General features: G+C 38.6%; 1 protein-coding gene across 1 annotated transcript; it reads left to right on the top strand.

Annotated features, from left to right (window-relative positions):
• Window positions 1–18208: 18208 nt before the first annotated feature.
• On the top strand, window positions 18209–88219 carry KCNK10 (potassium two pore domain channel subfamily K member 10). Its single transcript, XM_062577176.1, has 7 exons — window positions 18209–18260; window positions 44455–44783; window positions 57450–57567; window positions 60194–60354; window positions 81770–81956; window positions 85060–85202; window positions 87596–88219. The coding sequence occupies exons 1-7, from the start codon at window positions 18209–18211 to the stop codon at window positions 88217–88219; spliced, it is 1614 nt and encodes a 537-aa protein (XP_062433160.1).
• Window positions 88220–103361: the final 15142 nt, after the last annotated feature.

Here is a 103361-nt window from a genome sequence, read left to right as displayed (position 1 = left end):
GTGTAATATTTAAGCTTTTTCCTTGTAATGTGACTTGCAAGCCGAAGAGTAGAGGAGTGATTTAAGTCAAATTACTCTTTATTCAGGAAAGTGAATGGCAAATAGGCTCTCCCACAGAGTGAGCCAAGACCAGTATGTTACACAGAAGAAATTTATTCCCCGTGAAAAGTAACTTCTAGGGAGTCATCATTCAGTAATTAATCCAAAGAGAATGGTGGAGTTACTCTAATAAAAATCCCATACGCTGTATTTGATAAGAGGTTTTTCTGCATGCCAGTAGGAAGTTGCTTCATTTAAATGTTCTCACTTCATCATAAATTATTGAAGAGGTGTGGAAAAGGATTTTAATTGCAAAATGGATGTTTTACAGGTTGATAATTCCTCTTTACCATCTAGAAATGATTTTGACTATATTCATGTCCATGTTGAATGAAGCCTGGGGTCCATCTGGCCCAGTACTTTGTGTGTAACAGTACCATACCAGATATTTCAGAGAACTTGAATATTATGTCCACAACTGAAGTTTCTTCCTATCTCCAACTCTTAGTGGTCAACCTATGACTTGTTTTCAGAGTTTTTTCGTTCCTTTTATAATTTTTGATGCTCCTATTAGTTATATAAATGTCTAGTACTCTTTGGAAATGACCTCCATTCTTGGCCTCCATGTTATATCCATCATTTCAACAGTCTAATACTGCTTCCTATAATACCAAATTTAAATGTAGGTGTTTTTAATTTACCTGAGAGACAAGAAGAGGAAATGCATACTCTGGAATCTTGTAGGTCCTTAGTCTGTCTGTCTTGCTAGTTTTTATAAAGTGCCTATTACCATGGTGTTTCAACTCCTGTGAACCACAGTGTCATAAATACCTTATCTTTTTGCCAAAGCCAAATCTTTTGATAGCATTTTATCTTTTTCTCTTATGTTTCTTTTGGATATGAGGTCAATGATATCAGAGAGAGTGTCTGTTTTATTGACTCCTCTATGTGGAACCTGTAAACCCAGAAAGCCCCCAAACCAACAGTTCACGTTTTCATTTCTGTAAAGCAGATTCTTGACTGCCTGTGAATTTGGAAATTTGGGGAAAAGGTCTTAGGAAATTAATTACCTTAGTTCTTGTATTTAAATCCCCATTTTAGACTTTTTTGAAATAATCCAATTTGTTAAACCATTAGATTGTGGAGCTAGAAATTGTCTTAATATAGTTTCCATTTCAGATACCTGAAGATACTACAGAGAATGTAAGTGCATCAGATTCTCTCCTTTTTATGGTATCCTAGGAAATAGTTACAGCATTCTGTATTGGCTACGTCAAGATCATGCTACAGAAGATACTTTTCTGTTTATGAGCTGTTCATAAACATAATTTTATACTTTTTAAATACTTTTTTTGTCTTATTGTCCCAATTCTGAATTTCAGATTCCTGAATTCTCAGTATACTGTACCTAACATGTAATAAGTGGGCTGTTTTATCTGACTCAAATGATCTTTTTCTTCATAGTCTCCTTCCTATTGTTCCTATACCTTTTTTCACAATTCGCATTATTAGAACACTCCAATCTAAGAAACATGGCAACTATTCTTCTGGTTACTAGGCAACACTGAAAGAATGTAGCTATTTCTACTAGTTTCTTCACAATCAGCAGTCACAGTATCCTAGAAATGTCCTAGTCTGAAATTTCTGACCTACAGTGACAACACCACATATCAAACCTTAATGTGTTTCTGAATGGTCTGATACACATTCCTTAGCCTTTGGCTCCCCTTAACTTCTAAGAGTGTGTATGTGTATATATGTGTGTATGTGTGTATGTGTATATGTTTGTATATATGTATGTTTTAGGTGTAATTAAATGTAACATAGATATATAGCAACGCACAAACACGTCAAGTCATATTACAGGTACTAAATAAAAATAAGGTTTAACAGAAATTGAATCAGTCCTAGTCTTTGATCCATCCACATAAGTAAATAAATAAATCACTACAGGGAGTCTACCATTGTCAAGGAAGCAATAATATGCCAAAACCTGTAAAATTTGTTCTTTCCCAATCTGAAAAAAAGAAACACAACCATGAATGCTTTTGGCTGTTTTCTTCAGCAGGATATTTTCCCCTTTTTTCAGGAGGCATTACAATGGAAGATGACTTTGAAATGCATCAGCACTGGGTGGGAACGAAACCAGCAGGAATATATTTTGAGAGTCTTATTTGCGAGTGTAGATGAACATCTGTCTTCTTCCTGCTGCTCCTCAGTCCACTCTTAGGTGTCAGGCCCTCTCCCTACCTGACATCAAGTTAGACAGTTATTGATCACTTGAATACTCCTTCTACCCTGTATCATCCAAGTTAGACACCTACTCCTATGGAAAGCTGTAATTACTAGTATTCAGCACTAAAACATCATTCTTGAGACCAAGGTCCTCATTTATTTCTGTGGCAGAAACAAGGTTATTAGAGAAAAAGATTTAAAAAGTGAATCCATTTGATGCCTACCTTCTCAAATTGTTTTACAATACATGTTAGACAGAAACTCGAGCAGTTACATTTCCACTTGAGTTAGAGACATATTAAAAATGTCAAAACTCTATGTTTCTGGGGGTTGGCTTTCTTGGAAAAAAATGGTTTGTATGTATGCTGCAGAAGTAAAATCTGCAATTTCTGGAGAGTCTTGGCTTATGTCAAGCAAGTCACTTTCTTTTCCCCACACCTTTCAATCAAATTAAGCCTACGTATACAGGCAGAAAACATTTCAATGACCAGATCTGCACATCATATTCATGTAGTATTAAAGAATAGTCCTAAATTCACCACGTTGTGTGCTTTATGATGGAAATGAATCTCCTGGGTTTATTTGAGTTTTTATTCGGATAACTGATCTCTTGAGTTTGGCATCAGTGCCCTTTCTCAGTGCGGGTCTGTCACCCCTTTGTGTGTGACAGAGCCTACCAAAACTCTCACTGCTGCTACTCAGCAGGCTGCTGCTAACTTGCAGCAGTCCCCAACTGGCACATTCAGACCATTAAGCTCACAATCTATTTTGCTCTGAATATTGAGAAAGAAAAAATGTTTCCCTGCAACACTGGAGAGCTATATTTTCTAAATGTATTTAAACAAGCTGCCTGAGCAGTTTTTTTCGCTACCTACTTATGAAATTCCTGTGTCAGGCAGTTGGAGTAGCTTTCACACCATTGGTGTGAGGAATAAAAGACAAAACTGAAGTAACTATTGAAATAGGAGGGTTTTTAAAGCATACTTTTGCAGAAGGAGTGGTAGGTTCTTTTCTGCCTCATGCTTGGCATGGTGCTGAGTGTTCTTTGGGTCACTTGGTCCTTAGAGTTACCTAACATCATGTGCGGTCTTGAAATAGAATTGTAATTTTCAAAATGCTATGAAAATTGCATATTCTGATGGGCCTGAAGACTCTTTCCTTTTCTACATGGTAGCACATCCAGTTATTTTGTTATTGTTTGTGTGGCTGCTGTGATCAGAGATTTTTATAAAGCCTAGGGCTCCACTGGAAAAAATGAGGCAGAAACAATTAAGAGGAGATGGTCAATGCCTTAAAAACTGTGTGGTCTAACTTAATACTCTGTAATTCAGAGTGCAGTAAGGGAGCTAACTTCAAGGAGGGAATGTGATAAAGAAGATTAGGATAATTATGGTAATATATAAGGACATAAGGTTTCCATGAACACAATATTAAACTGCCATACTATTTTTTAACTTAGAAGAATATGTCTCCCCTGCAGTATGAATGAATACTAACAAAACCCTTTCAGGAAGCCGTTGTGCAGACATACTCTCTCTATATATTCTTTTTCTTCAGTTCTATAGGGATTCTTACAATGCATCTATCCTTGGGGCATAAGAATGCCTGTTTTTGAATGTGGCAAAGGAAAAAAACAACTATAAATTGTACAAGATATTCTCTGCTGTAATGTAAAATCTAATAGCCAAGGCGACTCAAGATCTGCTTATACTTATTCTTACACACTGTCATTTTCTGTTTATCTGCTGTTCCCATGAAAGTTTACAGATAGGAGGCTTGTACATGAAAAACTGTCCTTTATTAGTGCTAACTGCTGAGAGCTGTTCTGTTCTTATTAGTTTACTTGAACTATTATGTATTAAAAGAGTGCAGACTGCAATTATTAATAGAATAATTGGGATTTTAAAGGGAAAAGCTATGTAAAGGGCAGATCTCAGTTGCCTAGACCATAAGGAATGTTTTATTCTCTAAGAGATGCACTTATTGTGTCACTTGGAAATGCTTACTCATAATAATTACTTAGTAAAGGGAAGAACACCTATTTTTAATATTTCACTCAATAACAGAGAGTTAGGACTCAAATTAGACCCATATAAATGACACAACTTCACTAAACTCAGTGAACATATCTTGCTTAGGTCAAAATGGGTTGTCTGTGTCTCTCCAGCCTGTGGTAGGCAAACAGAAGAATGTCTATGTGGCATTTCCTGCGGCCCATCTACCTTCTTTACATGGGCTCTCTGTGAACAGCCAGCTCATGTTTGCCTAGCAGTGTATTAATCCATGCACATGCTTGAACAAATGGGATCCTCTGTGCTCAGGAGAATCTCCTTTAGCTTCACCAAGGTCAAGAGGAGGAATTCTCAAAGGCACCTTTAGAATTGCCTACAAAAGACAGCAAAAATATACTCTGATTTGCCACAGTACTTTGATACATTTTCAGTGTCTGCATGGCTTTGTGCATGAGTGTGAAATGCAATTTCAATAGAAATAGCCTGAAATTCCCAAGTGGAATATGTGAAATATATATACATATATATATATATATATATATATATATCATATATATAAACACATATATATACACACACACATATATATATAGTGTGTGTGCATATATATATATATACACACACTTTTTTCATGTATTTTATGCATATATATATATAAAAGGTTTAAAAAGGTGCTGTATTGCATGTGTGTTTTCCATACAGGAAGATAAAGAACACAGACAGAAAATCTCTTGCAGGCCTTGCTTCATAAAGAATTTCTGTCACTTTAACCACTTGTAAAAATGTGTGAAAGAAAGTAATGGGCAAGAAAATGGCAGGAAGCAAAATGGAGAGTATGAAGTTTAACTCTTGCAGTGAATTTCTTTGAGAGTAATATGTTCTTCAGAATCGTTTCATTAATAGTAAAAAAAAAAAAAAAGTCATAGGAAGAACTACATTAAGCACTTCTGTTACACAGTCTAGGATTTTCCTTCATCTAAAAGTTGTATTCCAAGGAAAACACCTGCTTCTTACTAAATTTATATGTTGATACTGACTTCATAAGACTTAAGGAATATTTAAGTTCAGTGGATTTAGACAGAACCTGAGTTTTACTGTTTTTAATTGGATATGCAGACACTTTCTTCATATACATTTTTTTTTTGCCGTAAAAAGTTGTGTGCATCACAAAAGAAAGAGAGTTCAGCTTGATGAATTGTTCACAGACCCAAGAGTCAAGATGCCCTGGGACTGTTTATTGCTTCGTCAGTGACTTGTGTGATCTTGTGCATGCTGATTTGAGGGGCTTAGTATGTTGCAGTCTAAATCACCTTAATGTGATTAATGGTTAGTAGTAAAAATGGAGACACTTAGTTAGTGCACTTGTCTGCATATTTGAGAAGGGTCTTTTTGTACTGTGTTCCTTATCAATAAAAATGGAAAAGGCATCTGTCCTTTGAATAAATGCTCAAACTACAGGTTGCATGATATGAATAAGTGCTAAGGACAGAATACTTGTCATTAATGTAATATCACTGAAACCAGTAGGAAAAGGCTGTTTCTTAATATTGAACATCAGTATCTGTGGCTGTTTAAGGATACTGAGGTATAGCAATTCCACACAAGACTAGAAGGGGTTAAATTTACTCTCAGTAAGTGAATTGATTGTGGAATGTAGAAATAAGAAAAATAGAACTAGCATAGAAAGAAGTCTTTGTCCCATCAAGTTTCTTTAATGACAGGCAATGACATCACATGAATCCCTTCCATAAATTGCTCAAGCTCTGTCTTAAAAGTAGCATGTTTTTATTCTTGCAGCCCTATTTAAATGTTTGGTCAGGAATCCTCAAATGGCTAGAAACCTTTAAATTCATGATCAGTATGTACTCAGTTGATGTTGTGCCAGTATAAGACCCTATTCTGAATAAATCTTCATACTCTTCTATTTAATTCTTATAGGCTTCCCAAAAAACTACCCAAGTAGTTTTTCTCTTCATCTATTCTAGTAAGATCTCTCCTAGAAATCTTTATCTGATTGATAAACACTTCCTTTTCCAAAACTTTCACATTGATGGCTCATAGCCATCCTACCTTCAAATGATATTCTTATATGTCTCACTATTTTTTCAAAATTTACAGTGAAAGTATCAAAACTTTTCCAAGACTGGTCTTTTAGGGGCAAAATCCAGTAATCTCTCTTCAATCCTTGTAATTTACCTATCAAGAAAACCTGTTGTGTTTCTCTTTTAGTTAGATGTGTCTCCCCCCACAGTTCTTGTATTCATTTTCATCTTCTGCACCTTAAATAATGACTTCTTGTAAGACATTATGTCAAACACTTTGCTGAAACATAGGTAGATTAGACCCTCTGTATTAAATGTGTTTAAGAAATTAGTTATAAGAAAAAGGTATTGAGGTAGTGTGATACAACCTATTGTTGATTAAAAAAAACTAAAGTATTTTATTTCACTTTCTGTTTACTTCCATGCTTTTGATTTGGTTTCCTTTAAAGTGTATTTTAGCTCCTTGAAAAGTATTGAGGTCAAACTAGTGGGCCTTTCACTGCCTGGATTATTTTCTCCTCCTTTTTAGGATACAAATACCATGTTCACAATTTTCTGGTCATTTGGTACAACCTTGGGCTTGGCTTGATATCTTACTTATGGCTAGCCATGTTGTTCCTGTCCCCCATACTATTCTTTTTCCCTTCTTTCAGCTTTCTCAGACTCTAGAATGATTCTTGGAGAAGCTTCATATTGCCTAAGGTCTTTCTGTCTGAGCCATGACAACTGATGTCCTTATCTTCTATCTATAAAAAGCTGAAACACTTAGTAACTATAAAGCAACATGCTCCTCAGTAAGTACCCAGAAAACTCTATATTTATACCATGAGTTATGGGGAGAGAATTGTTATGCACTTTGCTGAAGTTGAAGCTGTAGCAATTTGATTCTCAGTGATGTTTGATAGTCATGTCTCGTAAGTCTAAGGATTGAGGAGATAGCAATTTTAGGCATGTAAGTTACTTAATAAATTAAAGCTTAATGCAAGCTCAAAATGACTTCAGTTGGTTTGGATTTCACAATGTTAACAGTTTTTAGAGGTAAAAAATATCTGTGGAAAGAAGTGACATATAAAACAAACGACATATTCAAAACAGAGTGGAAGTGAGGACAAGACTCCCTTTTAGACCTTTGTCTTCAGATCTGCAGATGTGGAGATATATTTTCTTTGTTACTGTAGAACTAGCTGAAGAAAAACTGGTTATTTTAGTATAGTTCAGACAATAGCACAAATCTTTCATTTACGAAACAGAAAAGGGGGTGGGAGTAGCTGAGCCATGTTAAGCCTGCTGTTTTATCTTTGCAAGAAAAATGATTGCAATTTCATTTGCTGAAAATAGAGCTAGACTGCATTCATTTTTTTGGTCCCTGGTAATCTTCTTTTCATTTGATGATTTCAGTGAGCTCTTTTAGATCTTTGTGGATTCTGAGTATTATATTATTTGTAGGGAGCTCATGCTATTGTGTTGTGGCTGCTGCAGTGTCACTGATCTGAAAATTTCTTTCTCCAAAGTAATGAAACATATAGCTGCATAGGTTTACATTCAGCTGGAAAACAGAGTCAGTTCCCATGACAGCCTCTTCAGCTCTAAAGATGCTATAGTCTGTCAGATCGTTGTGTATCCAATGTTTGCAACAGCTGGATTTCCTCCTCCTACTATATGTGAATCAGAAAAGAATGCTAACAAAAGGAAGTTGAGTGCCTTGTATTACTAACCCCTAATTAATGAATAATGAATGTGATGGCTGCGGATAAAATAGGCCAAAAATAGATCCTTAGTTTAGTGACATGATTTGTAAAGCCAAAGTTAAATATTATCTGTTCTGGAAAGTTTCATGACAAACAGCCGTAATCCTAGAGAATTATCATGCACAAAGCACCTATTCACTCTATCTCAAAATTTGTTATTTTGTAAACACATATTTGTAAAATCGAAAGAAAAAAATCTTATTTAAATATACATCCAAAATCTGAGCGAAATAGAACAAAACCATGTCCTAGCTGCCATGAAGTTATCATGCCTCTGAAGCAGGCAAAACATGCTCAAGAGTCAAACACCAAATGTCACCTCATTTGTTTTAGTGTGCTACAGCTTAAGTACTGATACCGGTTCTTCAGTGAGAGTGTCCTATGAAAACTGAGGAAATAATAGGATTCCAGCTTTTCCATAGTTTGCCTTGAATATATGTCTTTATGAAGTTATGAGAGAAACAAAATGCTTTACTATGTGATAAAGCATAGAAAATAATGCAAAAAAGTTTTCTTTGTAATTAAATAAAGTTACAGTTGATCCTTAATGAACATGTCTGTGTTTCATCCAGGTTTGACCGCTACTCTTCAAGAAAGATGGAATAAAGATTGAAAAGACAAAAAGAATTATGGGAATGAGAAAAACGAAGTTGACATATAGGGATAAATTGGCAGGTATAGATTTCTGTGATTAGACAAAATGAAAAACTAAAGAGTTTTATGATTTATTCGTTTTGGACTGTCACAATATCAAGAATGAGATATCAGATGTAATTAAAGGATGATGTTATATTGCCAGAAAGTAATAGGAAATACTGCTTTATAATCCAAATAGCCAGCTTATATAATTTATTGATCTTTGTGGTAACTGAGAGGAAGAGTGGTTTTATGCACAGAAAATTTTGTATGGAATGAACTTCTAAATAAGAGATGTATATTTACAAAGTAAAATGGTAGTAACAGATATATACATCTTGATTCTTAGGTTATTTTTTTAACAAAAATATTGTTCAGTATAACAGACTGGGATCTTACATCATAAAAGTATCCTCTTTTTGTGACTAAATGGTTGGGTTTTGGAAAATCTCATTTTTATGTTTCACTCTGATCAAAATTCTCATGAAATTAGATGAGATGCTAGATCACAAATTACCTCATCTGTAAATGGACATAATAATATTTATTCTAAAAGGTTTCCATGATTCACTTTTCCTAGTGGAGTGTTTTCAGATATTCAGCTGGAAGATGCTGAAGAAAATATAATTAGCCTTATATTGTTAGGATTGTATTTCTCCTTGAAATATCAAGTACAGGCATTGGCAAAGGCAATTTATTGATCTATCTAGCACAGACCTATAATGGCAAACTTCCACTCCTGTTTGTATATTTAGAGGCATCTAATGTTAGTAGAGTCAAATTTCTGTCAACATTTTTATAATGATAGCTGGTTGGAGTTCTAACTTGGCATTCAGAAACTTGCACTGTAAATACCTTTGGGAACTTAAGCTATAGTCTTTTATAACTATGGATCAGGACTAATTGTTGGTCAGTTGGAGATGATTTAAAGGAGCATCTTTTGCTTAGAATGAATATACAGCACTGTCTGAAAACTGTTTTTCTCAAGGTATCTTCAGCTGGATGTGGAAAATAACTTGTCACTTGAAAGTTTTGGTTCACAGTTGCTATAAAAAAAGAGTCACCGCTCCCTAATACTCCTTAGTGCTTCGAAGAAGTGTTCTAAATGAAGAGGAGGTGCTTCCCTTAATGGACAGCCTTGTGAAACTACTTCTTTGTAACAAAAAAAAAAAAAAAAAAAAAAAAAAGTAGAGTGTTTATGAGCTGTACATGCATTTTGTAGTACTAGTAATTTTGATCTGACCATTTAACAAATGTGTTACGTCTCTGTGAACTAGAGATTAGCTGCGTCCCATTATTTTGTGTAGTTAAGAAGCAGTCTAAAACTACTAAGCAGGATCTTTATAGACAAGTATAATGTGAAAATGTAAACAATAATAGCAGTTTATATTGTGCCTTTCAAAGAAAAGAGTCCAAGACTTCTATATATTATGTATAGAAATAACTGCACCCATTTTAGAGAAGTAAGGATACATTCCTGAATTACTTAATAAAAGGCTCAAAGAATGTGTGCATTCAAAATGTAAATGTGTAAAGGAAGCTGCTTGTGGAGAACTTGCTACCATTAGCGTAGAAAGTTTATGCAGATTACATTTCTCCATTCTTCAGCATAAAGGTATGATATGTCAGTACAATATCCTTACACAGTCCTCAGTACAGTGTCCAAAAACTCACATAACCTGTTCATTGCCTTTATATTCCCAGACTACAAATAGTCCAGAAGCTTGCTGTAATGATATACTGTGGCACATTTCTTATCATAGGTAGCAGAATGAAATGCATGTCGTCTGTTGGCTTGTAAGCTGTAGCTGATCAGTTAACTTAGAAGCCACAGCCTATCAACCAACAGTGAGTGTCTCACTTTACTGAGAGTATGGCATGTATGAATAACATGGCAGTCTCTTTTCATGTTATATCTAAATTGTGTTAATTCCACTATTATCTTTTCCCACCAAATGCTCTGAAACAGTTAATGAAATGAAGAACGTGGTCACCAACGTACTTGTAAATGGTGACATTATATACTAGAATGAATCTAGTCTACTCAGTGCTTTTTCTACCAAGTCTGTTAGACTCCACTCATGAGTTTGTATTTATATTTTTATTCATGACTATATATATATGAATGTGTATGATTTGTGCAAAAACTCAGATGGAGATGTACCTACTGTTGGGCTATGCATCTTCAGAAATGCAAGAATGTATTTTCTTCCTTGCTAATATATTTTGTCATGAGCTAAATTTTCTGGCTTATTGTTATAGTGTCTGGCACATTGGTCCTCTAATTAATATTAATAATTTCTAATTTACACTCGGAACATTGCCCCCACAGTTTCCTACATCAAAATAATAATTTATTGATTTGATTTTGCTTGAAACATTATCCTATTTCAAAGTCATTTTCCCCTGAGAGATCCAGCACTGAAGGTGCCAGTGGCATGCAAGTATAGAGACCTAGGCAATTCAAAGTGTTAGCCTTTCAAACAATGGCTAAGCTACTGAGTGTGAAAGTTTGGCTTCTGACTGACTGGAAAAATGCATATCCTGGGCCACAAAGGTGAGGGAAGGTGGGGGAAAGCACTTGGAGTGAAACTGAGTAGGAAGCCTCATTTCATTCCTTACACCACAGCTCCATACCAAATACCATTGCTTTCATATTTTGGAAAGTGCTACTTACTATGCATGGGACATGTGGAAAATTTGTTCCCTAATTTAGAAAGTAGTAAAGCTCTTCTTCTGAGTACTAGAAAAGTGATGATGATTAATGCAAGAGTTGTAGTCAGCCCTTTAAATGCTCAGTATAGCTTCTTTCTTCCCCTGCTATTCAGAGTAGAAAAGAAATAAGCATGACTGAAAGCTACAGGAGGACTGGTCAAAGTGAATAGTGTCTGCACAGACTGTTTCTCATACTTTAACTCTTCTATAGTTGCATTAATCCTCAGATTTAATAGGCTGCTTAGGCTATATACTGTGTGGAAAAGCACTGAAAAGAACAGCTGCAGTTAGTGGCATGCTTGATTCTAAGAAATGATGGCAGTTTTCAGTAAAATGGGTGGTGAGACAGTACTCTGAGACCAGCATTATCCACTTTGCTGTGTATGCCCCCTGTCCCACAGGCTGATAAAATTGCTGTCGTGTCTGCTGGAAGCAAGATCAGGGAGAATATAGGATATGCATTTTCACATGTAGCTTGATTAGTCCTACTGGTCCTGTGGATTAGCAATAAGGAAAATAATCTGAAGTCTTGCCCAGGATCCCTGCATAGTTCTAAGTACAAAGTTTAGTAAATGTATTCCTTATATCTGAAGGCATTGAAACCACAAGCATTCATGTCAAGGCCATCTATGCTCCAATCCCTCATTCATATAATAGGCGTTTGATTTCTCCCATTCCCTTTTTACCTCAGTCAGTACCTCGGTTGCCCGTAATTCTGTCAGTATGTTCCTCATATCTACTGTCTCTCATTTTCCCTGTCCAGATATTTTGTGTGCTACTCTTCCCCCGTGCCTGCTGCTTTATTATTTTACAAAGTCTGGATATCATATACAGCATTGCCTTGACAGACCAAACTCATAAGAGACAGGGCCTGAGCACATGAGACCAGGAAGCTCATGGCCCAAGAAGGCTCAAACCCCCATAGTTTCTTGCATCACATATTTCTCTCATACAATCAACCTCTCAAAAGCTCCCATTGTATCTGCTTAGACCCTTTGGTTTCAGTTAGGTTTGTAAACATATTTATATACATAAATGAATATAGTTTGTATATTTGTAATGTCTCTGCAGCTAAATCTTTTAGGATAACAGTATTTCAAACCCACTGAGGATGACAGGCAAACCTAGTGTGATGTTACATTTGAACAGAGAGCTGTGAGGAGAGAAAACTCACCAGGCCTCCCTACTCCGCCTTGGACTCTAGCTGGAGGCTCTCGGGGAGCTTTCGACTGTCCAGGGTCCTGAAAGCCTCCAACTGCCTGGTCTGCCTTCTGCGTGTGCCCCTCCTTGACTCTCAGAGTAGTGTGAATGTCAAAGAAACAGGTATCTCTGAAAGCCAACCCCAAATTTCCTGTTTAATAAAGAGGACAGTTATCAGTCTGCTCAGGTAGAGCATCATATATCTATCTCCTAAGAAATCTCAAGAAAATGACACGAGAGAAGAGAACAGCACTGCTATAAAATGAATTTGGTGGCTTGTTTTTATTAAATAGGCTTGCTATTTTCGTCAGATATCAGCCTTTGATCTTATGAGGATTCTTCAGAGACAACATGGAAACACTAAGGGCCAGACCATAATTCTCCTGTGACTATGATTCAGGAGTAATTGTACTGAAGTCAAATTAAACTGATGTGAAACAGATGTAAGTGGGTTCAGGCAGAGACTCAATACTGTGCAGCTTGAGTTACTATACCCTTTGACAGGACAGATCTTTTACTGAAAAAATACTATTACTAATATATTTATACTAATAATATGCATATACATTATGTTTTCAGACAGATTTTAAAATGTGAGGTATCTACTCCACTGGAGTCCCTACTGGCCATACAAAGGGAGTGGATTAATATGACAATTGTCTAAAAGCTTGAGTCTGTCTAAGGAAGAATGGTTACCAGGAAAGAACTGAGAATGAAGAAGGTGATTACAGGCTATGAACCAGGTATCCATTCTCCAATACTGGCATTTAGGGAAGGGTCAGTTATAGTGGGGCTGGGAATATGAATAATATGTTAGGATATGAAAGGCAGGATCTACCATGTATTCTGTGTAGTGTTGCTGGGCAAAGATCCTGAAGACAGGCTGCTGTAACTCAAACAGATCAGATCTGAAAAGATACTACCTTGGAAATGGCTATTACTGAGGTGTATTCTCACTGATTTCATTGAAACTGTTTCTGGCAATAAGAACTATTTACTGTTCTCTAGATTCATCCCTGAACGAGTGAGGACCCAGCTTTGCATATTAAGACTTAGCAACTGCTAAGGAACTTCATACTGTAGAATAATTAATAAAAATAGTATGTTGTTTTTTCTTACATAGTAGTCCTGATTCACAGTTGACATCTTGATTCCTAGTTATAGTATGGTTTCTGAAAACCATGCTGGCAAAGTTAAAAGTTTTTCAGGTTAGCCTAGACAGAAAGCTTCCTAGAGAATAAAGAATCATAAAAGGATTCTGCACTGGATCCTTTCCAAATTCATTGTACTGAAGGATGGGTCAATAAAGTATAAAAACAGAATGCAGTTCCTCTGGCTGTCCTGGTCTGAGTGTAAATAAGAACAGTCCTGTGGCAATAAGCTGAATAAAGAATAATCTTCAAATCAGAACTATTAGTTTTCAGAGAACCCTATATTCAACTATATACTGAATGGTTATATTCATGAATATTGCAAAATGATGACACAGAGATTGTCACAGGTGTCTGTCTAACCAAGTCTCATCTCTTTGGTGCACCCAAGAAATGGAACATGCAAATTTCAGGTGATTTCTGTGTACTGTTAATACATTTTTCCATTCCTGCTCACTGGATTTGAGTAGGTGTAAGCTCTGTTTATTCACTTGCTTGGTTGTGGTTTTCTGTGAGTTACATCAAAACAGCTTCTAAATCACTCGTGCCATGTTACTAATGAACAGTAGAAGGGCACTTACCAAATTTATTCTTCTGTCGATGAAACTGCTTGTAAATAAAGAACCTCTTGTCTACTGTGTTGTGATGGTCACAGGCCCAATTCTGTAAGGCACTGATTCTCAACTAACACCAACAATAAGGACACTCAATTTGATCAATAAGCCATAAATGAAAAAAAATTTAGGTAAATCAGTTCGATAAATTACCAATATGAAGTCGAATTCTAAAAATTCTCATGCAAATAGTAAAGTAGATTGATCCTGCTATATTTATGTCTGTTCTTGGTGGTCTCTCATTTAAATATTAAACAATACTGAATCCACTTAGCTTATAAAAGTTGACAGAATAACAGCTTGAAACACTATAGCTTAAAGGCACCTCCGTATCTCCCTATCTCCCTATCATGAGAATTCCACATCACTGAGGGGTGAAAGGCCTTTTATTTGCATAAGATAATAGTTACGTTTCTATGCAACAGCTGTGCTGTCTGTGAAAGATGCACTCATTGTGCCAAATTCATCTCTGGAGTAGCCCCATTGATTTTAAATGAGTTACTTTGGGAATAAATTGGCCCATTGGATAACTGGATAACAGGGAAACAGCAAGTCCAAGGCATTGAAATAATTAAGCAAGATTTCTGTGATCATAACATGCTAAAAAACTGCAAAACAATTATATGATATTATAAGTTTCTGTACCTTCTTAAAAGAGCATGAAAGAGCATACCATTCTCATTTGCCACAAGATTTTAAAACCATACAACTGGAGCCAGGGTAAATGTTTGTTTGGAGCTTACAGGTACTTTTGGGGAATGTGGGAACATTTAATAAGATGCAAGAGACAGGACTATGATACTGTGTCATTGAACAATTAACTTGTGTTTTTGTGATACTGCAAGTCAAACAAATACAAGATATCTCTCTGTGGTCAGTTTAATAATAAAAGATTCATATGACCACATGAAAATTCTTCTTCTTTAAACAATAATGATCAGGATCTGTTTTTTACAAAGGCTTGGTAATGAACTACCTGAAGAGTTCACCTCTAGGGTATATATTTATTTGCTGCTTATGTTAGCAGGAATTAATTGCTGTTGGCCTGTTTGAGTTTGGTGATCTCAGGTGAGTTCCTGGTGGACAGATGTCTGCAGCACGAAACTCACCTCATCAGTTGCTGGTTGTCACCATGATTGATTGATATATAACTATATGTTGTTTTTTTCTCAGTAAAGTTCAAGGAGGAAATGGAAACTGTTTTGAATGCTGAGAAAAAGTTATATACGTACATACACACACACACACACACACACACACATATATATATATATATATAATGTAGGTAGTGCTTTATTAATGTATATTTGACAAATGACCTTTTCCAGATTGAGAAGTCTTTTTTTAAAAGTCTTTGGTTACTAGAATAATGAAAAGATCATGATTCAAGCAATCATATAGCACAATTAGCAGTATTTACTCTTAATTTTGTTTCCATTCAGTTTGCAGAAGTAACGTCAGCAGGAATCCCAACGCCTCTTCAGAATGCATCATAGTTTGCTTGCAAAGGAAATACCGTGTGCTCCTGGTGTCATCACTGCAATCATCTCAAATTCAAGTATGACTGAGCAGGCTCATTATCATTCTCTCCATGTCTTTCCTTACAGCAGCCTCTCCCGCCTCCTTCTGTACAGCACAAAACAAGAGCCACAGGGGTGCTTGGATTAAAGAGAGACACCCGGCACCTCCCCCCAAGAAAACTTGCTGCACTACTTCCTACTAGTTACTTCCAACTATATTATTGCACACCATCAACATATCAAAGTGGAGCCACTAATATTGATTTGCCCGTCCTGCTTAGGGTGAACAAAGCCTGGGGACAAGCATTTATTTAGTTCCTGAAATGTGGATATTAAAACAGTGTGCTAACCTCTGCAGTAAGAGTTTTCTGAGGAGAGCCACAACACTTTAGACTACTTTTCTTTTTCTTTTTTTTTCTTTTTTTTTTTCTTTTTTTTTTTTTTTTCACCAGGGCAGATTTCACCCTTTCTTATGGTTAACTAACATCCAAGCAACAGATGGGAAAGGAAGACAGACAGAGAGAGAAACTGGGCAAAAATAGATATGGGCAAAAGAAGGGGAAAATTTGGCGTAGGGATTAAGTTTAGATTACAACCATGTTTCCTAAAAAATCAGAAGGTCCTGGACTCAGAGCTGATTCTGATATGGGTCACTGACACATGACCCATGTGGATTTTGGGGTCTCTCCCTGAAACTATACCCTGTAAATTTTCCCCTTCACGCAGTGAGTTCATCTCCATTGTGAAAGAGAGGAGGCAGGACAGGGTTAACCTCACACACACTTCCTTTCGGTCCCCTGAGGGGCTGGGGTTTTGTTTCAGACATAGACTGGTAGCAGCCAGTTTTGGACTCGAGGGAGGAAAGCACAATCACCTGGAGCAGGAGGGAGAGGAGGAAGAATGCAGACTGGGCAAACAGCAAGTGTCTGATAATGGCCAAAGGTAGAAGCCAAGTGTCCTCCATTTCTCCCCCCCACCTGAGAGCTTAGGAAGGCACGGAGACTCCTTGAGCCTCCCTCCTAGCCCTCCTGCCCCTTCCCCCCAGGTGGACCACATCTCTCAGCTATGGCAGGGTTTGCCTTGACGCCAGGAGGCTATCCTTAAACCGGTGCGGAGAGGAGCACGGAGAGAAAAGGGACAGGAATCTTGCTTGCAGGGTGCCCGATCTCAGGACCACCGGCTGGGCTGCTACCCCACACCGTGCCTGGGCTTTGAGGATCCATCTGCCCTTCCTTCCCCTCCCCCTGTGCTGCAGAGACTCTGGATGCTGCTGTGCTCCTGCCATGTGCTGCTGCTGCTGCTAGTAGCTAGTCGAGCGTGTCTCCGGCTGCAAACTCCGCCAAACAAGCCTGCATCCTCCTCCAGGGAAGGATACCCAGCAAGTACCAGTGGGAGTCTCCCCACCCCTCCCTTCCCCTCCTCTTCTCTCCCTAGAGCACCCTGCGAGCTCCTCTTACAAAGGGACTCGCAGCCTCTTCCCCTACCTTCCTCTCCCCACCCCCTTTTTAAGCCAGTGCAGAGAGGGGTTCAGTGAATTCCCTCCAAAGCTATAGGGTGGCTCCCTCCTCCTCCTCCTCCTCCTTCTCCGGCTCTCCTTGCTAGCCTGGCTGCTGCTGCATTCAGCCAGGGTGCTCGCCCAGCCTCTCCCCAGCCATGCCGCTGCGGCTCACCCCGGATGGCTGACTTTGTTACCCCTGTAGTGCCCGGGGCTGAGCTGAGGTGGGCTCATTTTTGGGGTGGATGAGGCTGGAGAGTGCGTGTGTTTGTGGGAGGTGTCTGTTGGTCGGGGGCGGCGGGGCTGGCTGGCTCCCTCGACCCTTTGCAAGCCTGCAGGCTCACCAGTCTGGGTGCCCCCTCAGGTGGACACAGCCAGAGGTACTGGGCTGCAGTGGGGACCCCCCCACCTGACATCTGCAGGTGGACTGGGGGAGCCAGCTGCTGGGAACCTTCCCGAGAGCCAGCGGTGTCGTGGACCTGCTGCCCATCTCCAGCTGCCCTGTCCCTGTTTCCCCCGACCCTCTTTGGTACTCACTTCATCTCTTCACCTCTCTCTGCTGGGGTGCCCGCACCCCTCCTCACCTCACCAGTACAAAACCCTCCCCTCCCCTCCCCTTTTCTCCCCTCCCCACCTTCCTTGATTTATTTGTGTATTTCTTTCCTTGGCAACCACCAGTTCCCCTCAGTCAAACAGCGCAGGCTCCCTATAATTTGAAATTAATTTGTTTGACTGCAGCATTGAGACAGGAAGGTTGGGAATTTATTTATTTTTTTTCCCTCCCTATGCAAAAAGGAAGCGATGAAATTTCCAATCGAGACTCCAAGAAAACAGGTGAACTGGGATCCTCAAGGTTGGTGATTCTCTATTACTATTATTACTATAATAATAACAATATTATTATTCCTTTTGCCTAGTGACTCGTAGGAGACTATTTGACTCCAGCTGGGAGGAGACGTTGGATGCTCGTCTGCTTCCCGTGTGCACTGCCCAGTCTTTCTTGCTCAGTCCTAGCAGTGCATTAGAAAATGCTCCTCAGATGTGGGGTTGGGTGGGTGCCTAGGTAAAACCTGTTTTAGATGCAAGTTTTATAGTTCTATATTTGATGTTTCTCTTCCTCCCCTCCCCCTTTTTTTTAATATTTCCATGTCAAACTTGCCTGGGATGGCTGTGATCTCTGGCTCAGAGCATTGTTTGTTTTGTTTTATCTGTGGCGCCTTTGTTGTTTCTAGTGATCATTGTCTCTGCTAAATGGGTGGTATAGGAGTGGACACAGATGTGACTGCTTGCTCAGGGCTTCTTGATGGCAAATGTCTTTTGGCAAGCAACTGGAGCAAAATACTGCTGCAATAATACCTGTAGTGTGGGCAATACAAAAGATACGTTAAATAATGGAGCCCAAAGGGACCTTTAGACTTTTTACTCCGTCCTGTTAACAATTGATCAGCCCAAGTGGGTAGTTTGATTAACTCCATAGTTAGATTTGGAGTCTGTCCTGGGGAGTGTGTTTGTGTGATGGTGGAAGGAGATTTACGCCAGTGCAGTGGTTTTCAGTAAAACGATCCAAGTTGTGTTTTAAAATAAATCATAATAAAATACTCTCCTTTTCTGGCAATGGGAGGAGGTTCATATGCAACCTACAGAAATGACTTAGTCCTCCCCTCCTCCCCATGGCAATTTTTATACTAGTGTGTCATATTTCTGTGCATCAGTACAAGAGCAGAACAAGTTGAAGCCATATGCTCAGGTTTGCAGCAGAAGTGCTGGCAGCCAGTTGCTGTTCAGCAGTGATTGTAGGAAGTATGAAGTGATAGCATGGGTTTTGATTATTCATTTTTGTTCCGCAGGTTTGGTTATAGTGGTCAGTTTGTCATCCACCCTGCCCTGATACGTACAAAATGAGATATTGCAAACAGTTTCTTCTGGTGTAGAAGGGATACAGCAGGATAGACATTGTTCTGCTGAACGGATCTGATGTGGTATTTGAAGAGTATACACAATTAAGCTTTAGTTTAAGCCTTACTACATTTTTAATTAGGTGGAGGTTGAAATCCACAATGTAAGCATCCTCCACCCTCTGCTTCACAATGAACACATGGGCAGTGGCGCTATTAGAGATTTGATGATTTTAGTAACTCTATTCTATTCTTTTGGTCAAAATTCTGCATGGTGAAAATTTGCTCTTCCCAGGTGCTTTTGTGAATTTGTGTTTGCTGTTGCTTCATTCTACTTCATTTTATATATTGCAAAATGCCTTTTACTGCAGAAAAGCCATTTTCTCTTTCCTTTCTGCTGCCTATACTGATAGCATTCTGTATATAGCTCCTATGCTTGGCAATCAGCTTTAAAGTATATGGATCAAACAGGTGGTTAGTCACAATCTACTAATGTGTCCAAAACTCCAGTGTACTGAAACAGGTAAAACACCTCAAACCCAGCAGGTTTCCTCTCTGCTGAGATAAATCCTTGCTAAGAACTGCAGAATCCTACCTGTTATTTCCCCTCAGTGTATTGACTTCATCAGCTGGACAACAAAGGTGCTAATGTATAGCCAGGAAGGAAGCAAAAAATGCCGACTTCTAATTCTCTGAGGGACTCAGGAAATAGACAAAAATCAGTGGCATGGACAAGGCAAATTGGTAAGGAAAAGTTGTCTAGGGTCTAGTCCTTTAATCCATATATGAGTCCTACGACATTATACACACATAGTTCCACTGAAGAATTAGTGGTGTGTGTAGAAGACATAGTAGATCAGAGTTCCTTTTCTTTTTTCTTTTTCTTTCCTTTTTTTTTTTTTTTAATAAGACTGTATTTACATGGATAAAAATGTTAGCAAAGATCTACACAACAGCAGTAGATTTTTGAAAATGAATGAATGAGTGAATACAGTCATGTATATAGTTTATTCTACATGTACAAGTGAAGAATGATGTTTCCTATAGTTTATGATATCTTTGGAGTTAAAGACTGAAGTTCAATATAGAGATCCACATGTAGAAATCTGGTAGTACAAGGATAAAAACAGTCCTAATTCTTAAAGGCAGAACTCATGTCCAGTTAATGTTCACCCTCAGATACCAGCATCATCCCAGTGTGTATTGCATGATTGTATGATAGTAGCCTATTCTGCTTGTCAGACAGAGTACTGTGGTTTCCACAATTTTGTCTAGTATGAATTATGCTAACTTGTACTAGCAGCAGTTGAAGTATATCAACTGATATTTCTGGTAAGGAAAACAGCAATCTTAAAATGTGAAATAGAGCTATGCTAATCTCAAAGGTTGTTTTAGATTAGATTATTCCAGGCAATATTTTCTAGAAACAGTACACATTTTCTCTGTGTACTGGGGGTTTCCCCAGTACCTGTGTACCAGGGTTTTCACTGTGGAGATGTGGCTGGCTTGGGGCTGATGATGTCGCTCGTTTGAACTCAGGTCAGAATGATAGTCATTGAAATGAATTAATGCTCAAACTCCATAATGCTGACAGTACTGTAAATATTTAGATAGATAAATAGATTAGATCCTGATGGTTTCTTGCATAAAACTGGTATTCTCAGTTCACATCAGCAAAGATCAATATACCATAGAAAGGCTTTGTGGAGAGAACAGGTTTAAAGGAGGAGAATTGGCATGAGGGATTGTGCCTGACAGACAGCAAATTGGAGGTTGATTTCTCAGCCATTAGACTGAAATGATTAGGGCATGGAAACTGAACTGTGCTTTTATCCTGTTGTGTCATACCCACTTATCTTGAGTACGGAGAATATTTATGCTGTCCCTGTATGTGTTAAGTGTGTTTTTTAGATAAAGCAAATATTTCATAAACGTGAAAGTACACTTAAGTCCCCTACAATCCCATGCAATCAAACTATATAATCCCATTCATAAACTGATCAAACTCCATCCCAAAAGTCATTTGGATTTCTCTTTAGTATTCTAATGTGAAAACTGTCCTAGAACCTCTTTTATATTGATTAAAATCAGTATAACAATTTACGTAGTAATCATGTACAGTGCTTCATTGAATCAGGTAACAAGTGAGTAAAAAAGCCAAAAAGGCACCTCAAGAATCTATTCACTTTAGGGAGAGGGGGTACACTGAGTAAGGTACAGCATCTCACACTGTCTGGCCTCATGTATTTTTTAAAAAAGGCTGCTATTTGTATTATTGATGAAATCAATCTGGATTTATGCAGTCATAAAACATTCAATCTACTGATCACTGATTTTTGCTTCTTTCATTTGGGGCAATTCAGACAGTCCAGTACTTACTAAAATTAGAGCAAGACCAGATTTTTATTTTCATATATCACACAAATTCCCATCTAATTGTCTCTGAATATAAGGCTGAATTTATAGAAGCCCATGAAGACACTAACTCTTGTAATTATTTTTCTCATCCTTCCCCTTGCCCACACTCCTCCTGCTATTTGTTAAACCAAGCTGTTGTCCTTGTTTAAATTAGCTTTTAAAATCTTTGCACATGTATTTTTATACAGAACCTAAAACATATTGGGTCCCTCAACCTGACTGAGACATCTGGATATAACAGCAATATCAAATTATTGCTATTTTTTATCTTATTATTTGCTTAAATTTTCTGGATTTTTTTGGAGAAAAATTACTCTAGAATAACACACACATTGGAGCTAAGCTCCAGCTTATGCATTGTTAAAAGATAACTTTAAGAATATTTCAAGATGCTGTGAAAATAGCCTTGAAAGCAATCCTTTAAAGAGCTGATTTTCTGAAGTGAATATGTTAATTTGTCTTGTTTGTCCAAGAGGAATTTTCTTGACTTGAAGAAGGATAGATAGGGCTTTCCAATATGCCCAGAAATTATCCCCAAGTAGCAATGCCTTGCAGGGTGATGGCAAAATGTCCTTCCCAAGGAAAATATGTTTATCTTGATGATGCTGTTAGTAGGCAGATGATGGAGTTCAATTATACACTTTGCTCTGATAATAAGTTCAGCAGGTGTTAGTCCATCCTTTGTGCCCATCCATCCATTGTGTCTGCAGTTTGATGCTGCCACTTCAGTGATATGAATTGTCAAAACCTTTTGAATTTTAAGCTATATGTTTATGTGTACACTGACCTTTTGAAACTCTGAAGTTTTGATAAAACTGTGGCCTTTCACAAAGACCTCTTTTATGTAGAGCTATTTTCTGTAGTTTAGGACCCTAAAATCACACATTTATTATCATTCTGATATTTAGTGTGAGACTTAGTGGTCTGTGGGGAATTCAAGCTGTGGTCGAGAATCAGAAGTTCTTCCTCAGATTCTGCCAGTGACTTACTGTTTAACCTTCAGTGAGTCACTTAACCTGTTTGTTCCTCTCTTTTTCTATGCCTGCAAAGTGGGAATATTAATACTTCCCTAATGCACAAGAGTGTTGTGAAATACAATTAACTTGTTAAGAGCCATCTAAGATCTGCTATTGAAAGAAGAACATATGTATTGCAATCAAATGCTAAAACAATTTGGAGGGAGCAAAATTGCCTCTGTCTTCATATACAGATCACATCATTTAAGAAATAGGGATATCTCAGCACTTTACAACAAGGGCAAACTGGTATTACTTACACATCTTTACAGATACTGAAGACTTAACTGAATTTTCCATTAGAGGTATCTAAAGCCATTTGATATTCCCCAGCTGCCACTGCAGAGGGGCACGGCTCTTGCATAGGTCCTGTGTCACCTACCATGGATGTCCAATGGCGACACCTAACATGTGGAGCAACTGAGCTGTTCTAGCGTGCCTTCATGCAGATATCAGAACTGGGTGATCTCTCGATGGCTGTTTGTTCAAATAAATCTTCAGTATTGACCACTCGGTTTAAGTTCAACTGGTGCTTGCTATATAATGTGACAAACTGCTCCAGTTGCTGTGTTTCTCAACCTTAAAGGAGCCAAAGTAGAAGACAAACTTTATAATAAAAGCATAGGTGAATAGAATGAGGGTGTTCATTTCTGTCTTCTGTTTTCAAGAAAATATATTAAAAGAGAAGGTATATTTTATAAGATGGAGTGCAACTATTATTCATTTTAGGTCCCCAAAAGCGTGTGTTTAGTCATGCAGCCTTCCTCTTTTTATTCAGCATGATGTGTAAGCTATGCCAACAAATGCTTTTGAGGGGTTCTATGATGCTCATAAACTTCCCCTATAAATTCTAACCTGTTTGTCTTTACTGATTATAAACACAGTGTCCACTTGCCTTAATCATGTGAGCAGGATCATTGCACTTAATAGCCCTATTCACAACAGGAAGGCAAATAGTTTGATTTGAGACACATTCTAATTTAAGCAGCTTTTTTACAGATCATGATGCATGTAGTTTGCTGTGTGTTTTGCATTTGTGTTCCCTGATAGACATAGTCAAAGTTTGGTTTACAGCAATGACCCCTTTAGATTTGTCTGCCCTTTTTTGTCCTCCTCTAGTCTCTTTTTGGCCCTCTGGTACTGGACAAGAGATTTTTAGAATTTCGATAACTTATATCCTTCTGCACTAAAACGTCAGTTCTTAGTAACTCAGTGTAAGAAGACTTTGCTGTGGAAAGCTATGATGTGTAAAGCAGGAACTCTGATCCCAACAAATAAGGCAGGATCACAAAATCATGCTTGCCACTGCACCATCTGACAGGTCAGGACTGTTCTATGCCTAATCAGAATGGGTTGTAGAACACCTGTAAGAGGTTGATTTTGAAGAGACATTGATGGAGAATGGAGATTCCATGAACAGGAGGGCACTTTTGCAAGTATAAATGGCAGTGTGTAGTGCGAATACTGAAAAATACACAAAAGTGCGAAAACTGGAAGAATTTGGAGAGCAAATAAAACAGATTGAAGAAATCAAAGCTTTCCTAAAGGCTATGAGGAACGTGCCTGTGAGGCAGATGAAGACTGTGGACCATAATGTGGTAAGAGATGGGAAGATATATCTAGATTAGCAGGAGACAAAGAAAGCAGAGAATTATTAGCTTCATCATCGTCATCTTTAGGATGACCTGGAAACGGAAAAATTAAGGAATCAGAAAAGTAAAAATAATAATAAAACAGAGGCAGAGTAGAAAATTTACGGAGGCTTTCTTTATAGTAATATTGAGGAAAGACTGAACTCTAGTCAACATGAGAAAGATGAAGAGTAGGATATCATTAAGATATCATCCAAACTGTGAGAAAAAAAGGGATTAAAGGATCAAAGGCAGTATGAAGCTGTAAGTCTAAGACAGACAGAGCAGTAGATTTATCAGTAGTTGGAGAGGTTAAGACAAAATAATCATTTCAGTGAAGAATATTGAATGCTATTTTTGCCACATATGTACAAGAGTAACCCATTAATAAGTTTTTGGACTGAAAAATGCTTTAGACATCTCTTGAAAAACATATGATGCTATCCTGAAGGGATAGAGGTTGCCTTTGGATCTATGTTGTAGATGAAAGATATATGATATCACTTGTAATTGGATAGCTTTTGGTTCAGCTTTTGAAATTGGTGTGGGTTTATCTGGCTAGTATATAGAGTATATCAGCTCCAGACAAAAGAGTGCATATATATAGTGATACAATTTAAATCTTATTCTAATTTAATCTGGAATTACGAATTTTACCACTCACTTCAGTGAGAGCAGCATGGGATTCTTAATTTTAAAAGTATCATGTGTACTGTGTTGTCCCCATAAGCTTTACTGAGTTAAAAGCAAAGGAACGTGTGGAATCCCTGGGAGAACAGAGATACTCGACATTATATTGCAGATAGGGCAAGTATGTGGAGTGAGAAGGGAAGGTAACAAGGAGGAAACCAAGGTAAGAAAGGGTAACAGACACATTGGGATTCCACAGGTACAGTAGTACGGAATTCAGTGCAAGGAGAATGTTTAACCTTCTCTTTGTAATTGTTTCAGTGTATAGGAAAAACCAAAGCAGAAAATACAAATGATGAGCAGTTATCTGTTTTCTTCATAGCATTTTTATAGAAAAGAAGTGACATTCAGAGAAGGACTAAATGTTACCTTTTCTCACATCTTTTTGTAGGAATGCTTCATTTTTTCCATTTATTTTTTATAAGAAATTGAAAACATCCTGGGATCTAGCCTTTGTCACACAGAGGCTGCTCATATTCTAGTCCCTGAGACATTGTTTATACTTGTAATGCCTTGTATTGTTTCTCTATAGAACATACATATAAAAATATTTTACCTATAATGGAAGCTATGCTCTAAGATGAACCTGCTGACTTTTGTAAACTGCAATGCAGTTCTCATCAGTGATACCAACAAGATAAAAACAAGTGAGAACAGCACATATCACATAACATTGTAATTCAGGGTGGTAGTGCCAATCCATTTTGGTCCATCCACTGTTATTCCCCCAATATGTTTTGTGGAGTGCTTTTCACAGTTACAATCAAACTCTAATTCAGTACATTTAAACAAAATAATATTTCAAAAGTGAACTATGAATCTCTTAGCATGTTTATGAACCACAGAATTTAGTGGATATTTCCTTGGTCTGGGAATACTGAGACCAAGAATTCAGATTTCATCTTTTCCTTTAACTGCTAATAAAATTCTCTTGCTATTACAAATGTTATTATTGACAAAAATCATAAGCAGTAATTTCAGATGCATTAAGTCTCAAATCCATGTATTATGCGTCATCCAGATGTCCCCATATATTAAGCATAGGAGATCATTGATATGATTTTGAGGTTAGGGTGCAAATTTCAGTTTAGACATATTTTATTATTGGAGGTGGATATGAAAGCTAGTAGGATGATGGAATCAGCTGCAAGCTGGAATCTTAAGCGGGAGAGTGACATATAAAATACATGAAGGGAGTTGAAATTTGTTGTTCTTTGGATCTGGAGTCCAGCTGCAAAGTCTGGATTTGAATTCTGATGTTCTTGAAAGTGCCCAGTATAGTTAGATTTGAGCTTTTCATTTCAGTTTACCCTTTGAAATTTAAGAGGACATTTAAAGAGAAATAGTGACCAGCACAGAGAGAAAGGAAAGCTGCTTCAAGTAATAGAGATGACAAAAGAACAGGGGCCCAAAATGAGAAATAGTCAGATCTGCTGCCAGAGGTGCAGAACATATAGAATGAAGAGAATGTCCCTGTGGCCAGGCTGTAAATGCTCTGGAGGGAAAAAAAAAAAAAAAAAAAGTAGATATGAAGACTGTTTTGGTCAAAATTCACTTTTTTCAAGCACATGATGTTCCATCACCTAGAATTATGCACCTTACCTAAGACATATTTAAAAAAAAAAAGAAAATAAATCTGGATGCTCCTCTCTGAGCAAAACTACAACACATTTTAAAAATGATTGTAAGTAATCTTCTGGACATATTCCAAAATATCTTCATAGAGGATGATCTATTTACATGGCTAACCTTTTATAGGAGAATTATGCTCATATTCCTTCAGTTTGTTCCTCATTCTCCCCTCAAAGAGATGCATTGAATAGATATTTAATTTGCTTCAGAGCTTTGTCTTTCTAGATGACGCTTGACTGGTTGTGACCATTATTTGATGAAGGCAATAAACAGTTTAACTACTAGGGGATAACATCCTAAAAAAATCCCTTTTTCTTTTAAAGCAATAAAATATTTTGGAATCACTATCCTATAGGATCATCTCAGTGTTTTAAACATCATGCTTTGTATACCTGGATTGTTAGAACAATATGTTCATATTTCAGCAGGGCTGACTCATCCTTTCTTCCCTAGGAAGAAGAAACAGCATGTTACTGACTTTGCTGGATAGGGATTTTAGAAGACCTTAAACTTGTGCTACTGAGATTCTTAAGATTCGATGATGTGTGGTAAAAGGGTGCTTAGATTATTTCTCTCCTACTCAATACTGCAATATCATAGTACTGACATGGTTTTAAAATAGCAAATGCATACTGACAGCTTGTCCAGGAGATTTGCCCTCCCAAATTTCAACTTTTCATTTTAACGAAAAATAAGAGGAAGTCATTAGCTACCAGCTACTAAGGGTGAAAAACCTCAATGATGAAATAATTGTAAGAAATGGTACTGCAGAATCTCCCAGCTGAAATGGAAGAAGTAGTTCACACATCTCAAAGACATTGTCCTAGGTTGACTCAGATCCCTCACTGATTATTTAAATATCAAGACTGCTAAGTTTGGATTTCACAAGAAAGGATGATGCAGAGAGTGCTTGGGTAGCAGCAATCATGACAGCTACAAAATCAAAACCAGAACTACCTCTTTATGATGCTATTGCCACCATAGTAATTTGCCTTCATGAGAAGCAGAGTTCATTACTTGGTTACAATGATGCACGGATGTGCAATGTGGGACCTGAATTGCTCATTGCTACCAGACTCTATTTGTTGATTCGATTTTCTAGAAGCAGGTATCTGCTGCCATTTAAGAGACTGTAAGGCAGCCGAGACATCTGCATAGGGCTTGTGTGGTAAAGGACATAAGGGAGACCTCTGCACTTCTGAAGTGTAACAGCTGAAGGCCAAGAAGAATATCGTAAGGCCTGTCATGTGGCACTAGGCAGTACGTGTGGGCAACTGAATTAAGCCATTTGACTGGGACTCATTTTGAGAACAAAATACAGGTAGGTATCTGAATAAAAAGCAGAGGTGTTCTAACTTTCTAAAGACCTAGTATGGTTGGTGAATATCTAATCAAACACAAATGCAATTGGTGGAGCCTGGAGAACTATTTCAGTGCATGACTGTTTTAGGATGAGCTGAATCACTCTTCACTCTTTGGGTAGGTTCTCAGTAGGAGGATTTAGGTTAGGCCTACCAGACTTGCCTGGTGGATTCATTCTCAATCTGTTCATACTCTGAGATTAAAAGAAGTTATGCAGTCATGTTTAGTGCATCTCTGTTGAAAGTTAAAAAATATTGCTTTGAGTTTGGCATTGTTAGCCGTGATTTCATGGTTTTTTACCAGCTCTGAGTGCTGGTGAATGAATTCACAAGCACCTGCACCCACTGTGCTGGCATGCCTTGCTTAGGTGAAGCTTAATTGTGAGTAAAGTTGACTAGAAGGTCACAACCGTCTCTTTCTTAAGTCTGATTTGTAGCTCCATATCCGTAACGCAGTATAGCAACACTGTGAGGTGCTGTGAGATGTTAGAAGCTATGTGATACCAGCAGATGCCATCCTTATGTGGCTATAAAGTTTGGCCATAATTCAAATTGCAATTGCATTTCTACACTATTACCTGAAAAAGCAGAGCATGAGACAAGAAAAGTCTTGAATAATTTATTTGGTTTTTACCAGTCTCCTTAACATCAAAGATATCCTAAATTATATAACAGCCTCTAAGCCAGCTTAACTGTGCAGCCAGAATCAGCTTGGTGTTGACTTGAAGCTCTATGTGCCCAGCCAGCTTCTCAGTGACATTGTTTCATCTTTTCTGTATATGTGCTTTACTGCCATGTGCAACATAATGAGTCTGGAGTCTCTTTTTAACCTACTCCCATTTATTTACCTGAGCTTTCTTTGACTCACAGTCACTTTCTGATAATTATCTTAAAAGAAAACTAGAAAGGTAAATCATTCTGACTGTGGCATCTCCCGTAATGGAACTTACACACCAAAAGTGTAAAAAAAAAAATGTCTGTATTATGAAGTATCAAGAATACGAGAAAATAAGAATGAAAAAGTACATTTCAAACAGCAGCTTCCTCATGCAAGTTTCTCTTGCACAAAGTCTTTTTTTAATAGCTAGCTTGTATTACATGTTTTCTCTGTCCTATTCCAGAATAAATTTTAAAAGTATAGAAAAGGCTTCATTCACTATAACTGAGGTTCACTTACTATATACAGGAACTTAAGACTGTTTCAATAGTCTAGATCCCCAGTAAATGTACAATTAGTGTACTCCACTGAACTAAAAAATCTCTCAATGCTTCTTACAAGACTGCTGACCATTACCACACGGTGGAAGAACCTTTCCTATTGCTGTTGCTCAGAAAATTTGAAAAATCATGACTTTTCTGAAGTAGTAGATCAATACTGGAATTTCCTTGAATTCAAGGTATTTTTTCTGTAAATTAAGTTATTAGAGACTAGATTGGAGACTGATGCTAGTGTAAAAATTCTTACTTCCCCTTTATACAAAATAATATCAGTGTGAACTCTTTAGATATGGTTAGTAACGTGCATAAACATCCTTAAGGATGCTCCAAGAAATCTTGGAAGTGAATCAGTTAGTACTGATGCTCTATTCTTATTCTGGGTTTGGAGGTTATTGTAATTTTTCATATTTTTTTCTGGCCTTACCGTATTTAAAAGGTCTATTCCTTGGCTATCAACCTAAGGGAGTTCTGCAAGAAATACTGTGCCACCCTAGCTGAGTGATGCATTCACCTCTTGCAGTTCCTGTCCATAATATACTCAGTGGTGCTACTGTAGTCCCCCTTCGCATGACTGTGAGACTATCAAGAGATTCCTGCCCTGCCCTGTTAAGCTGTACCCCTGGCAGACAGCCACTATAAATCACATTTCATATGGCAATCAGATAGCTTCCTGCTATGAAGGCCAGCACAAATCTTTGCTTTATTGTTTGTCTCCTGTTTGCTCATCTTAGCACTAGGTCTCTTCAATAAGAATGTTATTCCTTTTGCACCTTGGCTGCCTTTCGTTAAATTGTTGCAAGACTTGGGTTTCCTTCACTGACTGGCCTGGCCCTGAGACCACCTGAGACCAGAATTTCTTCTGAGATGGAATACCTAGAAGATCTCAGTCCAAGTGCTCTAGCAGCAGGATACCTAGCTAAAACTCTGACCCTACATCAATCTGTGAGCACTCTTGAAGTCTTCTAGTGGGAGATTCAGCCTCTTATTAAACATTACTGGAATCCTGGGGCACTTGTTAGAGAGGAAAATGTAATGGATGCATTTCACCCAACAGCATGCCATGGTGCCATGGAGATTTTTTTTAGAAATCTCTAGAAAGAAGGCTACGGATAAGCAGCACTTATCCTGCCACTTATCACTGCCTCAACCTGTCTGCTGTATGTCTAAGGGTGAAATCTGCAGAGAACTAGAGAGCAGCTATTTCTTCCTTGGTGCTTCTACTTCAGGCTTGTAACATACTGACAAGAAAGCAGGCTTCTAAACATTACCTAATAAGGAAAAACAATGGTGTGCTCATCTCTTCTGACAGGAACTCTGACATGAAGTCATCTCTATACCCAAAGGTCTTGAGCCAAGAGTGTTTCTTTCCAATTTGACTCTTGACAGAGCAGAGATCCAGGTGAACTAGAACTCCCAATTTTACCAGGAGCAAGAAATACAGATCAACTGCTATGAAAACAGATTTTTAGCTGTGATCTATTAGTTTTAGTCTTATTTCGGAAAGGGAAAGGTGAGAATTTTTCTTGGGTTTCTCTGTATTCAGTTTCTCTATAAATAGATTTATAAACCTAATGATAGAGCTGCTGCCAGTGAGAGCATGTTGGAACAAACACAGTCACCACTCTTGAAGCAGGAGGGCTCCTTATTAGGGACTCGCCACTGCCAATCACTTCTAAGCTTCCCTCAACTCTTTCTACTCCTCACTGTAATGCTCTTCTACTCTATTTCCTGTTCTCCAATACCCTTGCCAGGGAGGGGAGTTCATTGATAAATCTCATCACATATGAACACGTGCTTGGCTCCTTGCTGTGGGCTCAAGTGTCAGAGGCAATGGGAAGGGTAGATGAGTGCAGAGTGCCAGAAGAGGAACTGACCACCAAGTTGCAGGTATGCTGCCTCCTGTGCTGCCAGCAGCATTGGAGGGAAGTGAGGGACAAGAACAGATGGATGGATTTGGAGGAGGGCAAGGTGGAAGAGAGGTCGGGGAGAGAGAAAGCAAAACAAAGGAAACAAAATCTGAACTGCCCTCCAGCAGTGTTCAAGCTTACTCCAGCACAAGACAAATCTCCCTCAAGTATTCGTCTGGACTTGGCCGTTCTGTAAGTAGTGCTACAAATGATGTCAGTAGCAGTGCGTCTTCATGTTAATGCCAGTAAGCTTTAGTTAGGAACCCCCAAGATTGCTGTCCTGAAGCCAAACCAGAAAGAAAAAGATGAAGATGCTTTGAGCTGTTCCTGGATTTCATGCCCTGCCTAGTACAAACATTCTTTCAACCAGTGAACTGTCGTATCTGCCTTAAAAACTACAGTGGTTGAGAGAAGGGGAGGGAGGGGAAAGTATCCCAGCATCCTGTGACCATGACTTTTACTGAGATTTTTTTAATGTCAGTGCATAAGTTCTTGTTGATACCTGTACAAGCTAGCCTTGGCATTCCTGTATTTTTCCCTGCAAATTGCATAGCCTCATTACAGAGAAGCTCTAAGGCTGTGTTTACAATATCCTAACTCTTGAGAAGTCCATTTTAGGTTTGTAGGCAGGTTTTGACATCAGTTCCAGACAGCATTGAGGCTGGGTCAGAATCTGTCAGGAAATTCTTGTAAATAATCAGCAAGAGCAGCTTACACATGGGTATCATATTTTTCCTTTATGACCAACACAACAAAGGAATAAGATTTATGATCAACTATTAATCTTGTAACAGATAGACCAGCATTTTGTTCATGTGTAGTGGAAAAGAACATGACCCTTTAAACAAACTGAAGATTTGCTAGCACATTGATGACAATAATTGTCGCCACTTCTTGCACATGTGAGAAAGACCTTGTTTTAATGAACTTTCAAAATCACTTTTTAATTCAATCCACTTGCTAACATATGTGGCAATGCTTACATGAGACAAACTGTGAATACACACGGTATCATTTTTTCTTAAGGTGAGAGGGGTGTTCTATTATTTATACAGTACTTTGAGATATTTGGATAACCATGACAGATTATTACAGAATTCTGGCACGACTAATGCAAAGGATAATGATGAGATATATTTTGACTGTCTTACATAGAAGTGGAAGGCTGGAAAGAATTTCAACATCATTTTCCTGCTTTGAGTCAGGACTAGAAAATCTGGATGTATGACTTGGAATTCTTTTTTTATTTCATACCCCTAACATTTTCCAGTTTGTTTACAGACCCTGCAAGATGAATACAAGTCTACAACATTAAGCTATTTTCTTAGTTACCTTTCACTGATAGTTTAGAATTTGCTTGTGGGTCCTTGAGGTATGTAGGGCACATATTTAAAACACTGACCTAAATGGTTTCTGGCAGATGATTGTATGTCCTATTCTTAAAAACCTCCAGTGAAAAAGATTTCAATATCTCCATAGATGTTCACATCCTTAACTATCCTTTTAGCTAAACTGATACATAATCCTTCCTTGGTTCAGATTAATCAGTTACTTGCCTTATTATTAAGGAATCTAAGGAACAATTCATCACTGTCTTTGGTTAGCCAGTGCATGTTTTTGTTTGTGAGATTATAGTTCACCTTTGTACACTTAGCCTAAACAACACTTTTCATTTATATTAAGACAACTATTTAGAAAGTTGTAGTGAAAGTCTAAGTGGCATATTGAAAATATAGCTGCATTGATACTCAAACATTTTGTGTCATGGGCAAATAACATTTGAATGTGTGTTGGAGTTTGATTAACTGCAGTATGAGCCAAGATAAGAGATTAGTTAAAATTGGTTTAAGGAAAACACTGAAACTTCCCCTATTCTTTAGACACAGATCCTATGTTTGCCTCTGGAAGTTTGCAAACTCATTCTTTCCTTCTATTTTCCTATACTCTTAACACTCAAATAATCCCAGAATCACAGAATGGCTGATGCTGGAAGGGACGTCTGGAGATCATCTAGTCCAGCCTCCCCACTCAGCAGGGTCACCTAGAGCACGTTGTACAGAATCATATCCAGGTAGGTTTTGAAGATCTCCAGAGAAGGAGATTCCACAGCCTCTCTGGGCAACCTGTTCCAGTGCTCTGTCACTCTCACAGTAAAAAATTCCTCCTCATGTTCAGGCAGAACTTCCTGTATTTCCGTTTGTGCCCGTTGCCTCTTGTCCTGTCACATGGCACTACTGAAAAGAGTTTGGCCTCATCCCCTTGACACCCGCCTTTCAGGTACTTATATACATTGATAAGATCCCCCTCAGTCTTCTCTTCCCCAGGCTAAACAGGCCCAGCTCTCACAGCCATTCTTCATAGGGCAGATGCTCCAACCCTCTGATCATCTTTGTAGCCCTATGCTGGACTCTCTCCAGTAGCTCCATATCTCTCTTATACTGGGGAGCCCAGAACTGGACACAGAACTCGAGATGAGGCCTCAGCAGGGCTGAGTAGAGGGGCAGGATCCCTTGGCCTGCTGGCAACACTCTTCCTAATACACCCCAGGAGACCATTGGCCTTCCTGGTCACAAGGGCCCATTGCTGGCTCATGGTCAACTTGTCATCCACCAGCATTCCCAGGTCCTTCTCTGCAGAGCTGCTCTCCAGGAGGTCAGCCCCCAGCCTGTACTGGTGCCTAGGGTTATTTTTCCCTAGGTGCAGAACCCTGTACTTGCCCTTATTGAACTTCATGACATTCCTCTCCACCCAACTCTCCAGCCTGTCCAGGTCCCTCTGAATGGCAGCACAGCCCTCAGATATTTCAGCCACTCCTCCCAGCTTGGTATCATCAGCAACTTGCTGAGGAGGCACTCTGTCCCCTCATCCAGGTCACTGATGAAGAAGTTGAAAAGGACTGGCCCCAGTACTGATCCCTGGGGGACTCCACTAGCCACAGGCCTCAAACTAGACTCTGCACCACTGCCTATTAATTAGCATAGCACAACGCTAACAAAACTACTTGCCTTTCCTTGGCTTGAAGTTAGTTTTCTTATTGCTATTTGTAATAGATTCAGAACAGGGACCTTCCTGCTCTAAACACTACTGTTGTGTAAAATTAGGGCCACTGTTTTAAGAGTTTACTCTGTATGAAATGAACACTTAAGGTAGTGTAATTATTAATCAGGACATATAAAAACTGATTTAGGACGGGATTTGTTGGCTTAGTGAGATTTTCTGCTTTCTGTATGACTAAATCCAAAGAGATTTTAGTCCTGAAGACATTTCTTTTTCTAAGCAGCCATTGTGAGGTTTTCCCTTCCGTGCTTAGAAAGATTCTTCCCATTTGCTTGAGCTGCTGTTCTTGTGTTCTTGAAAGAATTTAAAAATGGTAGCACCCTTCAGAAGTACAATGAGTATAAGACCCTCCTCTCTCTCATTATACTTCTTTGACTAAAATTAAATTAGATTGTTCATACTTCTTTTTTTTTATCTTTTTAGGGAGACTAGGTTTAGAATTCGTAGAGTGCAATGATAGAATCCCAGAGAAAAGTCTTTCAATAACCTTGCAAGAATCTTCTGAAAATAAAGAAAAGGGAAATGGCATAGCTGAGTGGAATGGTAATTGGATAGTCTTTAATCTTTTATACCCTTTTCAACTAATCACAAACAGATTAATAAGTAACACAACTAGGTAAGGTTACCCAACACGCAATTTCTAGCTATTTAATATCTGCAAGTAGATTGTGATTTCCTTAAATTTTTAAAAATTTTAATGAATAACTGGTCAGAGAAATCACACTATATGGCTCTATTTTCCTTGATTGGTTAAGTGTGTCTGCACTTGCTCCCAGCGTGAAATATTAAAAGACTTTGACATTTGGCTTTGTGTGAAAATATGTGTTGCTAACATCCAAATTCTTAAATATGTATAGAAAATGAATAAAATAAAATGCTTCTGTGTGGGAAGGAAAAAAATGAGGAGGTGATAAGGAGTGAAAAACTCGAATCCACTTAACAAGGCAAATGAATTGTTTTTGTTCCATATTGACCCAACTCCAGTAGTGAATGACTAAAAGGCTTTACTGCTTAAAGGCTGTTTGCTGTCTTTAGCTATCCCATGTTCATCATTATAGTTTAAGTCCTGACCTGTACACTGATACTCTCAGGGCATGATGTAATGGACAATGACTCTTTCACCCAAAATCCGTAGGTACATTGTGGTTGGAAGACTCAGAGGAAAAAATGGTCCTGAACAATATACACTGCATTGTGCTCTCTCCCATATTATCCCTTGTGCAAACTGTCACGGAAGTCAAACAGAGCGGTATCTGGTTTTAGTCAGGCAGCTTGCTGCACACTTGAATGAAAGTAGTGATAATGTAGTAGTAGGAAAAAAATATATATGCAGAATTAGGTACTGGAGAAGATTCCCATGAGACTTGTTCCTTGGAGAAGGCTACTATCAAATAGGTGTGACAGTGTCTTTCAGTAGAAGGCAAAAGTTATTCTTGTGGAAAGTAATGACTTACTGCATAGCTAAAGCTTCTTGTTGCCAGTAAAGAAGCTGTCCATAAGCAGTTAGGAGTCTTAAATTCCCCTTAGTTCTTCTGATTTCCAGTGCACAATCGCCACCAGTATGTAAAACTCTCTTTTGATAACTGGGAAGCCACTCCTACAGAAAGAGAGACCTTAACTCAGACCACACCGATTGTTAGTTTCTATCACATTCCCATTTTAGCTGTTTAGGGTTTTTTATTTTTGTCTAAACTCCATTTTTCTAATGAGGAGAATAAAAAGACGTATTATAAAATAGCGATGTTTTTTGTTTTCTCATAACAACTGCATTCCAAATCAATTAAGCAATTGGGTTATTCCAAGAGCTATTAATTAGTATGTTTCAATTATAACTAATGAAACAGAATTATGTAGATTTGTTTGAAATTTACTGAGAATCTTAATTTCAAGCACTGTCTGGGACTGTATGACATATGCTACAAAAATTGCAGAAGCCTTTTTATATGACATTTTCCCCAAAGCTGCTGCCACGGATGGCAAATCAGTAGTTAGACATAATTCCCTCTGGTACGTGTTACTGACTTTTCTCTGCTCACCAACAGAGAGAACTCAATATATGAAGTCTTACTCCACTGCCATCCCTATCATACTATAATAGGAAGTAAACACTGACTTTATTTCTTACACAGTTTTATAGCCTTCCACATGCCTACTCCCTTTGCCTTGCCCCACTCTGGGACAGGAACAGCTGAGAGCAATCCGTGCTACTTTCGTTGTTATAGCACACTCAGTCTTTTTGGTTTAGTGTAAGTTGTCCGTTCTGGCTTTACCTGTCTCTCTTTCCATACTTATTTGATGCCTTGCCACTGACAACTGCATTTGCAGCACACTGTTGAGATGTAGCTGAAGTCAGCAGTGCTAGTACTGCATTAGAGAATCACTTCAGGGAAAACATTGGTAGATTTAACCGGTGGGGTGCTGTTGCAGTGCACAGCTATACGCTCTGAGGCACTCTGTATGTTTTCCAAGCAAACAATGTGTCAAGATTTGCTTTCATGAACAGTAAATGTAACAGTAATGCTTCTCACTTCAGTGGCAGCTTCCAGCATTGCTGTGTACAAACAGTACGGTGAAATACCTCTTGGGCAGAAGGCTAGCGATGACTCTTTTGCTGTTTAAATCTTGCAGCTGAACATCTTGGGAAGAGACAGAGGGAGCGGGGCCAGCAGTGGTGGTTATTATGCCTCAGTCCAGAAAAACAGCCACAGGGTAGTGTTCTGCCCCACATGTAATTGTAGCCTGCAGGCAGGATGTTGTCTCTCATTTCTTGATCACAGCTGGAATGTCACCTGTTAATTAGCCCACATCATGCAAAGATGCTGCACAAATACAAAGGCAGACGCAATCACTATCTACTGAGATTTTTGCTCTAAGAGCCATATTTTCTATACTAATTTAAGATTTTCAAGAGCCCAGTATGTAAAGAACTGAACATTTATTTTACTCGTTAAATGGATGATCCCTGCTTTACAAAACCTGTTAAAAAACAAAACAGACGGAGATGAAAAAAAGGCGAGGCTGGAACAGAAAGCAAAGCAGGTAGCCTGGCAATATTAGACATGTCCTCATAATGCAAAGTTTTAAAGGCTTAATTTCTTTTTTGTTATACATGGACAGAAACTCCTATATTTCATTATTTCCCTCACCCACTTCCTGTCTGAAATACAAATTACCTTCAACCACAAAACCCTAATGTACTTTATATTTGTGACATATTCATGAGAAGTGCATATAGCTGACAGCTTAATAGACTGATTGCCTCAGCTCTTTCTCTAACATACTCCCTACCCTCCAGGGACAGCCCTGCTATCTTAACCCAAGCAGCTGGTAGCTGAAATCACTTTGGGATAGTCTGTAGGGAGCTTGTGAGATTGGAAGCAAATGCTAGATACCCATTTCCCCCAGGAACTTCTGTTTGGAGATGAGCCAGAGCTTCAGAGTGCTAGATCTTATGCTATCCACTGGTGGGCTGCTTGCGTTCCTGCTTTTCCACACTCTGAAATCAGAAAGCCTTCTAATATTAACCTCAGTGTTTTGCCATTTCAGAAGAGAGATGGATGGAACCCAAACAATGCTGTGACTAGTGAAAATGAAATAAGAGTCTCCTGCTAATACACTACAATAAATAGTGCCAGTGGAGCCCTTTATCCCCTAGTCCTTCATGATCCATTTTAGAAGAAATAGGTCCTTCTACTTTTAGCAGCCGGTTCAGGGAAGCTGTACTGGTCACGGCTGGCATCTCACTGGCATTTCCAAGTTGTGGTACTCCAGGTGTCTTTTCTGCAGCTTCATACACTTGGCAAAATATCCTGTTTCTAAGTTACTTCAGGAGGGAATGCTGACACATCAAGTAGTGCTAGAGGAAAAATGTACAAGTGCTGATAACCCAATGTAAGATCTTGCAAAATTTGTAGGGAGGATGATTCGCTCATAAATTTTCTCAGTGAACCTGGACTGCATGATAAGATTGCATTATAACTGAAACTACAGTTTTAGTTTTAAGACAAAGATAAAAAAGTCTCCCTGAGAAATTTTGACTGCTTGACTATGTAAACACTGTTTAAAGAAAGCATAATTTCCTTTCTAAAAAAAACTCCCATCATATTCCATTATGGGGAAACATACTGATGCTTACCTTCAGATGCAGGTCAGAGCCTCACTGCTTGAGTTGAAAGTATCCTCTGTCTTCTTTGTATGGCCCTGCTGCTATGGGAGGTGAATATCCAGGAATGCATCTGAGAGGTGTTAGCTGGCTGCAGAGAAATACTGCAAGCTATGGATCTTTTTCTAATTCACTGGGTAAACCCCCTGATCTTCTGGAAACATGATGATTTTCTATTACATTTCATTTTGGATCAACTTGTGTATGAAACTCAGTGTTTCTGAATTTCAGAGAAACTGCTGGGTTTATGAATGCGTAAATATAAATCCCCTCAGACCAATACTGTGCTGAATCCTGTAACAGCAACTAATAACTCTATTATACTATTGCAAAAAAAGTGCATGCAATCCTGCATGCTCAAGTAAATAAGGAATATGGAAGAAAATTAAAGTACTAAGTAAGACATGCCATTAAATGTGAGTTACATTTTTTTTTGTAGAAGAGAATAGTGACAGCAACATTGCAGAAGAGGGCTTGTACATTTAAAAAATTCATGCTTGGTTTAAAGCAATTGAACAACTCTTCTCTAAAACCAGGTTTCTTTGATATCTTCTATATTCTTGGCCTATTGGTTTGGGCAGTTGCCAGTGTATGGGTCAGTGTGACAGATGCACACTTACATTTTTGGAGTTAAAAGCCAGTTGAATGTCCTTTCAGCATTTTGGCTGTTATTTCAAGCTGTGCTTATGAGGTTGCTGTAGTTTGAACCCCTTTGTCTGGAGATCTTTCCTTTGACTTGGTTTCTCAGGCTTGTTACAGGTTATCTAGTTCACCATAATGCTATAAAGCAGGGTCAACTATATCAACTATTTCTGATAGAAGTTTGTCCAACCTGTTCTTAGAAACATCAGTCTCCTTATGCAATGTATACTAGACCTCTAAAACCTCGTTGGCAGAGAGCTTTTTCTCAATTTTTGACATCAACACCTCTTGCTGCGCTAAGATCAATGTTTGAAAGTTGATTTTATTAGAAATGAATTTAAATTGTGGATGTAGGATTGCCAAACACAGTCATTCAGAAATCATGAGTAAAGTCCTTAAATTCCTGAAATGGCTGGCTCTCCTAAAAGGAGATCCCAACCCTAAGTTTTAAAGAAGTAAAAGTTGGATCCCCTTTTTTGCCATCTAGTTGCTGAATGTTGTTTATGAGCCTTTCCCCTCAGCTGTGCTATCCGGAAACAGTATCTAACTGAAAGTTGAAATTCTCATTCTTCCTAGTGTTCTAGTTTAAAGAAAACACCAAATCAGCACTGTTGCCAAAAAATTGTGAGAGTTGACAACTCAGGAAGTAGAAAAACCTTTCTTGATCAATAATTTCTTTTCTTAGGAGCCGGAGCAGGTTTTATACCTGAAGAATATATCTTAGGAAATTGTACTTCCCCCGCCCCCTTTTTTATGACTTGCTATCTTGACAATGCTACTGACTTCTGTAGAAGTGAGAATTCTAATAGTTGGGTCTTTGTAGGCATGATGGGTCATGGTGGTGTCATGTTTCTGTTTTTATGAAATGAGAACGAACTATTAATTCAAGCAATCATATTCATGAAAGTTTAATTCTCAGCCACAAACAAATGATTAAGGCAAAACATACATGTAGCAATGAAGGGCAATTTTCAACCTGAAGCAATGTCATATGGTGCATCTTTTCTATAGCGATAATGTTGCACTAGTGTTTTGCTTTGCTCCCATCTTATTGATGATCAGTGAGTGGGAGTGTTGGTTCCGTAATTCTCATCAATATTAGCAGAAATCTCAGGTATTTAAGCCTCTTCCATCTTAACAGGAAGCCTGACTTTACCATTCAGCACACGGATAAAGTGCAGATAGTGCAGTACTCTTAGAGGTGAACAGCTGTACAGATGCTAACATTTAATTTGATCTGTAATGTCAATATCTTCAGTTGTTTTATTTTGAGGCTCCCCTTTATTTCCCCACTGCTGTCCTCTCACTGGGTTAAGATCTGTGTCAAAACACAAGTGTGTTCCTTTGAGGATTCCTGTCTACTAATTCAGTGCTTGTATGTGAATGGAGATTCATCATTGCTTTTATTGCGGTAGATTAAGTCTCCTTCTGTGTGATCTAACAAACACACATGGAAAAGACTCTGTTCTGGGAAAAGCCTGTTCTGATAGCCGCTTGTTTTGAAACACATGGATTAATAAAATGGGAATTGTTTTGCATTTATTGTAGCTGTTTCCTGTGCTCCTATGGTCTAGGTTTGACCTGTAATCAAATCATAGTATTTCAGGGAAACTTGCAATGTGTGGGAAATGCGCTCCTTTATTCCTAAGTAACCACCAAATCTATTACAGATGATAGCTAGTAGAAGAGCTCTGTTAAGCTCCTCTGATCCTTTCATTATGATATTATATCTTCAGCAGTATGTGATTTTATGATTCTTAAGCTGTCAATCTGATTTTTTAAGTGCGGTATTCCTACTTTTGGGGATGCTTCAGCTAAAGTATTATGCCAGTTTTGAGGACAACAGTAGGAAAGAAAAGCATTGCTTGGCCCATGCTAAAACAAGTTGTTCTCTCGGGAATGGAACAAATAAAGCCCTATTTTCCTAGAGATATGCCTCCTCAGTCTTCTGAGTGTCTGTTACAGTGTTCTTAGTTCCACTGCAAGAACTTAAAGTCTCTAACATATCCAAGTAATCCAACATTATCCAAGTAATTTCTAAACTATTTACAGATCCAAGAATTTATGGAGTCTCCTATTTTCTTAAACTGGTTGTACTGCTCTCCACATTGTCAAATTGTCACTTTAATATATTGAATTTTAGTAAAATTTCTACTTGTAAAACTTTTGTAAGTTTCATAATTCATAATTCATCATTTTTAAGTTTCATAAGTTGATATCTAACTATATGTTATGTCCATATGTTTGTTTAAAGAATTTGATAGGACACTCATGAATTAGAAAAAAAGGCATGACTTTCCTTCTTTCTAGCTGGAAACTATGATTTAAAGGCAAATGGCCGCAGTTTTCTGAAAACACAGGTTAATGGAGGTAGAGTTGCAATTACGTATCAGAACTTCTGATTTCTTACTGTGTGCTCAAGCCACTTCACCTACTTTCTTGCCAGTAGAGAGTGGGACAGTTACTAGGCAGAATCTCTACACTGACTTTCCTATAAAATGTCAAACTGGTGTTTTAAATCCACCCAGCAACATCTCTAGGGTGTTGACTGCAATTCTCCTTTCTGTACCAGCTTTGTTAAGACCTTCTCCATCTGTCATTTGTCTGTTGCTCAACTAGCTGTTTAAAATCCTTCTATATGTTAATTTATATAACATAAAATACTTCAGGATCAATATTTCTATATACACTTAGAGCAGCTATAACTAGGCAGGAAATGAAACCCTGTGACACAAGTCTTCTTATGAAAAAAATTATCTTTTATTTTAAATATGAGGAAATGAAGCACAGTAATCATTGAGCTGTTCAGGTGGAACAGTATTTATAAGAACATTTCATGTTCCTTACCCTGAACTTCTCATCTTGTTCTTAAATCAGTACAACATATTTTCTATAATGGGAGAATCAGATAGGCCATGATTTTACTGCAGGACTGTTATTAACGCTTTACCAAAAACATGATTTGAATAAGAAACATTTATATCAACAGAGAAGAAAAGAGAACCCACAAAAGCAGTTTTAACCCTACTAACTCTTAAATTCTTGTTCTTATGAGAAAAGCCAAGTCATTTTGTGGGATATCAAAGTCAGGCATCTCTGTACATTGAAAGTTTCGCCCAACCTACACCAGACTATGCCAGTCACACTTAGTTTCTTAGCCGCTTTAAAAAGATCAAAAAAACCCTGTAGTGTGCTGTTTCCTCTATATAAATCCTGCATCCTTCCTACCAGATGAGACTTGAATCCCAAGACTATCTCACTTAGAAGTTTCAGGTGTGCAAAATCATTCATCAAATTTGCAGATTTTGCATTAATGAACAATATATGCAATAGTTTGGGCTTTAACTATTGTAAATTGATTGAATTCCATTGATGTCATAATAGCCATATTACACTGATTTTCATCAGCTAAGAAGTTAGGCAGCTGATCATGTGCTTTTGGGAGTACTCAAATTTATTTAATTCAGTAGGGACACATTGTGACTCACATTTAAAATATTTGCGTTTAGAGAGGTTTCCCGTTCTAACCTTCCCACAGAGCTTCTATTGTACATTTATTCTGCATTCTCTTCTGATACTGCCTGCTGAAGCTCACTGTATCAGTACAATAATCATTTCTTTTCAGGAGCTTTGGAGAATGGAATAATTAATCTCTTTTCTAAAAAAATAGAACTTCTTTTTAATACTATTACTCTTCTCCCCATTGCCATTGTAGGCTCATTGACTGTACAGAAAACATATATGGAGATAAAAGTATCTTTTTAAGTGTGATGTCACTCTATCCTGGCTGATGCATGTAGGGAACCAACAATCTCCTGGTGATGGTCAAACTGAGCAGCTGTGTTAAGTGTTTCAAAACTGCGATAAATTGAAATGGGATCAACTACTGGTGTTTTTCCATGGAAAATGTTTATTTTATTGGGGAGGGGTGTGTGTGGAGGCTGCGTAGAGAAATATTCTCTGATCATTTTGTTATTTGAAACCTCCGGTTCAAATATGGAAAGAGATATACTTTGTAAGTGTAAAGAAACTATCAGTTTCTGTAGTTTAATGCTTAGCAAGTTAGCTCTCTCAATGCAATGCTTAAGAGGCGTAGCATTTTTAAGAAAATGTGATTGTAGTAGACAGCTGAGTTTTTTAAATTATTCAGCATCATAAAATGGTTTCTTTTAGGAAAGAGTTATAGCCCACTACAAACTGAAGGTGTAATCACCTGTATGTTCAAATCATGTAGAATCAGTTTATGGGGCTGCTCTGCTCAGGTGTTATAAACCCTTTTGCTTTAGTTCCTGAGAAAAACAGAGAAGGTGCTTTGGGAATAATTTCAGAGAATGCAGCTAAAGTGACTGTATTTTAACTGTAACCTGATCTAAGTCTAAATGAAATAACTCCAGTCTGCTTTCAAATAAATTGTAGACCAGTGACAGCCACACCATGGTAGGATTACAGCAGAGATTTGGCTTAAAATAAATCGAGCTTCCCTAAAGACTGCATTTTCTACCATTATACAAGTGGATGCTGAGGAACCTGAGCTTACCCTGCCGTAGCTAACACTGGCAACAGAATGGGGATGTGTGATACTGAGACACCTGAATTAGCTGGAGGCAAGCCAGCTTTGACATGTATGCCTTGGTAGCTTGGCACAGCGCTCAAGCTGTGAGAGTCAGGGCTTATTAGCCCTGGTGTTGCACTGAGGTTTCATGGCTGTACAGTGTCTCAGAACCAAGCTGGTAGATCTACCTTGCACAACGAGGTGCAAGGTGCTATTTCTGTTCTTAAATTTAAAAGCGACTTGACTAAAGCAAAGCCCTATTCTTGGCATGCGGGTGACTTTCACCTGCAGATATCTAGTGCGTTTGGAATGAAGTTATGCTAAAATTTGTGAAGCTTCTGGACTTTAAGAAGATTTTCAGAAGTAAGTGATGTTTTTGTGAATATCTGTAGGTTATATGGGCCTGCTTACCTTGGCAAGCCAAAACCTGCATTTTTATGTGCAAAAAGCATTTTATGGGCCTGGTTGTGATCACTGATCATTAACAGTTTAATTTCCTAGTAGTATTACTGCTATTACTACTGTTTCAGGACATAAATCTCTGTCAAGATTCTCATCAAATGTCACCTTGTGTAATTTATGTTCTACCTGTACAAATCTTCATGTTCTTATTGGAGAAATTACTTTCCACATCTTTCTGAAATTTTTACTTATGTAATTAACCTGTCCAATTTTAGAGGTAATGGGTGAAATAACCCCTTGAAATAACTTATGTATAAATAGATAAAATACACTTTGAACATTCCAGATGAAATTCTATTCCATATTATTCAAGTGTCTTGAAAATGGTGTTTGGGCAAGTTGTATATGAAGATCGATCTCACACCGTACAGATTTTGAACATGAGCTTTTATTTTGTGTTTCAGTGGCTGTTCCCTCACCAGTGTCAGCTTGTGAACCTGAGCCCAAAACCAACGGGCATTATCCAGCTCCGCGACTCTCTATTTCCTCCCGAGCAACTGTCGTCGCCACCATGGAAGCCCCTTCTCAGGGCCTGCAGACAGTCATGAAATGGAAAACAGTGGTGGCCATTTTCGTTGTGGTTGTAGTTTACCTGGTGACTGGAGGACTTGTCTTCCGTGCCCTGGAACAGCCTTTCGAAAGCAGGCAGAAGAATACAATAGCATTAGAGAAGGCTGACTTTCTGCGGGAACACGTTTGTGTAACCCAGCTAGAACTGGAGACACTGATTCAGGTAGGCCGTGTGAAGAAGACAGTATTTCTTGGGAATTAGGACAAACAGCTTGGCAGTTCATTGATCAGCTGATTTGGTAGGGAGCTAATTTTTTCACAGGGTTGTGCACTAGACTGCCTAGTGCAGAGAAAGAAAAAACAATAATAGGCAATGCAAAGAAAAGGCTCTTTTTCAGTTGTTTTAGTGGGCTGGAAACACAAACTTCATTTCCAAAACATTCTAAATAGAGGTTAAATATCTTCAGTAGAATGATGAAAAACATATGCAAAGAAAATGAGAACCTAATATCTGGAATGGAATTTTGTGGCAGGTGACAGATTTGGAAAAGGCTTGCCTATCTCTGAGTTTTCCAAATGCTTCTAAGTCCAGTTTTAACTCCAGGATTAAACCCAGCAACCAGGTGAGCCAACAGAGAATAATAGATGGGAATTCTGAAATAGATATTTGGCCAAGAATTCTGAAATTATGAGCACACTAATATACAGGTTTATTATTGATAATTTTAGGTAAATGGATCATGCAGAAGGCATACATTTTGAAGCAGAAAATAAACTGCGTTTAAGAACTACAGACATATTAGTCTGGTCTACTGATTTGCAAAGTTTTAGAATAAATTTTGAAGGAAATAAAAATCAGATACATAGGGATAAGTGAGGAATGGAATAGCATGCAAGATAGAGATAGAGTTATCTTTCATTGATTAGATCTCTAGACAAGGAAAACATTATGCATCTCACTTACGAGAACTTCAGTAAGGTATCTTCTAGAATCCCATCCAGAAACCTATTAGCTAACCTCGAGAAAATGGAGATTAGATAAGAAATGTGAGATTCCTAAGTACATATTCCAACAGTGTCCAACACCAAAGTGGAAATTCAGCTTCTTATTTTAGATCTGAATAGGTATATGAGCCTTTCAGAAACACAATGTATTAAAGTTTTGGGTTATTTGTGTGTCTTGTCAGAGCTCCATTGTGGTTTTAGACTGTTTTAAGGATCACAGAGCTATCCCATGGAATGTTGTGTCCACTCACCCAACCATGTTATGTAACCCTTTTCCTGGTGGATCAGACTCCATTTTAAAAGATGTTATGAGTTTAGTCTTTCTGTTAGGAAGCTGTCCCAGTATTTCACTGATGTGACAGTAAAAACATACTCCTAGTTTTTAGCCTGAACTTACTCAGTTTCTGTGTAGCTGGTCTTGCATAGACAACCTTCTGTTGCTTAACTGCTTCTTCTCTCTTGCTGTGTAGACAGCAATCCTCTGCTGCCTACCCTAAGCAAAACAAATTCTTTCTGTTTCTTTGCAGACAGATGTTGGCTTACCCTGCTTGTGCTATATGTTCACTGAAGACAGGTCAGTTCTGATTTGGAAGCTGTGTGTCCTTGTTTGTGCAGCCTGGTACTTGAGCTAAGGGGACAAACCTGCTTCAGCAGGAAGCAGTTACCACGCTGATGTGACTATACAGCTTTTGGATCAGGACTGGCTTGGATCACAGTCATATCTTCAAAAGACAGGTGAACGTGGTTGGTTTTCAATGTAAATTCTTCTGGTCAGGAATGTTGGCTCAGATCCATTTCTCATGATAGTGTTGCAGAGATTAGAATTTCCCTCAACATCTTAGGTATGATGTATGCTGGCTGATTACAGATTTTTTTTTTTTAATATTAAAAGGAAGAAGTTTGTATTCCCCTGATGGCAATGTCAGTATTAAAAGATATGCAAAATACTTTCTTTTCTAGCAGAAAACAGAATACATAATAGACACAACAAGCAAAGCACCTCAGCAGGATAGTAAAGATTTCTCCACAGAGACTGCAGTACAAAGATTTCTTAATAGCCCATATTCTCTAGTCTAAGCTGTGTATCTGTTTTAATTCTTTATTGTGCACAATATCTTGTCCTTCTTTCACCTCAGAAGTGGTGATACAAAAATAATAAACAGGCATACTGTGTCATTAGAAGGCAGCTATTCTGAACAAATCTTATCATCTCTTGATACTTTAGTATGTCCTCAGGCATTACACTGGGTAACTGGAAATCATTTTGAAAAGGTGAATTAAATGGGCATAGCAACTTAGCATGTGAACGTCCTAAGGCCAAGTGATGTGGAATATTGAAATAGATTTGTCAATAAAGAATGATATCCTTTGTGTTATTTAGAATATCTGAGAGTGAACCTGGATCTAGAGACTGATACAGAAAACTGTGACCGTAACTGACTTGCACGTAAGAACAGTAAGCCATTGTTTGAAGATATTGTCTTGGGGTTTAACGTTATGCTTTCATGACTTCATGTTGGTGATCTCAAAAATGACAACTCTAGTTGGCACAATGGATTACTGCATTGCACCAACTGCTGCACCTGCCTTTACGACTGTAATTTCAAACTGATGTGGCAACCTCCATGGGTCCTGTTTGCTGTGCTGTGTGCATTCATCACATGGCTGCCCCTAAGGGAGATATTTATTATTAATATCAAATGACTACCTTAAAGCACATAGTTCATACTTTCCAGAATGGTTGTGATGACTCAGCACTGTGCTTTGCAGAATGCACAGAATGGAAAAAATACGAAAACTGGCTTGTACCCTTTATTGTTGGGGTGACTCTGGAAGAAGAATTTTTAAGGAGGAGAGGAAAGGAATCTCATATGGTTTGCAAGGTTAATGATGGCCTCTTTTCTTCCTTTTGCCTAAATTTCAATCTTTCAAAGGGTTCTGCTTTAGAAAACCTGTAAGATAGATGTATAGATGTGAAAAATTTGATGTGGATGAGACATGCTTTTCAAACTGATCTCCAATAACCCATTGAAAATATTTACACTGGTGGCACAGATGTGAATTGCCCTATTGATAGTACTGAGTCCAGACTGTGTATTTCATTCATAGACTTCAGAAACAATATAGTGATGAAAGTGTAAATCCAAGATGCAAAACCAAATTCAAGATATTTTAAGATTCTGTTTGTCTCTTGGACTTTAGTTTAGTTCTGTCTAATGCTAGCACAATGACAGATTTTTTTTTTCTTATCAATATCAAGTGTTTCACAATGCAGGCTACATTTTCCCAGGTTATCTGAAGTGGAAGTTCTTAACTGATCACTTTTTTAAAAATCTATTTCTACTTCTGAAGATGCAGAAACATCTTCGTGCAGTGAAACAAATTATTACTATTATGTGATCTACTACTTGGCATGATGGTGAATATCAGAAAAAGAAAATGACAAAATCAAATGCTTTGTCTTAGTACTTTTGAAGATGAATTTTCAGTGTTGGAGAGAAGCAAAATCTGGACTGTGCTAAAAGAGGATGAAACTTTGATTGCTTCAACTGAGTTTAGTGGCATGGTATCTATTTGGACAAATAACAGAGGGTAGCAAGACTCAAGTAACTGGACATATTGTTGAATAAAAATGGCATCGGTCATTTATATTAGCAAATATACTAATATAATATTACAAATCTTTTTTGTTTCCAAATGTTAGGGCATAAACTTATTAGTAGCTGAGCTAAACAAGAAGTCACCCTTCCTTTGTAATAAAGCACATTTAGACTGTATTATGAAAAGGATACGTCTTTTTTTGAAAGATCAGATGTTATCCATCATTAGGAGAGGCAGGCAGGAAGACCATCAATATCTTTTAGCAGAGTAATTCTTATAGACCTGATAAGAAAGTTCATATTCTATTTTCACTTAGCCTGTGTATTGTGTATGAGTAAAAAAAGCTGTTGTGATAAGCCCTAAATAACAACATAAGATAGAGTGGTTTACTACTGTAAGAAGTTACTTAGGTGATTGGTGGGCTGCTTTCTTCTCTCTTTTTCTTCAGGGTTTCATTTAGGAGTGTGAGTGATTATAGTCAGAAAATCTCACACCAGGGAACTGAATCATATTATCAATGGCCACTAATAGCTACTGCAATTGTAATGAGTTAGCCTCTAAGCTGAAAAGGAAGTGGAGTTGGAAATAAGCAAGTCAGATGCTACTGGCTAATTATGCAGTAAGAGTTCATACCTTGAATGGGCTGTTCTGAATACTTTTCCCCTGAAGATAAGCAAAATGAAACATCCTGTAAAGATATTTGAGTTTTTAGCTTCTTGATAAGTTCACTAGTATTATAAGCCAGCTTGTCTTTTCAAAGTGTTTCATTATAGAATGAAGAGAACTTGGATGGCTTTCATGTACTAGAAGAAAGCTCTAAATGGAGCAGAAAAAAGTCTTTTGAGTTAACTATGGGTTAGACTTGCCTGTTGCTGAAGGTAGGAAAAGACTATATGTGCTGTGAAGAAAAGCAATGGTAAATATCTGATTATTGAATCTTTTTCCTGTGCCTCTGATAGGTATTTTCTCTGTGTCGCAGCTTTCCTTCTGCTCTGATCTTTGTTTTAGCTTATCACCCTAAGGACTATATGAAAAAGAATTCAAATCTCTTGAGTCATGTCTAAGTTGGTGCAGACCTCCTAGTTTGTCACTTTAGCCCAGAGCTACTATGATCAGACTAAGCACAGTAGAACTCTGCTACTGTTCTGTAGCTACATTGCTTCCAGAAAATAGCTGAGATGTTTGCAAGAGGTTAAGCCTTCTGAACTTACACACCTCTGCTCCGTCCCTTGTTGAATGTTGTAGGTCTGCCTGAAGACTGGCCTGTGGCACTATTCTATAACAGTACATGGATGACATCTACTCACTTTATAAGTGTAGGCAGATGACAATCTGGCTGATTGTTACCTGAAGGCTCCTGTGGCACAGGCAAAAATATTTAAGGGATGAGCTCTCAAAGCTCTTTACCTCTGGTTATTCATGAACAAACTGTTGGTGATTTTGGTTCTTGGAAAACACTGTTGTGGAAGAGGGAATAAATGGGAGTTTATAATGAGAATCCTTTAATCACTGAATGAAGGGTAGTGGGAATAAGGGGAGAGGTGGGGCATACAGAGAAATTTATTAGGGAATTAGTCTTAAAAAGCTGCTTCCTAATGAGGAGTATCTTAATAATCATCATAGAGAAACATCAGAGCATGAAAGACAATTGTAATCCATCTGTGTGTTTGATAGGAATATGTTTGGAAAAGGATTATGCAAGGAGATAATCATTATTGGATTAGCATGATCTGTGGAGGGGAATTAATAGAACAAGAAAAAGGGATGACAAGGATTTTCTTTCTTGTTCTTACGAATTCCTGTGCTTGGATACAGAAGGGTAGATCCTTTGAGCAGCTCAATACCCAAGAAAAGCACTATACTTGTTCTTGGAAAACATTTGTTAAGTTCATGCTTGGGTGCTACTGGAGAAAAAAAAGAAACATGAATAAGCAAATCAGATAAAAGCATTTCTTCCCGAGGAAAGCGGAAACAGTCTGCTTGATTCCTGTATCCTCATCAGCTGCATTAGCTCCCAGCTATCTTGTTGCCTATGGGCAACATTTTTCTTGAGACAGATGTTTTAGTTAGTGATCAAGATACCTAATGTGCCAAGGGGGATCAGAAATTGATTATGAGGGTACAGTAAGGGCTGGCTGCTCCCTAAAGGACATGGAGCTGGTAGCTGAGGACCATACAATGACCGGTAGAGCAGGGGCCTTGCCAGCCAGAGCCTGTTCCTTCACCCCCACTAAGGGAGCAGGGCAGGATGGGGAGACAGCTAGGGCAACCCAGCATCCAGATCATCAGGCAAGTTTGTGGTCATGAGACAGGTCCAAGGTCCAGTCAGGAACACAAGTCAGCAAGAAAGGGTCAGGTCTAGTGGAGGTAACTGTGGTCAGACACAGTTCATGGTGTCCAGGCAGGGTCATGGTGATGGGGCTGGGCAGAGGTCGGGCGAGATGGTTGCCTGTGGGTCAAGGTTAGTGGGACCTGTGGCTGAGCAGGGACAGGGCCGCAGTGGGGCTGGAACCCAGCATTGCTGTGGCATTGTGGGTCAGACGCTGATGGCCCCAGGCTGGGCTGAAGTGGGGGTCTGAGGCTGGGCAGGGTAAGGAAGGCTGGGAGGTAGGCATGAACAGGGAAGGCTGTCCTTGCCCTTGGGACCTGGATGATAAGGATGCCCAGATAAGCTTATAAAGATGTTGATTGAAACTTTAACTGGTATTTGAAACAAACAAAAAAAAAATTTACTACAGACATGCTATTGCAATCAATGCAGTTATAGGTGGTCAAGATGCATGCAACACTATTTATTTATTAGTGGAAAGATGAGAATGAATTGAATTATCCAAACTACATTGCCCTCAGAGGATATAATCTTTATTTGAAAGCATAATCAAAACTGGAATTATTGCTACTACTGATGACCTGTAATGGAAAATCTCAACCTACTTCCTCTTAAACGTCCAGGAGGTTGCGTTCCACCCTGCATAGTGCTGCCCAGTATTTGTTACTTGCCTGCCTACATGCATCTTGTCTCCCCCTGCTGAAGGCACCATCACTGAAAAATCTCCTACTGCTTTGAAATGTTGCCATTTAGTTTCCAGGCAAGATGAGATGAGAATGTTACCTTGCAATATGTCTGAGTGTCCACTGCATACTCCAGAGATTCCTGAGTTAAGGCTTATCCATCTAGCTCTTGAATGCACAGCGATATAACTTTGTTGACAGAGCACATACCTCCACTACCTAGCCCTGGTTGTCAGAAAAATAATGATTTTGTCTTTGATCTTCACATCTGTCAATAGTTCCCCATGAGCTACCTGTGTTCTGCCACATTTTCTTAGATAGTTGTATTTGTGACAGATTATGTTGTTCAGGCCAATTGGACTATCATTTTGGGATTGTTTCCTCAAGAGACCAAATGCCAGAAAATCTCAAGAGAACACTGCCAGATGAATCTTACCCTTCTTTTAGACATCCTGCGAAGCTTTAAGTAGGCTGATCATTTTGCACTTTAGTTTTTTGGGGGGCGGGGGATGGAACTGGCAACATATATCAAGCCCCTGCTGAATTCTGATCCTGCCCTCCAGAATGTGTGCAATCATCTGCAGCTAGTGTGATCTACTTTTCCTTCAGGAGCCATTCAGTAAATTATTACTGAAGTAGCAGACCTAAAATGCAACTCTGCAAGCTCTCAGCTGATTTGTAGTATCAGTGCAACAGCAAACGTTCCTGTTTAGGAGGGTGTGAGGAACAGTGATGTCTGTAACTGAAAAAAATGTAATATTTTGTCATATAATACTCATAATATTCTCACATAATAAATGACATATAGTGTAATATATAATATACATATATTAATATAAATATACAATAAAAATGATAACACTCATATCCTATTCACAATATTTTCATATCACAGAATCACAGAATGGCTGAGGTTGGAAGGGACCTCTGGAGATCGTCTAGTCTAACTCGCATGCTCAAGCAGGGTCACCTAGAGCATGTTAGACAGGATTGTGTCCAGGAGGGTTCTGAATATCTCTGGAGAAGGAGACTCCACCACCTCTCTGGGCAACCTGTTCCACTGCTCTGTCACTCTCACAATAAAGAAGTTTTTGTTTATAATCAGGTGGAACTTCCTGTATTTTTAAGTAATATACTATACACTATATATTCAGTAATATAATATACTTTTCTAGGAAAAGAGAAAAAAAATGTCAGGAATGGTTAGACAGCATGGAATCCTGATAACTGTAAGTTTTCCCTTGTAGTAGTGTGTAAGGGAGCAGCGAGGGCTGCATGCTCTGCAAGAGAAAGTGAACTGGGAGCCAAGTGCGATAACAGGATAGACACCAGAGGTGACCAGACCAACAAGAAGCTGGGATGCAGAGCATCAAGTTCAGGTCAGGATCAGGGCCAAACACAGTGGCCAGGGTCAGACACAGTCCAGCAATCGTAGTGATGAAGCAGGCCTGAGGTCAGTGAAGAAGCTGACCTTGTACTCAACCAGCTAAACTCCTAGAAGAGGAATGTGCTCCAGGCCCTGACAGAGTGAAACCCCAGTATTTTTTATCAGGCATAAGGAAAATATTCTTCATGTAATCTGTAGACAAGAGATACTGATTCCATCTTCTGTTGTGAGGAGGAACTCTAACAGCTCATGGGGCAAATTAGTGCCCAAGGCAAACCTACCATACAGTTCTTCAGACTTTGAGTCCTATATTTTAAGAACTAGGCAGCCCAATGTGGTTCCGTGCCTCATATCTTTTAAATAGTGCTGCCTGTATATCTATTGTTGGAATTTAAAAGCCTTTTTCAGATTGACATGGAGTCTGGATTGTACTATCATTTGGAATACAGTACTCAGTCTTCCCAGTGTCACCACCTATGCTGGGCTTTTCTGGGGGAGCTGCCTTCACTCCCATGCAGATTCATCAGACCGAGTATTTTTGGTTACTGAAGGATGTAGTCTGCTGATGCTGGTGGGCCAAGAGTAAAATACATATCTATACAAGGACAGGGAATCAAACTAATATTTGTGATCAGAAATATATGTATTTTTTAAAAAATGAATTCTTGGATTTACTTTTGATAATTTTGTCATTTTCTCACTCCTATCTGCATACTGGCTTTAGAATACATACATTTCTTGAATGGGAAGAAAGAGAATTTCATCATTCTGAGATATTTCAAGTAACTGCTTGCTTTGAATTTTTCAAATAAAAATGTCTTAGATAGGGAAGATTTGCTGACAGAGCTGTTAGCACTCTGGAAATTGATTCTTTCCCTACTCCGAGATAACCTGAGAATGCACAACTTCAGATCATGCTGCAGAGCCTGCCTCAACTTTCACGGATGGGAAATTGTCTTAAAACCTCATGGTCTGCATGAACTGCAGAACTTTATTAGTGGCCTTTTTGTCTGCCTTCATCTATCAGGATATATTTGTGTAGGTTGGGATGCTGGGATGGTGATGGTAAGTTTGCTGTTCCTGTTCCTGCCCTCATCTAGTATACCTAGTATATCCATTGCTGTATACAAAATACTATCTATTCCAGAGAGCGTATTGGGATAGTTGGATATTTATAAATGAATGATATCATTCACACTTTAAAGAAAAATGTGCTTTTGCTGGATGTGGAGAGAACCTGAGGAGCTCAAAACTACCTGTAGCAATGGAGCTCCACTTCACCAGCTTTGTTTGGCTTCTGGAGGGGAGTTAGTGCTCGTCCCTTGCAAACTGGCTAACCTGTGTAAATTCAAATGTGACCGAAGTGTTGTAATTAGCCTGATGACATTTGCACACTCGAGGAAGGCAACCAGCATTCTTTGGCAGAAATAACATGCCAAGGTAGCTGACAGTGTGTCATGGCCTATTTAAACAGGCAACCTGTCTGTTACGCTAGTTTACACTCTTCTGAGTAAACAAACAAATGATCTCAGCTTTCACAGCATGAAAAGCCAGCAACTAGCTGTTGTACAGTACAGAAGCCCTTTCAAAGGATTTGGTCCTAAATACTTCCTTGTTCTTTATCCTCATTTCTTTGAAGCTTGGACAGGTGCTGGGGAACCCTGGCTCTCTGCCTCCATGAAATGGCTGTCCAGCCCGGAGTTTGCTCATGCTCTAATTCCAGAATCAGCTTAGCCTGGCATATAGCAACGCTACTATAAAAAGGGCTGTCCTGTAGGGATCTCCTTGGCTACACCTGGCTTCTGTGTTGCCTCTGCATCTCTTATTTTCCCACTCGTTCCCCTGTGCTGTCACTGGTGTTTGTGAGGCTGTGTCATGAATTTGGGAGCAGATTAGCTGAAATTAGCCCAATGGAAAAAAAAATATTTTTCAGCTGTCTTTTTCTGTCTTCTTGGTGCTTATTCATGTTGGATTAAGATGACTTTGAAACTGTGGCCTAGTCATATTAGCCCACTGCTGCACCTGAGCTTGTGTATGACCCCTTCTTGTCAGTCCTGTGATACTTAGAGACATTCTCCATTCCCTCGATCTAGTCCCACGTTCCAGCCTTAATCTCTGGCATTCCTTCTGCAAAATCTAGATTCGACTTACTTAGCAAAACTCGTTTCAAAACACTAATCTTTATTCCAAGATAATCAGGGTAAGGACATATATGGTTGGTTATATTTATTCTTGTTCCTGTATACATATAATTGTCCTTTTCCTTTACAAATGAATCCATATTTCTTTCTTTAGGCCTCCTAATATTATCATTCCATAAGAAGAACTGTTGAAGAAATATATATAATTTCTTGGAACTTTAGTGGGAGAGATCAATTTTCTTAAAGATCTGGGAATGAAGAGTTTCCGTTGTTTACAACTTGGGCAGTGTGTTCTACAGCAAAGAGTAGTTGTGGAGGAAAATACAAACATAATCATGAGAGAGAAATCATGGGGAAATTAGAATAAAGTATCAGAACAGAGAGACTGGAGTAGGATGATAATGAACACAGACGAATTTGTGGAAGTTACATAGTGGAGAAGAAGCAAAAGAAGTTAGTAGAGAAAAAACAGTGGAGTTTGATGAAGTAGCTTTGTTTCTGTATCAACTGGGGAACAACTGGGGATGTTACAGTAATCAGATTAAACACGGAAGAAGTAATGCTTCTGCGTTTTACTATGTGGCTAGAATAAAAGCTAAGTGTTAGAAATGTATTGGATAAACTTGCAAGATGTGGTTGCAAAAGGTGAGAGAGAACGAATGGGTGATGTTAAATATGACTCTTAGATTACATACGGACTGCCCAAGGGAATGGAGTAAGTTAGAAAAACTTTTGAGGAAGAGTTAATTTGATCTGAACTGAATAAATATGCATATATGTCTTAGGCACATGTAAGAAAGATATCAAAGAGATAAGCAAAAATATGAGGCTAGACTGAAGGAAACAGTCAGTTGTAGTGATGAAGACTTGTAAGGCTCCCAGGGGAAAAAAAGTGTCAGAGGAACATATGTGGTGGTGTAGTCATTTGGAGACATAGGCAAAAATAAATGAGAAAAAAAAGGCAAAGTGGAAAGTAAAGAAAAGGAAAAAATGATTAAATAAACCATCAGAGGAAAGAGGTGAATGAGAAGTGTATCATGAAAGCCAGGGATACAAGTGTTAAATTAATCTATGCGTATGAAAGTCAATGCTAAAAGCACAAGAGAATATGACATTATAGGGGAGATAGGAGAGAAATCTGGACAATTTGGACAGACCGGAAGCAGGGCAATAATTAGATGGAAAGATCAATCTTGGGTTGCACACAGAGAGTACAGAAAAAAAGTGGAATAAAAATCATGGAGTGAAAATTCACATATTATACAGTCAGAGGGAAAGAGAGAAGTATCTGAGACAATGACATAAAAAAGTCAAATGAGAAGTTGTTATGATAGGTGGGGTTTCTGTGTTGAACAAAGATAAAGAGAGGACGTAAGAGCAGCACTTTGTCTGTCTGGTTGGACCTGGCAGTAGGTTTACTAAAACTGCCAGGCTAGAGGCAATATTTAGGAGGAGGAACAAGTATCAGAATAGGATGGGCAAGAGGAAGATGAGGCATTTTGGCAGTAATGGGTTGACTTGGTAACATTAACATGAAGTGGGGAGGGAGCAAAACAGATGTCTGTAGATCTCAGAAACAAAAGGAGAAAGAGGTGAAGAGCTGGAAGTAGTAAAAGGTGGAAAGAGAGAAACTTGATTCATTTACTGTGAGTCTTTGGAAATGAGTCACAGTTGGGAACATTTGGGAAGGAGAGTTTTACTTTGTAAGACAGTTACTTTAGATACTGTTCTGGAGTGATAGATCTGAATTTCTCTATGACAGATAGCAAATTGCATGAAATCTGCAAACAAGTAGAGTATATGTGTTATAGGGTATCTCCAATGTGAACTTAGAGCAATTCAGCTGAATGTGGCAGGTGCTGATGAGAGATTTATATTCTGTGCTGTGGAGGCAGATGATTTTAGCTATACCATCCTTTGTAGAGTAAAAGTTGCAGTGAAAGCAAATATGTATGTCCTCATGATGCCTGTTTAGAAATTCCCAAGAATGCTTTCAGCTAACTGATAGGTCTGTCTGGTTTGACTCTGTGCTGTGTGAGACATAGGAGAGTAACCTGGAAGTAGTATAGCTTCCTCAGCTTCTGTTCTGGATTTAACTTGTTCGTGTACCAGCTGGGGGTCTTTGAACTGTGCTGTATTGGTAGATATGTGATCATGTACAGAATGGGAACTAGGAAGTCCTGGCTGATTACAAATTTGTCTCATGATGTTTCCATAGTTATCCTATTTGTTTGTTTCAAATGGGATATAAATGAATAAATAAATAAATACTACTTAGCACAAAATATAAATAACTTCATCAATTACTAATTGTTGGGAATTAAAATCATTGACTGACTAGCTTCAACTGACTTCATAACTATTACTTGTTTTTACCACCCAGTTTGGTGGTAAAATTGGGAAATTTTTCCCTTGGCAGTTATTGCCACAAGAACAATATTTATGGATTTCTTTTGTGCTGTCAGTCCTCTGCTTCCAAGGTATATGTATCTTTTCTCATTTGTCTACACTGTATCTTTATTATCTCAGTATCTTAATTATTTACATTAGTATCTATTTATTTCAGTCATATATTCAGATCTTATGTAGAGAGGATGCTACTGTACTTTGAGCAAGACCTAAAAAGTTTAAATCTAAGCTATTTCCAAGGTCCTTGGGGTTTCCCTTTGGAGTGAATCTATCTTCACTTGCATAGTATGTGGTAAGGTATGCATAAGGCTGATTTGTTACCTCTTTTTTGCAGCATGCTATTGATGCTGATAATGCTGGAGTCAGCCCCATAGGAAATTCCTCTAACAACAGCAGTCATTGGGACCTTGGAAGTGCCTTTTTCTTTGCTGGAACAGTCATCACAACAATAGGTATGTTTCTTTTTAAAAAACATAGTCATACTGAGAACTGGATTAGGAAATAAATTTCAATAAAGTACATCACAAAGAAATAAAGTAGCTGAACTGTGTTTCTGTTAATTCTCAAAAGGCATACCTGTGGTACGTATCAAGAGCAGTGAATCTCTGGGGAAATACCAGAAACTGTTTACATAGGGTAGAACAGCAATGCTGAGCTGCAAAATAAGTAGCACCTACAGCTTTATAACCTTGTTCTTGATGTTAATGTAGATGATCTTAATTTTCACTATAAAGGTCAAGAATCAGTGCCAGATGAAGGAACCTTATATAGTTATTAGGAATTATGGATTAATTTATGCAGAAGGGTAACATTTTTCTGAAGTACATCTGCTAATTTTGGCTTATGCTCTGAAGCTTGATATAATTCTTTCTTTTAATGCCTTACTCCTTGTAACTGGAAATATATTCACATAAGTATCATATCTTTTTAAAAATCCTTAGCTTTTGGTACTAATAATACCTTATTGGAAGAAGTTCCACAAATTGTGGGTTATGTAAGAAAAAGAACTTTCTTTGCCATTTCAGAATTTGTTTACACAAAATACTACCAGATTTCTCCTTAGCAGATGGAGGATATAATGGAATACCCCATTTACTTTTCCAAAACATTCATTTTTGTAATTTCATTATTCAGGCCTCTGTCATCTGTGTCTCCTATATAGTGTATCCAATCTACTTAGTCTCTCAGTCTTTGAATGTTGGCTTTAGGTGTGCAAAGGTTTTCATCCTGTTCTCTGTGAACCAGTTCTTTTGAAGATTGTTGAGGCAGCTGGGACTTCAGAAATCAGTCTGAAGGGAAAAGATGATAAACCAATAACACTGATGATAAGGTTAATCTGTTAATTACAATATAGTGCTTTGGTAATTTTAAACTCTATGTCAGTGCTATCTTGGTTACTGTTAAAGGGTCAACAGATATTTTTGGAAATCACAGACAAATTGTTGCTTTCTATTTGCATTGCCTTTGAATATTCTTCTGATTGTTAGCAGTGCTATTACATGAATTCTGTCTGGACATTTACGATTTTTTAATTATGTACAGAACATTTCTTCAGCAAAACAAATAAGGGATAAAGCGATTTTCAACATCATGACTGATGCATGCACTGGTGATTGTATAGATAAATAATTGGAAGGTACACAGACTTTCCTTAAAGTGTGAGAATCTGGACTGAATTCTGCAAATTCTTTTTGCAGTTATAGCAACAAAAATTTTCCAGTGCAGTTATATGAACTTGCCATGGTGATCAGCTCAGACACTGTAGGTGATGCCTTTAGCGCTGTCTTTTCTTTGGGCTCAGAGTGATGGTAGAAGTGTGTTGGTTTAGAGTGCACACTGCACACCTCTGTGTGTCTCTCTGCACACTAAGTTATGTTACCATGTGTTTTTAATGATAACATAAAACTGGGAAGTGGATAGAGAGAAAACATTTCTGAATTAAATGTCCAAGAAACAGGCTTTTAAATTACTTATTAAAATAAATGCCACTCGTTTACGTAGGCACATTCATCAGCATGTTAGAGTTTTAGGAATACCACAGAAGAAGTCCTCCAAACAAGATTCCTATTACCTTGCATGTTGCAAAGGGCCAGTTAACACAGTGCTTTCCATCTCCTCCCTAGTTTGCCCAGACACTTGCCTATTTGCACTTTAGCTATGAGACAGCTGTAGAAATCCAGAGTAAAGAGGATCCCAGCACTTTACAATAGTTCTCAAAGGATCTACTGACCTTAATAGACCTCAGAATCCAACTCTTTTCTGCCAATATCTGGTGTTCTCAATACCTTACATGGAGTTATGAGGCTGAGAATGAAAACCAAACATGCCAGATATGCATCTGGTCAAAAAGAGAGTTTTTAATTCATAATATGCAACCATATAATTATGTATGGATAAGAATCTGTGATCTGTTCAACAGACCTGGGCTACCCTAAGAGAAGATAAAAGGTAGGCATGTACTTGACTTTATTATAGCACCAAAAACGCTAGTTAATTGTAAATGGGCTAGGATTTCCAGAGGGAGGGCTTAAAAAATTATTTACTGAAATCTATTAAAAATCATGAAATATGAACGTTAGATTTTTTTTTTAACAGAAAAGGGGACTGAATAAATGTAGAAGCAGCCCTTGAGATATCATGTAGTGTGAGCGCAGTCTGGAAGCCACAGTTTACCTAGTCAGTGCAATAAGGAGCAGAGAAAATTATGAGCTAACCACTGAAAATGAGTCTTGTCAGGGGCATCACACTCCCATCAGGAAGCAACTGGCAGAGCAGCAACATGGAGGCACCAGGCCAGCACTGAGTGATTTTTGTGCCATGATAAGTCAAGCTAAATTAATTAGTCAAATAGTAACTTTAGCTAGCAAGATGATTCCATAGAAAACATGGGTAACTGAGGCTATAAATGAATAACTCTAAGCCACAGTGGGTAGCTTGTCTGAGAAATGACATCATGTGATGGAGAGTTTGTGAAGAGGAATTACATGTGAAACAAAGACATCACTATAGGATCAACTCATTAATTTTTCTAAAAAGGCTTTTATAAATTCTGAGACTGACAATTGTTTTTCTTCTCAGGATATGGGAACATCGCCCCAAGCACTGTTGGAGGCAAAGTTTTCTGCATCTTGTATGCCATCTTTGGGATCCCACTCTTTGGCTTCTTGCTGGCTGGCATTGGAGACCAACTTGGAACCATATTTGGGAAGGGTATTGCAAGAGTGGAGAAAGTTTTCAGAGTAAGCTTATGGGCAATTTTTCGCTTGCATTGTATAACTTATCTAGCTTTTAATTCTTTTGCTATTATTTGCAGTCTTTTTTAAATATTGGCAACATTCACATATCTGGTTTAGATGATGCTTAATCTCCTCCAGAACCCTCTGTGGTCAGTGCAGAGAAATAGGCTTCTCTAGATGGTGATGCAGGAGATAGAGGTTAGGGTCTGAATTTCTTCTTGAGGACCCGTCATTTTTTAATGACTGCAGGCTGTCTCTGCAAAATGAATCTCCTAAGTTACCTTACAAGGAGTAGATGTAAAACACCCTTCAAAACACTATAGGTTGCTTTTAAAACTTATTTCTCCTTACTAAAAGTAGAAAGAAGTAATACAACTTCTGGGGGAACAGAGAGGCAGTATAGGTCCCGACTGTATAAAAACAAAACCTAAAAGATTTTGAAAACAGAATTACTGGAGTGGATAAAAACGTGGGAAGAGAGATGGCTAGGTGATATGCTTTCACTGAGAGAGATCAGATGGGTTGGACTGGATCTGACTGGAATCTTCTTCAGGCATTTATCCCCCCCTGTGCACCACAGGTGCATCCTACACTAGATTCCAGGAGATGGATTTTCTGGAGTTGAGCAGCTCATATGTAATTTCCCGTAATGTAGTCAGTACCCTCCATTTCTGAGTTTATATCACCAGAAGCAATTTTTTTGCAAGCAGTGCCATGAAATTGGCAAACATTGTTTTGCTAATTTGCTGATGGTTCACTTCAGGGATTCTCTCTTTGAAGCAGAACTTCTAGAAGTGACCTGTGTGATGGTTCCCTTTGGAGAAGGCATAACTAGAGGTAAGTCTTTCCAAGGACAGAGTGGATGAGGAGCTGTCCAAGCTAATTAGTTTAATAGGCATCTATTGCTAAAATGTTCCCACAGATGAGAGCAAGTTACTTGTAACTGATTTTGAAAGGAAATAATTGAGCATTAGACTGGAGTATGAGTGATTTCTCTCTTGATTAATTTACTATGAAGTATGCCAGAGTAGCCATTAGGAATAACTCTCAGTATAAATGTAAAAAAAAAGAGGAGGGGGGAGCTAGTGATTTTCGGTGAGGTAGCATTTACATGCCAGAGCTTGGATCACTTGAATACAGAATATTTTTTGGAAACTGCACAATTCTGTGAAAATCAGGTAATGGAAAGGTGGCTAAAGTTGGGTCCGCAAAAATGGAGTGAGACAAGATGACAAATTTCTTTTTAAACTAGTTTCTTTTTAAACCTACTTCACCTCAAAGGAATCTGTAAATTTTCAAGTCTGATTCTGCACAATAAAACTACAGACTAATAATTATGACATGAATAAGATATGATAGAATATTAGATAGATATGATAGTAGATATGATATGAATTTGAGAGTAAAGACATTTTTGATTAATTCTCAACTTTACTACAGAATTTTCTGAATTTATCTATTGCTGAATCTATTTAAGATTCGCAGAGGAATGCTGTTAATACAGTGTCATACAGAATATAGCTGTTCGGCACATAGTAGAAGATCTGTTTTTTCTGGTATTCAGAAGTACTTTTTGCCTTTCTTGACTTAATGCACTTGCTTATTTTTTTATAACCATCCAGAATATTCCTTTTCCTCTCTGGTATTTTTTCAGCTGCTAAAGCAGTTAAGAGATCTGTGGTCCCTTTGATTAGTCCAGGCATATGTTTATTCATTCTAGTTCTGTAATGATTTTTGAGGGTTTTATACATCATTTCCTTCAAGTATTACTGATAATGAGGTTCAGCTATCTGAATTATTCTTGCTGTAATCTACAATTTATGTACATCTTGGTAACTAGTCTTAATATCAGTGGTTTCCGCATTATATGATTATTTATACAATGGTTGACATTATATTAACACAGTATAAATGTATGTTGTTAGCTAATATAGACTATAGTAATTGTAATTTTAATAATTATTTAAACTATTATTTTGTGTTTAAATTTTTAGATGCCATAAATATTTGTACCTAATCAGAAAATCCAAAAGCAGAGAAGCAGTTCTTGATTTAATTCTGAGCCCTCAACAAAATTTAGTTCAATGTATAACTCTTACTTCTTATTTTGTAATTGTCTCCATAATGTACTCAAATTTAACATCTTTGTAGGAGTAAAATAGAGGAATGGCATAAAAATTAGGAGAATAGAAAGCAACTAAAAAGAACAAATAAAGGCTAAACAGACATCAACAGGACTAAGAAAATGCCAGGTGATGTGCTTCATGAATTCGTCGGAATTATCCAAGGTGTCATGGAGTGTGAATCAATGACCTAGTGACAGAGTGTATTAAATTTCCAGAAAGCTTTTGACAAGTTTTCTCATCAAACACTATAAGGAAGTCAAGCTGTAATGAGATAAGAGAGAAGGTTTTATGTATCATTAAGTAGTTAAAGGGGAAGTGGAGATTAGGAATACACGGTAGAACTATCAGTGTGATTCCATCAGAGTCCTTGCTGGGATCTTACTGTTTTAGTAGAAATGGTCTATAATGATTCAGAAAGAGGATGAATATGTAGATGACAGAGTTTGCAAATTACATCTCTAGATATTTCAGGATAGCTAAAATAAAAGTGACTTGTAATGAACTGCAAAAGGTTGATAAGATGATAGATGAAATTCAGTGTTGGCAAGTACAAAGTAATTCATTTTTCTTATGTTGAGAAATATGGTTCTGATACACATACACAGGGATGGCCTCTAATTTTACTACATGGAAAGAGACCTGGGGTTACTATTGATGCGTCTCTGAAAACATCAGTACAAAGCTTAGCAGCAGTCAAAAAAAGGAAACAGAGTGTCTGTAAAGGGGTTGAGGACCAAAAGGAAAACACCATACTACCATTGCACAAATCCACAGTGCACTTGCACCATAAATATTACATACAGTTCTAATCATCCCATTTCAAAAATTCAAGCAACAGAAAATGTAAAACAGTGTTAGGATCTGCACATGCTGTCCTTGTAGCCAAATCTTTAAGACTACATTTACTCACTTTAAGACTACATTTGCCCACATTACCTGCCGTCTGTTGGTCCTCATCTAGGCTGTACTCTTGGGAAGGGAATAGGAGAAAAAAGGGAGAAACTTTGTGTATGTCCTAGACTTTATGTAATATAAAGTTTACATGTGCATATGGCTCAACACTCTACTTCTGTCTATCTTCAGTTACCTTTCTTTATACATTCATCCTTATAGCTGTTACATGGCTTGTGTCAGGGCTGGCAAAAGTTCCTCAGATCCTTACAAACTTATCTTCTGTACAGGTGGATGGGATCTGAAGACAACTTGATATTGCACTGAACTGAGGCAGTCTACAGGGGAAAGAGGAATGTGAGGTGATGCACTTCAGTGTGCTTCTGGGACCCAGGGTATCAAACAAGTGTAGGCATTGTCAAATATCGTCAGAGAAATGGAATAGCTTCCATACAGAGAGTGACTGAAGAAAATTGTATTCTTTAGCCTAGTGAAGAGTTTAATGGCATGAGGAGATCATAGAATCATAGAATCAGTAAGGTTGGAAGGGACCTCTGGAGATCATCTAGTCCAAACTCCCTGCTCAGCAGGGTCACCTAGAGCATGTTAGATAGGGTTGCATCCAGGTGGGCCTTGAATATCTCCAGATACTATAGAGTTCCATAAAATCATGAGTCCTATGGAGAAAGTGAACAGGAAATAATTATTCTCTGCTTCTTGTAACATTGAAATGAGGGTCCTGTCAGTGCAAACTTCACAGTAAATTTTTAAAAAGCCCAGAGGAAGTATGCCTCATGCGAATTAAACTTTGAAACTCGTTGCCATTTGTGGCAATCAGAAGCATACATAGATTAGAAAAGGAATTAGACAATTTTATGGTGATGAATCCATTGAGGGCTTCACTTCATGGAACAGTATAACCTAGACATAACCTCTGACAAAGGAAACCTTTCTGATTATGATTACTGAAATGTAGGAAGGAACGTCAAAGGAATAACCCTATTTTATTTACCCTCTTTTATGATCTTTTTCTAAACTGTTCCTGGCTACTTTTGAAGACAAACTATAGAGTTAGACAGAGTTTTGGTGTGATCTACCATTTTCTGTCTTCTGTTATATAGAATGGTCATTTTTGTGGTGAAGCATGACCAAACAGGAGAGCAGTACAGATGTCAGTGGTAATTTTGCAGTGATTAAAAGATGTGTCGGTCTGAGTGGAGTAATCTAAGCCTGCATTCCTTCTAGCATCCGTCTTCATTGAATGGAAACTGCACTGCAGAGCTCTGCTGTCATGTTTGTTCTCAACAATAAACAGCTTAGTTACACTTTTCTTTCTTTTTCTTTTTCTTTTTCTTTTTCTTTTTCTTTTTCTTTTTCTTTTTCTTTTTCTTTTTCTTTTTCTTTTTCTTTTTCTTTTTCTTTTTCTTTTTCTTTTTCTTTTTCTTTTTCTTTTTCTTTTCTCTCTCCCCCCCCCGAAAGAGAAACAAATGGCAGATATGGGTGTTTTTCATGTGCTAGACCTGTCCCACTTTATTCTTTCCATATAATCTATCTATGCTCTGTTGAAGAGCTTGGTATGCAAGGTTCATAGGTGCACTGTAACTTGAGGCCATCTCTTTTGAAGCAGAATTACATCATTTCAACTGGTTAGGATTTTTTTTAAGGCTAAGTGGCAAGCAGCATATGTACACTGGCAGCTGGGAAGAGAAAGGTTTCTACTTCAGCACAGAGGTCTTTTCATTCAACATTTCCTTAACAGGTCTCTTTCTCAGTGCAACAGTGTAACTGTGAGCAGCCTGCTCATGCTGCACAAGGGACAGCTTGCCCTTGGCATTGCCCAGTATAGCTGGAAAGATGAAAGGAGAATTTCTCCCAGATGAGCTGTGCGAGTGCACTTCTGCTGCCTCTGACCTGTGTGGAACCCCACCAAGCCTGTGTTAATTAGCAGCACAAATTAGAAACTATGAATGCTGCATTTAGCTATCACAGTGATTGGCCCCCACACTCTGTGAATTTTAAGAACAATCTGAACCTCTTAAAAGGGGAGAGAGATCTGATCTTATCAAATATGCACTACTCCCACAGTATTGACAGAATATTTCAGCAGAGGAATTGGACATCCACTATTGTATATCTTGGAAAAACAAACAAACAAACAAAAAACAATTTTGCCACTATTTCAATGTGTAAATACCCAGGAAAACAACCATATATTTGTCTCTGACTAGATGGGGCTGGATGTATTTCATTGCAAAATAGTGTTTTGTAAAAACAGATACTTTTCATGTACCTTGTTGTGAAACTTTTCGTATACCTTGTTGCTGGGAAGAGTGAACTGCCAAGAATATGAGGAGCTAATACTAACCATTTCGCAAACACCACATATTGGCTGCTCTACGGCATCTCTTTCTGGGGTAATTATGTTTTGTAAATAAACATCAACTAGGTCAGAGACATAAACAAAAGTGTCCCCAACCCAAACCCAATATACTCAGCTACTTCTTATTCTTATACATTTTGTCTTTAATGTTCTGAGGTAGAACCTGGCTACTAGTCTATTTTTACATGCGTACAAGCATGGTTCCACAGAAGGGCATATGTGCAGGGTCACCAGAGTCACTGTATATGCAGCAGTATCTGGATTCACTAATGAATCAATTCTGCCAGTCCATCTGAGCAAATGAGGTACAACCCCAAAATCTAATTAAAAAGTTGTTAATTTTTGTAATCATTTTGATCTGGCAAAGCTTTCTAGACACTTAAGAAATTAAATATGCATTTCAAGATGGCATAAAGTCGTAAAAGTAATACTGTTAATCTTGCATGTGAAGGATATTATGAATGGCCTGAGGTTGGTTCTATAATAAAAAACAGACCAAATTCCTTTCATTTGGCCTGTTCCATACACACAGAAGCTGCAAGCATGTGAAGACAGACATAAAAGTACTCCCTAGACAGAGTGCAGAGTTAAAGAATGCAGCAGCTGTCATTATCATGTGTTAAATGTAGGCTAATTTCAGATAGTCTTTACTCAAACCTTGTAATGATTATTTAAATTTTAAGTGAAAGAAGATTAGCTGACTGTAACCAGACAGCTCTTACCTCAGTCTTGCAGTTTAGTATGGATGCAGACATCCACTGTGAGCACATCATGCTCCGTGATGTTCTGGCTTCTAAGATTGAACCTCCACGAGTAGTTTCTGGTCTTGGTTACTCTGGCTTACAGCATGACACTGAGAACAGGTCTGTCTTCACAGCTGGTAGTACACAGATTGTAGTGCAGGGATATAAGCAAGCAACCAAAGATAGGGATGGTGGCAAAGCTTTACCACTGAAAGAAATAAACTATTTTGTGTATTTCTCAAATTCAAAACACACTTCCTTGAATGAGAGACTTATCAGAACAGATGCATCTGTTCTGATGTAAGTTCCCCCCCCCCCCCCCCAAAAAAAAAAAAAAAAAAAAAAAGTCCCAGGAGAAGTAGTTCTTAGCTGGAAGATGGGGGACGGGAATAAGAGAAGTTCCACTGAGCGAGAAGAAAGCTTGCTTTTAGCAGTTTCTAAAGCTCTACCTTTCCTCAACTTTGTTTGTCTTCTTGGATGCATCAGATCTATTCTAGCTGCTCTTTCTTTTAGAGGGTCACTTTTTTTCAGCAGAGATTTTTGGCTTCTCTGAACTCTTTTCTTACTGTACAAGTAAAATCATGAATCCTTTACAAATTACTTATGTGAAAATGAATCTTAAGCACCTCATGGAAAATGCACTTTGTACAGGAGAGTAACTATGCAGAAGAGGAATATTTAAAAGCACAGCCTTTTTTCTTTTGTCTCCCTTTTCACCTTCCATTTGCTCTACTATCTGTCCTCTTTCTTTTTTTTTTTTTCGCTTTTCTCTCTCTATCCCTGTGCTTTCCCTAGGCTCACATTAAACCTGTAGAGTTACACCTGAATAACAATTCATGGCTGGTGTGTGAGTTCTCAGCAAAGTTTGTTGTTGCAAAGAAGCTGTGAGAGGTTTCCTTTAAGTGCCATCTTTTACCTCTTTTTCACTGGGGTAATGCCATAGTCCAGAGACCCTGTTTGCTTCCTATCAGGCAGCAACCATCCCCTGTTTAATCTCTTGCAGCCCCATATCAGCATCTATTTCTTCTCATTTTTATCAGCTGTATCAAGCTTTCAGAAGAGAATGTTTTCAAATCCAGTGGTTTGAATCCAGATCATAGCTTAGGCAGTGAAGTCATTCTGGATTTGCACCACTTTCACTGAATTCAAAATTTGACAAGTAGTTCATAGATAAATGTATTACCTGCATGATATATTGGGAAGTATGACCCTATTTTTAGTTCTGAAGATTTGATGTTGGATTGTCTTCCCTCCAAATCTGTGCATAAACATTGAGATCTACATTTATGAGCAGATTAAACTAAATAGAAAACTGATGGAAAAGTTTCCTCTCCTGCTTCCTGATGCTTTGTCAAAATATACCAGAAATCAACAAGATCTCTTTCAAGTTTTATTGCATATTGTTACTAAACCAGCATCAGTCTGTTATTGAAACAGCTGCTTAAAACCCACTGAGGATATTAACCCCCTCTCTTTTTGTTGTTAGTGTAGTGTTATTCACTGTGTTTTTCTGTGAGAAAAAAGGCTACATCTTTTTTTTTTTTTTTTTTTTTTTTTTTTTCACCACTCAAGAAGTACCATAGGGGAATGGACCAGTGCAATGATCAACCTGCCATCTGCTGGCATCCTGTCTCTGGCAGTAGCTGTGAACACAACTGTCAGGATGGTTCATGAAATTCAATATACCAGTGCACATATATAATATTATTCCAAGACGATAAAAGGTTTGATACAAGATTTATGAGTTGAGGTTTCCATCTTCAGAGCTTAGTCTGACACCTGGGTCACTTCCACCAAAAGAAAATGTCTGAAAAAAAAAAGTCAGCTACCAGATAGGAATCCTCGGTTTTTGTAATTTAATAGTAATTGCTTATTGTTGCAGTAAAAACAATAGGTCTAATTACATACTATGATTCCACTTTAATACTCATAAAAGCCAACCAAGAACAAGGTCTCAGTGTACTAAGGCAGTAAAAACATTGATCTGTAGGCAGCATTTTTAATATAGCCCCTAAAGACTTGGAGTCTGAACTGACAGAACAATACATAAATTGACCATGACGCAGCAATGGGCCCTTGTGGCCAGGAAGGCCAATGGTATCCTGGGGTGCATTAGGAAGAGTGTTGCCAGCAGGTCAAGGGAGGTGATCCTGCCCCTCTACTCAGCCCTGCTGAGGCCTCATCTCGAGTCCTGTGTCCAGGTCTGGGCTCCCCACTACAACAGAGACATGGAGCTACCGGAGAGAGTCCAGCGTAGGGCTACAAAGATGATCAGAGGGTTGGAGCATCTGCCCTACAAGGAAAGGCTGCGAGAGCTGGGCATGTTCAGCCTGGGGAAGAGAAGACAGAGGGGGGATATTATCAATGTGTACAAGTACCTGAAGGGAGGGTGTCAAGGGGATGGGGACAAACTCTTTTCAGTTGTCCCGTGTGACAGGACAAGAGGCAATGGGCAGAAATCGAAGCACAGGAAGTTCTGCTTGAACGTGAGGGGGAATTTCTTCCCTGTGAGAGTGATGGAGCACTGGCACAGGTTGCCCAGAGAGGTTGTGGAGTCTCCCTCTCTGGAGATCTTCAAGGCCCGCCTGGATGCAACCCTGTCTAACATGCTGTAGGTGACCCTGCTTTGCGGGGAAGTTGGACTAGATGATCTCCAGAGGTCCCTTCCAACCTTACTGATTCTATGATTCTACACAGGCTGAGAAAATAATGTGATATTAGCAAATGGTAGGTTGGATGCATGCAATTTTTATGAAGAGGAAAGTTTTGGAAGGGATAAGTGAAATAGAAATTTAGAAAGAAGAGAGGCTGTGATGTGGGGAGAAGTGGTTAAGGTTTGTAGAAGTGAAGCTTAAATGAAGATTCAGCCAGAAGAATGGGGTAGAAGGAGCAAACAACTGCTTGGTACATGGTGGAGGAAATTTGCTGTCATCATTTCAGGTTGATTATTTGTTTTCTTTGGTTTCTCCTTCTGCTCCTCTTGCCCCTTGGAAGAGCTGGTAGTCTCTTCTGTGCAGCTTTTGCACTGGGATGTGTGGTGGGCAGACACTAGGTAGGAGACAACGTTTCCTCAGAGCAGATTGTTTCTTTGGCATACCTTTGGTCTTATGACCAAAAGGATAGTGGGAGTAAAATGAGGGCTGAGGCTACCTTGCCTTCTTCACCAGCAGTGGCTTCCATAATGTGGCAACTTCACTAGAAGATAGTATACAAATTGGGCAGAGTCTTGCTCTTTCAGATGTGTGCAGCTGAAAATATGCATGTGAATTTGGTCTTACACAGTGCACTGTGGTTGAAACTGGCCTTACAGCCATTCTCATCAGGCTTCACAGATGTAGGCACAAAGGTTCTGAAAGCTACAGCCACAAGCTGTGCACTCAGTCCAGCAGTGCAGAGCACGTGGTACAGTTGCATTTGAATTCCCTCTCATCGACAAGAGTGGTATTTTGTATGAACTTGGTAAATTAGCTGCACAAAATCTTTGCAGAAGAAAGGGATGATTTAAAACAAAACCTAGACCCAAATTTAAATTTTGAAAACAGTTCTCGCTAAGGTTATGGATATATGCATAGTTGAATACCAGAAGAGATCTGCAGACAAGGTGTTATCATTCATAATTCTCATAAAGAATACTTGCTTAATAACGGAGTCTGCAACACAAGAATAGTAAAATATCTAGATATTCTTATGGAGCTGGTCAGTGTTATGCTTTCATTTTCACTTCCTCTGGTCTAAATCTGAAGACATAAATTAGCTGCTGATAAAAGTGATATTAAGGAATGCAGGTATTGTAAGGATCTGGAACTTGTGGTAACTGCATAGGCTTTACATAAGGAGCACAGCAGAGCTAAGCAGCCTGGAAGAGCAATATGCAGCAGCTAGGCTGCTGAACATGGAAATATCAAAGTCAATAGACTTTTTACCTCTGTTTATTTCAGCACAGCTTCCTCATTGAACTTTATTTAGATCAAAAATAATCATCTTTAAAAACAGTCAGTGCTGGAATGTTACACTCTGAATCACTTGTCTGTAACAATTCAGGGTTGATGGGTTATCATCAAGAAAATGAGGCTTCAGTATAGTGACTTCTTCATTTTCAGCCTATAGAAATTTAAACAGGAGTAGACTACACCACACGAGAGTGTGGTGTACCTGTTTTGATGGATGCAGTTCTCACTTTCTCCTTAAAAGCAATTTCACTATGCAGAAAACAATAGAGCATGGCAAGGAAGCATATTTCTCTGATGTTGTCACTAGGACACTGTCCAGATTTTGATACTTCTCTGAAAAAAATATTGTCTGACAACTGCTTAATTTAAAATACGTAAGCATTCCTGAGAGCAGGGACTGAAATCCAAGACTTCATCACCAAGGTGAATGCCCCATTTTGGAAAATTGATTTTAGGTGTATTTTCAGCTAGTTTATCAGTAACTTAGTCACTGTGATGTCTTCAGATGTATTCTCTCTCTACTCCATCCTGCCTGGACTCCTTTAATATCCTTCTTAGCAAAGCTAGTTCTTCTAATTGTTTTTTTCGGTTGTAAAACAGTCCAGACCCAGGGACATCTGGATGCTTTAGTATGTCTAGCAGAAGTGTGTCTGTTGACTCTTTTACCGTGTTGAACTGAGAGGATTAAAGGCAAGAGTGTTAAATTTACAATGCCTGTCTCTGAAATACTTTCCTCCTTGAGATGCTGCAGGTCATATCTTTTATGTTTCCAACTGGTGCTTTAATTATGGTGATGGAAAGATAGCAAGAAGTTTTATTTTTGGTTTTGATTATTACCTGCTTTAGCAGTCCTTACGGTCTTGTGCCTAACACAAAGTATAAGTAAATGATAATCCCATGAGCTAACTAATCAACTAGTGATGCAGGCTGTGACTTCATTGCAGACAATGATTCTTCATCAACCAGAGTAAATTTTGTCTCTGGATTATATTTTAGATTCAGCCATTGGTTTGTGGTATGAGTCTGAATATGTCATTTTTCCTCTTTGATTGACCTTCCCCCTCTTTTATACTTGAGCTACAGGAAAGCACCTCTTCTGTAGCGTGCTGAGATAATATACTTGTATTTGTAAATTCATGACAAAATCTATGGATCCCAGACTTGGAGTATCAGCTTCTGGAATTTCATCTCCTCAAATTACTTATTTATTTCAATTAACAATGCTTACAAATAACCTGCTTCAATGAAAGTAACTTAAGTGCAGCAAACCCTTCACTGTTTCATGATCCACAGTTCTTACTTGTCAAGTATATTTACTTGGGCTAACATGGACTGGCTGTGGAGCACATCTTTATTTAATCCTGAAAGTCAACAACTGCTTGCAAATTGGCCTCTATTAAGTACAGGTGTTGAATTCTCTGAGAAACTTTTAAAACTTTTTGATTTTATCAGCAGTATCTGTTAGGCCTGTAGGGTTTGAGGCAACTTCAAAGAGAGTATCACGAAGGTCTTGAAATAAGTCTGCCTCTGAGGAGAGCCTCAGGAGGTGTTGGGAGAGCATTCCTGGGGTTGCTGGAAAGAGAAAGCAGCAATGCTAAGAAGGAAGAACATGTCAAGATCAGGAAGACAGAATCGTTGTTCCAATTTTGGAATCAAATCAGTCCTACTAGAGATGATAGTATAAACACAGAAGGAAAGACTATTCTAAAATAAAACTTTGTAAATAGCTTAAATCTAGAGGACATTGTTATCTGGGAATCTCAAGCCAGCTCATTTCACCAAAAACTGAAACCCAGCATGCGCTCAAGTTTATGTCCCAAACTGCCTGATACCTCTTAACACTTCTTTGTGTGAGTGTTAAGCACTGAGCAATACAGCTTAGAAATACAAAACATTCACTACAGGGCAGAAAGTACTGTTTGGCCTGCCTAGGTGAGGCATTTTAATATCCTTTAATTGTATTTTTTTTCTTCATAGGTTAATATGATTAGAGATACAAACCTTTAATAATTTTTCTCACTGGAGTCATACTTCTGTAAGTGAACTGCAGTGCTGTTAATATTTCATAGATCTTAAAACAGAATCTTCTACAAAAGTGAGACAGGAATCCATGATTAATACAAAGATTTTATTTATCAGGTACCTGTATGTATTGCAGTAAATTGTAGTAATTAATTTCTCATTTGGGAAGCAAACTACATTAAATTGTTTTCTGGTTGTGGATAGACTCCAGCAATTGTAGTATATGAACTCCTATTCCTCAAGATCCTCTGTTGTCTTTAGTATTTTTCTTGATCTCTTTTAGCTTTTTGTAGAGTGCAAAATTCTTTGTATCGAAGCCCATTGCTTGCCAGCTGTCATTCAATTTGAAACCAGACCTGTATTCAGAATGATCTCAGCATGAGCAGGAAGAAAGGAGATGCATTTCCGTACAGAACCTAATTCCCAAACTTTTTGTTAAGAAACAAAGTAAAATGGTCCTTTATTAGGCTTTGAAATAGTCAGAAACCACTGTTGTAAAGGGTAAAGCTATACCTGCCTGTCTCCTGCTAAAATTAGTATTAATTACACAGCTTTTAATTGCAGTAAGTGCACTGGAAATAAACCCCATGAGTCTCGAGCAATTATCTCTCATGAAACACAAGAAAAACAAGAACTGAAAACATGATTAAGAGTTTACTGAGAAGCTAGGATTTCCTAGATACTCTGTATGAAGCTTAAAAAATGAAATACTTCAGTGGAAACTACTGATCAATGCCAAAGAACAGGTGAACTTTTCAACTATCAGCCTGAAAGTTAAACTGTTCCCTAAGTGCTATTGGTGAATGACCTCCTTTTGTTATTGCCTCAAGTTTTGGTCATATGGCTATAGAAACTTCTCAGCATTCCTAACAGTGCCATGCTAAAATGTCAAATCCTATATACCAGGTTTTGATACAGGTTTTGTCATCTCTGAAAAGCTGCCTTATATCATAAAGAAAATGTTCTGACTTGACATAGTTTAAGTACTGGTTTGCAATACAGGGAATAAAGGAAAAGCGAGACAGAAATGGAGATGGAACGCAGAATCACTGATGATATAGGTACCATTGACCTTCCCCCCAAATGAATACATGAAGCTGTTTTGGTTAGTGTACTTCAGAATATCCTCTGAAACTGCCGTGGGCAACACTGGGGGAAATGCCAAAATGTAGGGGTATGAAGGCTCTTGAAAGGCAACAGAGAGGATTTACCTCAGGAGAGTAGCTGCACTTGGTACCTCGTCCAAGACAGGAAAACTGTGCTACTTGCACTCAAAAGATGTTCATTCAAGGTTACAAACAGGATGGATAAAGATAGGGAATTTAGTGTTATGTTGCATCTGCTTTTTCTCCAGAGGGGAGCTGCTACATCCTCCTCCTCGTACTTTCCTTCCAGTCTTTGGGATCTGCATCCCACCTAGAGTAAGAGTTTCTCCCTGTGGGCTAGTTAGTTGAGAGAACATTTTGTGGTTGCTTCACTAGTCACAGATAGCATTTTTCTCTAGAAAGACTGCAACATTACAATCTTTATAGTGTTAATAGCTGTGAGAAATCCCATAGCATAGACAAAATATGCCTTGGAGGCTACTGCAAGGTTTTCTTGCAGAGAATGAAGTATGCTATTGTACTCAAAAAGAAGAAAGGAAAGGCTAAACTATTATTTGAAACTAAACAGAAATTGAAACCTGCAGGCCAATAACAGATATAAGGAATCTAGTCTGAAGACTAGCTCCCTCCCAATTTAAAAAAAAGGTCAATATTTAACATTTTTATGGGGTTTTATGGGGAAAAATAGCTATGAAAAAGAGCACCTCTTTACTCTGACCTGTGCCCTGTGTGTATTCAGGAGTGTCTTTACCTAGCTGAGTAACAAGTGTGGCTTTTTACAGCTTTTTATATCTGTTTCTCCTGTAGTATAGTGAAGAAATAGAGGATGGATATTTCATCTTCTGGTGCATTAGTAGCAGCGTTCTTTGTAAAACATCAGAATTAAATGGCACCAAGAGAGCTGGTTAGCCAGAGTGTGGGGGCCTGTCTGTAGTGAAATAGTCCAAAACACTGTTCTTAACCCATTGAGGTGTCTGAAATGTCATATATATTTACATTTCCTGGCAAAAATGTACTTAGAATTCTTCTGTACTTTCTGAGGGGAGTTGCCTTCTTGGCTATGTGGGGTTCCTAAATGCCACATCCATTTGGGATGTATAAGTTGTGTCAGGTTGGCCAAGTGTCCTGAAAGACCCTCTTCATTAGATGTGCTGAAGATCACATGTAAGAAATAGAATCAATATATCAGTTATTCTGTCTTATGCTTTGATACAAAGACTGGCTTTCCTCTTGTTAAAATAGTAGGATCTGGAAGAACTGATTTGGAAGACAATCTGTTTATTTAGTACACAGGAAGAGAGAATCTATTCCAAGAGTAGTTGGCAGCATGGGAGAGGACATGAAGAAGTTAGGAGTAGACAAAGGGGACAAAAGAAATGTTGAAGAAATGTGAGTATTTTTTGTTGGAGGAATGCTCCAAAATGCAAAGTGTTCTGCAAAGATCAGGACAGCATGTTGCAGGAAAACACAGGATACTAGTACTAAAAATATGATGTTGTTTGTCTAGGCAAAAAGGTAAACAACTCTCCTGGAATCTGGGGGTATTTGTCAGGAATTCAGAAAAGAGTGAGAAAATCTTTGGAAGGCAGAGGAACCCGATGAGCTCACTGAGAGGCAGCAAATGTTCCAGTGCTATTTTTGGTTGAGCAATGCTGTAGATTGAGGGAGTTTCTGTAAAATGAGAGGTGACACTACAAAATCTTGGAACGAGCGTCTTTGAAATACGGTATACTGTATATACTGCATATACTGCATATACTGTGTATATACATATATATAACAATTAGTTTTGTCTGAAAAGTGAATATAAATGTAGCATCTTTTGATCCCATGCTTAATGTCTTCTAGTTGGAAAGGAATATGAATTAATTCTAAGTGTCATTCTTGTGTCCTCAGCCTGGGGACTTAAGAACTGTGTTTGGTCTTTTTATTGTTGACAGTCAAGTCAGAAAAATCATTATTGAATTAATTCTCCTGATAAGTCAAGAGCCATAAAGGAATCTAATTCATCAGTTTGTGATCTATAGAACCAAAGAGAGAGAGAGAAAAAAAAGAAGGAAAATGGAATTTATTTTTTTTAGCTCTTAAAGTTACCAGATAGGACCAAAACCAGGTAAGATCTGAGTGGACATGATAAAAAACAAGCAAAAAGCAAAGTCACAGTCATTGATGGGAAAGATGCATAAGAAATAAATTCCATAAATAAGGATTGCTTCATGAGGATGTCTGTCTTCACTGCTCTTTACATTACTAGAGCAAACTGACAGTAGGTTTTTTGAATTAACGTAAACAAGATGATGCCATATATAGTAATGTTGACTTAACTACATTAAGAGTAAAATCAGTACCTTTATTAGTAAATGGAGGTGACCTGGAAACCCTCATAGGTTCCAAGATCACAGAAAGCTCTCTGTTCTTTTCTTGTTAGATTCCTTCTCAATCTTTTTTAGATCTTTTAGCTCCAGTTGGATTTAAATTAAAGCCTTTCTCGTTAGCAGTCGCTAATTTGTATTTGATGAATGTCTTACAAATTATCTGCTTCATAAATGTGAAGTGCAGAACTTGTTGGCAAAACAAAACTAAAAAAAGAAGTAGAAAACATCTCTTTTAAATGTGTTTTCATTTTGCTTACACCACATAAGATAACCTATCTGCAATTGCTCAGCTATTTGCCTTGCATTGTTTAGCTCTAGATTGAAAATACAGTTTCAGAAAAGAAAAAGTTCTTTTACTGTTTGGAATCTGGAATGCAATTCTTGTCTGCTGGTAAAGCCAGTGTATTGCTGGAGAGCAGTTTCCACAAGGTTGTTTGAGGTTTATATGCTATGGGAACACAGGATATATCATCAGATTTCTTTGTCGGACAGACCTATTACTCTGAAATGAACTGCAATACGTGATGAATTTATATGGATCACTAATATAGAAACCTAGACAGTAATGCAAGGCCACGTAGGAGAAGGGATAGGTGACAATTCCTTCTAGATCTTGTGATAATAAACTGGCACCAGGAAGGGAAAGAATACCTAATCTTATTTATGACCTATTTAATTTACTGATATCGTTACTGTTTTTAAAAGGCTCATTTTATTTCTTAAGTTGAGCTAAGCATAGTGTTAATGAAGGGAAAAGCATGGTCCCTCCTCCAGAGAGCTGATAGTCTACACATTTCCTGTGCATTAAGGACTGGATGTTAAAAGTGACAATGTGGTGCTCAGTACCATGAGGCTGAAAATTGAAATAATTGGCTCTGTGAGTGAGATCAACAAAAATCACATAAAAGCTAAATTTCTCTGTGTAGCATATGGAGAGAGGCAGGTGCCCAAAGCTGTGGTCCAGAATAGCTTACACATTGAATTTGGAGAAACTAAAGCCAGTCTTCAAGGAAAGTGTGGGTTTGTCTGTCATGCAGTTTTGTATCTGGAGTTAAATACCTATTTCAAAGATTTAGATAGGTGCTTCTGAGAAACTGGAGTTAAGGAACCAGTACTAAGGGACTGACCTCTTTTTGTTTAGACTGGGCAGGACAGATACCTGATTTAACCCTGATCTGCGGGTGGTTGCCATCTTTTGTATAACAGCTTAGTTGTTAGAACACGTGGCTGACCTGGGTTCTGCCCAGCCTTAAGAAATCAGAGCGTGCTTATCTGGGGAGTGCTCATAGACACTAGTCCATCTTGTGTGGCACTGCTCTTTTCCCTCCTGTTAAAACTGCGTAACAGTTTAGTCAAGAATACAGTCATTAGTCTGGAGGGCAAGCAGTTCTGTACCATGGTAGGTAAGGTGTCAGGCATGGAAAAAGAGAGCAGGAATAACAAAGGTGTGTAACATGGCTGTTCCTATGAAAATGCTGTCCTGAGAAAAAGAAGGTTCTTTCGGGGAACTTATAATTTTTTTTTCTTTTCTTATGAAATTCACAGACTAATTTTTCAAGCTTCATAAGGCAAAGCTCTGAAGTTTAAAACTTTTCAGATTCCTCAGCCTTTCATATAATATACATATATATACACACATACATACATATATACAGATATATCATGTACATATATGTATTTTTTATTTATATGTATTCTTTTAACAATGACTTGGTACAGTGTAACACTGCAGTGGCTTAGGCTAGTCTAGAGTGATTTGATAAAATTGTTCCAAAACTGGAATGTAAAGGCTGCATGATGTTATTCCTGAAAATGTGGGCAGCTCATAAGGATGTTCTCTGTAAAGAAATAGCAATGCTAACTCTATAAACAGGAAAAAATGCAAGCCATCTTTTTTTTTGTATGTGGTTACTGCAATTTGCATATTCCATAAATAGAGGCATTTATGCCATAGCAATTCCTACTAACATTTATTGCTGTGAATGTCTTCAAAATGAATGTCTAGTTCATGTTGTAAAAAGATTCCCTTTTCAGTTGTATCCTGAATTTCACCTGTCTTTCTCCAGTTAGTAATTCTGCTTTGCTATCTGTTTTTGCACTCTTTTCAGTTGCCCTAAAAATGCTGGGCCTGATCCACCATTGCCTTCTGACTTCTGTAGTAATTTGTACCAATGGAAGAACACAAAAAAGTTAGCTGCTCCGCTTTTGTGTGAGCAGCTGAGGTACAAAATTGTTCGCATTTTTACATAGAAAAAAATCTATGGCTGAATTTATCACGCATAAACAAGTGGATGTCCTGAACATTTGGTACTGATTTGTATACTATTCCTTCCACTCTTGCTTCTATTGTAAGGCGAGACTATCCTGACTCTCATTGAAATGCATGCTAATGTTGCTATATGGGGACTGGAAAAAGGATTATTATGCATAACTTTGCTATACTGACAGGGTTTGGCAGCTCTAAAGTAGTTTTTTGTCCAAGGATTCCTAGTAGTATGTTATAGCAGTGCATATGTCTCATAATTTCCACTGTAGGTAGGTGTCTCTCATTTCATTTTACACACCAGGAAAATGAAGTGTTTAGTAGAAGTGATGAAGTCACGTTGGCCAAACTAGTAAATAAATATCGGTCTGGTTAAATCCTGGTCTTCCATGGCAAAAAATCAAGTGTACCAGTCTAAGATACCACACAGCACCCAGATGAACAGTTATTTACCTTTCACTACACACACAGAGTAAGCCTGAAATCATGCCATTCTGAATGTGTGTCAGTAACAGTAACTCTTAAGCTAGGTCATCCTTCAGTATTTTAGAAAGCTGCTCAGAATGACTCCACAGGAAAAGAGGGGATAGAAGTAGAGTAAGTTTCAGTATTCTTGTGTTATTTATCTCCTTAGTACTTCAGCAGTGATTTTCTCCATGTCTTATATTTGATTATTCTCACTTCTCTCATTATATTTCTGATCTCACGTAACTGTTTTTGTTTAGCCAGACATAGAAGACTATGCACGCATACAAAAAGAAAAAAAGTTAAGAGTAGAGATCATCTCAAATAGTTTCAGAAATAAAACTGTTTCTGAAACATGGTACTTTTATGCTATTATCTGGGTTCTAAATGCAGAGCATCCCAGCGTAGGTAAGCCCTTAATGAAGGTTTGACCTTGCACCTCCTTAAAAAGTGCTCATGCTTTAGTGGAGAACAGCAGTACTGCTCACCAGCTGGTTAGATTTTTAACTGGTTCAGGCAATATACCTGAATATTATAAAGATGACTTCTGAAATGTTAACTTATGTCTAGAAAATGTTCTAACCTGAAATGAGTCTTTATTTCTGGGTTGAGAGATGCTTGCTTTGGAAAACTAATTTTGAAGTATGTGACTTCTGCATCCACTTCTGCATTCCCTTTCCAGGATAAATGTACAGAATTTACACTGCCACTGTAGTTAATTCTCACTAAGGTTTCTGGTAGTTTCCAGATTTCTTGTGAAACTTCACTGAACTTTGAATTCATTTAGAACATGAAAATCTGAAATACGTCCGTCAGAGTCAATAGAGTTAATCCAGAGTTAATCACTATTACGAAAAACAAAATTTAAGTTCGCATCATAGAAAGTGAGGGTCTACATCATCTAGAGGTGGAAATACTGCAACGACAATGCTAATATCTGTATTCAGTTTATAGCAGACAGTAACATCCACAAACAGTTTTTTGTTTAAGTGCTTTCCAGTGTGGTTTTACATACCTAATTTTATCTGAAGTTGTTTAGTATTTGACATAGAATCAGTAAGGCTGGAAGGGACCTCTGGAGGTCATCTAGTCCAACCTCCCCGCCAAGCAGGGTCACCTAGACAATATTAGACAGGGTTGCATCCAGGCAGGCCTTGAAGATCTCCAGAGAGGGAGACTCCACAACCTCTCTGGGCAACCTGTGCCAGTGCTCCATCACTCTCACAGGGAAGAAATTGCCCCTCACGGTCAGGTGGAACTTCCTGTGCTTCAATTTCTGCCCATTGCCTCTTGTCCTGTCACACGGCACAATTGAAAAGAGTTTGTCCCTGTCCCCTTGACACCCTCCCTTCAGGTACTTGTACACATTGATAAGATCCCCCCTCAGTCTCTCTTCCCCAGGCTGAACATGCCCAGCTCTCGCAGCCTTTCCTCGTAGGGCAGATGCTCCAGCCCTCTGATCATCTTTGTAGCCCTACGTTGGACTCTCTCCGGTAGCTCCATGTCTCTGTTGTAGTGGGGAGCCCAGACCTGGACACAGGACTCGAGATGAGGCCTCAGCAGGGCTGAGTAGAGGGGCAGGATCACCTCCCTTGACCTGCTGGCAACACTCTTCCTCATGCACCCCAGGATACCATTGGCCTTCCTGGCCACAAGGGCCCATTGCTGGCTCATGGTCAATGTGTCATCCGCCAGCACTCCCAGGTCTTTCTCTGCAGAGCTGCTCTCCAGGAGGTCAGCCCCCAGCCTGTACTGGTGCCTAGGGTTATTTCTCCCTAGGTGCAGGACTCTGCACTTGCCCTTGTTGAACCTCATGAGGTTCCTCTCCACCCAACTCTCCAGCCTGTCCAGGTCTCTCTGAATGGCAGCACAGCCCTCAGGTATATCAGCCACTCCTCCCAGCTTGGCACCATCAGCAACTTGCTGAGGAGGCACTCTGTCCCCTCATCCAGGTTATTGATGAAGAAGTTGAAAAGGACTGGCCCCAGTACTGATCCCTGGGGGACTCCACTAGCCACAGGCCTCCAACTAGACTCCATGCCACTGATGACAACTCTCTGAGCTTGGCCTTTCAGCCAGTTCTCAATCCACCTCACTGTCCACTCGTCTAGCCTGCACTTCCTGAGCTTCCCTATGAGGATGTTATGGGAGACAGTGTCCAAAGCCTTGCTGAAGTCAAGGTACACAATGTCCACTACTCTTCCCTCATCTACCCAGCCAGTCATTCCATCATAGAAGGCTCTCAGATTGGTTAAGCAGGATTTTCTCTTGGTGAATCCATGCTGGCTACTCCTGATCACCTTCTTATCCTCTGTATGTCTGGAGATGACATCCAGAATGAGCTGTTCCATCACCTTTCCAGGGATGGAGGTGAGGCTGACTGGCCTATAGTTGCCTGGGTCCTCCTTCTTGCCCTTTTTGAAGACTGGAGTGACACTGGCTTTCTTCCAGTCCTCAGGCACCTCTCCAGTTCTCCATGACTTTTCAAAGATGAAAACATAAAACCTTTGTTTCTCATGTAAAATAATACTATAGCTATCACTGTTTATTTTGGGAAGGGAGTTTTAACCTTCATATTTGTGAATAAAAGCTGGAAATCCTGGGTCAAAGAAAAGTCTGGAAAACCAGAAGCATGAAGTATTTGTAAATACAATCTCTGGTTTTTAGAACCAATTTTGAATTTATTTTCCCTTTAGCTTTGCAATGCTGGATGAATTACTTATTACTGGCAAGGTAATATGGGTGTACAGATGTGTATGGAAGTGTGAATGAGTGTCCACTTTTTTTATGTGCTGAAGTCAAACTGGAGTGTACTGAAACTTAGAATTGTTCTAGGTTGTGTTTCTCATAGGTTTATGCCTAGCGAATGGAAACTAGGAATCATAATTGTTTTAGAGCCAGACACAGAGGTTCATTATTACCTGGGGAGGGTTTTCACTAATGGAGCGGGCTGTATTCTACCTAATAAGCTCACAAAAGGCAGAAGCAGAAATATCTTTTCAACTATCACCAACGTGATCAGTCTGCTATTCACCAGGGATAAAGTTCCAATAATCCACTCAAAATATTTCTTTTGTTTGTTATTTCCTTCTTCTAGAAAAAGCAAGTGAGTCAAACAAAGATCCGGGTGATCTCTACCATCCTCTTCATCCTGGCAGGCTGCATTGTCTTTGTGACCATTCCCGCAGTTATCTTCAAACACATCGAGGGATGGACAGCCCTGGAGTCCATCTACTTTGTGGTTGTCACTCTGACTACTGTTGGCTTTGGTGATTTTGTAGCAGGTGAGCAGCTTTGAGCTGAGGTGCTGTGCATGGGGGCCTTATCTCTTAGTATTTCTTCTCTGGTGTAGAGAAGAAATGTATTTTCAAAATATATTCCAGTAAATAATGCCAGATGTTTCTGTCGGGGTTACTGTGCAACAGCAGACAGGACTCCAGGCTAATTTAAGATCCAGGTGCCTTGGCATCTGCAGAGTGCAACCTTTCAGCAATGTAAATAACATGAGTCTTGGAAGTCCTGATTATCCTTTATCCTGCAATGAATTATGCACAAGTCAAATGACTTTCCTATTGAATTCAAGACTTGTAATAGACCATTAGGTCTCACTCTGTCACTGATTGCTGAAGCAAGTAGCCAAAATGATGAATGAATGAAGCTTTTCCAAAGTAGGGCTGAGCTGTAGGAGAGGGAAACTGTCTGGTCTGATGCAGTAGACTGCTAAAAAATTCTTTTGCCTGAACTGCAGCATTTCAGAGGCTGGATTTTGTCCTCTAACCTTGACAGAAATTTTGACACTGCAGCTACCCTGTTAAGGAAAACTCGCATGGGAGGGGAAGAACTAATGGGGTGTGCATTTCAGCACTAGGATGATACTAAGATTAATACAGACTAACAGGTACTATAAATATCCGTCTGAATCAATTACTAAAGAGGGAGTCGGAATTGTTGGCTAGAGAGAAAGGAAGATTTTTTTTCACTCTGCAGCTTTGCTAAGGAAAAGATGATTAAAATAAGTGGAATTTCTTTTCCCATTATTGCATGACCTCTACTCCCCATTCCTGTTAGTAGTCATAATAAATGCATTAAGGTGCCTGTGTTACAACTACTCTACTGTGGCTTCTTTATGCCACTATTTCCCCCCCTGAAAAATTAGTGAAATATGAATGCCTTAAAAAAATCAAATGAAACAACAAGATATATGGAATTTTCTTCTCTGAAGAGCTGTAGACAAGTCTTTTTGTAGACAACACTATCATCCTCCTTTTTTTAACACTGTGATAAAGATTATGTGAATTATTGAGAAAAAATGGCACTGAACAAAAAGACCCCCCAGATATGAAAAAAGTGAGCATTTTATGAGTGTTCAAATACAGAACTGAATGCATTACTTCAGTCCATTTTAACTACATAAGAGTGAAAAGAAGCTCACTGGTATTCTGGCTTTGTGGTATCTTAGCATAGTGTGAAATAAAAATAATTCATTGTTTTTTTCTTAGGCATATGGCACTTTAATATTATTTTCTTTAGTAATATAATTATAGAAAATGAATTAAAGTGTTCTACATCCAACATGATCAAATCCACAGCTGGGTGGCTACTAACAACCAGAGTTTTTTGAAAATCAAATGAAAGACCTTAAATGAAAAAACTTCAAAGGTTCTTATGATAAGAGTTTCAGGCCAGGTGATCACCAGGAGATGTAGGTTTTATTGCTGATTTTGACACATATTTTCTGTCACTTTTATTTTCTGTCACTTTAATCTCTCCATATCTCTATTCCTTCAACATCAAAGAGACAATACTACATCATGTTGGGTAAAGCAGCATCAGTGGAGCTATACTGATTTATTCCAGGTAGAATGTGGCCCATATCTTGCCAAACTGGGAATGTTTTTGCGCTAGTGATGAAAATACAGTAGTGGATGGAGTGTGAAAAAAATAGAATATTTGATAGGCTGAAAAAAAGTGGTCTCATAATATCTGTAGCCTGATTACTCCATAAGACATACCTAGACAGTCTGCTTTATAGCAAACTTCTGCAGAGACACATGTGACCACAACAGCCTCATTGTACCATAGCAACAGCAGCCCCCATCTCCCATTGTTTCACACTCTTGAAGACTAGAAAAAGAGAATGATTCATACAGTGTATGGGGAAAGATTAACATCAAAAACAATATTTGGGTCCCTGACAATACTTGAATGCCTGAGCTTTCAGGAGAATCTTCAGTCACTGTAACTATACTTAGCCTGCATAAAATTCATTTTAAAGAATCAGATTGCAAAAAAGTTCAGGGGAATACTCTCAACTGTGTCGTCTGGGGATTTTAATGGGCGAAAAAATCCTAAGAGCTTTTTCAGGTCGTATCCAGGTACAGGTTAGTCTCTAGCTCTTGTTTATCCCAGACTGGAGTCCAGGAAATAAACATTCCTCTGCTTGAGTCCCCAAATAAGCCTGCTCTTCAAGCAGACATTTACTCAGGTACCACCAAGGGTAGTTTTTGCATTGAGGGATGTGGTTGTGCATATGCAGCAGTGCAGCCTCTTTGTCTCTAACCCACCTAACACACTCTGGTAGGACCAGGACTCTCAAAAATGAAGTTGTGGCTACTTTCTTCTGAAAGAAGTATACTCTCTCCTGTGGTGTGTTATAGCCTGGATGCTATCGCACTTATTTTAGGCCCTTCACAGTCCACTAAAGTTGCCAGATGTCCCACATACTTGTATTACTAGCTCCTCCTAAGACTTGCGTAAAAACCATATAGGATATTTGTAGCTTTGTTTGACCCATATCTACTCTCAAACCACTGGTCAGGGAATGCATCGCTATAACTAATACCTAAGCAGGCAGTATATAGGAGTGGGTTCCTGTCAGATACCCCGATCAGGAGGGGAAAGCAAAGTTATTCTTCTGTCTCCCCCACAGAGGTCTCTGAATCCTGTATTTAAAAGCAAAAAATATGGAAACTCTATAACCCAAGAGAGTTGAACTGTAAAGTGTCTCAACTATCAACCTGCAGGCACTTCAGAATAAAGAAGACTATCTGTATTAAATGTTTTTCTTGGTAATGTGTTTAAGCTGTTACAGGTATGTTACAATGCAAGAATTTCAGAATTTTTTGGAGTATCTGCAATATAAAGAAAAAGGCTTACTAGCTGTTCTGGCAGGTCAGAAAGTAGCAGAACAATAGATAATCTTTGCTGAATCTTAACTTAAAAACAGACAGTGTTCCTGCCATCTGCCAAGCCTCTAGTCTTTTACTAGAACTACAGTGGTGTTGTCAAGAGTCAAGAAATACTGTAGTGAATTTCTCAGAATCACAAGTATTTTGGCATAATTTTGGCATCTCATGACTCCTTATCATAAATATATACTTATTTCAGGAGGAAATGCTGACATCCATTATCGGGAGTGGTATAAACCCTTAGTGTGGTTCTGGATCCTTGTTGGTCTTGCCTATTTTGCTGCTGTTCTGAGTATGATTGGAGATTGGTTAAGAGTCCTGTCCAAGAAGACAAAAGAAGAGGTATGACTGGTATGACTAGTAATTTCTCAGTGGGTTATCATTTTCTAAGAGAGCTCTAAGTTCCTGATTCCTGCTAGTCTAATTAAGGATGCTGTTCTGTTTGACAAATGCTAAATATTCCCTTTGGTTCACTCCACTGACTACCTTGGTATCCTTTTAGCTGTGAGCTTTAGCTTCCTTACAAAGGGAGGAGAAAAAGCAACTGAAACAAACCTGTATGTCGTTACATTTCTGCCAGTACTACCGCATACATAGAACAGCTTGGTAGGTTTGCAGTTATGAAATAAAAGAAGCTAGCCTTCACTGAAACTAATTACAAAATAGTGACAAAAATCATAACTGTTCACTGTTCAAATATTGGTGATACATGGATTTTTAAGATCAGAAAAAAAACACTACTGTTACTCAGTTTGTTCTCCTGCCTAATGTGGCAGCTCTTCCTAAGCCCATCTCAGAGCCTACAAATTCTGTTCATGCTGTAGCATGTCCATTATTCTTGGACATCAGTTGGCTCAGTCCACTATGAAACAAGCATCTGTGTTTAAATCCTGTTTTGATACTGAGTTTTCCCTATGTCAGAGTATGTGGTTGAAGGGTTTGAAGTCAGCCTCCTTTTTGAGTACCATATTATTAAAAATGGAAGAAACTGAGTAGACAGCATCAGGGAAAATGTGCATAAATTCACACAGAACATGCCTTCCATGATTTGAGGACAGTATTCCTAATGTTTCACTCAAAATCAGAGTGGAAAATGAAAGGCAACTGCCATGCATCCTGAGCTGAAGACTGTTAGAGAGGAGGTTTACATGATTTCAAATTTTAATGCAGTCTCCTCCTAAATTCCAAGTAAGGCCAACATGGCAGAGTTAGTCAAAGAGCAGGCATAGCCAAGGTCTGGCAGAGGGATGATGCTGTTTATTATTTATGAAGTCGGCTGAGTCACCTGAGGCCCGGTGCATCCACCGTGCATCCATCAATAAGGGAGGCTTCACAGAGAGCTTCAGCTGACAAGCTGATCAGCAGCAGGACACCTACAATGCCTGGCTGTGGCGCTCATAGGTGGGAACTTGAACTCTCACAGCGAGTTTGTGAGGCTAGCTTTCGCAGTTAGTCCAGTTAGAAATGGAAACCTGCTCCTCTGGCCTAAGGAGCCAAAAATAACTCCCTTATGGACCACTGGGTACAGAAACTAAGTCCTGGCCACAGCAGTCTGATCAAACTGAATTTTGGAAAAGGCCTAAGCTGACTGAGATATTGCGTGGTAATCCCCTCCCCTCCCCTCCCCTCCCCTTCCCTCCCCTTCCCTCCCCTCCCCTCCCTTCCCCTTCCCTTTCCTCCCCTTTCCCTTCCCTTCCCCTTCCCTTCCCTTCCCTTCCCTTCCCTTCCCCTTCCCTTCCCTTCCCTTCCCTTCCCTTCCCTTCCCTTCCCTTCCCTTCCCTTCCCTTCCCTTCCCTTCCCTTCCCTTCCCTTCCCTTCCCTTCCCTTCCCTTCCCTTCCCCTTTCCCTCCTTTCCCCTTTCCCCTCCTTTCCCCTTTCCCTTTTCTGAAGAAATATTTATTCTATAGATCAACCATGTCAGTGCTTTATTTTTAGTCATTATTCTGCTCTCAGGTGAAAAAAGAGTAAAAAAGAACAAAAAAGAACAGAACAGTGAGACATTTAAGGACATGCATATGATGCCCACACAGAATATTGCTGTGTTTTGAAAACTCCTCTTCTGGGAAGCAGTGTGCTCACTGCTGGCTTGAGGGGGTGGTATTTGGACAGTTATGCAATGGAAACCTCCACTAAAGACAGCTACATTTGCTCCCTTTCTGAGAAGGGACCCTAGCTTGGATGATTACTAGCCTTTTGAAGTATTTGAAATTATGCAATAGATATTCCTGATATAAATTGCCTTGTGGCACTGCACAGAACCTACAATGAGATTAAAGAGCTCCAACCATGAGCATACAGGTTGGCTGCCCTGGTTGGTTGTCTTGTTCTGAAGCATATTAACATAACTATATGTGATCATTCTCCTGACCATCTACTGCTGACATTATAAATCAGGAATTTTCTTCTCTTCTTAATCAGGGAGGGATTAGCATGGAAACTTGCCATCTTGTAGCACATCTATAAAATGTATCGAGTGGCAAAATGTGAAAAAGGCAGCCACGCCATCCATATGCTACACGAGCCATTAGCTAACCACTACTCAGTGATTAGATCTGGCCTGAGTATAACCAGTGTGCTGCTGAAGTTTGGCCTGTGAGGTGTGCTGGAGCTTGCACTCATCTCCAATTCTATGCCAGGCAAGAAAGTGCTTGTGCACTTGTGTTAAACAGGAAAGAATGTCACTTCATTTTTCTCTTTTGGTTTTCTATTTGTTTCTTTTTGTTGTTGTTGTAAAGGTTGGAGAAATAAAAGCCCACGCAGCTGAGTGGAAAGCGAACGTGACGGCTGAGTTCAGAGAGACACGCAGGCGGCTCAGTGTGGAGATCCACGACAAACTTCAGAGGGCAGCTACCATCCGCAGCATGGAGCGTAGGCGCCTAGGCCTGGACCAGAGGGCCCACTCCTTAGACATGCTCTCTCCAGAGAAGCGCTCTGTCTTTACTGCCTTGGAAACAGGACGCTTCAAGGCCTCGTCTCAGGAAAGCATCAACAACAGGCCTAACAACCTGCGCCTTAAAGGGTCAGATCAACTCAACAAGCATGGACAGGGGGCATCTGAGGACAACATCATCAATAAATTTGGATCATCTGCTAAGATGACCAAAAGGAAAAACAAAGACCTCAAAAAGACCATCCCTGAAGATGTGCGTAAAATTTATGAGACCTTCCGAAACTACTCTTTGGATGAAGAAAAAAAGGAAGAAGAGACAGAGAAGATGTGTAATTCTGAGAATTCTTCCAGCACTGCAGTCCTAACCAACTGCATCCAGCAGCACTCAGATCTGGAGAATGGAATGATCCCCACAGAAACCAAAGAAAGGGAACATGAAAACAAAGCATTACTTGAAGACAGAAATTAAATGTAAAAGATGCTTGACTTGAATAAACAATGCTAATGTTTTTATATACATATATATATTGAGACACGTGCCTTATACAGACTCCTTATTCAGTCTGAATTATATAGCATCGAAGAATATTTCACTGTGCCATAAAGACTCAAGCTTGCTCTGCCAAAACAAATCAGGAACACAGCACTGCAGAATGGCAACAGAAAGCTACGCACATGGAAATTTCAGCCTGTATAAGATTACCAGGGTAAAACACAAAGGAAGAGACTAAACCATGGCAATACCATCAGAGTGCTGCTGCCATGGCATAATGTTAGACAAAGGGCAGCTATGTGAGAAGAACCTTTCAAAGGAATGAAAAAGAGTGTAACTTTTCAATGGCGTGTACATTAAGCCTTCCCCTGGTGATTATAAAGAGGAGAAATGATTGGAGTTAACTAGAAACTTTCAGTAAGGCTTAGTTTACGTTTTGGCACGTGATCCAGGCTAGATTTTTTTCTTTTCATTTTTGAATCTGATGCATTGTCTTTCTAAACTCCAAAAGAATGTCCGTGGACACAGCTACCAGCTAAATGCTGATTCGAAAAATCAACACAGACATATTTTAAGGGTCGAATTGCTCTTTCCATTAAAAAAGAAAGAAACTGTGGGTATTTATCATAACCAGTTTAAAAAAAATAAAAAAGGATATTTTTTCTCTTGTTCAAAATATTCAGTGTAAACTCACTGCAAGAAAGTGCATATGAAGAAAATGCTGCATTTCATGCTGTGTTGTTTAAAAGAAGAGAAACATTAATTTAATGATATTTGGCTAAGTGTATAAAACAGTGGGCCAACTGTTTTTTTAAAAGAATTTGTTTCACACTTTCTACCACTGAAAGGACTTCAATTTTAATGCTGTAGGACTATGAAGACAGAAGAAAAGCTATAGCTTTTGCATGTCAGCAAACTGCTATTCTCTGTAGCTGAATCTAAATTTTTAAAAATAGACATAAGAGCCTATATACTATTCAAATGAGGGCCAGGGCAACCATAGAATCTCAGGGCTCTATGCCCCTTTTGCTGAGTTTGGGTTTAAATGTGAGCTGCAGTCATTATCTCAAAAACAACAAAAAAAAGAAATTTAAGAAAAGAAATTGAGAAAAATATGGTGGTAATCTTTTAAGTGCTTATAGCTTTAAGTGCCATTAATGCTGTCATATTTTGTAACTTTTTAAACAAGTATTTTTAATTATTTGTTTTATTTTCTTTCAGGTATTACCTTTGTTTTTGGCATTTGCTATCTCTTTTCTTGATAAAATCTAAACATGAGCTCTGTGCATTTCAAAACTAAAGTGAAATGTAACCAAACTCTGGGCATTTAAAAAAAAAAATCTTTTGTCGTACATGGACATAGGAGTATAAGAAACATATATGTCCCTAGACATCACAGAAAATATTCAAAGAAAAGGCTGTGAAATAATTAATGGGAACTGCAAACAACATCGAGGTTTTGTGCCCTCAGTCTGTAAGTTACTGTGTTTGCTGTTACAGATGGATGATTTTGCATGCTGGAAACATGATTGCACCAGTGATGCTTTCTGTGCACCTTCAGAAAATCCATATAGCCCTGCAATTCGAACTGTTGTAGACTTGCAGGTAAAGTAAACATGGACACAGATGGCAGAGATATAGTGAGTCTTATAAGACAGTCAAACATCCACACACTCACAGGTCATGTAGACACAAACTTTTGGAATTGCATGTCCGTACCTGCATACATAAAAATACTCGTTTCATTTCCTATGATATTTTCTGAGATTTCATATAGAATGAGCCAACTCAAAATCTAGGTGATCATTTGAATACATGATTACTGTGGCCATGATTAAATGTATGGCAATGCACACACAAATTTTGAATATGCGTATTTGCATATCCACTTGCCCCTGCACAGTTTGCAGGAGTAAGCCAAGTATTTCTAATACAGAGGACAAAAGCAGCTCTTAGTATATTCTGTCTACTGATTCACTTCACTATCCCATCATTTTTCTAATTTCATTATCCAAATACACTGTCTGAAAATTAAAGAGGAAAAAACAGTGTTTGAAAAATTTCAGGTCATTTGGGATTACTTTAATTCAATAAGGTCCAACAGAAATTGAATTCTGCCTAGTTCACCAACGAATCTCTTAAGATATAGATAGGGCTACATCCTGGCTTTATTTTACTGGGGCAGGACAGTGAGCCTAGTCCCCAGGAAACATTTCAGCTGCCTCTTCTCCTGGAGACTTCTGTGCAGTGCAGCTCCATGCTCCGCTTCATGATTACACAGGTGACAGCTTGTGGCCATCCTCAGACCCCATCCTACTCAAAGTCCAGGAGGATGGCAGCAGGGAGCACTTCAAGCATGGAAGCCCTCCTGTAGCCCTCTCGTTGTTCTTGGTTTTGGATAGGTCTGGGATAAAATAACGGCCTCCTGTGCCACATGTGAGCAAATCTTCTAAAGTCTCACTCAGAAATATGGTGAATCATATTCTGCTAACTCTGTAGGCCCAGGATGGATAAGCACACTTGGATTTAGTAAGGTGTTATGTTGTTCAGATCTAAGATTTTCCTGTGGCCTGTGAGAAAGTTAGGAGCTATGCTACAAATTAGATTTTCATTTGAATTCTAGACAAGGTTCAGAAATACTCAGACTTGAGATCTGGGTTTTGGGAATTAAAGTACTGCCTGGTTACTCTGTATTGCATCTTCTTTGATTGTGTGAAGGATCAGGGCATAGAAAAACAACTTATCTAAATCTGAAACCATGCAGTAAATATAGATTGTGGTAACAGTTCTTCTTGGTTACTAAACACCAAAAAAAAAAAAAAAAAAAAAAAAAAAAAAAGGGCAATTTTATTTGCTCCATATCTGAGTGCTTCTCACAGGAAATGCTTGCCTGTAATGGGAAAGTCCTGCAAAGATGTACAGACAGTTGTAAGAATATGTAAGGTGTATTTCCTGTATGTGAAAAATAAGAGTTAGTGGTAGTCAGGACATTTCTGCTGATTAGGGTCAAGGAAAGCAAAAGTCATTGTCTTGTAGTACTGTGCTCCTGTCTACGTGAGTGGGAGCTGGACAGCCTTGGGCAAACCATGGAGAACACATCAAATGGACACTGACTGAGAGGGTAGTGTTTAGTGGCCAAATTCAGAGCTGATCTTTCTGATGGGATAGGTGAACAATGTAATCTCAGTGTATTTTGCATCTCGAACTTTCTGAGTTATCAGCCTGTGCCCTCTTCAACCTCCAACTGGTGGTGTCTGGGTCTCACTCACTTTGGTTGCCACCTGGCCACACCATGTAGCATTCCTTGGCTGATATTTTTTCATGCTGGATCTTCAGCAGCTGCTGTTTCCAGACATGATTGTTTCAGGGACAAAGGCTGATGCAGAATAAACTCCCAGTGAGATGCTGAACAGAGCATTTGATGACCTTTAACATGAAAGAAAAATGCTCTCTCTCATTCCCCCTACATTTCTGTGTCTATGAAACCTGCTGAGAAAGCTGCCAGTCTGGTATCAGAGTACGTGTTTCCTCCCATATGATTGCCTATTAAATACCTCAATATACATTCTCTTTTATTATAATATGGGACGTGCAAATGATGCATTGCACAGGAGGCCAGACAGAAATGTCTGAAAACCAACCCTACATTTTAATGTCCTATACTGCCTCTTCCCTTGTAAGTGCCATCCCTTGTTTTCAGTTGTATGTAGCAACCTGGGAGAGAATTGCAGTTCAACCTTCAAGTGTGACTAAAGTTCATATCCTTTGGCATTTGGTAATACTTATAAAATACTTGTGATGTTATTTCTAGTGAGGCTGTTCTACCATTATTGTAAGTTTTAGCATAAGCTGGTCTGAACTGTATCCAAAACTCATTGCTCTAAATTACACCCTCTCACAGTGGCCTGAAAATAAGGTCAAGCAAAAGGGTGGCTTTAATGCTCAGATCCTGCACTGAGCACAACATGATATGGGAATTGGGACCTGAAAGAACAAAGGAAACATGAAATTTCTTTAGCTGCAGTCCTTACATGTAAAGGATGACTCAGCTGTTTGTTTTCCTACAGATTTCAGCACTGCAGTCCCACTTTTCACTCTGTCCTGTGCAGGAGAGACTGCTGGCATGCTCCTTTGGAGAGCCTGCTGAACCACTAACCATTGCTGAGCTTGTGCAGATTTTGCATGAGTGTTTTTGGAAAGATCGATGACTTCATCCATGTGACAGTCTGTGAATTTCATTTATCCTTTAACAGGGAACATTATTTCTAATAAATATGTTATTAGAAATAATAGTAAATAAAAAGCAGTGATTTTTATTCATAAAATCCCATTTTGGTTGTTGTGAAATGATAAATCATCTGAGCTTTTGCAGTCTGGCTTTATGATGTCTCTAGTATTTATGCAAGTCTGCTTCTTCCCAAGGCCTTTAATGGGCTTTACCAGAGATTTTCTGAAAAAAATTTCTCTGTAACCCAATATAAATGAAAGTATGTCTGTGAGTTCAGGATGTTAAAAATTCTGTCTTCAAGAAACCTGCATTTTCTGAAGAATCTATGTTTATGCTGTACTTGGGATGTGTATTTGTTTGCCAGCTTTGGTTTTCTCAGGGGTTTATTTATGTTGTCAGGTAGCATGAAGTCTGAAAGTCTCACTTTTCCCGTCGTCCACTAAAAATAAATAAAAGTCTAAGACTAGGATTTATGTTATGTTGTATATTAACCTAGAACAAGAAGTCTACTACTAAGCAGACAGGAATTTAAAAGGTGCCTGGGGACTGCTCCAGTACTTCCTATACATCTGCTTATTCTGAGTTGTGCTATGTCTAACCTAAGGCCCAGTCTACCTCCATCAAAGTCCAGTAAAGTGAAGCCAGCTTGTTATTTCTAAGCTTTTTAGAGAAAAGACCTGATATTTTAGCTCATTTTTAAGTGAATGGCACATTCATATTTACAGATATGGTATTATATCAATACTAAATACAAATAATCCCAGCTTCAAAAACAGCTCCCTAGGCAATAAAATGTCAATGCAGACACACACGCAAATCAACACAAATCTGTGAAACTTGAATATAGCCTTGTTGATTAATATATGAAACTAATTGCCTGAAATATATCACCACATAAATGCAAATGCAAATTTGAATATTTAGTCTGATAGCGAATTCTTCCTGAGGTCCGTATCTCTTTTGCTATCTGTAGCAGTTAGCCTCCTTAATACCATTTCTGATCTGGACCATAATATTTTTTTCCTTCCAATGCAGCTGAAGTACATAACCATGTTATACAATGTTGACTCATGCTGTTAGAAGCAAACATGCTCAAGAAGCAGTTGCAAAAGCTAATTTGGAATTATCCTAATGTAGTCAAGGCATACTCTGTGATATTCTGGATCACGCTGGGTTGAGCAGGTCACTCTAAAGGTCCTCAGAGCCGGTGAGTACTCACAAACTGGTTGTAAAAAAGGCCCCATGTGAGCACATGCATGCACCTGCCCGTCCCAGTGCACATGTAATCAGTTCTTGTACACAAATTTAATGGTGATGTCCCTCACTTTCTGCAGGCTAATTTGAATTTCTGTGCTTCTTCACGTCTATATACAAGTTGCATCTCAGCCTAGTCTTATCACTGGAAAGTACTAATGCTGCTTATTTTGTGGAAAATGGACATCTCTCTAGCATGTGCGCCTTTAAGGCAGATGATTTTTTTTTTTTTTTTTGCTGGATTCCTTGAGAGTAAATACAAGCAGGTGATAATTTGGCATATAACAGAGAATATTTTTGTGTCCTAAATATATTCCACCCACACACTCTTTTTTTTCCTTGTGAGAGCTGTGTGCTTAAAGAGGAAAGCTTACGATAGTTATTGTGAGATGTTAACCAAACATACCAGCCTCTGGCCTGCCATTTAGCAGTTTCACAGATCCCAGAGTCCTGTAGTATCTATAATAAGAAACAAGCAGGGTTTACTTCTGGATCACAACTTCCCCACAATTTGAATTTATTCAGGCCGGTGTTTCAGTCTGAATCCATGCAGAAATATGGACCCAATATAGTTTTAGACTTTTTCTAAGTTCTAGTAGAATTTGATCTGGACCTCCTGGATTGGGCTGAGAAACCTAGATTCTTTTCAGCTCTGCAGAAAAAGAAAAAAAGACTTTCTTAAGATTTGGGAAAATATTTTGATGGGATGTTAATCTATTTTTTTTTTCCTAACCAACTTCAAATTATAGTATAAGCAATCGTTAAATCCACTTGCAGAGATGTTCTATCTACTCTCTTGTGTCTGTGTGTCCACCCTCACATATGATTTTATGGTGCTTTAGAAAGTCAAAAAAGACAATTTCATAAATGTCATTGCCAAGGTACAGAGCAGAATGTGCTTGTACCATCTAAATAAGTTTTGCTGCTATTGTCTTTGTTTTATGATGTAATGTTTTACAAAGATGGAAAAAAAAATTCAACAAAGACCTTCTGGAGAATGAAAACACTTTTGCTGTTGTTGTTTTTTTCTTCTCTCTCTCTTGTCCTATCACCTGGCAGGAGCAGAGGAGCTGTAATTAATCTTCCCTTTTGCATATCCCCGAGGAAAACAATGTATTACTGGTATTCGCACCATTGTCTGCTCGGTATGTTTGTATTTGCCCGTTACCCTTTCTCTTTGGAATGCATTCTTACAATCCAAACTGTTGCATTTTCTGGATCACTAACTTGAGAAGTGTTGATGCTGGACTGGTATAAAAAAGGAGGCACAAACTTCCACCTATATCTCCACCCATATCCCCATATGGGGATATGTTTCTGCACCTTGCAACCCGTTGGTAGAGGAAGCAAGAAGCAAAGCTTTTAGGATGCTCTACCTCTCTTTCCTTTTCTCTCTCCATGGAAATTATTTGCCAGGATGTCTGTAGGAATTTATTAAAACAGAGGAATTTATTAAAACAGAGAGGAGGGAGGAGGTGAAGTTTTTTGACTTTTGGAAGCACAAGGTTGGGGTTGACTTTTGCCATGAATTCTTTTGCTTTGTTTTAGCTTTTTTTTGGTGTCTTTGTGTTGACAACTTTCTGCCTGAGGCCTCAGTTTTTCCTGCTGCCTCATTCTTTTTTTCATCCACTTGCAAAATTGCAACCAAGGCCAGTAATGAATCATTCACAAAGAGTGCAAACTTTTGAACTAAAGTTCCTTCCTTGGCAAATGTGGATGACAAGACAAAATTTGTATAAGTCTGGTAGATACTTATGTATAGTACATACAGAGACCCTTCATGGCTGAGCCTTCCTTTGACTTAACTCTGCTTTTTTTTACTACTCATTATATATTAATTATGTTACACAGTCAATACTGGTTCTTACTACTATGTGTATATTGAATATGCAAGTCTATTTCTCCAAAATCCAAATTTTCTGTTTTTCCCCTATGAGTATGTCTTTTAAAACTCAGACCTATTTAGCTCCTCTATATCACTCTTGTATTTTTCTTGAAAAAAAGCTTATTTGCATTTTCCAGTTTATGCACATTCTCATTCAGCTTGCTCGCTTGATTTCCATGTCCAGGGTACAACCTTATCTAGCTATAGCTGTTTGCTCTGACTTGGAGACCTACTGCCTAGGATATATAGAGGGCTACTTTGATTTTAGAGTTCTCTAGCAAGCTGATCTATCTAGCCAACTGACCCAAATGAATTGTTCCTAGAAGTGTCCAGGAAAGAAAAAAAAAAAGAAAAGAAAAGAAAAAAAAAAGATGGTGGATGTGTGGTAAAGTATGAAATACTTTTTTCTGCTTTGGAATCTTGCTGCAGGATGCTAAGGGTTGCACTAAGATGCTTGCTGAAACAGGATTTTCTCACTACAGTTTGGTGTTTTGCATAACACCTGCTATATTTGAAACAAACTGTTACAGTGTGGCAAACAGATTAAAGTTCCATTAAAAAATAGTGATTTAGACTTAACATACTGAAACTCGAGTAGTGCAGGAAGGAAGATCCCACATAGATTTCACGGCACATTGCATGAGCTGTCAAGCCACTTTCTGGCAAAACTTTAGATCATTTCCACAGAGGATGCTGGAGTCTTCTTCCCTGTAGGACTACCTCAGAGTCTTCCTTTCCCTGCCTTCTGGCACAAGGTCCTTATCTGCTTTCTTGATGGTGTCATTTCTTTGGCATTGTCCCTGCTCTCTTTTGGGAAAATATCATTACTGAACTAAACTTAAACAGGATGAATGGATACCTTAGGTTTGACTTACTTAAAGCAATTAGCTAAATGGATTTGTACCACCATTTTCTTTTAATTATTATTATATGACTAGGAAGGATAAAACAATAAAATAAGATTGTATTGTGTTCCAGAGCACTTTAGGACTGTGAGTCTTGGTTTTATGTCTGAAGAACTTGTTTATGATAACCACTGTATTAAACAAAAGTGCAGGGTGCAGAATAGGTTAATTGCTGAAATTCCAGCCCTTCTCCCCACTGAGAACTAAAATCCCCACTGAGATTCAATTTAAAAAGAGAACAGTGTAAAATGAACAAACCGTTCCCACTTTTAAGCAGAAATCTGAATATTTTTTGATGTGGACTGTTGACTTCCATGTTCAGCCCAAAGCATGAGAAACATCAATACTGTAATGCCTAAAAAAATTCCCAAGATAAACAAAACAAAACAAAACAAAAAAAAAAACAAACAACCCAAACCCCTTCCCTAAGACACTGTCTCACTCAATATACCTGAGATTGTGTATGTTTCATGCTCTAACAGGTGGCCTTAAAGAAAATAAAGACATGCAGACTGCATTTTGCTCCTTTTAACCTTTCAGAGCTAATCCACCAAGGAGAAAGTCAGCAGATATTACTCCCTTGTGTACACTACCTACAGATTTAATGATTGCACGTTAATTGGTTCTCATTGTATGAATATCTGCACAATGAAAGAGAAGCAGAATATTCCACAAAGGGCAGAAATTGGCCTGCAAAACCCTTCTTCCTATGATTTTTGGGGGAGAAAGAAGGTTCCAAAGCAGAAGCTGGATAATGTGGGATTGAAAGGGAATAGAACAGCATGTAAACTGACTTGTTTTGCATAGAGTCATTAAACTCTGACAAGAACTTCACTAGGGCAGTTTTTATGACACTACATTACAGACGTGGGGATGACTCTTAAGACGTTACAGCAGGAAAAACAAGAACTCCCAGAATCCATATCACATTTTTTAAAGCATGTTGAGAGGTCGCAGCCAGGCTAAGAGATACTCCTCCACAGTGTGAATGTAGCAGCAGGCTTTTGAGGGATTAAGTGCAAACAAAAGATGACTGCAGATTTTGTTACAAGTGAAATAAGCACTGACCATAAGCAACCAGCAGTTCCTGCAGAAAAATACAAGTTGTGCCATCATATTTATATCAGTGTTTAATACTCCAGCTTCAGGGGTCTTGAAGACAACAGGCTACTTAACTGCATAGCCCAGACTTATTTCTAAAGCAGGTCCATCTTTAGAGGAATGCATGATGTGCTGTGAAGCCAATTATATTGTTTTATTGCCATTTCTCTTTCTGATGTAGCTAAATTTGATAAACTAAATGTAGCTTGTCAAGCTAAAAATCCCTGTAAGCTATAGTTGTCAGCTTTTTCCCTGGAATCCCTTCCGCACTGCTGCCTTTTGAGAAAAACTGATAAGAAACAGCATTGCCTTGTTGTTTAAGGGAAAAAGAAGAATGCTCCTGCAATTTAGGCTTGTTTTGAGATAAACTGGAAAATGAACTTTTTTATTATCTGACCATGCAAACCTAATTCCATTGTAGCCTGGTATTATTTCACCTTTTACAGCTTAATGAGGGATTTAAAGCAGAAAAAAAGGATTCATTCCTCCCTTTCAGTGTTTAGTTTCCTGCTTTCCCAAGTCTACTTTGATCTCCTAAAACAGGTATTTTTCCCTCTCTAGAACGGAATACCCTCACTCAGGCTGAGCACTGATAAGCTAGCCGTACCCACTTTCAAGTTGCGCATGAAGTGATCTGATCTCATTAGTTCTTATTTGGCAGTTCCTAAACAAGCCAATTTACTGCAGTAGGAAAATAGGTTCAGACCGTACTTGCAATTTCTCTTGCCTGTCATCAGTTACACTTATGCCCTCCTGTCCATTCCTGCTGGTCTGCTCCTCATTAACACCCCTCGTAAGGGGCACACCTAGAGCAAATTTAATCTAAGTTCTCTGCAAGGTGGTTGCTGATGTAGCACATGTTTTTTGATGTTTGTAAGGGAATACAGGAAAACCAACAGAAGTGGTGCTAAAAGGCATTTTAAAGAAGCATAATGCAGTATGGGTTATATCTGATATAATTCAGTGAGAGAAAATAGCTAAGGCTTTTCCTCTTTCCTGGTGCCGGTCTTTCTTTGTTGTTTGGTGAGCTTACTGCTCAGTTCATAGTAAGAAATAAAAGGAGCTCTACAGGTGCTCATGAAACAAGAGAGCTTTTTTTTTTTTAACAACTCTGCTAGCTTTGGAAAGGAAAACAGACATGTGGAAAGAACATGCATATGCTTTGGAAGAGGTTTTCATGTCTATTAATGTCACCATTAACAGCTTGTATCACGATCAATATGTATCTTGAGCTTAGTGGTTGGAAAACATTAGTTAAAATGTCAACCCTTTAAATAGTCTCAAATACATCAGTGTCTCTTGGCCAGGTAAAGGTTTGAATAAGTTATCAGCCATGAAACAGGTGTATGCTAGGATACTGTGGTGCTAACCATTAAATGAGAAGGAGGAAGGAGTATAGCAGAGATAGATACGGAGTTTCTTTTTCTACTTTGTTGGCAGGCCCTCTTATTTGGCGTGTCTGGTCCATTTTTGTGGGTATAAATACTCACTTCTTTATTATTATTTTATGACCAAAGTCTTACCAGTTCATTTTCATTATAGTAATAGTTCATTATATCTTGACAGGTACTAAAAATAACTTTTCAGAGAGGAAAACTCTGCTTTAAAATAAGTTGATTTTTTTTCTGTTTCAGGAAGGGAAAATGAGAGTGGATTGGATTAAGGAGTAATGTGTTTGGTTCAGACTTTAATTTTTTTTTGACGAAGCATTACATGCAAATTGGTAAAAAGGTACCAAAACACTGTGAAAAACCTCAGTCACTGGGTTAACAAGCTAGAAAAGAGATGAAGCTTTGGTAGAACTAGAGCTCAGAATTACTGATCTTTCAGTTCAAACTCAAACTCTGGAAATCAAAAAAGTAATTTGGAGATCAAACCAAAATGGAATTTTTTCTTCTTAGTGAAATAGCAGACAAACCAACCAAAGTCAGCTTGCATGAAATATCTTCTCAGCCTAAAACAAAATGTCACATTTCAATTTAGAAGGAACTTCCCACTGAAAATTAAATGAAGCATCTAACGTTTCTAATGAAAAATTCTAGCTTACAAAGGGGACCTCCCTCCATTCCCTCTCCCGCCTCTGCCCCCCCCCCCCGCTCTTCAGATGAAATAAATCAGCACATTAATCAACAGAACTTGGTTTGTCAGAAACAGGACTCAATCAGTTCAGCCAGTAGGAGGCATGTATGATTCAAGGAGGAGATGGCTGCTTTTCTTCTGTTGTACACCAAAATCACTGTGTAGCACTTGAAGTCTGGTCTTGCCGGTATATATTTACAAAAATCACAGTAAAGGTCAAGCCTGTGTTTGGGGAACTCAATTGCTTATTTCCCTAAAGGTGTTTAATGATTCTATCTTCATTTGAGCAGCTAATGCCAAGGTGAGTGCATGTATTAAATTGTTACTCATTCAATTTATTTTTGTAGCATAGTAAACTGTAATTGGTTGTTAACTACCATCCTGTGCAGAGGATGTTTCCTTCCTTGACGTACTTGTTTCAGCCTCATATTTAACGTGCTGCATTACATTTTGATAGCTGCAGAGTTTCCATGAAGTATGAAGAAGGTGAGATAATAGGAAGTGTAGGACAAATGTTAGTGGTGTTAGTGATATGATATGATAATTAAGACTTATTTAAATTTTGTATTTTAGTCTTTTTTTCTTTTTTCCTCAGCAGGGCCTTTGATTGCTCTATCTCATACACCAGGAAATAAAAATTAAATCGTACCTAGGAAATACTGTTATCCCTATTTTATAAGATAGGAAATGAACTAAGATCACACAGCAAATTTGTATCAGAGCCTGTTTTGAATTCTGATTCCCTATTATGTGCTCTAATGGTAGGCCAGCCTTCCTCTCCTGGTTAAACCACAGCTTTCTTACTGCTACTTCTTCTTACAACTTCACCTATCAATACATTGCTAGATTAAATGTTGAGAGTGTGCCGTGTGCTATTTTTTTTAAAAAAATTATTGTTAAAGTTGTGTAGTCACACATGCAAAAAACAAAGAAGTGCCAGAATTAACATTACCCAGACATCTTAATTCCTTTTATGTCTGCTTTCCATAAACCAAACTTCGATTTTCCTGATGACGTGTTTGTCATTTGGTGTGTTCTGCACTGTGCTCTGTTATTGAGTGTTTTATATTTTCTGTGCTGCTGGCCTCGTTTACTGCAAACTGTTCCAGTCCTCCTCTGAAGATAGATACTAATTTCTTCATGGGATTCCTGATACTTTAGTCACCGGTGTATCAGGAATGATTTGCTAGCGTTGGTCATGCCTTCGTGGTGCCACCTTGGGGTATGGCAGTTGTATTCCTCTGCTGTAATGGAGGGGAGGATGTGGTGGGAAGAGGAGCCAAGACTGGTATGAGGGAAGCATGTCCTTGCCGCTTCTGGGACTGCTTGTGCCGTTAAGCTGATGATTGCTTCCCTTCTCTGTCAGAAAGGGGAATTCACCTGAAGTCCTCTGCCTCCCTGGAGCAGCTTTCGCTCCACCATTTTAAAATATTAACGGTGAGGAGCAATACCTCCAACACAATCTCTTGCTACTTTCAATAATAAGCTCTGCTCTGTTCTTTGAATGTGGATATCTTTCATCTGGAAGGAAGGGGAAAATTCTACACATCAGACTCTGAGGGGATGCAAGTTTTGTCTTGAAATTCTGAGCAAAGTACTTGAGGAATACGATTTCAGACTTACCCTTTCCTTCAGAGCATACTGAAGTTAGTTTTAGGGTTAGGCATTGCAAGTGATAGACATTATAGCACTAACCTTTCAGATGCCAGATTACTTGATCTGTCCTGAAGTTCTTATTTCCAAGAAGAATTTCAGGCATAAAATCAGTGCAATGGGAAGAGAGGAATTTCAGTGCTTTAAGATATGAATCCATCTGTAAGAGGCAAATATAGCACAGCCAGTTTATAAAAACTGCTGTTCTCTCACACTAGGAAAAATTTAGGACCATACAAATGTTTCCCTTGAATGAAAGTGAACTCCCAGTGATCTGTTATGAATATCCATCTAGGCTGTCTGTGCATTAGCTGTACTGCATACTGCTGCTTTGTTTTCAGGCCAAGAAGAAAACTGAAATATGTGGGTAAGGCTATGGCTGCCTCAGAAAACACTGCCTATGTAAGGTTCAATTTAAATCCTTGTATAGTATCTTAAATTCATATGCAGTAGCTAGTGCATTTTAATGGACTGTCCCACAGACCCATCATGTTTGGTAATCAATCCAAAGCTGAATAAAGACAAAGGGCAACTTTTCAGTTGAAGTATTCAGGGAACTTTTTTTTTTTTTTTTTTTTTTTTTTTTTTAGATTTTTTTTCCCCTGAAGGACATTAAACTCTAAATGAAGCCATGAAGATCAGCTTTAAGAGTAACACAGTTCACTCTCTTCTTTCCTTAAGTAGAACTTTATTTTTGTCTTTGCAAGTAGAAAGCAGCAGAGGGAAAAATGATTTCCCCCCCTCTCTCCCAGCAAAGCTTTCCACAAGTTGCTTGTAGATTTTGCATTACTTATTCATCAAATATGGAAACGATGACTCTAATTTAGACTACTGAACTCTTCTTATATGATGAAAGCACTGAGCTTGCTTGAAGTTCTATATTTCCACCTCCATTGTCTTTTGTTTTTAAGACTATCCCTTTGCGTTCAGCAATGGCTAGCAGAATTGATGAAGTAACTGAGAAGGCAAATGAACAGTTAGCAACAGAGCTCTGGAAACAGGGCTCTTCTCTGGAGAGTCCTACTACACAAGTTTCCAGTCTCTTTTTTTTATCAACATTATTTTTGTTTCCCTTTTCCCCTACTTTGCAAATATCAGATGTTACCAGTGCAGAGTGGAAGTCCTCCTTCTTTGAACTTGTGCCTTTGGTTGAAGCTGACATTTAGAAGCTGAAGGACTTATTTGTAATGCAGGGTACAGGGGCTCTTGCACTTGATCTTTCATGGCTGGATTGCCCTGGTAAGTGGAGAACAGTGTGAGCCACTGGCAGGACAGTGGATTGCAGCAGTGCCTCTCAAAGAGGGTCTGTGACACATGGGCAGCCTAACGTCCATCTCTCCTGTTGTCGTTCCATGTGTGTTCCATGCATGTTTTAGAGCTGTTTGAATGACTGCAACCTCATCTAAATGTGAGATTCAAAGTTGTTTTCCTCTCTCCAGAGACCCCTTCCTACCAACTACAGCTAGCTGTTTTTATCCTTTCTAGAGAAGCCCGTTACGACTATGTCAGTACCTTTGAGCAGCAGACTCCTTTCCTTCTTCTCCTTTTATCAAGTACAATAAGCTCAAAACTGACCTAACCAAATATCCTTTCCACTGTCTTGTTCTACACAGGAAAAAAAAAGTTGGGTTGAGGTCCTGTAGAACGTATCTTTGTCTTCCAAAGCAATTGCAGTCATAGATCTCAGTAACAACTGGTTTTAGTTTGCATTGCTGTAACCATTGGCCATAAAATCTTGCAGTGTAACACAGCAACATTTTATTTTGGTACTTGAAATGTACTGCTTGGCCACACTTGTTTGTACTTAATTGCATTTCCTTTTACTCATAATTAATTATTTCTAAATACAGTGACAATCTGTGTTTTTTTTTTCTTCAGTTCTTCATCTCTTCCTTTCCGGACTGCCGGACTGTAATTTTTTTTAATTAACCTGGAAATTTCCCAATTCATCCTCCAGTGACTCTGTGGAAAATACTGCATCTTTCACTGCTATTGCACAGTGGGATCCCAAGG

Source organism: Rhea pennata, chromosome 5, assembly GCF_028389875.1.
Source record: "Rhea pennata isolate bPtePen1 chromosome 5, bPtePen1.pri, whole genome shotgun sequence".
In the NCBI taxonomy this organism is placed as follows: domain Eukaryota; kingdom Metazoa; phylum Chordata; class Aves; order Rheiformes; family Rheidae; genus Rhea; species Rhea pennata.
The sequence above is the reverse complement of the archived record's forward strand: the minus strand, read 5'-3'. Positions and strand labels throughout refer to the sequence as shown.

Coding starts and splice junctions, on each gene's coding strand:
- KCNK10 (XM_062577176.1), top strand. CDS start 18,209: ATGAAATTTCCAATCGAGACTCCAAGAAAACAGGTGAACTGGGATCCT. Junction 44,784..57,449: donor AACTGGAGACACTGATTCAG/GTAGGCCGTGTG, acceptor TCTTTTTTGCAG/CATGCTATTGATGCTGATAA. Junction 60,355..81,769: donor GAGTGGAGAAAGTTTTCAGA/GTAAGCTTATGG, acceptor TCCTTCTTCTAG/AAAAAGCAAGTGAGTCAAAC.